General features: G+C 38.7%; 8 protein-coding genes and 1 pseudogene across 9 annotated transcripts; 5 read left to right on the top strand and 4 right to left on the bottom strand.

The window, feature by feature from the left end:
* Positions 1–40036: 40036 nt before the first annotated feature.
* Positions 40037–44303, bottom strand: LOC121983161 (protein trichome birefringence-like 23). Its single transcript, XM_042536124.1, has 4 exons — positions 43940–44303; positions 42920–42979; positions 42180–42457; positions 40037–41193 (listed from the first exon to the last, which is right to left on the bottom strand). Exons 1-4 carry the CDS (start codon positions 44163–44165, stop codon positions 40417–40419), a joined length of 1341 nt encoding a protein of 446 aa, XP_042392058.1. The 5' UTR covers positions 44166–44303; the 3' UTR covers positions 40037–40416.
* Positions 44304–75309: 31006 nt separating this feature from the next.
* Positions 75310–78311, top strand: LOC121983149 (receptor-like protein EIX2). The gene is made up of 2 exons (XM_042536114.1): positions 75310–75650; positions 75820–78311. The coding sequence occupies exon 2, from the start codon at positions 76010–76012 to the stop codon at positions 78146–78148; it is 2139 nt and encodes a 712-aa protein (XP_042392048.1). The 5' UTR covers positions 75310–75650; positions 75820–76009; the 3' UTR covers positions 78149–78311.
* Positions 78312–78788: 477 nt separating this feature from the next.
* On the top strand, positions 78789–80214 carry LOC121983138 (diacylglycerol O-acyltransferase 3-like). The gene is made up of 2 exons (XM_042536108.1): positions 78789–79249; positions 79386–80214. Exons 1-2 carry the CDS (start codon positions 78890–78892, stop codon positions 80076–80078), a joined length of 1053 nt encoding a protein of 350 aa, XP_042392042.1. The 5' UTR covers positions 78789–78889; the 3' UTR covers positions 80079–80214.
* Positions 80215–81787: 1573 nt separating this feature from the next.
* LOC121983126 lies at positions 81788–85312 on the bottom strand. The gene is made up of 4 exons (XM_042536097.1): positions 84786–85312; positions 83850–84038; positions 83216–83560; positions 81788–83125 (listed from the first exon to the last, which is right to left on the bottom strand). The coding sequence occupies exons 1-4, from the start codon at positions 85194–85196 to the stop codon at positions 82187–82189; spliced, it is 1884 nt and encodes a 627-aa protein (XP_042392031.1). The 5' UTR covers positions 85197–85312; the 3' UTR covers positions 81788–82186.
* Positions 85313–96247: 10935 nt separating this feature from the next.
* On the top strand, positions 96248–98140 carry LOC121983108 (protein indeterminate-domain 7-like). 2 transcript variants are annotated; one of them, XM_042536090.1, is made up of 5 exons: positions 96248–96405; positions 96609–96793; positions 96874–97267; positions 97353–97718; positions 97803–98140. In XM_042536090.1, the coding sequence occupies exons 2-5, from the start codon at positions 96637–96639 to the stop codon at positions 97957–97959; spliced, it is 1074 nt and encodes a 357-aa protein (XP_042392024.1). In that variant the 5' UTR covers positions 96248–96405; positions 96609–96636; the 3' UTR covers positions 97960–98140. The 2 variants fall into 2 exon arrangements, with proteins under 2 accessions (XP_042392024.1, XP_042392018.1); XM_042536084.1 differs by having other exon boundaries at positions 97353–98140.
* An 11931-nt stretch (positions 98141–110071) lies between these two features.
* On the top strand, positions 110072–113564 carry LOC122043088 (annotated as a pseudogene).
* Positions 113565–114368: 804 nt separating this feature from the next.
* LOC122006585 (NDR1/HIN1-like protein 3) lies at positions 114369–115261 on the bottom strand. Its single transcript, XM_042562177.1, has one exon. The coding sequence runs from the start codon at positions 115228–115230 to the stop codon at positions 114487–114489; it is 744 nt and encodes a 247-aa protein (XP_042418111.1). The 5' UTR covers positions 115231–115261; the 3' UTR covers positions 114369–114486.
* Positions 115262–115996: 735 nt separating this feature from the next.
* Positions 115997–126167, bottom strand: LOC122043079 (density-regulated protein-like). The gene is made up of 5 exons (XM_042603539.1): positions 126092–126167; positions 125889–125987; positions 125589–125668; positions 116403–116486; positions 115997–116050 (listed from the first exon to the last, which is right to left on the bottom strand). Exons 1-5 carry the CDS (start codon positions 126165–126167, stop codon positions 115997–115999), a joined length of 393 nt encoding a protein of 130 aa, XP_042459473.1.
* Positions 126085–130726, top strand: LOC121983096. The gene is made up of 7 exons (XM_042536074.1): positions 126085–126439; positions 126512–126637; positions 127422–127648; positions 128138–128281; positions 129705–129922; positions 130001–130259; positions 130424–130726. The coding sequence occupies exons 1-7, from the start codon at positions 126358–126360 to the stop codon at positions 130550–130552; spliced, it is 1185 nt and encodes a 394-aa protein (XP_042392008.1). The 5' UTR covers positions 126085–126357; the 3' UTR covers positions 130553–130726.
* The last annotated feature ends 13453 nt before the right edge of the window (positions 130727–144179 follow it).

Raw genomic sequence — 144179 nt, 5'->3', positions numbered from 1 at the left:
TAATTAGTTATTCATTTCAGTTTATTTTAATTGTGATATTGCTACTAATCTTGGTTGGAAAGAATGAAAAGGTTTTATTTTTGTTTTCAAACGTTGCACCCTCTCACCAGCCCCGTCGCTGCGCCAACAGAAAGCATTAGTGGTGGAGAAAAAATGGACGCAAACAAAAAATATACACCACCTTTAAGTAGACCTTGATGGAGAATAGCCCCCGTGCGAGGATCCTTCACCTGACAACTAGAGGAAGAGAAAATAACAATGACATCATTAGTTTTACAGAGTTGAGAGACAAACAAAAGGTTCTTATTAATTGATGGAACACAAAGGGCATTGGGAAACTTCAAAGAAGAAGGGTAGAGGGTGGTAAGAGATAACCTGTGTGAGTAATGGGAAGTCCAACACCATCACCGACAATAACACCATCAGAACCAACATATGGAGCATGCAGAGAGAGATTTGAGAGGTCAGAAGTCACATGATAGGTGGTGCCAGAGTCAATGATCTAATCAGATGAAGAGGGTGATGACATAATGTATGCAGCGACCGACGAAGTAGAAGGTGTTGGGATATGGTCGATGTGATGCGTGCTAAAACATGTTTCGTAAACATGCACAATGGAAAGTAAAACAATAATAATTTATAAATTATTACATCACACGTACCATACGCATACAAGGATACAACATGGCAAACATGATCGCATAATTAAATTTTTATGGAAAGTCAATTTACGCTAGGTGTACCTTACGGATGACCTGTAATGTGAAGGTCATTAACCATAGTGACGTTGTCGAACCTTGCCTCTATTCGTATCCATGCCGAGCTCCTCAAGACAACTCTTTGAGTACAAACCTCTCCTTCAAAAGTTACTAGCCACGAGCGAAGAAGAGAGATCAAGAGGAAGAGGAAGAGAAGTACACAAGGAAGAGTTTTCTCCCTGTGATGGTCACGACAACAAGGGGAAAGGCTTCCCTTTGTTGGCGATGGCAAAGAGAGAGGGGAGAGGGAGAGGAGAAGAGAAATTGGGTTAAAGTTTTTCAAAAATCTTACAAGCTAATTAATGGTCTCATGTCTATAATTTTCTCTCAACTATATCAATATGTAGCCCTCATTAATGAATTAGATTATAAAGCCTAAATCTAACCCATTATCCTTTAACCAACAATTAGTCCATTAAGCCCTTGGTTTGGTTCACAACTAAATCAAGTTTGTTTATGACTAATTTATTATTAAACCAAATATGTTTCAACTCTTCCATAAGAGATGTGGCTCATATGCGCTTCCATTGTGACAAATATTTCCATATTTATCTTATGTATGATCCAACCAAATATTTATCTCTTGATTTAAGAATCCTATTCTTTAACTTGTTTTACATCTTTTAGAGACTCGTTAGTGTGTATGACCCAATAGGTTCCGGGTTTATCTTGGCTGCCTATAATTAACTACTTAATTATAGAACGATCATGAGTGACACTTACTAGTACATCGTGATCCCCAATTAGCCGAAAAATCATAGTTGATCTTAGAATTAATTTTAAACCTTTAAGTAACTACAGTGAGTCGTGCCTCATTCCTTTCACTCATCTTATATCCACTTGGTTCAGGACATGGTCTATGTGTCTTGTCCCCACTAGGCTAACTATGTCACACCTAGCTCAAGTAATACTTCTTCGTTATATGGATTCAAATTACTCGTACATGTATACAAGAATCTCGCACTCTTAACATGTGATGCTTTAGCTAAAGACTTTGAGTAATAATCCTAACGAGTGACCATAGGGTATACGTCTCCTCGCAAGGAGCGGTGAATCCTCTTTGGGCTATCCAAATACCTTCGGGCATTTCAACTTATACCCAATCATCCCGGGTCCACACCTTAATGAGATGCTTTCTTAAGATGTCAAAGTATAAGTCTCCATGATCAAGATTACTTGTATACCTCAAGTCAAAGGAAACTTGTACTCATGCTACAGTAAGACTTCATAAACATATCTATATATATGTAAAGAACCATATGAAGTCTTTGTTAGAGTGTATACTGAAAGCCTAAGCTTTTGTAAATATTTATTTTAAATAAAGAATCACATTTGGTCAAATTGTTTACATCTATTTGTAGTTGTTTAATTAATTTATATTGTAGATAACATAGTATGTGGTGTCACATACAGAAGATGATGTTATCAGTACCTTATAAATTATAAACAGTAGCTCATGACCAAAATGGAAAGGAACAAACCATTGGAAGGTCGTAGTGTAATTAGGAATTAGTTTATCTTAACTATATAGTTACACTAGTACACTTAGAGTGTATTGAGTAGTTTATACTGACTTTATAAAGAAACAAAGACCTCAGTTATTATGGAAGTGTGTGCTCTTAATCCTAATATAATAACAAGCACATATATTTGATATTTATTTCTTTAATTTATCAATGGGTGAGATTTAGTTCGATAAATCAATAAGCCTGATAAGTTGGGAAATGATATCACTTATAGTGTGTGTTGTTGATTATAGAAGGAAACTGTGTCCTAGTAATCTAAGTTGATAATGTCCCCAAAATGAGCTCATAAAGATTGTCATGTTAAACCCTGCAGGTGGACTTAGTCCGACATGATGATAAGGTTGAGTGGTACTATTCTTGGATTAAGATATTAATTAAATGAGTTGTCAGTAACTCACTTAATTAGTGGACATTCGATATCTTAAACACAGAGAGACTAACACACTCATAATAAGAAGGAGCCCAAAAATGTAATTTGGGATTGGTGCAGTAGTTCAATAATAGTTCTCTAGTGGAATGAATTATTATTGATAAAATTAAGTTGTGTGTTCGGGGCGAACACAGGATGCTTAATTTTATCGGGAGACCAAAACCAATTCCTCCTCTCGGTCCCTATCGTAGCCTCTTATTTATAGAGTACTATACCCACCTATACTCACCTTCATACCCATGATAAGGGGGCCAGCCAAGCTAGCTTGTGGATCAAGCTAGGGCCGGCCAAGCCTTGATTCATGGGTGGCCGGCCCTAGCTTGAACCCAAGCTTAGGTGGCCGGTCCCCATTAAATTTAAAAGAATTTTAATTTTAAAATTTTCTTATGTGGAAGATATAATTTATTGGAGAGAATTAAAATTAAAATATCTCTTCTACAAAAGATTAAGAAAAGAGATTATATCTCTTTCCTTATTTGTAGATAGGAAAGATATTTTATTTTTTCTCTTTATAAATTATTCACATGTTGAAAAATTAAAATTATAGAAATTTCTTTTTATCAACCATGAAGGGATTTTAAAGGGAAATTTTATTTTTTAAAATTTCCGAAGACAAATAAGGAATTTTTAATTGTTGATTAAAAATTGTCTTGTTTGCTCTCCATGAGGTGGACGACCATTACATAATTGATTAGGAAATTTTATTTAATTTTTCTTAATTAATTGATGTCAAGGAAAATTAAGAAAATTTTATTGTAATTAAATTTCCTTATTTACCAAAGCTAAGGAATATAAAAGAGGGGGTTGGGGTGCCTTCATGAGACACAACCTCTATTATTCTCTCCCTCTTTTCCTTGGTGTTGTAGCCGGCCATCTTCTCTCCCTCTCTTCCTCTTTGTGGTGGCCGAAACTCTTCCTTGCTTGGAGCTTTTGTGGTGCCCGGATACTACTTGGAGAAGAAGAAGAAGAAGGAGAGAAAGCTTGCATCCCTTGGAGCTTAGTTGGTGGAAAAAGTTCTTCATCCTTGGATTTTGGTGCTTGGCCGAAACTTGAAGGAAGAAGAAGAAGGTGCTAGGTGGTCCTCATCTTGGAAGATCGTTGTCCACACAACGTCCGAGGTTAGAAGAGGAATACAGTAGAAGATCAAGAGGTCTTTCTAAAAGGTATAACTAGTATTTTTCCTTTCCGCATCATACTAGTTATTTTTGGAAATAATACCAAATACAAGAGGCTTGTGATTCTAGTATTTCGAAATAGTTTTCGAATTTGTGTTTTTTTTATTTTTCTTTTCCTTGTGATTTGATTGTTCTTTTCGGTTGACCTAAAGTTATTTAAGGAAATTAAATATTAGTTTTCCTTAAAAGGCTTTATCTAGTCGGTGGTGGTTGTTCCCATATCCAAGAAGGTCATATGCCTCGCCACATTAGTACTGGAAGCCAATTTTGGAAATTAATATTTAATAGAATTAATCACCTAGGTGATTTGGATCGAAAGTGTTAAGTTCCGCAGGAGATCCAAGTTTAATTTAAAAGAACACATGGTAGTTAGGAAAAGGTTCAGACCTTTGTACAAAATTTTTGTACAGTGGAACCATTAGGTTTTTCGAGTAGCAACCAACAATTGGTATCAGAGCTAGGGTTTTGCCTCTGTGTATTTGGTATTAGTTTAATTATGCACATGTCATACATAATTTAGGCAGGTTAATAGTAGGATGTGCTAACTTTGTGGATGCAGGATCCAACTATTATGGCTTATAGTTTTTTATGTGTGTGATTGGACCCTTGGACATGTCAAGGGCATTTATATGTGTATGCATGATTGTATTATAAAATACAGCAGGAGCTGTATTTAGTTTTTATTAGGATTTTATTTTTGATCTAGTTACATGTACATTCCTTTTATGGAATATAGGATCGATGGATGTAAATATTTATTTTATGTTCGATATAGTTTACATGTACATTCCTTCGAGGAATATAGGATTGAAAAATGTAAAATTCTATTTATGTCGCGGATCGAATCTTGCAAGGCGTGGGACCTTTTTTTTTTAGGACCAGAGGTGCAACGGAACAAGGAGCAAGATGGATGCGACAGCTAGACCCGGTGGCGGTGGCCAAATATGGAAGCAACTTGGGATGACAACACACAGAGGATAACCATAGATAAAAGCCATAATAGTTGAAAATTAGATTTTTTATTTATTGCTTTTATATTGTGCTGTGTGTGCATGTTAGTATACATGTTTAGTAGGCTAGCATAGTTAAAATTCCTCATTTATAAATAACTAAGTGGGAGAGAGATTTTAAATAAATTCCACGGTCTCCATTACTGGTTTGTAAGTGATGCAAACAAGCTTGCGCGTTGGCTCTGAGTGCCTTCCTCCATATCGGATGAGCTTGTTTGTAGATCACTAGAACAAACTTCCATTTTGGATGACTATATGAAGTTAATTAAGAGCGTGTGATCTTTCCCCATCGGAAGGGGCACAATCTTATTAATGGACTTAGTGTCAAGTAATGGTATACACTTAGGCACGTTTAATAGTATCCTCCCCATCGGAGTCACTGCTATTATTCGTGTGACCAAAGGATACCAACTATTAATTTTATTTGTCAAAAGGTTAGATTGACAAGATAATAAAATTAATGGGTTAAACCCTCCTTTTACAAATGTTGAATTTGTATACGTCCACACTATCGTGGCATACAAAATTCACGGTGTTTTGAGGTGTTGGTTAATTTAAAATAGTATTGTTTGAGGAATCAATATTATTCTAAATTTAGAGTTCTGACCAAAAGTTATTTGTGATTCTTAGGATGACTTTCAACCCACTGTCCATCATACTACAACAGAATAGACTTACTGGTCCTAACTACATAGATTGGAAAAGGAACCTGGACATTGTTCTTACTGCTGAAAACTATAAGTTTGTACTGACTGAGCCTTGCCCTGATGCACCCACTGGTGAATCTACCCAAGAGGAGATTGAATATCATAAGAAATGGGTAAAGGCAGATGAGATGGCACAGTGTTACATTTTGGCTTCAATGTCAAATGTATTGCAACATCAGCATCAAGATTTACCAACAACTTATGATATTATGAACAATCTCAAGGAACTCTTTGGTCATCAGGATCGGGCTTCTAGACAAGAAGCCATGAGAAAGATAATGACAGCCACCATGCAAGAGGGTACTCCTGTGAGAGATCATATCCTAAAGATGATGACTTATCTGAATGAAATACAGATCCTTGGAGGAGAAATTGATGGGGAAACCCAGATCGATATGATCCTCCAAACACTACCTAGAAGTTTTGAGCAATTCCGCCTGAATTACAATATGAAATATTCATTGGCGGAACTACTAACAGAACTTCAGGCAGCAGAAGGTTTGTTTCGTCAGAATTCTCATATTCACTATGCTGAAAATGGTTCTACTTCTAAACCGAAAGGAAAGAAGAAGAAGAAACAAGTTGGTCCAGCAAAGAAAGTGAATAAATCTCAGAGTACAGGACCTAAAGTTGGAGTGAAGAAGCCAAAGGGCAAGTGCTTCATCTGCAAGCAGTCAGGGCATTGGAAGGCGGACTGTCCTCGTAGGAATCAAAATAACAAAGGTATATCTCATGCTCTAGTTGTTGAAACATGTTTAGCGGTGTTATCTACCAGCACCTGGTGTGTAGATACGGGAGCCACTGATCATGTCTGTAATTCCTTGCAGGGGTTCCTGGAAATCCGACGACTAACTGAAGGAGAGATTACCGTCTACATGGGCAATGCTACTAAGGTGGCGGCTGTTGCAGTGGGAGACGTCTACTTATCTTTTAATAGAAATAGAAATTTGGTTTTAATAAATTGTCTTTATGTACCCAGTTTTAGAAAGAATTTAATTTCAGTTTCTAAACTATTTTTGGATGGATATTCAGTTTCCTTTAGTAACGATGTAGTTATTAAGAGAAATAAAGTGATTATCTGTTCTGGTGCATTAGTTGGCAATTTGTATACTTTAATCCAATTTCTCCCACAAAGCAAAACATGGAAATTTATAACTCATCTTCTAACTCTAATAAGAGAAAAGAACCTTCGGAAATGAACCAAGCATATCTTTGGCATCTAAGGCTTGGTCATATTAACTTAAGTAGGATTCAGAGGCTTATAGCCGATGGACTCTTGGGTTCATTAGAGTTGGAAAATTTTCCAACTTGTGAATCTTGCTTGGAAGGTAAAATGACCAAGAGGCCTTTCAAGGCCAAGGGGTATAGAGCCAAAGAAGTGTTAGAATTGGTTCATTCTGATTTGTGTGGTCCTATGTCTGTCCAGGCAAGAGGTGGTTTTGAATATTTTATCTCTTTTATAGACGATTATTCAAGATACGGATACATTTACCTAATGCGCCGCAAGTCCGAGTGCTTTGATAAGTTCAAAGAATACAAGGCTTGATGTGGAGAAACGACTAGGTAAAAGTATCAAGACACTACGGTCTGATCGTGGTGGCGAATACCTCTTAGGAGAGTTTAGGAATTACTTATCAGAGGCCGGGATTCAATCCCAACTGTCCGCACCTGGTACACCCCAACAGAATGGTGTGGCAGAACGAAGGAATAGGACTCTTATGGAGATGGTTAGATCGATGATGAGTTATTCAGAATTACCAAATTCATTTTGGGGATACGCTCTGGAAACAGCAGTGTACATTCTGAACTTAGTACCTTCTAAATCAGTTTCTTCTACTCCCACAGAATTATGGAATGAGCGAAAGCCCAGTCTAAGACATATTCGGATTTGGGGTAGTCCAGCACATGTACTGAAACCAGATGCTGATAAGTTAGAATCTCGTACAGAAGTTCACGTGTTTGTGGGGTATCCCAGAGGAACGAAAGGTGGTTTATTTTATAGTCCTAAAGACCAGAAGGTCATTGTTAGCACCAATGCCCAGTTTTTAGAAGAAGACTATATAATGGATCACAAGCCCAGTAGCAAAGTTATTTTAGAAGAACTTAGAGAGGACACGTCTACCTTAGTACCAACAGTACAAGATGAAGTACCACAAGAGACTGCAACACGTGTCACACATGATACACAACCACAGACTGTGCCTCGTCGTAGTGGGAGGGTTGTTAGGCAGCCTGATAGATTCATGTTTTTGGGAGAGTCTTCGGACTTGATCCCGGGTAAACATGAACCTGATCTCCGAACATATGACGAAGCACTCCAAGATATAGATGCAGCATCTTGGCAAAAGGCAATGAATTCTGAAATAGAGTCTATGTATTCTAATAAGGTCTGGGAGCTCGTAGAACCACCTGAAGGTGTAAAAGCCGTTGGATGCAAGTGGATCTACAAAAGGAAAAGAGGGACAGACGGGAAGGTAGAAACCTTCAAAGCTAGGCTTGTTGTGAAAGGGTACACTCAGAAAGAGGGAATCGATTATGAGAAGACCTTTTCACCGGTAGCCATGCTTAAGTCTATCTGGATACTCTTATCCATTGCTGCTCATATGGATTATGAGATTTGACAAATGGATGTCAAAACAGCTTTCCTTAATGGAAGTCTTGAAGAGAACATCCATATGAAGCAACCAGAAGGGTTTATTGAAAAAGGCAAAGAGCATCTAGTGTGCAAGCTCAATCGGTCCATTTATGGACTGAAGCAAGCTTCAAGGTCTTGGAACATCCGGTTTAATGAAGTAATCCAGTCATATGGATTTATTCAGTGTCTGGATGAGTCTTGTGTATACAAGAAGTGTAACGGAAACGTGGTGATATTTCTTGTACTATACGTAGATGATATTTTGTTAATTGGCAACAATGTCAAGGTATTATCGGACGTAAGGGTATGATTGTCCAAACAATTTGATATGAAGGACTTAGGAGATTATGCACATATTCTTGGGATCAAAGTTATAAGGGATCGCAAGAAAAGAATGTTGTGTCTGTCCCAAGCTTCATATATAGATACAATCCTTGCTCGTTTTAGCATGCAGGATTCCAAGAAAGGTTTCTTACCTTTTAGGCATGGAGTAGCTCTATCTAAAGAGATGTCTCCGAAGACATCAAAGGAGATAGAGGACATGAAAGTAGTTCCTTATGCTTCGGCTGTAAGAAGCCTAATGTATGCAATGCTATGTACGAGACCTGATATCTGTTTTTCCGTGGGCATGGTTAACAGATATCAGAGTAACCCTGAACAAGGACATTGGACTGCGGTAAAGTATATATTAAAGTACCTGAGAAGGACTAGAGATTATATGCTAGTTTAGCAAGCAGACAATTTGCTCCCTATGTGTTACACGGATTCAGATTTCCAATCAGATAGGGACAACAGTAAGTCTACATCAGGCATTGTGTTTACTTTAGGAGGAGGAGCCATTTCATGGAGGAGTGTTAAGCAGAAATGCGTTTCGGACTCAACCATGGAAGCTGAGTATGTAGCAGCCTCTGAGGCGGCTAAAGAAGCAGTATGGCTCAGGAACTTTCTAATGGACTTAGATGTGATTCCTGGTTTGCCCAAAATCATCACAATTTATTGTGATAATAGTGGTGCAGTTACAAACTCGAAGGAACCACGAGCCCATAAGGCAAGTAAACATATAGAGCGCAAGTACCACCTGATACGAGATATCGTGAAGCGAGGAGAAGTTGTCATCGCCAAGATTGCATCAATAGATAACCTGGCAGATCCTTTCACTAAGGCCCTTCCGGCAAAAGATTTCGATCGGCATGTGGAGGGAATGGGAATCAGATGTATGGTAGAAGATATAGCAGCTTAGTCATTAGTATAAGTGGGAGATTGTTAGAGTGTATATTGAAAGCCTAAGCTTTTGTAAATATTTATTTTAAATAAAGAATCACATTTGGTCAAATTGTCTACATCTATTTGTAGTTGTTTAATTAATTTATATTGTAGATAACATAGTATGTGGTGTCACATACAGAAGATGATGTTATCAGTACCTTATAAATTATAAACAGTAGCTCATGACCAAAATGGAAAGGAACAAACCATTGGAAGGTCGTAGTGTAATTAGGAATTAGTTTATCTTAACTATATAGTTACACTAGTATACTTAGAGTGTATTGAGTAGGACCATTAGAGGTCGTTTCTTTTATACTGACTTTATAAAGAAACAAAGACCTCAGTTATTATGGAAGTGTGTGCTCTTAATCCTAATATAATAACAAGCACATATATTTGATATTTATTTCTTTAATTTGTCAATGGGTGAGATTTAGTTAGATAAATCAATAAGCCCGATAAGTTGGGAAATGATATCATTTATAGTGTGTGTTGTTGATTATAGAAGGAAACTGTGTCCTAGTAATCTAGGTTGATAATGTCCCCAAGATGAGCTCATAAAGATTGTCATGTTAAACCCTGCAGGTGGACTTAGTCCGACATGACGATAATGTTGAGTGGTACTATTCTTGGATTAAGATATTAATTAAATGAGTTGTCAGTAACTCACTTAATTAGTGGACATTCGACATCTTAAACACAGAGAGACTAACACACTCATAATAAGAAGGAGCCCAAAAATGTAATTTGGGATTGGTGCGGTAGTTCAATAATAGTTCTCTAGTGGAATGAATTATTATTGATAAAATTAAGTTGTGTGTTCGGGGCGAACACGGGATGCTTAATTTTATCGGGAGACCAAAACCAATTCCTCCTCTCGGTCCCTATCGTAGCCTCTTATTTATAGAGTACTATACCCACCTATACCCACCTTCATACCCATGATAAGGGGGCCGGCCAAGCCTTGATTCATGGGTGGCCGACCCTAGCTTGAACCCAAGCTTAGGTGGTCGGCCCCCATTAAATTTAAAAGAATTTTAATTTTAAATTTTTCTTATGTGGAAGATATAATTTATTGGAGAGAATTAAAATTAAAATATCTCTTCTACAAAAGATTAAGAAAAGAGATTAGATCTCTTTCCTTATTTGTAGATAGGAAAGATATTTTATTTTTTCTCTTTATAAATTATTCACATGTTGAAAAATTAAAATTATAGGAATTTCTTTTTATCAACTATGAAGGGATTTTAAAGGGAAATTTTATTTTTTAAAATTTCCGAAGACAAATAAGGAATTTTTAATTGTTGATTAAAAATTATCTTGTTTGCTCTCCATGAGGTGGCCGACCATTACATAATTGATTAGGAAATTTTATTTAATTTTTCTTAATTAATTGATGTCAAGGAAAATTAAGGAAATTTTATTGTAATTAAATTTTCTTATTTACCAAAGTTAAGGAATATAAAAGAGGGGGTTGGGGTGCCTTCATGAGACACAACCTCTATTATTCTCTCCCTCTTTTCCTTGGTGTTGTGGCCGGCCATCTTCTCTCCCTCTCTTCCTCTTTGTGGTGGCCGAAACTCTTCCTTGCTTGGAGCTTTTGTGGTGCCCGGATACTACTTGGAGAAGAAAAAGAAGAAGGAGAGAAAGCTTGCATCCCTTGGAGCTTAGTTGGTGGAAAAAGTTCTTCATCCTTGGATTTTGGTGCTTGGCCGAAACTTGAAGGAAGAAGAAGAAGGTGCTAGGTGGTCCCATCTTGGAAGATCGTTGCTCACACAACGTCCGAGGTTAGAAGAGGAATACGGTAGAAGATCAAGAGGTCTTTCTAAAAGGTATAACTAGTATTTTTCCTTTCCGCATCATACTAGTTATTTTTGGAAATAATACCAAATACAAGAGACTTGTGATTCCAGTATTTCGAAATAGTTTTCGAATTTGTGTTTTGTTATTTTTCTTTTCCTTGTGATTTGATTGTTCTTTTCAGTTGACCTAAAGTTATTTAAGGAAATTAAATATTAGTTTTCCTTAAAAGGCTTTGTCTAGTCGGTGGTGGTTGTTCCCATATCCAAGAAGGCCATGTGCCTCGCCACGTCAGTACTGGAAGCCAATTTTGGAAATTAATATTTAATAGAATTAATAACCTAGGTGATTTCGATCGAAAGTGTTAAGTTCCGCAGGAGATCCAAATCTAAACCTAAAAGAACAAATAGATTAAATTTTGGATCAAACGTGTTAAGTTCCGCAGGCGATCCAAGTTTAATTTAAAAGAACACATGGTAGCTAGGAAAAGGTTCAGACATTTGTACAAAATTTTTGTACAGTGGAACCATTAGGTTTTCCGAGTAGCAACCAACAGTCTTACAGCGAGTCACTCTAATGAACTAGTTGCCATAACCAGCATCCATGTTTAATTCTCGACATCCCAATGTCTCCAGCCAGTGAGAAAATAACTACTTAGCCGAACCAAGGAGTATAACTCGTGCTAGTCTTACAGAATTAATGGTGTCCGAATACATCAATTCAATGACTAGGGAAATTTCAATATATTCATAATTGCACATGTAGAGATAATTACTAGTTGTGATCCAATCACAAATTCTCTGATGCTATGAATTATATTACGAACATTTAGTAAATGAGTTTAAGACAATCAAACATATAATATATGCTCAAATAGTGAATCTATATTTATCATATAAATAGAAAAAAATGTAAGGCGATTGCCTTAGGACATCCCTCAAATTCTAACAGGTGATCCATAGATAGCACGAGATGAGCCAGTGTGAGTCATAGGGGTAGGAGCGGGTTGATATGAAAAATCAGGGCAACCCGAGCAGAATGACCTTAACGACTGCACAACTAACAACGCCCAAGATAGGAATGTGAGACATGCTGACCAACGCCCTACGTTGGAGAGTACGGTGTTGGTGTGGGAAGCATCCGACGATCGAACCTAGGTTTTGATAATGACAAAGGGATTCAAAGTTAAGATTCCTTATTATCTAACGTGCTTAAATGAGGTTTCAGGAAAGTCCTAACTGTGGTTAGGCAGGTGGAAAACCCTAGGGGGTGGTAACCCTAGGTGAAGGGAAACCCTAAGGGGCGGTAACCTTATGTCCTAGGGGGTGGTAACCCTAGGTGGAGGAAAATCCTAAGGGGCGACAACCTTAGATCCTAGGGGGTGGTAACCCTAGGTGGAGGAAAATCCTAAGGGGGGGGGGGGGGGGGTAGCCTTTGGTCATAGAGGGTGGTAATCCTAGGTGAACAAAAACCTAGGGGGCGGTAACCCTAGGTCCTAGGGGGTGGTAACCCTAGGCAGAAAGTCTAGTCGGTCTGGAGGATCGGATTGACATCAAGTAATCTCTCCTGAGGGGAGTAGGTGAGAACACGTTCCCCGCAGAGGGAACAGTAGGCGTCGGATCGACCTAGAGTTTTCGGTCGAAAATCTGAAGTTATACCCGAACAGTCCGATGACTGTCAGACTTTATATTTATGATATTATGTGCTAACTTTGTGTTGCAAGATATCTTTTGGACTAGTGTATCTTGCAGGTACAAAAGAGCAACTTTAAGCCTCGGATGAATAGTGTCCAAGGCGCCTCCATGGAGCTTTGAGGCGCCTTGGGTGCAAAGATGAGCTGTCTGCGCAGAGGAGCTGGAGGTGCCTCAATGGAGCTTGGAGGCGCCTTGGACTGCTTCTTGGAGGCGCCTCTATGGGGCATTAGAGGCGCCCTTAGACGGATAAGTTGCAGCAGCAGAGGCTTATCGACAGCGACGAAGTTAGGATAAAAGTTTGGGTTTGAGGCGTCTCCATGGGGCATTAGAGGTGCCCTCAACAAGCTATTAAAGACGACTTCGACCAGCAGCTAGGAACATCACCTTCCAAGCAATCCTTACGCAACCAGCTGCTAACAAGAAGTTCTGACGAAGCTACAACTTGACGTCGACGACCCGGAGCTCTAAATCTACTATTTCTTGTTTGTCGTCAGTATATTTTACTATTGTTGATTGTACTTAATTTGTAATTATTTTCGAAATTATAGTTGTTGCCCAATGTTAATACTCAACGAGCATGGACCTTGGAGTAGGAGTCGCCACAGGCTCCGAACCAAGTAAATACCTGGTGTTTGCGTTGTGTTCTTTTATATTTCCGCTACTTATTACTCGTCGTTTTATGAATACGAAATACGTGAAAGCCATGAGCGTTATTCACCCCCCTCTAGCGCGATCTCGATCCAACATATGGTTGCTGTCGCAGTCGAGAGGACCACATACCAATGGGGCGAGCACCATTAGGTGGATGAGGCTCAACAGGTGGATAAGGCTATTTGCGTGAAGAGGCAGCAGATCGAGAAATAGGGTGAGCAGTTATCGAAAGAGTGATTTGCGTATCTCTACGAGCAGCAAGATGAGCTTCATGATTGAGGAGCTTCTCATGGAGTTCCTTAGATGTGATTGCAGTGTCTCAGGCTTGAATGACATGTGAGAGTTCCTTATAGTCATCATCAAGACCATAAAGATCTTTGATGGTGAGATCTTTAATGTCAAGAGGAGCATTCATGAGCACCAGTTTATCAGACTTGGATTTGATAAACTGCATAAATTTAGTGATAGATTGGGAGCATTTAACTGGATTGTGAAGTTGTGTAATACGACCACGAGAGGGTGTGTCATAAGTGAGAGCAAGAGTGTTCCAGTTATCACAAGATGTGTGAGCAACAATAATGAACGAAATTAAGGATGGAGAAAGAGATCCAATAATAACATTCAGTATAAGTTGATCTTGATGGATCCAAGCATGATATGCAAGATTAGGAGTCTGAGTACCGTCGACAGTATGTAGTTTTTGAGGACAGGGGTGAGAACCATCAACAAAGACAAGTAGATCATGACCGGTGAGGAGGGTCGTGAACTGTAGATGCCATGAAAGATAGTTGGATGAAGTCAATTTTAAGGGTGCATGAGCAGCAACATTGAAGGAGATCGGGGCGGTCGTAGGTGCAGCCATAGGAGCAATTGCTTGAGAGAGAGGGTAGGCGGCGACAATGGAGACGATGACGACGATGAGAACTGCTACTAGGCATCGATAGAGTTAGGGTTTGTGGTATAGGCCTGAGGCTCTGTTACCATGAAAAGAGATATTGAAAGAATATATTTTCACTAATTAAGAATAATGATATAAGGTGTATTTTTATACATCATAAAGAGATAAAGATAAGGAAATATATATAAAAGATATCCTAATATTTATGCACCATATATTCCAAGATATTCATATATTCTAAGTTATCCTAATAATTACAAAATATTCATATATTTCAAGATATTCATAATAGAAAGTTGTAATTGATGAAAAAGAAATTCCTTGTATTTTTTTTAATCAATTGTGTTAGGTAATTGGCTAATCATCTATTTTTTTTTAAAAAAGAAGATTTTGATTAGCTAGAACATTAATATTATCTTGTCTTAATTTTTTTTTAAAACATGAATATTTTCTTGATTCCATGATATCCATAAATTTTTTAAACACTCTAAGTAGAACATTAATATTTTCTTGTCTTAAAAAATTTATTTTGATGAAAAATTTAACCATAAGCTACTTTGTAAAATATTATATATATATTATAATTTTGTGCCATTTTTGAAAGTGTAAGATGATATACCATTTAGTTTTACACATTTCAAATAAAATATTTAACAATTATGAGGTTCTAAATTCTGATTGAGGTTAATATTTACAATTCAGCATTCTCGGTTGCATTAAGAAAGGAGTTCAAATCTCCTGTCCCTAATATCATCTGTCCCCGTATCTCACTCATCATACCAACCCACCATCAGCGGTCATCCCAATCAACACTATAACCCTTGGGGAAGATAAACCCAAGGGAGTCGCCATCGGCACGATCGGCACCAGAATTCGGCCGGATCTGAGCAGACTTTCCTCTACCGTCGATTTGAGACCCTGCTCAGATCCGATCGAATTTCGGCGTCGATCGTGTCGATGACAACCCCCTTGGGTTCACATTCCCCAAGAGTTATAGTGTTGATTGGGGCGGCGACCGGAGGCCACCGGTGGTGGGCTGGGACGATGAGTGGGACACGGGGACGGGTAATATTGGGGACAGAAGATTTGAACTCTTAAGAAAGAGGGCAAAACATCATACGCTAAGAAGACACGTGATTGGGATACAATTAAAATTTCATATTAGAAAGACAGAAAAATGATCATAGGTTTAAAAGAATATAAGATATCTCCATTGACATAAAATCTTTTAGGTAGAACCCAAAAATAAAATCATAAGGGCTTAAGCTCAAAGTAGATAATATCATGTCATTGTGAAGATATATGAATATCCTTTGGGCATAACAAATGGTATCAGAGTCATGGTCTAAACCAGATGTCATGTGAGGTGACCTTGAACGAAGTTGCAGGAGGCCAAAGCAGATCAAGATGATCAGATACTCACAGGAGGATCAGAATAGGTCAGGGTGATCGGATGCTTAAGGAGAGGTTGGGATAAGGTCAATGTGACTGGATGCTTGTGGGAGGTCTAGAGCAGATTAGGATGACGGATGCTCTCGGGGTGGCCCGGAGCAGGTTAGAGTAACCAGATACTCTCGGAGAGATCTGGAGCAGGTTAAAGCGATCGGATGCTTGCGGGAAGACCCAGACTATGAGAGTAATGGTGATCCTTCATTTAAGGGGAGGATTATTCGGATACAATCAAAATCCTACAATGGAAAGATATAAAAACGTTCATGGGTTTAAAAGGATATAAGATATCTCTATGAGTATAAGACTTTTTGGGTAGAACCCAAAAATAAAATCATGAGAGATTAGATCCAAAGTTGACACTATCATGCCATTGTAGAGATATGTGAATATCCTTTAGGCACAACAAATGGTATCAGAACCATGGTCCAGACCAGATGACAAGTGGGGTGACCTTGAATGAAGTTGCTAGAGGCCCGGAGTAGGTTAAGGTGATAGGATGCTCGTGGAAGGCCTGGAGTAGGTCAGGGTGACCTGATGCTTGCGGGAGGCCCGAAGTAGGTCAAAAGTGACCGGATACGGATGCTTAAGGGGAGGCTCAGAGCAGGTCAAGGTGACCAGATGCTTACGATAGGTTTAGAGCAGGTCAGATTGGATACTCGGAAGAAGGCTTGGAGTAGGTCAAGAGTGACCGGATGCTTACGGGGAGGCCCTGAGCAGGTCAGGAGTGACCAGATGGTTGCAGGGAGGTCGAGACTATGAGAATATTAGTGGTCCTTTGTTTGAGGGGAGGATTATTAGAATACAATCAAACTCCCATATTGGACAGATATGGAAAAGATCATGGGTTTAAAAGGATGTAAGTATCTGTTGGTGCAATTTGCACTAACAGTCTAACTCAGATTTTGATGAATGACAAATGAGTTAATTTAGGTGTTTTTGTAATCTAATACATTTACCAAGCGTGCAGAGATTGATGTGTCCAGAGGACCTGACACCAGGCTAAAATTCAACTAAGTCCGCTGGACCTGATAGTTGGTACGAAGACCAGATAGGCCAAAGGGTTGACCTGATATCTGGCAGGAAGTTCAGCTAGGTTCGCGGGGCCTGATAGTTGGCAGAAGTCCAATTGGGTCTGCGAACCTGACAACTGGCATGAAGACTTAGTGGGTCAAGAGGCTAGTCAATAGATTACAAATTGGTAAGTGAAGGTAAGTCACTAGAGGAGAGTGACTCACTGAGGACGCATCCCGGTTGAGGGATAGTAGGCGTCGGTCCAGTTTAGGTCCATTTTGGATCCCTAAACTGAGACCTTGACTAGTTCCTGATCTCAGAATGATAGGAACTCATTATTATGCTTATTATTATTACTGTGCTAATTTTATTTTACAGATTAGACGTTTTAGTTTTGGACTAACTTATTGTACAAGACAAAAGGAGCAAATAAGGTCTCGAGTGAACAGTGCCCGAGACGCCTTTCAGGTGACGGAAGGCGCCTTCACACTGTTCATGGAAGGCGCCTTCAATGCTATTTGAAGGAACCTTCTGCAGGATAAAATTCAAACTTCGTCGTAGATAAGGATCAAACTATTCAGGATCAGATTTTTTAGGTTGGAGGCGCCTTCAAGGCTATGAAAGGCGCCTTCTACACCCTTTATAAGGGTACTTCGACTAAGGCTTGAACACAACTCAGTTTACAAGCTTCTATGCATTTGACCAGCGTTCTGATTGCTCCGGCATCCTACTGCTGCTTCAAAGAAGTCATTCTTCAACCAAGTTGCTTTTCTGAGTCTTCTAATAATCTTTGGCAGACTGACAACAACACATGAGCATGTCCAAATTGTTGGTAACTTTAATTGTGTTATAATTTTTTTTAGTATTACTTTTAAAGGGAAGTATATGTTGTTACACTATCCTTATTTTGTATTCGATTACCTCTTTTGACGGTTTTGGAAGAGGTATTTAGTGGATTACCCATTAATAGGTTCGCAAGATCTGGATCTTAGAGTAGGAGTCGCCGAAGGCTCCGAACCAAGTAAAATCGACTGAGTTTTCCGTGTGTGTTGCTTTCTTTAATCTTTCTGTTGTAATTTTATTTTTTTTCACTCTGATTTAAATTTAAATAAGTAAATCGGGATTCACAGCCTCTCATGTTCCAGCAAGATCTCAATTGGCATGCGATCTTTTGGGTAGAATCCAAGAACAAACCCATGAGGGCTTAGGTTCAAAGTGGACAATATCATGCCATTATAGAGATATGTGAATATCCTTTGGGCACAACAAATGATATTAAAGTCATGGTCTAAACCAAATATCACGTGGGGTGACCTTGAACGAAATTGTGGGAGACCCGGAGCAAGTTAAGGTGATCAGATGCTTACGGGAGGCCTAGAGTTGGTCAAAGTGACCGGATACTTACGGGGAGACCTGAAGTAGGTCAAGAGTAGAGCTGTCAAACGGGTAAACCCATGGCGGGGCGGGGGTGGGGCGGGCTGACCTGTCAACTTGGCGGGTTGGAAAATCTCCAATCCAACTCAATTCAAGGCAGGTTGCGAGTTTTGCGGGCCAACCCGCGGGCCCATTAAAATTTTTAAAAAAAATTAAAAAAATTATATCTTCAACGTTTTACTTCGAAAAGGTTCATCAATCAAATGTATCCATAAACATGTATTTTAAATATAAATGGACATAAACTAGTACTTATGTTAGATGAAAAGTACTATTTTTATTTCAAAATTATAACAAAGAAAGATAATAAATTGACATAAAACTTAGCTTATGTGTTTCTTAATCCGCGGGCCAACCCAAGCCTGTTGCGGGCTGACCCGCACGGGTCGTGGGCCTAGGCGAGTCGGCCCGCGACGGGCTTAGGTTGATAAAATTCTAACTCAACTCGCTTAAATTGTTTGGCGGGGTGGGCCAATCCGACAGGTCTAACCTAAATTGACGGCTCTAGTCAAGAGTGACCGAATACGGATACTTGTGGGGAGGCCAGAAGTAGGTAAAGGTGACAGGATGCTTGCAGAAGTCTCATAGTAGGTCAGAGTAGCCGAATGCTTATAGGGAGGCCAAGAGCAGGTCCACAGTGACCGGATGCTCGCGGGGAGGCCGAGAGCAAATCAGGAGTGATTGAATACTAGCGAGGAGGCCTGGACTATGAGTGTAATGGTGGTCTTTCGTTTAAGGGGAGAATTGTTGAGATACAATCAAAATCTCATATTGAAAAGATATGTAAAAGATTATGTGTTTAAAAGGATGTAAGATATCTTCATTGACATGAGACCTTTTGGGTGACCTCAAGAATAAACCCATGAAAGCTTAGGCCTAAATTAAAGTGGATAATATTATGACATTGTGGAGACATGTGAATATTCTTTGAGGACAACAAATGATATCAGAGCTATGATCTAGACCATATGCGTGTGGGATGAACTTGAACGAAATTACGGGAGGCTCGGAGCAGGTCAGGTGAATGGATATTTATGGGGAGGCCCGGAGCATATAAAGAGTGAACGGATGTGGATGCTTGCGGGGAGGCTCGAAGTAGGTCATGATGATCGGATGCTAGTAAAAAGGTTCGAAGGAGCTCAAGGTGACCGGATGCTCGCAGGAGGCCCGGAGTAGGTCAGGGTGACCGGATGCTCGCGGGGTGAAGCAGGTCAAGAGTAACCAGATACTCGTGGAGAGGTCCGAAGCAGGTCAAGAGTAACCAGATACTCGCAGAGAGACCCGAATCATGTCAGGAGTGACCAGATGCTCGTGAGAAGAGCCGAACTACGAGAATAATGGTGGTCTTTTGTTTGAGGAAAAGATTGTTGGGATACAATTAAAATTTTATATTGAAAAGATATGGAAAAGATTATTGATTTAAAAAAATATAAGATATTTTGATTGACATGAAATTTTTTCGATAGAATTTAAGAATAAAATTATAATGGCTTAGATGTAACAGGGGCAATAACTTATTATTATAATAAAGAAATACAAATATTCTTTAGACGCAGCACCCATAGATTTTGCACCTTCTTGGTGACGGCTGCTTTGGGAGATGAGATCCTAACAAAACTCTTCCTACACACATAAGAATTTCGTGACATATTGATCAGGTCAAGGAACTAAAACATCATAACCTAATTTTTCCCTTCATTTATTTGTCGTCTTACACCAAATAATTACACCAAAAGAAGATGACAACTACTAAAACTTTGACTTTTGACAAAATCCAGTTAGTTGGGGAAGAAAAGAATCCAGTATATAAGTTGGTGCTTGGTTAATGAGGAACACGAAAAATAAGAGTGCTACGAACGTTGAACGTCGGGTACGACATGAGCCCACCCAACAAGTTTCGCACATCGGGTACGACACAAGCCCCTTAGGTTTTTGCCACCTAAGGGGCTCGTGTGCCTGAATAACACTCATGGCGAAAAAGCCCGAATTACTCTTCGCTCGCCTCCCTTTCCGTTTATTTGAAACCTCTACAAAATGCAAACCTACGGTGTGCTCCAGTGGCGATGCGACGGATGTTGTTTTTCTAGCAGATTGAAGTTGCCAAAAGCTGTTTTCCTCTTCTCACAATTTATGCCAGCCTTCTAGTCCTATATATTGTTACCATGTTGTTAGAGAGAAAATTGTTTTCATTTATCTCTGTGTTCCTTTTAATTCCTTTAGGACTATATATGTATTTTGTGATTTAGTTACTTTACTGGTTAAGTTTTTCTCCACTATTGTTAATTTCTTTGTTGAGCCTCTCATACGTGCACAAATTAGCTAACAAGAATGTGTCTCATAGCTAGTTTTAGTCCGTTATTCTTCAACGCCGATTTTTGTGTTTCTTGTAGTGAACTGCCATTAATTTCCTAGTTGTCCCAAAGCCATCTTTACGTGCAATTGTACGGGGCAAATCCTAGCTAGGCAAGGTCACCCGTTTCATGATGTTGGGCACTATACGTTTGCTTTGACCTTGTAGAATATAACTTTTTGGCAATACCTTTAATTATCATGATATAACTCGACCTGACAGATTCTCATATTGAGCGTCCTCCATTTTGGCATCGCTACGCTGACTGCATTTCCACATTCCAGGCAAGTACTATACTGATTTTTTTTTTTTTTTTACATATGTAAACCATGGCCTTGATATTTGCTAGTTCTTTTTTCACAAATCGATTCACACCAACCATGACCTTTAACAATCTCTCTAAGTCTTGCACACATTGCCCACCTTAATATGTGGGCATATATCTGTTGTCTGTTCATGGAGTGATGCTCAACGATTAGCATGCTTTCTTCAATTTTGAGCAGTTAATTGTCTAGGATTTTCTTGGCCTGAAATAATAGGTTTGGAGTTTTATAATTTGTTTGCACAGATATTTCTAGTCCCACAAACCTGTTTAGCTAGCCCTCAGCTTCTAGTGGCATCTGATAGGGCATGTTTGTAGAGACCCACACATGCTTATCTCTTAGCTCCTTGTGGTTTCTGATAAGTTACAGTCCTATTGCTCCACTGTTGTTTTCTGTAGTTGTAATTAGAAGGATTGGGTATCCAATGGAGCAGGATTTGCTTCCCACTGCCTCGGCATTCACTGTTCATCTGTTCATCTTTATCATTCTTTGTTTTTAGTTTTTCCATTTTATGAGACATTTACTCTTTTAATCTGATCAAATCACTTTCACTGGTGAGGAACTTCCGCAGAAGAATGCACTATAAACAAAACCTGAAGTTTACCTGTGAGATCCTCTCATCCATACCAATAGTGTCTCTGTTTCTGCAACACAGTGACAGTATGCTATATATGGACCTGCTTCTTCCTTCAAGTCAGTGGGAGTCTATCATTCACTATTCACTTCCATTCTCATCACTGAGGTCAATGTAATGCCAAGTGGGATGATAAATCAATAAATCTTTTCAGATAGATAGTACTGGGGCTTCACAATTCTTCTTCCAATGCTACTAAATGGATGACTTTTCAGATATCTTTTCATTGAGGTACCAAGTGGATAATGCAGCTATTGAACTTGACTCTGATTGGTTCATTTGAGAATTATGATACTCATGACTTAAATGCCTTGTTGCTTTTCCCGTTTGGTAATCTAACCGAACCATTTTTATACAAAGCATAATGACAAAGAAGATGAGTTAACTTCATGAATTAACTTGAAGCAGTTGAACTCACTACTGTAGAATCTCTTATTGAAGTAAAGGCAAATGAAATGAAATGAATTTCTATGATAGGTTGAAGAAATGGGTTCAGGACTCAACCTCTCTTGTCCAAGGACGATACAATTTAACTTTACTTATACATACAAAAACGAAGAAGTGCTCATGCTTGATTCTATTTATTATTATTATTATTTTACTTTGGTTGTTCTAGACCAAAGAAAAGTCTAAGTCAACGTATAGCTTACTATTTTGGAGCTTGAGGAGGGATTCATGTTTGCTCTTGTGGCCTCGTGTAACCTTGGGGAGGCATGTCTTGTTTAATATAAAATGGAGTAGCCATTTGGTGTTTGATTGGCTTATTGACTTTATATATATATATATATATATATATATATATATATATCGATCATTCATTTCATTTTCAAATGTCAGACTTTGATTGTAGTGTACCATGAACCAAGTGCACATGACACAAGTGCCTCAGTTCTTCCTCCATGCGGATTAATTGAAAAACTTAAGAGTGCCTACAAGTAGAAAGAGTAGCATGAGTAACACCAGACCACATGCTTATATTATAAGATATTGGTTTGTGTTTAGAGGTCAAATAATCTCGCATTCCCATTCTCCCTTTTCTCCGCAAAAGATGCTCTGATCTCATGCATATTTAATTAGCAACTTCTACAAGATGATCACTTCAATTCCTCTCCTCGACCTTTTGAACTTCCAAAGTCAAGTTATGAGTTGAAAACACTTACACTAATTAATATATATAATATTATAGCTAGCTAGATCGATCGACGACGCATGGGACATTTCTACTGCAATTAATATCAGCTAGTGTTCTTGCACCTTCCATTAATCTCTCTCTTCGAGTCAAGCAAGCTCTTGGTTCTCCTCCACCACTCTCACCTCCTTAGCAGATCTCAGAATGGCTGCCTGCAGGACCATTATATTGATGATTGATCAAAACAAATGCAAAAATTAACTTGCGTCAATAATAATTAGAACGTATAATCATGTACCTGCTGTTTAGTGATCTCCACCGAGAAGCCATCGACTATGGCCAAAGACGACTTCTTCCTGTAGGAGCGGGGAGGAAGAAGCTTTGCCAGTAACTGATCATGCTTGTTGCTCAAATAAGTGTCAAGCTTCTTCATTCCCTCCTTTGATCTGCATTAATGGCATAAAAGCAGCTGAGAAATATTGGACCAATACTTAATCAGCGAGAAGACTCTTGTTTACCGATCGTGACGAAGGCGCTCGTACTGCTCATCGAAGTTCATGAAGACAAAGTAAAGCTCGTTGTTGTTCTGATCTCCCATTGCCATGCGTGCGCTAGCTGCTTCTTCGCTGATCAGGCTGCTGCGGCTTGCTTTGATCGATATGGCATATATCACATTGCATTGCATGGTATATTTATATTGAAGTGGTCTTTTTGATTCTATTGGACTTGCAAAAGTGTTATGGCGTTTTCTAAGGGCAATCAATCAGAGGTTTGACCATGTGCAATCCTGAGAGAGAGCGTTGGAGCGGAAGGAAAGGGCCCCGGATAAGTTGGGGTTGGCAGAATGTGGATATTTGGCATGGCGACTTTGCATGGATTTTGTTCTGTTTGTGCGCGAATGCATGGATGGAACTGGGTCCCAATGAAATCGGATCAGATGGGTCACATGCATGCACAGGGATGATGGGAGAAAGGAAAGAAGGAAGAATAGAGGAGGATTGGGGGCCTCCTCCTGTATTCCTTTTAGATTGAGCACACAAATTTATGCATTCAAAGTTTAGGTGCCAGGATTGTGAGGTTTTGCAGGATTCGGATCCGCATGCGTCTGCCTGCGTCGGCCAGTGGATATATCTTGTGCGATCTTGGCTACTTCCATGCCATATAACATAAAGATGTGTCTTTTTTGATGACTGCAAGTGTAAACCAACAACAGGTCCCGTCCAAGTCCACAATGGCTGCATGAATATGAAGTACTTCGGATGAAAGGATGTGGATTCTTCGTTGGACCAAAAAATCTCTTTATCAATGGCATGGAATGCAGTGCAGTGGAGTGGAGTGGAGTCCTATATGTCACCCATCAAATCTCCATTCTTCCATTGTTGTTGTGAGATGATGATTATCCAGAGCTACTACCTTTACTAGTTTGACAGAATAAATGGATATTCTCTACCAATGATTTTTTTGTACTCTAGTGGAGTTGCAAAGATAAGCTCTATCTTTGTTGTCATTGGTGCTCTAAGCCCTTGAATGTTGCTTTCTGAGTAAATTTCATGCCATTGTAGACTTGGGCTCAGTTATCTTCTCGAAAAGTGTTGCAAATTTGTTTTCAAATGGATAGAGTGGCTGCGAGTGCCAACTGGCTTCAGTAGGGCATGAAATCCTACATTATCGATCCTTGACATATTTTTAGAGATTGCAGTAAATAAACTGCTAGACCTAAATAAAACCACTAAGAAGGTCTAAGATCCCACCGTGTTTCAGTAATTAAATAAATACTGGAAAACAGAGTAATCAAAAAGGGGTGGTTGGCGACTCTCGACTTGGTGCACATGGAATTTGGGGATGGAGTCAACATTCCACATCTCCATGCAGTCTCAACAAACACAAGCGTGAGTGATCTTCATGAGAGGATGGAGAAGAGGGAAAAGGTTGCTAATTGGTAAAAGTAAGCAATCATAAGCTCCATAATTGGTTCAACCGCAAGGCAAAGCCAAATGGAGGCTCCACCACCTAATAATACTGCCAAAGGATCATCATTTTCCTTGTGAATCGAACGAAGAAGATTGTGGAGGTGGAAACTGGAAGATGGAAAATGAATTAAAAAGTTTCAGACTATGGCTTGTGAATAGGAACATGGACCTCTTGTACCTCTGCCTCTGACATGAATTGACTTTTGGAAGGCTGGCCATGTTATTGCGGACTCTGATTAAAACTTTGAGAATTTTCCCCCCTCTCTGCCTTCTTTTATGTTTTTTTTTTTTCAAAAAAAAAATGCTAGCATGAGAGTCGCAACTGACAGAAACATGAATGGGCTCAAGCTGGGCGGCACAATTTGTGAAGGCCCAGTTTCTCCTGTACCATGGTCAAAATAATTCTTAAAATATTTATATGCACACTTCTGATGTTCTACCATGAACAGCTTCTCTAGCTCTCAATTCCTGACTTTTTTTTAGGTTCTTTTTGCCATTTATATATTAGATCGTAATCAAAATCTTGCGTTCTCTATTGAGTTCATCTTTCCATCTCGATTATAGTTTGGGTCGAGTTAGGAAGTCGGAGACCACCGACGATTAGGTGGACTATATGGCGTCCACAAGTGAGCTGCCCGTCCACTGCCGGTGGCCTCCGATCATTTGACTCGATTTAAATTATGATCTAGATGGGAATATGAACCTAAGAGATCATATTTAATTTTGGCCAGATTTTGATCATGATCTGACCCGACGCACAAATAATGAAAGGGACAAAAATATATATATATATATTAGAGATTACGGACCAAAGCAACTGAACTCCTTTTATCAGCAGACCAACCAAACCCTTAACATAATAATAGTCTCTTCAAAGACCTTTATACAATCAAGATATAATAGTTATAATTATGAATCGTATCGTTATGAGACTTTGTTTTTTTAATGGAGAGAATAACTCACTCGGCTCTTTATGTGCCAAGCTTAGCCTCAAAAGATAGTTTTTGGGATTATAGGACTCAGGCTATACTTGCCCCAAGCATGACACAGACACCTCTGTACTTGTAATTATCTATTAAATATTAAATTGAGTAAATACATGGCAAAAAATTAATTTAAATTTGCTCAAGATTTAGATGATTACTAGTCATTAATATAAGTGGTCAAAGTATAGAGGAGGATTTGCTCGAACGAACCAAGTTTTGATCTCAAGACTTCAAATGATAACACTGTATGTTTTAACTACCGTATTATTCCGAGGAGACATTAAATTGAGTAAACATGTGGTAAAAAGGTGATTCGTTCGTCCCAGCGTCTCCGCCAACCCGTCCCTAGGTCAACACGGAGGAGTAAACATGAACTTAGAATTGTAAATAAATCGAAACAAATTAAAATTTATGTTATTTAAACATGTTTGAAGGTAATTGAGCCTAATCCAAATTGAGTATAAAATAATCATACGGTTGAATTAGTTGTTCAAGTTAACATGATTTCGTTTTTTTATGATCTTAAACTTTTCATTATTATTTGAATTTTTTTATATTTGGAGTTTGATATTATAAATTTATCTATTTATAAGTTTAATAAGAATTTTATATATATATATATATATATATATATATATATATATATATATATATATATATATATATATAGATAGATATTGACCGTGTAGCGCACGTGAGAGGAGAGGAGAGAGGTTGAATCACGTGGTTTTAAAAACAGAATCCCTTTTTAAAATTTAATAAAAAAAGCTAAAACTAAACAAAAAAAAAACAGAACAAGCACACGAACTTGGTTGATTACTTGGTTCGGAGGCTTCAGTGACTCTTGTCCAAAGACCCACGATCCTTCAGACTGTGTTGGCAAGCAATCCACTAAAAACCTCTTTCGGAACCGTAGGAAAAAAAAATCGAGTACAATAATGAATCAAGGACAAATATAACAATCTGCACTTTTTTTTATGCAGTAATTAAGTATTTAAACAAAATCTCATTACCCAACACTTAAATATTATCTAATCGAGCTCGGTGTCAGACAGCTTCTCAGCAGTCATTGGGTGTATTAGCATCGCATCACAACAATAGGACGAAGTCGGAGTAGCTGGAATGTCAAATGATCATGTAGAAGTGCTGGTTTTTGAAGGCTGGTCGAACCTCTCTTTTATAGAGCATTGAAGGTGCCTCCAATGCCACTGGAGGCGCCTCCACCTTTAAAACTTATCCCTGAACAAAGCGCCTCTTATTATCGCCGAGTTCTTCTGTGTTATCCGATCGAAGGCACCTTTAAGGCTCTCTGATGCACCTTCAGCGCGCTTCAAGGCGCCTTCCTCCGCATGGAAGGCTCCTCCGTGCCTTTCTACACTAGGCCTTCGACCAACGCTTCCAAGACACCTCCAGCAGCATAGGAGGCACCTCGAGTATTGTTCACCCGAGGTTTTTTTTATTCTTTTTTGCTTTTGCAAAATATGCTAGTTCAACAAAAGAATATCTAACCTATAAAATAGAGTTAGTACAATTATAAAATAACAGTATTAATTAAACTTTATCTGTCCAAGACCAAGATCTAGTCAAGGTCTTGTTGGTACCTTAATGTAGTTTTGATGTGATCAACTAAGTCAGATTAGGTTCTATTAGTTTGTAACCCCTGTGTCTACATAAACAGGAACTTAGGAGCACAAGAAGTCGAGCGAAAGACGTAGCTAGCGAGAAGGACGGCACGGGAGAGAGCCAGCGGGCTCGGTGCGTCCAAGGAACGAGATGCTGCGAAAGAGTACGCGGGAGGACGAGAAGGAGGCATGCGGCGTTTCTAAGGGACGAGAAATCGAAGCGGAAGATTGCTCGAAGGTCGGAAAATAGGTTCGGGTGAGCCTTATTGCAGATGGTCGAAATCACCCAAATAAGAGGAGCTCAAGCCGGAGTGGAAGACCCAGACCTAAGCAAGCAGAGCCAGAGCAAGAGCCCGGACCAAATAGGTTAACATAAGGTTAACTTTGGTTCTGGCGCTCGAACCAAGAGTTTTATCCAGATCACGTCAAAAGCGATCCATTGGGACAGGGATAAAGTTGTATTCCCTAGAGGCACCTAGAATTCTTCTAGGTGCCCTGACCAGGGCTATAAATACAACCCCGGTTCAAATGATTTAGTAGAACACTTGTAAACGCTTCTAGTTTATTCTACTACTTGTTTGAGAGCCATTAATGCTGTAAGGAGCTTCTCCGCCTGAAGGAGACTTTGATAGTGAGTTTCAATTTCTTTGGATTAACAACCTCCCAGTTGTAACCAAGTAAATCTCGTTGTGCCTCTTCTTTCTACTTTCTTATTTATTTTTATGCAAGTGTTAATTTAATTAAACTATAGCATTTGAGAAAGGTTCGTGTTATTTTTTGCACGGCTATTTACCCCCCCCCCCCCTCTGGCCGACCGTCAAAGGGTCTTACAGGTCTCAGTTAATGGACATAAATTAGACCTGTGCCTAAAGTTCCTAATTAGGACTCCTCCTCACTGGAAGACTCTCCTCTAATGATTTACCTTACTTACTATGCAGAATCGCTTGACTTCCTTACGGTCCACCAGGTCTTCCCACCAGTTGTTAGGTCCACAAACCCAACTGGACTTCGACCAGCTGTTAGGTCCCACAAACCTAGCCAGACTTCTCATTAAATATTGGGTCACTCCTTGACCTATCTGGACTTCTATATTAGCTATTAGGTCCTCTAGACCTAGCTGGATTTCAGTCTGGTGTCAGACCAATCAAGTTCTACACACTTGGTAAAAAGGTTAGATCATAACACATCTAACTTTAATCCATTTGTTATTCATCAAAACTTAGGTTTGACCATTGATGTCAATTGCACCAACAACTCTGAGTGGCGATGAGTGACATCTAATGTGGACGATTTGACGTAGCTAAAATCCATTTTTTAAATCTCTTTTTTATTTGCATGCAACTCTTTGTCTCTCCTGCATGCAAGGTAGTGCAGGTTGGTGTTGGTCTTTAAAGACCAGCACCAATGTGTTGGTGCTGGTTTGCTTAACCGAGCACCACTATTGATGTTGGTCTTTAAAGACTAGCATTAACAAAAGACCAACACTAGCATGTTGGTGCTGGTTTGCAGAAACTAATGACTAATAGAACCAACAGTGGTGTTGATTTGTGCAAACCGGCACCAACTGGTTGGTGTTGGTTTGTACAAACCAATACTAACATGTAGGTGCTAGTTTGTCAAAATCAACACCACCTTATATGCATGAACGAGACTTGTATATAGGAGAGAGAAAAGAGTTGCATGTAAATAAAAGAGAGATTAAAAAAAATGGGTTTTAGTTGAGTCAAATTGTCCACATTAGATGTCGCCCATCGCCGTTCAGGGTAAGTTGTGCATGGTATTATTCTTGTGTGTGTGTAAAAGATTCATAGCCTGCACATCTTTAGATGAGCTCGTGTGGGTGATGTCCGACGTGAGTGATCTGACATGATCAAAATTTAATTTCTTAATCTCTCTCTCATATGCATACAACAACTCTCTTCTCTCTCTTTTTTTGTTTTGATAAAACTCTTCACTCTCCTTTGATTGCATGTAAGGTGGTGCTTGTTCTTTTGAGTGCATGCAAGGTGGTGCTTGTTTGCAAAAACTAGTACCAAGGTGATGCTGATTTCTATAAACCAGCACCAAGATGGTGCTGATTTCTATAAACCAGCACCAAGATGGTGCTGATTTCTATAAACTAGCACCAAGATGATGCTTGTGGTGTTGGCATCACCAAACCAGCACCAAGGTAGTGCTGGCACCACCAAACCAACACCATTCACCTTGGTGTTGATTTATAAAAATCAGAACCACCTTGGTACTGATTTCTATAAACCAACACCAAGGTGGTGTTGGTATTTAAAAAACATATCCAATATACTGGTGTTGGTCTTTAAAGATCAACTCCAACATTTGAGCTAGTTTTTAAAGACTAGCATGTTGGTGTTAGTCACTCGTACCAAGTGGTGTTGGTTTGTAGAAACTAACACTTGGTTCATAAATTAGCACAAAGTGGTGCTGGTTTGTAAAAATCAGCACCATTCTTGTGTTGGTTTCTACAAACCAGCACCAAGGTAGATAATGTTGGTTTGGTGATACCAACACCAAGGTGGTATTGGTTTGTAGAAACTAGCACAAAGGTGGATGGTGTTGGTTTGGTGGTGTCAGCACCACTTTGATGCTGATTTGTAGAAAGCAGCACCACCTTGCATGCTTATAAACCAATATCATCTTACATGCAATCAAAGAAGAGAGAAGAGAATTGTTGTATGTAGATGAGAAAGAGATTAAAAAAAATAGATTTGGTCGTATCAAGTTGTCCACGTCGAATGTCGCCCATAGACACTCACATAAAAGTGTACATATATATACCCTATAAATCTTGCGCCGAAAATGCAAGTTGTCGCAGATGAGTTCGCATCAACTCATATATGAGAAATGATACCCTAAAGACTTTATGTTGCACACCCTGTGCACCCCCAAAATTTTTTTTATTTGAAATTTTTTGTGTTTAATATTATAATCCAATTCTTAAACCTTAAAGATAAAATCATATATATATAATCCTATACACTACGGGCGAAACGTCATGTGTTTGTGTGCGCTACAGTGATCTAAGCTATTGACGAGTGGCTCATATTTGGATGAAGGCTAATGCGATGGATGCTATGGAAGAAAAATCTGTTAAGATTTTTTGTAATAAAATTCTGCGATGATTTTATATAACAAAATTTTGTTACGATTTTTCATAACAAAATTCTGTTACGATTTTTCATAATAAAATTCTGTTACAATTTTACCGGGTCTGGGGTTTATGTACTATTTATAGGGATCATTGTAAACATATTGTATAACAATAATCATAAGAATTATTGAATGTGATTCTCTTATGTAGAGAGAATTCTAATAAAACTTTGGCCGTTTTTGTGGAGTAGGCACGCCGCCGAATCACGGTAACTCTTCTTCTTCTTCTTCTTCTTCTTCTCCTTCCTCGTGTTTGCTCTCCTTTTGTACATCTTTGTTTTGTTGCGCCACGCGATCTCTTTCTCTCTTCCTCTTCTTCTGCATTAGAGGTTGAGAGGTGTTGCCCCCCTTCTTTGCGCAACAATTGGTATCAGAGCTACAAGTTTTGACGGATTTCTTCAACATGTCAGGGACGACTTCTGTGAAGTTTGATATGGTGAAGTTTGACGGAACTGGGAACTTCAGATTATGGCAGAGAAGGGTCAAGGACTTATTGGTGCAATAAGGCATGGTGAAGGCGCTAGGAGAAAGGAAATCGAAAAGCATGAAGAGATCAGTTTGGGAAGAACTTTAGGCAAAGGAAGTGATAACAATCAATCTTTGTCTTATGGATGATGTGATGTAGCATGTCATAGACGAGGAGTCACCGATGATAGTTTGGTAAAAGTTGGAAAGCTGGTACATGTCAAAATCATTAACAAACAAACTGTATCTTAAGTAGAAATTATTCAAGCTGAAGATGATAGAGGGAACCGATCTGAGCCAGTACATCAACATATTCAATCAGATTGTAAGTGAACTGAAGCAGGTTGATGTGAAGATCAAAGACGAAGACAAGACGTTGATGTTGTTGAATTCTTTACCTTCATATCATATATACGAGAATTTGGTTACTACTTTGATGTGAGATAAAGAAACTTTTAAATTGGAGGAGATCATAGGTGCGTTGCTAGGTTTTCACCAAAGGAAGAAAATAAGCGATGAAGTTTCTCAGGAAGAAGGACTTGTGGTAAATAGCAACTAAGAGTGTGGTAGGAGCAAATCTCGACATGGATCTGACGACAACAACAACAATAAGACTCGTTTTAAGTCGAGAAGGAAAAAGGTAATCATATGCTACAAGTGTGGATGCAAAGGTCATATCAAGAGAGATTGTCCAAAGATAAAGAAACATGTTGCAGAGAATAAAGGTAGTTCAGCAAAATCTGCAAACATAGTTGAAAAAGAAAATTCAGAGAGTGATGATGGAGATATGCTATCAGTTATGTCGATTTCAGAGCAATTGGTGGATGCATGGATCTTAGACTCTGTATGTTTATATCACATGACTTCAAACAAAGAGTGGTTTGACACCTATAAGGTAGTGGATTATGGTTCAGTGTTGATGGAAAATGATGCGTCATGCAGAGTTATCAGTATTGGAAACGTCAGAATTAAGATATTTGTGATCAGAACCTTATGTGATGCCAGATATATACCAGAGTTAAGGAAGAACTTGATCTCACTAGTCACACTTGATATTATTGGTTGTAATTACAAATCAATGAACGAGGTGATGAAGGTCAACAAGGGAACTCTGACGATAATGAAAGGACAAAAGGTAGCAGGAAACATCTACAAGTTGATAGAGATTACAGTTGTAGGTGGAGTCACCTTGGTGGAGTATGAATCAGACAGTACTGTCTTGTGGCATATGCAGCTAGGGCATATGGGTGAACGTGGTATGATAGAACTTCACAAGAGAGATTTGTTGAAGGGTGTCAAGACATGCAAGTTTGAATTTTACAAATTCTGTATTCTTGGGAAACAGAGTAAAGTGCAATTCAAGATGACAACAAATAAAATGGAGGGGATTCTGGACTATGTACATACGGATCTCTGGGGACTAGCTAGTGTAGCATCATGTGGAGGGCACTTGTATTTTATGAGTTTTACTGATGATTTTTCACGAAAGGTCTGGGTATACTTTATGCGTCACAAGTCAGAAACTTTTACAAAATTTAAACTGTGAAAAACTGAAGTGTAGAACCAGACCAAAAGGAAGATCAAATGGCTTAGGTTAAACAATGAGACTAAGTATACAGATTCAAAGTTTCAGGAATTTTATGAGCATCATGAGATAATGAGGCAATTCTCGGTTTGTAGGACACCTCAGCAGAATGGGGTGGCGGAAAGATTGAACAGGACAATCATTGAGAAGGCAAGATGTCTCAAGTTGAATACAGGGCTTACAAAGAATTTTTGGGTGGAAGCGGTAAACATGACATGTTATTTCATTAATAGATCACTAAGGACATCACTAGAAGGCAAAGTATCAGAGGAAGTATGGACAGAGAATCAAGTAAATTACTCTCATATTCGAGTTTTTGGATGTCCAGCTTATATGCACATATCTAGTGAGGAAAGATCAATACTGGATGCGAAGTCAAAGCAGTGCATTTTTCTTGGGTATTAGAAAAGAGTTAAAGACTTCAAGATTTTGGATCTTAAGGCAAATAAGGTGGTGATTAGTAGAGATGTGGTGTTTGACAAGAAAACTATGCTACACGTACTCAGGAAGAGCAAAAGAAACACCACAGAGCAACATGGAGAAAGATATTATGCAGATGGAGCTAGAGACTCAAAACTCCGATGATTCTATCTCAGAGTACACGAAGCATCGCACTATAGCTGGTGGCAGAACGAGATGAGTCATAAAACCACCCACCAGATACAGATTTGAAGACTTGATATTTTATACGCTTATCACTAGTACCGGAGATCCTACATCTTTTTAGGAGGCAATACACAGCTCTGAGAAAAATAAGTGGACGGGCGCTTTGACAGAGGAGATGGAGTCGTTACATAAGAACTAAACGTGGGATCTAGTAGAACTTTATGAAGAAGAGAAAGTTATAGGGTGCAAGTGGATATTCAAGAAGAAAGAAGCAATGTCAATGGGAGAAGAAGTGAAGTTCAAGGTTCGGTTGATAGCAAAGGAGTATTCACAGAGAAAGGAGATTGACTATGAAGAAATTTTCTCTCCAGTTGTAAGACATACATCAATTAGAGTGGTGTTATCTTTGGTGACACATCATGATTTACAACTGGAGCAAATGGATATGAAGACGACATTTCTTTATGGAAATTTGGAGGAGCAGATTTTTTATCACAACCTGAGGAATTTAGTCAGCCTGGACAAGAGCGATTGTTTTGCAAGTTGAAGAAATCACTCTATGGATTGAAACAATCTCCTATGCAATTGTACAAATGTTTCAATTTTTACATGATTCAAAACGGATATAAGAGATGTGAGTATGACTGCTGCATACTTGAAGATGAATCACTTATTTTTTTACTGCTATATATAGATGACATGCTCATTGTTACGAAGAAGATGAAAGAGATTGACAAAATGAAGAGACTACTGAGAAAAGAATTTGACATGAAAGATTTGAGAGAGGCCAGGAAGATTCTTGGGATGAAGATTCATAGGAATAGAGCGGCAGGGAGATTATAGTTGTCTCAACGTAGCTATATGGAGAAGGTGCTGGATAGGTTCAACATGAAGAATGAAAAGTCAGTGAGCATACCCTGGCGCATCACTTGAAGTTATCCAGTACACAGTATCCAAAGACAGATGGCAAGATCCAAGAGATGTCAAAGGTTCATTATGCTAGTGCAGTTGGTTGTTGTCTGATGTATGCGATGGTTTGCATGAGACCAGATTTGACGCAAGCAGTTAGTATGATAAGCAAGTTTCTCTCAAATCCTGGTCGGCCACATTGGGATGTAGTGAAATAGATTTTCAGATACTTGAGAAATACAACTAATTATGACATCATGTTTAGTAGACAACCGGAAGGTCCTTTAGTTGCTAGGTATGTAGATGCGGACTATACAGAAAATTTAGATAACAGGAGGTCTACTACAGGATACGTGTTCATTGTGGTAGGAGGACCTATTTGTTAAAAATCTATGATACAATCTATTGTTGCATTGTCTACTACGAAGTCAGAGTACATGGCAGCAGCTGAAGCAGCGAAGGAAGCTTTATGGCTTATAGGGTTGGTCAGAGAACTGGGCGTTCAGTAAGGTAGAGTCAAGTTGTTATGCGATAGTCAGATTGCTATCTATTTGATGAAGAATCAGGTGTATCATGCGAGAACTAAGCACATTGATGTGAGGTTTCACAAAATCAGAGAGTTGATTGCTTCCAGAGAAATTCAACTTGAGAAGGTTCACACTGCAGACAATGTTGCCGACATGCTGACAAAGACAGTGACCACAGAGAAGTTCAAGCATTGCTTGAACTTAATCCATATCTCTAGATATTAGAGGAAGGAAGCCCAGACCCAGAAATCTAGATGGAACTTTATTCAGATACTCTTGTTCTTCGAAAGGATGAATAATCGCTAAGGTGAAGATTGTTGACGGGTGGCTCATATTTGGATGAAGGATAATGCGATGGCTGCTATGGAAGAAAAATCTGTTATAGTTTTATATAACAGAATTCTTTTACGGTTTTTCATAACAGAATTTTGTAACGATTTTTCATAACAAAATTCTATTATGATTTTACCGGATCTGGGGTTTATGTACTATTTATAAGGATTATTGTAAATATATTGTACAATAATAATCATAAGAATCATTGAATGTGATTCTCTTGTGTAGAGAGAATTCTTATAAAGCTTTGGTCGTTTTTGTGGAGTAGGCACGTCGCCGAACCACGGTAACTCTTTTTCTTCTGCTTCCTCGTGTTTGCTCTCCTTTTGTGCATCTTTGTTTTGTTGCTCCACGCGATCTCTTTCTCTCTTCCTCTTCTTTCGCATTAGAAGTTGAGAGGTGTTGGCCCCTTCTTTGCGCAACAATCATATATTATAATCCACTTTATATATATATATATATATATATATAATCTACTGTGGATGAAACGTCGCACGTCTGTGTGCGCTACAGTGATCTAGGCGCCTGAATTGATATTTTTTTTAAAAAATCAACATCTCCTTAAAGAACACTATACCTCGTGAGTATTTAAAATTTTTTATCTTGAACACTATAACTCATGAGGGAAGCCTGAATCATAAAGGAAAAATCTTATTAACTTAAATCTATTATAACCTAACCCCTAAATCCTAAAATCTTAAACCTTAAATACATATAATATACCCCGTAGTATCTAAAATTTTAATCTTAAATACTCTAACTTAAGAGGGAAGCCTGAACCCTAGAGAAAAAAAATCTTACTGACTCAAATCCATTATAACCCAACTCCTATATTCTAAAATTTTGAACTCTAAATACATATAATATATAAAAAAAAACATTTTGATTGAATCCAGATGCCCTGGGTCTGTATAGTCGTGCAACAACGAGTCTGCAGCCTAGCAAACTCGTGTGTATATACATATATACTCTAACACTAAGGTGACATTTGGTTTAGGAGTTTGGGAATAAGCAAATGGATTCATATTTAAACTTTACGTTTGGTTGATGGGAATAAAATTAAAATTTTGAAATGAAACTCAAAAAGTTGGGTATTGATGAAACTCACTTCCTCCCTTCGATTTTGATGAGAATGAAATAAAAATTAAGTTTTGGACAAAAATACTCTTAATATATTTGTTCAAATTTTCTTTTATGTCACTTTCTCTATCCTTATTCTCTCTAATCATACTCTCTCTTTTCTTGTCCTCTCGGATGGGTCTAGTGGCTAGCGCATGAGGTATTACCACAATGAGGTCTGGGGTTCGAATCTCGGCAAAAGTCGAGATAAATACCTCCCTTATGTGCTAGTCACTATTCCAAAGGCTAGTAGCCGCCCGTGATTTACCTCCTTCGTGTTAGCCCTGGGACGGATTGGCGGGGGTTCTGGGGGCGTGCGTATTCGCCTTTTGCCACAATACTCTCTCTTTTCTCGTTATATCATTACACTTTCTCTCTCATCATACTTTCTCTCTCTTCATTCTCTCCTATCACAGTTTCTCTCTCATCACATTTTCTCTCCCCTCATCTCTCTCATCAAGTTTTCTCTGTTATCACTCTCTCTCTTTATTTTTCTCATCACACTTTCTCTTTCATCATGCATTCTCTCTTATCATACTTTCTCTCTTCTCAATCTCTCCCATCATATATTTTTTCTTCTCATTTTCTCTCATCACACTTTCTCTCTCTTTATTCTATCCCATCACACTTTCTGTCTCAACATATTTTCTTTCTCCTCGTTCTCTGTCACCATACTTGCTCCCATCACATTTTCTTTTCTTATTTTCTCTCATTGTATTTTCTCCCTCTTCATTCTTTTCCATCGTATTTTATCTTTCATCAAACTTTCTCTCTTATCATATTTTTCTCTCTCATCTAATTTTTCTCTTATTTTTCTTTAATCAAATTTTTCTCTTATTTTCTTCTAAAGATAAAAAAAAAAGAAATTTTAGTTTATTCCGATAGACAATATTCAACTAATCAAAATTATTTTTAAAAATGATATCCATACTCGTATCCATTCTTATTCTATAATACTATAATTCTTATTTTCATTTCAATTCTTAAGAAAGGACCCAACGTCAACTAAACTTTCGAACATTTAATTCAGTTATGGTTCAAAATTACCATCGTTAGCATCCGCAATTTTTTAATAAAGACCTGAGCTTCTATTCGTCAAATGATAATATGGAAAATGTAAGGGGCTTGTCGCATGAAGAACTATTATTTCTCCACTAAATTTTCAGACATTTGAAGACCCTCCAGAATGGAGAATAAATGCGTTTCTAAATATGAAAAGTGACTTTGAAAATGAAACGGAGAATAGTCGGCAATCTACCCAAGGCCGACTCAGATTTGTGAATTAATGAACAGGTGTATTATATTTTAATATTTACTAAAGAGACCATTCACTCTACTATTCTTCATCTTAACCTTCAATAATTATTAAATCAGTGTCTATCCTCTCACCTCTATATATTATATAATTTCTCTCCCCTTACTCTCTTATGTATATACATACCAACTCTTTTTTTTTTCTTTTATTTTGATACATACATATATACACATTAGATCTAATATTTTTCTAAATCAGGTTCAATATGGATCTAATATTTTTTCATATTACACACAACTTATGTCTGATATTTTTTCATATCAGGTACAATTTAAAATTTTTGGATGATTCTTTCTTATTATATTTTAATATCTCTGAAAATTCAAAATAAATAATGAAACATATTTGAATTCTTACAACCCTATAAATTTATAGAAATAGAAATAAATAGAATCTAAGATCTCTAGGTCCACTAATAGATTTTGATTGAATATACTATTTATTATTTATTTTAAATTTCTAGATATTAAAATGTAATAGGAAGAATTGTCAAAAAAAAAAAAAAAAAAAAAAATTAATATTGGGTCTCAAAATTATATCATGTTCACATACAAAAATATCAAATCTACATTAACTCATATAAAAAAAAAATTAGATATATATTATGCATGATATAAAAAAATATTAAATCCAACGTGCATACATGTATCCACATGTATCCTAAAAGAGAGAGGATGAATCATCTAACCAGTGTCTTCATTTTAATTATCACTTCCTGTGCAAACCAAACAGGCCCAACTTAGGACCCTTCTCTATTCTAGACACATTATTGTATGCGTGTTGAACATCCACTTAGGACCCTTCTGTATTCACCGTGAAAATGGACGTTGAAATCGCATGATAAATGATCTGATTCTAGCTAGACACATTGTTGTATGCATGTTGAACGTTGCAATGATTACAATGAAATTGCACGTTGAAATCACTTCCACACATAAACTACAATTCTAACGTTGAAATCATTTTCACATGTGTAAATTACAATTCTAACACTGCGAGTCCATCCCCGCGTGTATACAAAAATACTTGCATTTTTCTCCGTCTAAAAATTCATCATTGAATAAAAAAAAACAAAAAAAAAATACACGCAAGCAAAATCATGCACACAAGTCTTGCTCTGATACTAATGTTGTATTTTGATGCATGCGAACCAAATCCCTCTCTTATTTTGAATGCTCTTCTCATTCAAAAACAGAGTTTTTCTCTCATCCTCTTCTCTTTCAAACACTTGGACGATATAAACAAGATAAATGGTAAGTGAGCAGTTTTTTTTAACTGCAAGTGCAATTGCAATACTACACTACCAACAAAATATTCATGGCAGATCTATTGAAACACAAAAAATCTTCATTCTACATTTACCAATTAATCCAAAAAAAAAGATAAGGGAAGAGATTGTATTAACTTTTAAATATGAGCAAGATTAATTGTTGTGATAATTAAAATGAGGACACTGGTCAGATAATTTTATAGGTTGAGATGTTTGGTTTGCACAGGAAGTGTTAAATTGTTATTTCTGATTGCATAGGAAGTGATAATTAAAATGAAGGCATTGGTTAGATGATTCCTGTTTTATTAAGTTATTGGACTTGATATGATTCTATATCAGGTCCAACATAAATTTTTTTAATGATTATTGTTTATTATATTTTAATATCTTTAAGAAGTTTAAATAAATAATGAATAACATATTTGAACTCCTTGTAATCCTATAAATCCATAAGAATTCAAATGAGTGTAATCAGAACTCTCTAAATTCACCAGTAGCTTTGAGTCAAAATTCACTGATGAACTTAGAGATCTCTCTGATTGCACCCATTTCAGTTTCTATGGATTTATGGGGTTACAAGGAGTTCAAATATAATATTCATTATTTATTTTGACTTCTCATAAATGTTAAAATGTAATAAGGAAACATCACAAAAAATCTCCAAGTTGAACCTAATATGGAATCATAGCAAACCCAATGTAAGTCTGATATGAAAAAATATTAAACCTAACGTGTATGTATGCATGCATTCAAAAGAGAGAGGAAAAAGAAAAGAGATCATATGCATATGAGAGAAGAAAGAGATGAAAAGGTCCAAGTGAAAGGAAAGAGATGATTTAACAATGATTGAAGGTTAAAATAAAAATAATAATAAATTAAGTATACCTTTTAATAAATATCAAAATATAATACATATCTTTTGATCAATCCACAAACCTGAGTACATCCTTTGATAGATTACCGAAGAATAATAGGTAGCAAAGGATCAACAAGACTTCTTTCCTCTTATGCCAAAGATGATATATTTAACAAAGGAGTTTTTTACCTTCGTTTTTTCGCATAAAAAAGAAAAAAAAATGATACAAACAATAAATAGACGCATGAACTACAAACTATGCAAATGATGAAGGCATTCCTCTACACAATTGCTTCCAACATAAATCTTAACTTGACATGCATCAACAATGACAGAATGTTTGGAAGTAATATCCATTATAAAAAGAATTGCTGTAGGCAAGAATCAATACAGTGTCACACCCAACTGATGCGTCAAGGTTTAGAGCGTTAAAAAAACATTAATATTGTAAATACTCTTATGTATCATTCATTAAGATCCAAAATATCGCATATAAATATATATAGAATCTTTTGGAAGAAAAGATTCATAAGGGAAAACATGGAATAACTACTACTCATGATCCCTGGAAGAGCTCGTATAAGGTATACATAGATGATAGAACTTTTGGTTCAGGATCCAAACTTTACAAGGTATAAATACCATTACAATTACCACATTGGTCATAATACCAATCATCTACAGGCAACAGGATGTTGCAACGGTAATTTGAGAATCCTGCCATGTTTTGCAGCAATTCAATCTTAACAGTGTAAAATCCCAACAACGTAATGCTTCAACCAAGTAAAGCTGCAAGTGAGATTCACTCGTCCATTATGAGTTTCATCATCACATCATTCCAAGTATCAATAGCTCCAGGCAAGCACCAATGCAGGCAATCATACTGAACTTTCACATTCTTTCCATGCTCAAATGGATGGAAAGTCCTGTAAGGACCTGTGTGTGCATCAGGCCTAAGCACTGAGAGTTGATAAGTGTCCAAGAGTTTCAAGCGTATCCCATTGCGTGTTCCTTCAGCTGCCACTGCCCTGGTGAAAGCATTTAGCTCGATTGTTCTCATGAAGTTGTCAACATCTCTGCCACTGCCCTCTCCTGCTTTGTATGGTTCAGTCCTGTTACAAAGCCCACCACTAAACCACTCACCATATTCAAAGTGATCTGGTGTCCATGTCCTATACATAACAATTGGTTTGTGCTCGGAAGTTTTGATGAAACGATAGAGAGAATTAAGGACTTTGTTATAAGCATACTCAATACTAATTTCTGATAAATTGAGCTTAGGGCAATAGTGGCAGCCAACTAGTTTATTATTCTCCATATAAATTGCAGTTTTTAGAAACCACTGCCCACTAGATATGACAACATAGTCAAAGCTTTTATATTGACTTGTCCACTTCTGATCAAGAGTATCAAGATGGAGTCTATTTACAGACTTTGATTCGCCCTCGTCGTTTTCGAAAATAGCTGCTTTGATGAGGAATGGGCTCCAGATGAGCGAGAGATTGAAGCTGTAAGAGGGAAAGTGCCATTTTCTTGATTTGTATTGTTCATCATGGTAGACCTCAACTGGTTCTTCAACCTAAGGATAAAGGAAAGAAAACATTTCTCATTCTGGAACTGTTCAATTCCAAGACTATGGATAGTTTGTGTTTCCAAATAACACTCTAGCAAAACTAGGGATGAACTCATCAAACTTGCGTCCTAATTGTCTATTGTACTTACATTTCCTGCATAACAATACTATGGCGTAGTTCAATCCTAACACAGTGGTTCTGTAGCACAAGCCTAATTCATAACTCAGCAGGCTAAATCCAAAGTTAATACAATGAATGTGATATAAACATCATTAATCATATTGTAGTAGGTAATGCTTTGTCAGTTTCCAAGTATTTTTACAAGAGAAATCTTGAAAAGCAAATGAACGACAAGCTCATTGTACTTTACATTGGTCATTCTCTACTACAAGTGTTCTGATAACATTATCTCTTATGCTGTATTAATGCTGAGAAATCCATTCAATCAGCAAGACAGTACCACAATGAACACAAATAATTCTTGTGCTGGTCGCACGGAATGGTCATGACATGGTATACTAGAATGTGAGCAGGGAAAAAAGGCTTGATCCTATCAAGCAGAAAAAGTAAGACATGAGAAATTCAACAAAATTTAATACCTGTGAACCAAGGCAAAGCAAACCTGAACAAGAACGTGTAAATCCTTGAACATACCAGCTATAGGCTCATAATGTTAAAATGGGAAAGAAGCTAAGGTAGGAAATTACATGTTTACGTGGTAACACTGCCACAGCTTAGGATTCATAGACACCTGGCATTAGGATGTAGCAAATAGAAACCATTACAGTATATTAGAATTTAGAAGGTTGAATTTGGTTGTTGCCTTCTAAGCTATTGGATATCCAAAACACACTAACATATCTAATTCTGCTCCAACCAGATCATCTAAAATTTGTGCTACTTGTCACAGACTCCCCGTTAAACAGATTGAAAATTTTGTTTAAACTAAAATTTCAAGACATGCTAAACTAGAAGAATATGTAAAGTTCACCTTTGAGAGAAGACAAATCAACGACTGTGCTTGGTTGCGAACAATTGAATCACCAACTAGTGCCCAGCTTTTGTTCTGCATAGTGTCCAAAAACCTCTTCGCGTTGAATGGAGATACATCACAATCATGTGGTTTCCACCTCCAAAATAGATACCCGGTGTCATGGCGCCCATTCTTCATACAGTTTTGAGGAGGTTCTATAAAACGGCAGCTTTCATTTGTGTATGTAGGTCCTGAAGGATTTGGGATCCATTGCCCAGTAAAAAGATCACACCTATCTGCATTATATTGATAACCCAATTAAATCATCGCAAATGCTAAGTTATAAGAATTAAAATGAACATCACAGAAAAGAAAAGAAAAGTAAAGTTATCAGCTAATATTATGTTACTTAAGACTGAGATTAATTTTTTTGACACACAATTCAAGTTTCAAATTACATACTTAGCCCTAACCGCCATTGCTTAACATGGAGAAAGTAATAGGGTTATTAAGAATCATAAGTATTTAGTTCAGTTAACTCCAGTTAATTCAAAAAAAGTCCAAATTCTATGAAACTCAACACCAAAAGCAACAATTTCTAGAAAGCTGGGATATGCACAGATACCAATATATACTAATAAGATGAATTATTGATCAGGGCACAGTAACAACATTTGACATAATCAACAAGTGATTTTCTTCATTTTATTTGTTACTTTACATTCATATCTGAGATTAGATCTCCATAAATTTAATACCTGGTTTAGAAACAACTTGTTCTTCATCAACTGAGAAGCCTAAGTTCGTAGATAATGATCCTGTAAATGATGGTCATTGTTAGTTGATATCAGAGAAGGGCAACCAATTTATGTAAAACATATATGTATAATTAGATAAAGTAACTTCTAAGTTTGCAGGTGAAAGTTCTCAGAACAAACAGGTAAGTCCAGGGCATAGCAGCTACTTTCTCATTTAGTTCTGGGGTTCTCGTCAGCATGACAAATTGACAATGTAAACAATAGTGGTACTTACCAGTTTCCTTCAGTAAATCATGCTGATGAGAACCCCAGATCTAACCTACCATCACAATCAACCAGTATCAGATTCACGTGACCTAACCACTGACACAGTTAGCTCTGTGTAAGATCATACGGTTGGTAATTGGTAATGCCAAGGTCATTAATTTTCAATATATATATATATATACATTTGTTCACTAATTGGTGTTGGACGACAGACACTATGTAGAGATCCCTTTTCCTTCGGATCAATTCTTCAAGAACTGAGGTAACAGGAGGAGCTCAACTGTCACTATCAAAACCAAGTTTTCACATAGTAGTTTAATTTTTAAAAATCTGGAACTCATTCGCAAAATTCAAAGACAGGGAAGGGAATGAGAGAGTGGTTGAAGAGGAGAAGGGGGTTTGATTTAAAAAACAATAATCTTTTCCCTCCTTGAGAACAAAAATAGAGAAATATAAAGCCTTCATTAAACACAACAGCCAGAACACTGGTTAAAATCGAGGGAAAAAAAAAGGCTCTTCGCTACAAAACTATAGATCTTAACACTGCAGTGCTAATTTCAGTTTAGGGTTCAAGAAACCACGGAGATCGGTTCATTGGCCTTGATCAAAAAGAAAAAATGCCTAGAAACATCTCATTTTCCATATTGATTCGATCGGCGTTGCGATTTCGCCGGAATCAAAGCCCAAATATAGCAGATCTTTAGAATGAGGTTGGAGACAAAAAGGAAAAAAAAAAAAAAAAAGGTTTGTCACCTCCGTCGTCGTCTTCAAGACCGAGGACATCGGCCGCCATAGATTCCGCAGATGCTTCTCTCTCGGCCTCGTCGGCAGGCGACACCGGCACGGGATGCAACACGTCGGAGCGGGAGAAGAGGAGGCGGAAGGAGAGGCCGGCGAGGATGGCGAGGACGAGGAGTTTGACGACGACGTGGTTGCTCTTGCGCTGGAGGGCCGGCCACGGCTCCCAATCCGTCGTCATGCCCCCTTCCCGATGATCACGGAGGGGAAAGCGAGAGTTGTGGGGGTGAAGCAGAAAAGCGTCGTTACCAAGAGGCACAAAGTAGCGAGCAGTGAAAGAGAGGCGCGTAGTCACGGCAAAAGAGCCATTTTTATTATGGTTCTTCACCAACGCACAAAATTAACGCCATCAAAACAGTCCTTAAAGCATAGGTCAAAAAAGGAACATGCAACTAAATTTTATTTTTTATACAGAAAAAAAATATATTAAAAAAAAAGTGATTATAAAAAGACAAGAAACACTAACCTAATGCATTCCACATGAATAAAAGTGATTGTTTGATTGATAGATTACAAAGGAATCTTTTCAACATATGCTTAAAAAATGAGTCTAGATTATTATTAATAGAGTCATCTGTTTAATTAAATAAGTTAAACATTGCATATTAAATTAGATACAAGCTACTTAATGGCTAGTTTGAACTGTATTATATAATTTTATGTGTTAATTAATATGCAACTATGTTACATATTTGTAACTTATATATTAAATTACGTATTTATAAATAATTAAATAAATTCTTAGTCACAAATTTATTTATCTCAAATTTAAGCTTATAAAATTGCAAATTTAATTAATTGTATCATTATATCAAATATCTTGTGTATAGTCAAAGATGGGTTCATACACCAATTTATTACAATGAGATAGAGATTAATTTCTGACAAACATATATTTTTAGAAAAAAAATTCTCTCACTCCTTAATTATTTGAGTTGACTTCATAATTTATCTTCTCTCATATAATCTTAAAAATAAATGTAATCATCTTGTGTTAAAATTGTATAGCCAATACCTATACTATTTTGCCATGGTAAGTATTATTTGCCCCTTTGTTAAGTGCAAGATCACTTTATGAACTATCCCCATGGCCTTTCCGAGCTTTTTCAGGTCAGTTATTTTCAGATGAAGGATGTAAGGGTGAAAATGATAAAGATAAAGCAAGCGGATATTTTAGGTACATCAATTATAAGGGTTTCCCTTTGATAATTTTAAAAGTTTATGCACCGACCTGAATTCTACCCTCTGCATTTTTTTATTCATTTACTTTGGAAACTTCAGGAGTCAAGATTCAAGATCTAAAACATTGACACAGAGATCACGGTCTCGAGCCGTAAGATATTGTCGGTTGGTGGTCCGCTTATGAATTTTTAATGTTTATATAAAAATATTTTATTTTATTTTATTTTTCTGTTATTCTTTTCTCGGCCACTCCGAGAGCTAGCAAAAACAGTTTTTTTTTAAATATCTAAAATAGAAAAAAAATTAAATATTGAAATCATTTAAAAACACAAATGTAAAACAAAATTGCTAATTTGTTATCCGAAGTCTCGCCTTGAGTTTCGGCTGGATCTATCCCGCAAAATCGCAAATACGTCCAAATTTAATTTAATTGTATAAATTCCATGAAGTCAAAATATAGGACATGCCATGTGAGCACCATCATCAAGACATTCATTTTGGATCAATATATTTATTTGTATTAAAGGCTAAAATTTTAACTCTCAAGAAGAAGAAAAAAATAAAAAGAGAGATTAATTTTATAACGCCGAGAGTAGTCTAGTTAAATATAATTTTTAAAAATCTATGAAAGAGTTACGGCACAAATTATGAGGGTTACCTCCTCAAAAACATTGGAAATGAGACTGATTATTGTTATTTTTCATACGTCACATCATTTCTTTAGGTTTCTTTGATTCAAAGCGTTCGATTCGATTGAAAGTGCAACATAGCGCCTACAAGCAAGCAATTGAATCCAAGTCGCTCATGGACTTCACACTTTTGCCTAAGAATTTATTATTATTATTTTTTTTAAATAATCAAGATAAATTAATAAAATAAGAAGAGAAACCTAATGAATTTGAATCAATTGATACATTAAAATTGAATCGAGATGGATTTGGGCCATGGTTTGGGAAGCCCAATTAAGTTTAATGCAATGGCCCAACTTGTAGGTGCTCATTGCGGCCACAGACAACACCAACTCCAGCCATAACATCGTAAGTAGGATTGTAAACATGTCAAATCGGTATTCAAATTTATTTAATAAGATAGTCAAATCAAATTAAGCTAAGCCTAAAATGAATTAAATTATTGAAAAGATTATTCAAACTTGACTTAATTTTTTTTTATGAACTTGAATTTGATGATTCGTTTAAATGTTATTATTTATTTGATTAATTATTAAGTTTGATAATACAAATTCATCTGCTCATTTTAAAAGTTTCTTTAATTATTTAATATATTGATAAGAGTTTTATTGATGAATATGATACATGAATATTATTCATAAAATTGATGAATTAAATATATATATATATATGTTCAAGATTGAACATAAAATAAATTCTTATCAAGTTTAATGTAAATATTTGATTCATTTATAATCTTATCCGGATCTTGACGGTGACTCCATCCTTGTGATGGGCAAGAATATTCTTATTCGACGTTGCATCAAGATCTTAGAGAAAACCGACAACAAGGATTACCTGAACATCCTACCCCTCCTCGTCGTAGGATTTCTTGTCTTTCATTTCTTCGGTTTGTGCCCCGAGATATGATTTATTCCATAGCTTTATGTTTGAGGTTTATTATATTGAATTGAGTTTTTTTTTTCAATGTTATTGTATCTGTGATTGAAGATTCTTTCGTGCACAAAAAGTTTGATTCAGGGAAATGTTGGTCTGATATTTACAACAGGAGATCATAAGGAAGTCAGGAATTAAAGAGGTTGCCAAAAACAAGGTATAGCTCAACTATTTGAATATCTTTGTTGTGACATCTAGTAAAGTTTACATCAAATGTACTTAGGTAAAGAAATGATCTTTTGGGTTGCCATGGGTGATTTGATCATCATTAATATCTTATTATTTGCTGCAAATTGAGCCTTTCCTTCTTTGCATCCAAACAATGTTAATCTTATCTAAAATCCAGGAAGATGGACAATTAGCTAGGTAGCATTGAGGTTGACTGTGAGAAGACTTTGAACAGGAGAAACCGGGTGCCACTCTCAATCATGTGTGTCAAAGAAAAAAACTAGGAGAAAGAAGTGTCAATAACTAGGATAGGGAGTGGCCCTTAGTACAAATACTCAGACGCTCAAGTCAGACAGAGTGCTAAAGAAAAGGATGAAGAACGGTGGTGACGAATAGTGAACTTTGATGGCAAAACATACCTGTGTCTATGAGTGAAGACCCCTTATGTATTGTTGTTTTCCCTACACGAATATCAATGTATTTCTAAAATAAGATTGACTATTCTAATAGCTTTCTCCAAAATAGGCCCACTATTTCTGTGCTTTGCAGGATAGAAGCTTCCACTGTATGAATTACACAGGGAATATTCCCTTAATTCTTTGACAACAGTTATACAAAACGACAAAAAGGAATATAAGGTTGTTGCGGTGATAGGCCATTAATACGCTTTGAGGGTAAGATGGTCGAATCTCTTTTAACACCTCGTCGGGCATCGCTCTCGAACAGGGTTGGGTCAACTAAGGAATGTTGACCATCTTGAGGACTCGGCTCCTCTGAGGACTCGGCTTTCTTGAGGACTCGAATCAGGATTCCATTAAGCCATAAGGATTCGGGATCAAATCGGACAAGAGGTCCGATCAGTTGGACTATTTGGTCGAGCTATACAGTCATGCTACTCAGTTCTGAATTGAACTAGGATGACTCGAGATTCCATCAAGCTATGAGGACTCAGGATCTGATTGGACAAGAGGTCTGAATGGTTGGACTATTTGGCTGAGCTATACGACCATGCTACTTGGTTTTGAATTGAACTAGGACGGCTCGGGATTCCATCAAGCTGGGAGGACTCAGGATCCGAGTGGACAAGAGGTTTGATAGGCTAGACTATTCGACCGAGCTGTACGACCGCGCTAGTCCTGAGTGTTGACTCCTACTTGACTTTGGCCATCACCTCAACCAACTTTCTTGACTTTGACCCCGCCCCCAGGGCATAGCGCAGACGGTGGGCGCATAACATCTCTAGCGTAATGGTCAGGGGTCGATTCTCAGGAACTGATTGTTGGAACCCCAAGGTTGTTTTGGTGTGATCAACAAGTTAAGGTAGGTCCTGTTTGTTTTAACCTTGTGTCTAAGTGTGCAGGAGCTTAGGAACACAGGTAGTCGAGCGGAAGACGCGGCTAGCGAGAAGGACGGCAGTCCGAGGGACGAGATGCTGCGGAAGAGTACATCGGTGGATGAGAAGGAAGCGTGCAGTGGTTCCGAGGGACGAAAGCCGGAGCGGAAGATTGCTCGGGGAGCAAGAGACGCAGCTAGCGAGAAGGACGGCACGCGGTGCGTCCAAGGGACGAAGACTGCGGATGAGTACGCCGGCGGACGAGAAGGAAACACGTGGCGATTCCGAGGGACGAGAAGCCGGAGGGAAGCCCGCTCGAGAAGACCGGAAGTTGGGTCAAGCAAAGCGGAGCCGGAGCAGAAAGACCCGGACCAGAGGCGAGCTGAACCGGAGAAGAGAGCACGGACCAAAAGTCAACTGGGTTGACTTTTGGCTCCGGGGCGCCCGGAAGTGACTTTTTCACAGGATCGAGCTTTGACTCGATCCAACCGTTGGGGGATAAATTTTATCCCCCCAGGGCGCCCGGAACCCCTTCCAGGCGCCCCGACCAAGGCTATAAATATAGTCTTGGTCCAGAAGCTTTTCATCAATTCAGAAATTGTAACAACACTTGTGTGCTTCCATTGCTTTGATTAGCTTCTTTCTTTTTGTGCCTACACTGCTGTAAACAAGGCTTCTCCGCCTGAAGGAGTTCTTAGTGCAACCATCTTCCTTGGATTAACAACCTCCCTGATTGTAACCAAGTCAAATCCGGTGCCTCGTTTTTATGCCTTATTTTCTGCTTAATCTATTTTTCAAGTGTTAGCTTAATTGCCGAGAAAAGGTTGTGTTTTATTCAGGGCTATTCAACCCCCCCTTCTAGCTGGCCCAACGGTCCTACAAGTGGTATCAGAGCCGAGGCGCTTCAGGAGGACTAACCGCCGAACGAAGCAACGCGATGGCCGGACCAAGCATCCACCCACCGAAATATGAAGGGGACTTCGCTACCTGGAAAAAACTGATGCAGGTATTTCTTACAACAGATATTGAATTATTTTTAACAATGAAATTTGGATTTGAAGCTCCAGAGGACAAGGAGATAGATAAATGGACAAAAAAGGAGCAGGCCGACTTCGTGGCGAACAGCAAAGCAGAGTACCATCTGCTAAGCGTTCTTCCGCCTCAAGAAGTCAACAGGATCGGTAAATACAACTCCGCAAAGGAACTTTGGGAGAAGTTCCTTGAGCTGCACGAAGGGGCGTCCGAAGCCAAGCTCGCTAGAATAGATCTGCTTCGCAATCAGCTCACCAGCCTGCGACTTGGGGAAGACGAGACAGTTGCACATCTGCACTCAAGAATAAAAGAAATCATCACCGGACTCACGAATCTCGGAGAAAAGGTAAGTAACCGAGATTCGCTCAGGTACGCGTTAAATTCATTTCCGAGAAATTCAAAATGGGCATCACTAGTAGATGCTTTTTACATTTCTAAGCACTTAGAAAAAATTTCATTAGAAGAATTTTTTTCAACATTTGAAGTCCATGAGTCAAGATGTGCAGGAATGAAGGAGCCCAAGAACAACGTCGCCCTCAAAGCTTCGAGAGACGAACCTGAGTTGGAATCTTCTCTCGACGACGAGGAAATGATAATGATGGTAAGAAGATTCAAGAAACTTTGTAAATCTAGATCTACTAACCATCCGAAGGGGAAGAAGAAAAGGACGATCCGCTGCTACCACTGCGACGAAGAAGGGCACGTCAAGGACAACTGCCCCAAGCTGAAGAACAAAGACAAGGAGAAGGGTAAGAAGCCTATCCAGAAAAGAAAGGCCCTGAAGGCGACGTGGGACGATACGTCGTCCGAATCGGAAGTCGAAGCATTCTCCGGACTCGCATTGATGGCGAGTCATCAAGACGACGACTGTGATTCAAGCTCTTCTGAAATGAGCATCGATGAAGGGGGAGACACGTCGGAAGAAAGCAGCAGTTCAGGGGGAGAAACGGACAACAAGATCGAAAAGGTAAGTCAGGTACGATCTCTTCCTCCCGATAAAATGTTTAAGTTTGTTAAACTTTTGACAAAAGACTGCTGCAAATTAGAAAGTGAAAATAAAAATTTAAAAGTAATTCTAGCTAAGTCTTGTCCCTTAGAAGAATTAGATAAATTAAAATTAAAAAATAAAAAATTGGAATTAGAAAATCAAAATTTGAAAATTCAAATAGATAACTTAAAAAATTATGCATGTTCATCTAAAACCAATGTTAGAAGATTTAATAATTTAAATTGGTACTTTAAATATCACCCGGGACAAATTAGGAACATTTCAAGAAAAAATGTCTACAAAATTTTTTTGGTTAATCCAGTAGGTTGGAACCTATATTGGGTTCCTAAATCATGCTTAAACTAAATTTTAAAATTAAAATTAAAATTAGCGCTTTAAGTGAGAAAATTAAACAAAGAATTTCTTTATGAGACTTTGTCAAGGAAGTGGTTGTTGCTCCAATAACCAAGAAGGCCTAGTGCCTCGCCACGACCTGGAAGCCAAAATATTGAAATAAATGTTTAATTAACTTACTAATGAAGCATTAATTAGTGCTTTAAAAAGGTTATTCAAAACATTTTATTTCAATTTTGAAATTTACTTACTTAGATTTTTTTTAATTGCCTAAGTCATTTGCTTTAAAAAAATGTGCTTAAAAATTCTCAAAAATTCAAGTTAGAATTTTTTTTAATTTTTTTTTTACTTAGGATTTTTTATTAGAAAAATTGTCAAAACATTTTCTCCTAAGTTTTTTTTCTGAAACTTAGAATTTTTTTTTAAAATTTCTTAAAAACTTAAAACTTTTCAAGAAATATTTTTTCTAAGTCTTTAACCCTTAGGTTATTTTTCTTGGAACCCCATTTTTTTGTGATCAAAGGGGGAGAAGGGAAAGTATAAGTCTAGGGGGAGGTAGATAGATTTAATTTTTTCTATCTTTTTGCACTTAAAATTGCAATTTAAGTTAATTCTATTTTATGTCTATTTTAACCCTAGCTTAACTTGGGTTGATCACACCAAAAAGGGGGAGATTGTTGGAACCCCAAGGTTGTTTTGGTGTGATCAACAAGTTAAGGTAGGTCCTGTTTGTTTTAACCTTGTGTCTAAGTGTGCAGGAGCTTAAGAACACAGGTAGTCGAGCGGAAGACGCAGCTAGCGAGAAGGACGGCAGTCCGAGGGACGAGATGCTGCGGAAGAGTACATCGGTGAACGAGAAGGAAGCGTGCAGTGGTTCCGAGGGACGAAAGCCGGAGCGGAAGATTGCTCGGGGAGCAAGAGACGCATCTAGCGAGAAGGACGACACGCGGTGCGTCCAAGGGACGAAGACTGCGGATGAGTATGCCGGCGGACGAGAAGGAAACATGTGGCGATTCCGAGGGACGAGAAGCCGGAGGGAAGCCCGCTCGAGAAGACTGGAAGTTGGGTTCGGGTGAGCCCTATTCCGGATGTCAGAGATCACCCAAGCAAAGCGGAGCCGGAGCAGAAAGACCCGGACCAGAGGCGAGCTGAACCGGAGAAGAGAGCACGGACCAAAAGTCAACTGGGTTGACTTTTGGCTCCGGGGCGCCCGGAGCTGTCCGGGGCGCCCGGAACCCTTCCGGGCGCCCGGAAGTGACTTTTTCACAGGATCGAGCTTTGACTCGATCCAACCGTTGGGGGATAAATTTTATCCCCCCAGGGCGCCCGGAACCCCTTCCAGGCGCCCCGACCAAGGCTATAAATATAGCCTTGGTCCAGAAGCTTTTCATCAATTCAGAAATTGTAACAACACTTGTGTGCTTCCATTGCTTTGATTAGCTTCTTTCTTTTTGTGCCTACACTGCTGTAAACAAGGCTTCTCCGCCTGAAGGAGTTCTTAGTGCAACCATCTTCCTTGGATTAACAACCTCCCTGATTGTAACCAAGTCAAATCCGGTGCCTCATTTTTATGCCTTATTTTCTGCTTAATCTATTTTTCAAGTGTTAGCTTAATTGCCGAGAAAGGGTTGTGTTTTATTCAGGGCTATTCAACCCCCCTTCTAGCCGGCCCAACGATCCTACACTGACGACCTAGGGTTTACCCCACCATGCGTCTATGACCTGTGTACTTACATGTATCTCCCTCTATATCCGTGGGGCTAGCACTAGGGGACCGCTAAGGTAGCGGATTTATCTTTCTTGACTTCGACTCCAACCTTGGGGGCCCTACTTTATTTGTCGTATTACAAACCTCCGCTTTAAGTATAGTAGAAGGAGGCTACAAGCTCAACTGACTAGACACTTGTGTCTCTTTGTGTTTCACATTTCTTGTTCGGATGTTCGATCTATGACTAGTCATTCTACTACCGCCATAGTTGTACCTCAAAAACATGGTATGTCACTCATAATTAATGCATAGTGCGACAAACACGTCTTTGAACCATAATAATGATTACTATTTTCCATCCTTAATAAATGTGGGTTGTATCTCTCCATCATGTGATGGGCGCCTATGGCCAGAATGCCTGAAGTGACAAGTTGTTGTTAGGGTTTAATGCGACAGGAGGTCATTCAAATTCAACGGCCCCAATCCTTCCTCTCTCTCTTGCTCCCCAAGATCGAATGGCTTTGGTGGCGCATTACTAGAGGTTTTTAAGGTTTTGAATGTTCCCTTCGACTCAAGTTTCGACGAGAGGTCGCCACGTCAGCATGGTCCAGGCAACCGGAATTGGCCTATATAAGGGCCTTCAACTAATTGCTTTAGTACAACACTTTCTACGACTTTCTTTCTTGCGTGCTGCTCCGAAAATGCTTCGACAACACCGAAAGGCTGCTCCGAAGTTTGAAGAACAAAGACTTCTTCAATTTCCTTTCTGTTTATCGGTAACAGTTTTATTTTAAGTTCTTGTACTCAATCTTTGTAATCCATTTATAAACTAATAGTGATTAGCCAAACGAAGATGGTAGTGGAAGAGAGAAGAATCGAGAAAATGACTTGAGATTAAACCTAAGCTTAGGTTTTTATACCTAGGTCAATTAATTGATTAATTTATCATAACCTTAGCTTAATTAAATCAATCAACTTTCAGCTTAATTGATATTTTAAATAGGCTTCCTCTAAGTCTAATAGATTTATCCGCTTAAACGTGTCATACAAACTCCGTTTAAATTCTGAAAAATTTTTGAAATTTTTTTAGAAAATTCTATAAAATTATTTCTTCAATAACACTTTTTATTTAATTGCCATATTTTACATTAACCCTAAGTCAACCCGACCATACTTGAGTACATTATCAAACCTTGAAATCCTAGAGGTCGATTGCAACAATAATCCTGACTAGACTTCTCTCTTCCAAACATCATGTTCTATTTGGATTAACCTTTAGTCACCCTGACCCGACATTGGTCTATTGTCAAACATCGAAACTCTAGGGGTCAGTTGTACTAACAATCTTCTCCTTTTTGATATTTGACAATTTTCTTAGGTTAGAGTTAGATCTTAAGAGTTGTATATCAGACTGAGAGCTACTAGATTTTTCTAACTTAAGGTTCACTCTCCCCATTTGACACACATAAAAAAGATTTACCTAAATTTGTTTAAGGTAAATTTAGGTAAATCTTTGACCATCTCCGAACGCCTGGATTGCTGACGTGGCTATACCTCGGCGAAACTCTATCTAGTAACCTCTATCCACTCTCGGGTGTCTGGACCACCCATGGGCCTAAATGCTCACATGTGTCGACCAATCAGAGTGTACCAACTCATCTGCATGAGTGGCTGGGTTCGGGCAAATCCATGTGCTTGGATCCACTCGGGGCGCCCTGACCTTCGAGCGCCTGGACCCTTCCTAGGCGCCTCAAAGTCCTTTTTTAAGCTTTCAATTTTCTACACCATAGAGTTAGCACAACGAGCATAATACGAAAAAATAAATATTTTGACAGTCTCGGGACTGTCCGGTCCTGACTTCGGGTTTCGCTAAAATCCTAGGTCAGACCGACACATACTGTTCCCTCAACCGGGAGCGCGTCCTCATTGGATCTCTCCTCCAATGCTTACCTCCACTTACCTGCCAAATATCTGGTCCTCCAGACCTATTTGGACTTTCTCTGGTTCTGCTTAGTGTCTAATTAATTTGATCTACTAAGACTTGTCTGTAACACTGAGTTAACACAATAGATATAAAACAGTAAAGTAAAACAGTGTTAGCAATATTAAGAATTTGCTAGTCTAGTCTACCACCTACGGTGGATCGGAAACCAGCCGGTCACACAAGCTTAGAATTTACCTCTTTAAAACTTATCATTACCTAGGGTTACTTCTCCCTAAAGTTGCATATCTTCACTCACTAGGACTTTCATTGTTTGGTTTCACTCACTAAGATTTTCACCACCTAGATTCACTCACTAGGACCTGACTTCACTCAGTAGGACTTCACCACCTAGCTTCATTCACTAGGGTCTGGCTTAACTCGCAGAACTTCCACCACCTAGCTTCACTCACTAGGACCTGACTTCACTCACTAGAACTTCTATTTGCCTAACCTCCAGTTATGACTAGTTACTAAGTAGACTTCTCACCTACCTAACTTTTAGTTAGGATTTACCTTTGTCTAACCTCCAGTTAGGACTAGTCACTTAGTAGACTTTTCACTTGCCTAACTTTCAGTTAAGACTTACCCTTGCTAGTTATCTAGTCCTGACTAGACTTATCTCTTCCAAACATCAAGTCTTGTTTGGATTAAACCTTAGTCAACCTGACCCAACATTGGTATATTGTCATATATCGAAACCCTAGAAGTTGATTGCACCAACAACTATGACATCTTTAGTCTTATACCAATAAAATTAATGAAACAAATATTATACAGAGGTATATGGTACTTATACAGTTTAATATCAACTAAAGTTATACTCGTATATCATATGCACATCACATGTAGCCCAAATGAGAGATTGCTGGATTTAATCTCTTTCAAGTCGACTAATATAATTTGTATATGCAAATACGAACCGAACTTGTTTAAGTGATCTAACTTGAGGTTATTGAGTTTTTGGTTATTGGATGCGGGTTGGATATATAGAACCCTTTAGTCCGATCGGTTATTATCTATGGGATGATAATAGATCGGATCATCTATATAAAGGATTGACCCCTGAGGGTTTAGGGCATGTTCTTTACATCTCTTCATTTCCTATTGACGAAAAGTTTTCGATGTCGTCACCCTAATCTCCTTGGAAGACCTTCCTCTTACTTCCGCTTCATCTTCTTCCATAGAGATCATTTAGATGACGCTATAGGTTAAGGACAATGACTCTTTAATTAAGTTCCATGTCATTTTTTATACACTTTATTATGTTATGCCATGTTAAACATTCATTTTTTATACACTTTATTATGTTATGCCATGTTAAACATTGAAACTAGATCCATGTATTTGTATTTCCTATTACTAGAATTTTTATTCGATGTGTAGAATTCATGCGACTTTGGATATACAAATCTATCATTATTTTCTATTGATACGGTGATTGAGGTGGGGCCTCCTGAGTCAGGTCAAAGTCTAGGAGGTCGGTTGATATGGCGGTCAAAATTAAGGAATGGTCAACCCTTGAAGTTAGTGCAGTAAATCATCGCGACCAAAAGGTTAGTCGACTGGAAGATTGGGCCAATCAGATGTCGAGTCCCTCAATATTGATGAATAACTCAAGACTAAGTCAGCACTCTTCGGAGCCAAGACTTTTTTTGCTACTTGAAGATAACACGATTAACTAGCTTGGTCAAGTAGTCTAGCCGATCGGAACTATAGTCCGATCGGACAGAATGGATGCCTGGTCCGATTGAACTCTTTAGTTAAACAGATAGGTCAAGTGAGGGACGAGTCCCCAACAATGCTCTATAAATTTGATCGACTTGCTCTTACAAGTGATTGTCAATTGGTTCATAGGAGAAATCGGTCGGCTTGCTATGTAATCATATTGTGGGCTCCTCAATCCAACGGTCTCATATTCCTTTTTGGGGTCTTGTGACACGGAAGACAGATAATATTCTACATGCAAATTGTATATTAGAAGTTTTATCTCTGCCAAATTCAGAGATTGCTGGTCCATTTGAGAAATGTGTCAAAACATCTTTATGGTCTGTCCTTTTTTCAGAAATGCCTTGAGATTCATACATAAATAAATAGTAACATTATAAAAGGGGGGTCTCCATCTATAGGCGCAGGTATGCGATGCTACGCAATTTTACACACTAATAGTCACTATTTATTCTATTGTTCATCTACTTGACTCGATCACTTACTTGAGTGTCAGAGTATCTGTGCCGGAGACCCCTTCCTTGACCCAATCACTAATGCTCCTTTTAACACGTAGGACCACTCGGAGTCACTTTTTGTTGAATCATAGTCTTTACGTAGTCAACATCAAAGACATCTCCCCAGCTAGCTATCTTTTCCACTTTCAGACGAAATCATCTACATTGGTTGATGAACTCGTTTTACGTTACCAGTACTCACCTCTATGAACTTAAGACTAACCTGCATCATCCTTAAAATTAGGTCAAAATACACAATGCAAGTTCACATTTACCTATTCATACATAAGAATGAAGTTTTAGTTAACATCATATATGCATAATAAAGGACAAATGTTAAATAAAATTAAAATTGAGTTATTTTTTAAGGATTAAACTTTTAGACAAAATAGATTGTTATGGTTTGTCTAGTTTAATGCTAACTCGAAGAAAGAATTGTTTTCCTAGCTCCCCTAAGAAAGCGATATCTTTTGTCTATCTGAACACACAGAAGTAGGGACTAAGGAAGGAATCTTAAATAGAGCATTCCATAGCTTGACAAGCTGTTCGTTTCTAAGAAGATGGGTAATAGCTTCTTGAGTTCCTTATTGTCTACCTTTCCTCCTATTTTCTAGGATAGGGATTCCCTAGCCCATTCAACCAGGTTAATTTATGGTCGTTGCTGTCTTGATTCTTTCAAGTTCATTCACCTCCAATCCATGATCACTATTTCCCTGAAGAAGTAAACTTAGACATTGAGAAACAAATTGAAAGAAATTAGAATCTATTAATAGAATAATGGAGGATATTGAGAAGGAAGCGTGCGGTGGTTACGAGTGGTGAATGCTGAAGCGGAAGACTGCTCGAGGAGCAAGAGACTGTGACGACCACCCTTCTTACTACTACTCTCTAACCGTTACCTAACTACTACTCTACTCACTAGTGTCACTTATGCTATTATTAGCGACCCTTAGATTTATCACGACCCTAGAGGACTTCCTACCGAAAAATTTTGGCAGAATCTCCCCTGTATCGCTGACCAAATCAGCAATACAAACAAATAATAAAACATCAGCCACATGCGGCTGGTATATATACTTCACAATAACTAAAAGGAAACTATTCTAGCAATAGTAAACAAATAGAACTCCAACGATAAGACATAACAAGCTACAAGTGCGGAATAGACTCAATTACAATCTCAACTTCATCATAGCATTAAGGAGAAAAGAAAAGGAAACTCTAAACAGGTAAGTTTTGACAACTCCTTAGCAAACTCTTGATCTCTCCATAGTCCAGCCATCACACACCTCCATCACCACCACCTTGTCGCCTTCCTTTCATACTTTAGCTTTTCCTTTATCTGCAGTAGGAGGGAAAAGAAATCTATAAGCGAAACGCTTAGTAAGTAATAATCAATCTCACAAAAACTCGAAGTGCATAGAAATAATGCAACAATACTAAAACTGAAATGCTAAAAGAAAAGCTGCATGTACTCATCTAATAGCAAAGTACTCATGGTGTACAGAAATAAAACTGAACACTGGAAATAATACTAAAGGAACTGCTCATGTGTATCTAGTAGTAAAGGACTAAAAATAGGAATCAATACTGCTCATGTTAAACTGATAGCAAAGAAAAACTAAGGAATCTACTCATGTAATTCTAATAGCTAATCATGCTGCTCATCTAATAGGTAAACATGAAAAACTACTCATCTACTAGATAAACATGGTAGAATAAAGAACTAAACTTACTGATTTTTAGAACTATATGAAACTTATTTCATTTGTTCTAAACTTAATCTTTAATACTTTATGTTTATGTAAAACTCGTTTTACTTGTTCAAAAACTTATACTTATAATACTTCAAAATAATAATCAACTTCTTCTTGGGCCCAGGCTTAGTATCATCTTATGCGCGTTCCCTAATAGGTTGGGGTAGCGAGCCAACAATCCTAAAAGAGCAGACCTTGGTCTACCAGGGCCAAGACCTTGGAATTGGACATCTGGATTTGTTTAACGACAACCTTGTGAAGTCGGGTACTAGCCTCTTCTTAAAAGTAAAATACTTATAATCTTAATTACTTCTTCTTTAAATGCCTTGCCATTTTAATAGACACCTTGTGTGTCAAAATCCCTAAAGTCTTGACTTTGGAATTTACTTAAGGTCTTGGCCTTTCTCTTTCTTTTCTTTTTCTTTCTTTTACTTGTTAATACTTCTAAAAGTATTTAATAGGATTCTTATTTTTCCACTAGAATATGATGGATCGAAAGCGCTAGAGGGGGGGGGGGGGGGGGGGGGAATAGCGCTCGTGGCTATTTTAGAGATTTAAAACACAGAATAGAAACGCAGCGGAAAGTAAAATCAAACACAGAGATGCAGGTGTTTTACTTCGTTCGGAGCCTATGGTGACTCCTACTCGAAGGCCCGCGGTCCTTGACCGCTTTCGGTGGGCAACAACTATATATCGGAAAGATTACAATTAGAATTACAATTAATGCAATAAGTAAACTAATACCGACAACAAAAGATTGAAGAGTCTGAGCTTCGGGTTGTCGACGTCGAGTAGTAGCACTTCAAGGTCGTCTTGTTGGCAGCACTTCACAAAAGAAAGCTTGGAATTCGTTGTTCTTTGAAGCTGCACCTCAACCCTCCTTTTATATGCAGTTCCGGGCGCCTGGATCCCTTCCGGGCGCCTGGAGTGTGACGTGGCCAACCAACCAGGATGCTCCATGTGGCGAAGTCGCGGCAGGGATAAAGTTTGGTCCCGGGCACCCGGACCTGTTCCGGGCGCCCGGACCTCCGGGCGCTCGGATCCATCCCGGGCGCCCGGACCACCTTTTTCCAGCAGGTTCCTCACCTGCAAAACAAGGTTAGTCCGAGCAAAATCCCCTGCAAGACAGTGTTAGACTCTGATAAAACATAGTAAGGAATAACTGACAGTCTTCGGACTGTCCGAGTCTGACTTCGGATTCCCAACCGAAAACCCTAGGTCGACCCGACGCCTACTGTTCCCTCTACGGGGAACGCGTCTTTACCTACTCCCCTCAGGAGAGATTACCTGATGCCAGTCCGGTCCTCCAGACCGACTGGACTTTTCACCTAGGGTTACCACCCCCTAGGACCTAGGGTTACCGCCCCCTAGGACCTAGGGTTACCGCCCCCTAGGGTTTTTCTCCACCTAGGGTTGTCGCCCCCTAGGACCTAAGGTTACCGCCCCTTAGGGTTTTCCTCCACCTAGGGTTACCGCCCCCTAGGACCTAAGGTTACTGCCCCTTAGGGTTTTCCTCCACCTAGGGTTACCGCCCCCTAGGACCTAAGGTTACCACCCCTTAGGGTTTTTCACCTGCCTAACCGCAGCTAGGACTTTCCTGAAACACTCATTCAAACATGTTAGATCACACACTAACTTAACTTTGAATCCTTTGCCATTATCAAAACTAATGTTCGATCGTCGGATGCTTCCTACACCAACAATCTCCCCCTTTTTGATAATGGCAGCCGAAATTCAATGTTAAGTAAAAAATATGCAGTTATATATAAACACAAGAAACAAGATAGGCGTGATAGCAAGATAAGCATAAACATAGCTCCCCCTTAATACAAGCTCCCTTTAAAATAATTTCTCTACTCTTTCTTTGAATTTGAATTTCTATTTTTATTTCTTTCTTTGAATTTCTCTACTCTCCCCCTTTGTCATATATCAAAAATAAGCTAGTTTTGAAAAAACTTAATTTTTCAAGACAGAAATTAGCAGAAAACGTTTTAACTTAGGCAAGGAGCAAGTGAAAGTCAACACTTTAGAATAACAATATTTTTCAAAATTTTGTCAATTGATTTTGTTTGAAGTGATTTGCCAAGAGGAACTCTTTTTAACTTAGGGAGTTTCCAAAATTTTCACAGAATTTTTTTTTTTTTAAAGTTGCTTTGAAATGAATTTCAAGAATACTTAAGGCAAAGGAGAAGCGATAGCCTTATTTTTTTTAATAGCTTGCCATTTTGTTTTAGTAAGGTATCAGAGCCCTAAAGTCCAAGCATGAGTAAAGATTTGTTTTGATCAGGTATCAAATCTCTTAAGTACAGACATGCTTAAACCTATTATTTCCTTCACCAACTGTCTAACCGTTTAGCTACTTGCTGATTGCCTAGAGGGCAACAGTGTTCACTTGGTTAGTCAAGTCAAGTCAATTGATCCAGATAGATTTGACTAAGGCTGGAAGACTTGATTTAATTACTGTTAATCACGTATTTAACGCCCAGACTCATATTGATGCACAAAGATAAGCATTCTCGAGTCCAGGCTGTACCCTATGCATCTCACACCGTTCTATGTTTTACAAACACAATCAAGGTAAACCTAGGTGTTTGTGAGATGCTCTGGCTGAGTCCTGGGGGAGCATGATTTCTAGGGGGACATCCTAGGCTAAATCCAACTTTTGAAAGTCTAGTAAAGTAGGGATTTTGAAAAATTAGTTTTGCCTAGAAGTTATAAAACTGAAACAAAAGGACTGAATTGAAAGTATCTATTCTACCCAGCACATTCCTATTTGTCTTCTAAGTGTACTGAACTCAAGTTCAGGTAAGGGTTTTGTAAAGATGTCAGCTAAGTTTGATTTTGACTCAACATAGTTGAGTACAATGTCACCCTTAGCTACATGATCCCTTACAAAGTGGTGTTTTACTTCTATATGTTTCATCCTTGAGTGATGAATTGGGTTTTTTGTTAGATTTATAGAACTTATGTTATCGATTGAGATTTTTGTTTTTTGATATTCAAGTTGATAGTCTTTAAGGGTATGCATCATCCATAGTAATTGAGATGTGCATTCACCTAGTGCTATATATTCAGCTTCAATGGTAGATAAGGTAACACAGTGTTGCTTTCTACTTGACCAACTCACTAGGCAGTGCCCTAAAAATTGACAACTGCCACTTGTACTTTTTCTATCTAGCTTGCACCCGGCATAGTCAGAGTCAGAGTAGCCGGTTAGATCAAGGGTGCAAGATCTAGGGTACCAAAGTCCTACGTTTAGGGTTCCCTTAACATACCTAAGGATTCTTTTTACTAATGTTAAGTGAGACTCTCTTGCACAAGATTGGTATCTTGCACACATACCTACTGCAAAGATGATGTCTGGTCGACTTGCAGTTAGGTACAGTAGACTTCCTATCGCACTTCGATAGTATTTCAAGTCTACTGGTTTTCCTTCTAAGTCTGAGTCAATTTTAACATTAGTAGTCATTGGTGTATTAATGATTTTTGAATTTTCCATTCCAAATTTACTAATTAATTCCGTAGCATATTTAGTTTGATAAATATAAATTCCATCCTTGGTTTGCTTAATTTGTAAACCTAAAAAGAAATTGAGTTCACCTACTAGACTCATTTCAAATTCATTTTCCATTAGTTTGGTAAACTCTTTTAAAAATTTTGAGTTGGTTGATCCAAAAATGATATCATCGACGTAAATTTGTGCTATAAAGATGTCGTTTTCAAAGGTTTTTACAAAAAGGGTTGGGTCTATTTGACCTTGGTTGAACTCTTTTGATATTAGATAGTTGGACAGTCGTTCATACCAAGCCCTAGGTGCTTGTTTTAGTCCGTACAGGGCCTTTTTTAATTTGAAGACATAATTTGGATGTTCTATGTCCTCAAATCCTGCGGGTTGACCTACGTATACTTCTTCTTTAATAAATCCGTTTAAGAATGCGGATTTTACATCCATTTGAAATAGCTTGAATCCTTTGTGTGCTGCATAGGCCAACAACATCCTAATGGATTCAAGTCTTGCTACAGGAGCATAGGTCTCATCATAGTCTAGCCCTTCTATTTGATTGAACCCTTTGGCTACTAACCTGGCTTTATTTCTTACTATTTCACCTTGATCATTTAATTTGTTTCTAAAAACCCATTTAGTGTCAATTATGGTTTTGTCAATGGGTTTAGGCACTAATTCTCATACCTGATTTCTTTCAAATTGGGCCAGTTCTTCTTGCATTGCTATAGTCCAATCTGGGTCTGGTAAGGCTTCTTCTATGGTTTTGGGTTCAATTTTTGAAATTAGGGCTATTTGACTCTGGTTTCTATAGGATGACCTAGTTCTTACTCCTACAGTTGGATCACCCAATATTTGGTCAGATGGGTGATTTGTGCTTGTTCTGGTTGGTCGTATGTCATTTGAATTAGTGATTCGTTCTTCAGATTCAATAGGCTCAGGTTGAGTTTCGTCATCTTCTCTGTTTATTGGATTAACATTTTCTGTATCTTCAGTTTCATTTATAGTGTCTTCATCAAATTTTATATTTGTTGTTTCTTCTACTTTTAGGGTATTCTTGTTATATACTCTATATGCTCTACTAGTGGTTGAGTACCCTAAAAATATTCCTGGGGTTGTTTTTGATATAAATTTTCCTAAATAATCTTTAGTGTTTAAAATAAAGACTTTACACCCAAATACTTTTAAATAGTTTAAGTTAGGAATTTTATTATAATAAATTTCATAGGGGGTTTTATTTTGAAATTTGTTAATTAAGATCCTGTTTTGAATGTAGCATGCTGTACTAATTGCTTCAGCCCAGAATTGATTAGATAGATTATATTCGTTTAACATGGTTCTAGCAGCTTCTTGTAAGGTTCTGTTTTTACGTTCTACTAAACCATTTTGTTGGGGGGTTCTAGGGCAGGAGAATTCATGTTTGTACCCATTTATCTCACACAATTCAGTGAAGTTGTGATTCTCAAATTCTCCTCCATGATCACTTCTTATCCTTTTAATTTTAGTATCTTTTTCATTTTCTGTTAATTTGCAGAAATTACTAAATATTTCCAAGGTTTCATCTTTTGTTTTTAGAAATCTTACCCAGGTGAACCTGGAGTAGTCATCAATTATGACTAAGCAATATTGGTTCTTGCTTAGTGACTTGGCTCCATGTGAATCAAATAGATCTAGGTGAAGGAGCTCAAGTAGATGGGTAGTTCTAACCGTATTGGTTGACTTGTGGGTGGACTTGGTTTGTTTTCCTTGTTGACATGCATTACAGATTGAGTTTTCAATAACTTTTAATTTGGGCAACCCTCTAACTAGTCCATTTTGACTCATTTTTTAAATGAGTCTTGTGTGAGTGTGACCGAGTCGTCTGTGCCATAACTCAGTTTCCTCTTGTTGTGTTAGAAAACATTTTATTGAGGACGACGGTAGATGAATGGTGTAAACATTATCTTTCCTAGTGCCCTTAAGTGTGATTTTTGGATTATCGACATGTTTAACTATACATTCAGACTTGGTAAAATTGACTGAATAACCAGTATCGCATAGTTGACTTATACTTAATAAATTAAAATTAAAATTTTCAACTAACAGTACTTTTCGAATAATAAAATCAGAATTAAGCTCGATATTACCTTTTCCGATTACTTTCAGTTTTCCATCGTTGCCGAATGCAACTGATCCTAGGTTCTTTAGTTTTAGCTTAGTGAACTTCAACCTATCTCCAGTCATATGTCTGGAGCATCCACTGTCCAACATCCATTGATCCAATTCCTACACATAAAGTAGTTGATGGATCAAAAGACAGTTTGATTGAAGTAGGTCCCTAATTTAGCATCTTACCTAATCTGAGTTTATTTGGTGATTTGATGTTTAATTGAGAATTATTTTAAATTAATTCAATTTTAAGTTAATTTTGAATTTGAGAATTATTTTAAATTAATTCAATTTTGAAATTGTTTAAGTTAATTTTGAAAATGTTTAACTTAACTTAAGTAAGATTTAAAATTTAGTTTGCTTAGTCATCTCACCCGATGTATGTTTTCAATCAGGGGATCCTATTATTTTGTGAGATGAATTAGTTCAATTTATAGGGTTATGTTTAACTTTATGTTAGATTCGGGTTTAGCTTTGGGTTCAACAAGTAAGCGTTCTTTGGATAAACTTCTGGGCTATGGTGAGTCACAAGGAGCTCATTAAAGTAACCATGCCTTCGAGGTTTCCCAAATAGTCCTACCCATTGAGCTTAATACTAAACCTTGGTCTAACTAGTTAGGATCCATTTAAGGGTAGCTTCGGTTAGTTCCACTTGGCCAAATGCACCAGGTTGAAGCCATATCTTCCTAGACATGCGATGCCCAAGTTTTCCCAACGTACTATCATCCAAAAAAACTTCACCAGTACTGTGCTTCAAGTTAAAATTTAACCCTTTTTAATCTATCCTTATTTACCCATCCGGGTAATCTACTCTTATTTACCCATTTCGGGTAGTTTAAGTTCGGTTATCCTGTCGGGTAAATAGTTTTCGGAGTTGCCAGCTATTATGGACCCTCCTTCTATTTGAATTTTAAATTTTAATTCCGAATTTTGAATTTTAAGTTTTTAGTTTTTAGATTAATTTTGAATTTTTATTGTTGAGTTTAAGATTAATTTTGAATTTTGAATTTTGAATTTTGAATTTTGAATTTTAAATTTAATTTCAAATTTTTATTGTTGAGTTTTTAGATTAATTTTGAATTGAATTTTGAATTTTGAATTTTGAATTTTGAATTTTGAATTTTAGAATTTTGAATTTTGAATTTTAGAATTTTGAATTTTGAATTTTGAATTTAATTTGTTGAATTTTGAATTTAATTTCGAATTTTGAATTTTGAATTTAGAATTTTGAATTTAATTTCGAATTTTTATTGTTGAGTTTTTAGATTAATTTTGAATTTTTAGTTTTGAGTTTTTAGATTAATTTTGAATTTTTATTGTTTTAGCTCCCCCTGGATCATAGCCTCGATAAGGTTTATTGAGGTAATGTATTTGATCCTTAGGAACCCAATAATGTCCAAGTCCAACTTGATTGATCAGGTTAGACTTGGCAACCCATGCTTGGACCACTTTTCTATTTGGTTTGTTTATTAAGGATAGGTAAGATTTATATTTCTTTTTATATCCTAGTCCAGTTCGATTGTAGATTGTCCTTTGTGTTCCAAGAATCAAGTCAAGATTCTTAGATCCTAAGGAAAATCGTTCTAGGGTAGTTTTTAAATCCTTTACCTGACTTTTCAGATTGGAATTCTCTTCCTCAAGTTTTTGAACTTGAGTTGAGGTTCCAGTCTGAACTTGATCAGTTAAGGATTCGTTGTTTGGCGTTTCTTTAAGGAGTGTTACCTCCTTTAGAAGCGCTTTGATTCGAATCTTGGACTTAGCTACTTTATGCATTAAATAATTAATTAAACTATATAAACGACTTTTACTTACAGAGGGGTTCGGCCCTTCGGAAACGGATGCGGATCCGTGGCTTCTCTTGGACTCGGCTTCCGATTCGTCCTCACTTCCGGATCCGTTGGTGAAGTCCCGGGCAGTCAAGGCAAGAAAGTTCGTCTGTTCTTGTTCTTCGTCGTCGGATTCCTCGGAAGAAGACTCGTCCCATGTTGCCTTCAATGCCTTCTTTCTTTTGGGTTTCTTTGGATCATTCTGGTTCGGGCAATTTGCCTTGATGTGACCCTTCTGATTGCACCCGTAGCAAGTCACTTGGAATTTACCCTTCGAGTTTGGTTGGGCTTCTTTAGACTGGATGTCCTTTCTGAGATCCTTTTTGTTGAAGCCCTTCTTTTTGCAGAGCTTCTTAACTAAGTTGACTATCTCGGTTGTAAGTTCATCGTCGTCTTCTGAATCTGGTTCTTCTTCTGACTCAGGTTCGGTTCTCCGCTTGATTCTTGATTCGCGCGATCTCCCTGTTCCTGCAACCAAAGCCAACCCTTTCTCGGTCGGGCGTTCATTAGTCTGTTCGTGAAGTTCGAATTCTGCAAACAGTTCATCTAATTTAATGGTGGATAAGTCCTTGAAGACCTTGTAGGCATCTACCATGGATGCCCACAAGGTGTTCCTTGGAAAGGCGTTTAGAGAATACCTTATGATGTCCCGGTTGTCTACCTTCTGTCCAATTGCATGAAGACCATTGAGCAGATCTTGAATTCGAGCATGGAGTTGTGCAGCTGTTTCACCTTCCTGCAATTTGATGTTAAATAATTTATTAAAAATTAAGTCTCTTTTACTTACTTTGGTGTCGGATGTCCCTTCGTGAAGTTCAATTAGCTTCTCCCACAATTCTTTGGCGCTGTTGAAGGGGCCGACGCGGTTGAGTTCTTCTTTTGATAGGCCACACTGGAGGGTGCAGGTTGCCTTGGCATTAGCTTCCACTTTCTTGATTAAGGATGCATCCCAGTCCTCGTACGGTAGTGGTTTGCCGGCGGTGTCAGATGGTAGTTCGAATCCGGTTTTGACAATCATCCAAACTTCAAAGTGAGTCTGGAGATATGCCTCCATCCGACCTTTCCAGTACCCGAAGTTGTCTCCGGTGAATAGCGGAGGGCGGGCAGTACTGTAGCTTTCTTGAAGGGTCATTTCAGTTTTACCTAAAGCGAAAAACAACCAAAAAGGAATGTCCCAGGACTTGGTCCTGGCTTAGTAGTGCGGTAGGAAAGAAAAGGATCACGAACTCGGATGGTGTTGCACCAATTCCGAGAAAAACCGATTCGAGGGAAAAAGAATTAGAATATAGCTATGAGGCTAAATTCTAATCGACTCCGAAAATAAAAGAAAAAAAATACCACGAAAAATTATTTTGAATGGTGGTTGCACCGATTCAAAATGACCCCGCTCTGATACCAATTGATGGATCGAAAGCGCTAGAGGGGGGGTGAATAGCGCTCGTGGCTATTTTAGCGATTTAAAACACAGAATAGAAACGCAGCAGAAAGTAAAATCAAACACAGAGACGTAGGTGTTTTACTTCGTTCGGAGCCTATGGCGACTCCTACTCGAAGGCCCGCGGTCCTTGACCGCTTTCAGTGGGCAACAACTATATATCGGAAAGATTACAATTAGAATTACAATTAATGCAATAAGTAAACTAATACCGACAACAAAAGATTGAAGAGTCTGAGCTTCGGGTTGTCGACGTCGAGTAGTAGCACTTCAAGGTCGTCTCGTTGGCAGCACTTCACAAAAGAAAGCTTGGAATTCGTTGTTCTTTGAAGCTGCACCTCAACCCTCCTTTTATATGCAGTTCCGGGCGCCTGGATCCCTTCCGGGCGCCTGGAGTGTGACGTGGCCAACCAACCAGGATGCTCCACGTGGCGAAGTCACGGCAGGGATAAAGTTTGGTCCCGGGCGCCCGGACCTCCGGGCGCTCGGATCCATCCCGGGCGCCCGGACCACCTTTTTCCAGCAGGTTCCTCACCTGCAAAACAAGGTTAGTCCGAGCAAAATCCCCTGCAAGACGGTGTTAGACTCTGATAAAACATAGTAAGGAATAACTGACAGTCTTTGGACTGTCCGAGTCTGACTTCGGATTCCCAACCGAAAACCCTAGGTCGACCCGACGCCTACTGTTCCCTCTACGGGGAACGCGTCCTTACCTACTCCCTTCAGGAGAGATTACCTGATGTCAGTCCGGTCCTCCAGACCGACTGGACTTTTCGCCTAGGGTTACCACCCCCTAGGACCTAGGGTTACCGCCCCCTAGGATTTTTCTCCACCTAGGGTTGCCGCCCCCTAGGACCTAAGGTTACCTCCCCTTAGGGTTTTCCTCCACCTAGGGTTACCGCCCCCTAGGACCTAAGGTTACTGCCCCTTAGGGTTTTCCTCCACCTAGGGTTACCGCCCCCTAGGACCTAAGGTTACCACCCCTTAGGGTTTTTCACCTGCCTAACCACAGCTAGGACTTTCCTGAAACACTCATTCAAACATGTTAGATCACACACTAACTTAACTTTGAATCCTTTGCCATTATCAAAACTAAGGTTCGATCGTCGGATGCTTCCTGCACCAACAGAATACATGGTTGTTCATGCTTGTTAAAATAGCAAATGAAAACTAAAGAAAACTGCACGTCTAATAGCAATAGAAAAGAAGTTTGCTCATGCTTACTAATAGCTAAGGAAAAGCTAGAAAAGAAAACTGCACTTCTATTAGCAGGAAAAGAAATCTGCTCATGCTTACTAATAAACCGAAATACTTAAATCGCATGTTGTTCATGTCCAGTTAATGACATACTACTAAAATCTGCACATTCTGATTAATTCTAACAAGTGGGACACAAGGAAAGGTTGCAGTAAATGCTTAATGAACTAAAATTCTGCACTTATCAAATCTGCAACTAAAATCCGGAAACCAAAGAAACCACATCTGAAACACTAACTATAAGGCTGTTCTTGCTTGTGGAATTAATCTTCATGCTTCTACAAACACTTACAACATACGAGCAATGCACAGATGCCATAACACTAAACTGAAATGCAAGGAAAAGAAAACAGCCAATCGTGCTTGCTGGATAGCAAGAGTTTCACAAAAAAAATTGAAAAACAAGGAGGGGAAAACTGTTCGGGCATGGTAAAAATAGCACACCAATACTATGACCTGTACTCTACATGTCAATTCACTACTTGCAAATGTCCCCAAAACCCAGCTTAGTCACAAAGAGCACGACACTACACCAAACATACTAAACATAGAGCTGTTCTTTTCAAGTTTAACAGAAAAACTATGGCATGAAATGCTCTAATCTGCATGGTATAAGGAACTATTAGCATAGGCAGAAAATGCTACAATTTACACGGCATAAGGAAACCCCATTGAAACTTAGCATGCACCACCACAAACCCAATTCTGTAGAAATCTCAACCAAGGTTCAAAGTGGCAGATTCGGATGAAATCATCTAAACCAGGAAGTATAAATATTATCTACACCTATCCAAGATTTATCGCAGAAAACATCTAAGCATGGAAACTCACGGCAGATTCAAGCACAAGGAGACATACAATCCGAAAGCAAGGAAAACAAATCGAAGCTCGGAGCAACTCCTACCACAGGTGAGTAGTACTTACCTAGCGTTCATGGACTTACAACCGAGAAGAGAAGAGGCTTCTAGGGTTTTCGGCAGTGACTACTCCGCGATCCCTTCGAATCTTCGTGCTCTCCCAAACGAGACGATCACGAATCCGTGAAAAGCCCTCTGAGAAACCCCTTGGCCGGCGCCGGAGACGGAACCCTAATTCCTCTTGGTATTCGTCCGGGCAGCGCCGTCGCGTGAAGGAGGAGAAGAAAGGATCGGGAGAAAAATAATCCCTATTCCTCATTCAACTTATTCTTTTATAACTAGGTCAAATTTTGGCTTCATACGTGGTTAACAAATCACGCGTAGCCCAGTTGGTTGTCTGTGTCCGGTTAGGTCGGGTTCGGCCGGAGGTCTTGGGTTCGAGTCTCACCTTCAACATTTTTTGTCAAAACTTCTTTCTTTTTGTAAACATACTAAACGACCTCCAAAAATTACGTAAAAATACTCTAAAAATTCCTAAAAATCTCTAGAATATTTTAAAAGTATTTCTAAATATTTTTGAAGACATTTAGAACTCAAAAATAGAGAAAATTGGGTCGTTACAGAGACGCAGCTAGCGAGAAGGACGGTGCGTCCGAGAGACGAAGACTGCGGATGAGTACGCCGATGGACGAGAAGGAAACACGCGGCGATTCCGAGGGATGAGAAGTCGGAGCGGAAGCCCACTCGAGAAAACCGGAAGTTGGGTTCGGGTGAGCCCTTTTCTGGATGGCCGAGATCACCCAAGTGAGCGGATCCGGAGTTGAAAACACGGATCGAGGCGACTAGAGCCAGAGCAGAGGACCCAAATCGAAAGAGTCAACTAGAGTTGACTTTTGGGTCTGGGCGCTCGGAGCTGACCGGGGCGCCTGGACCCCTCCGAGGCACCCGGAACGTACCAGAGCGCCTGAAGCCCTCCGGGGCGCCCGGAACATACCGGGGCGCCTAGAGTTGACTTTTTCACTAGATCGAGCTTTGACTCGATCTGAACGTTAGGGGATAAAGTTTTATCCCCCCCCCCCCCCCCAGGGCGCCCGGAACCCTCAGGGCGCCCCCTACCAAGGCTATAAATATAGCCTTGGTCCAGAAGCTTTTAAACAACTCAGAGCAATTCATTTCCAACGCTTGTACACTTCAGTTTTAGATTAGCTTCTTTGTTTTGCGCTTTCACTGCTGTAAGAGGCTTCTCCGCCCGAAGGAGATACCAGTGCGACATTTCTTGGATTAACAACCTCCTTGGTTGTAACTAAATAAATCCTTTTGCCTCTTTCTCTCTTTAGTTTCCGTTCAATTTATTTTATGCAAGTGTTTTGTTGAAAGTTCTAGAAGGGCGTTTTTGTTTTTATTTTACTGGGCTATTCAACCCTCCCTTCTAGTCGGCCGCAACAGTCCTACATTTGTCACCTCAGCGACCCCACACGGCCAGTTTCATGGCCATTTGTGAGAAGATTAATTGGGAAGTTGCAGTTGACCATTACAGGGAGAGTATTTTTCTTGGCTTTTACTGAGATTCGACCCCTTATCCATTGTAGCAATAGTAAATTCCTATTATATATCTAACGAAGATTTTCTAATAAATACAACAAATGATATATATTCAATCAGCTTATATAATTTTTTAAGTTGGCATAGGTATCTAGTTTACGTCAACTAATTCTAGAGGTGATTAGTCCGACCCTACGGAAGTTTTTCTCGACCACTAAGGTAATCCATAAGCGCTTACAGCGGGTGTCTCATCAGCCCAGTATTTTTAAATTAAATGTCCATTAAGAAAAATTCATACATTAATTCATACAGCGGGTGCCTACTGACAATCCACCATCATTAATTTACTCAGGGTTCAATCAGCTTAATTTTTTTAAAAAAAAAATCAATGAGCTTATAATCTTATCTTTTATTTTTTATTTTATCTCAGTTAGACTTATTGATTTCTCACATGCTACTAGGATAAATCGGGAAGTGCACACGGCGACCATCTCAGAAGCCCAACATCCTTAGATAAATCTTATCTTATTTTTTTTTTCTCAATTCGCTTACAATGAACTAGGTTCTATTTGATTCAAACTTAATTAATTATATTAATCATTCATTACTATATAGTCTATGTCGTTGATTATAGAAATTATTGGTATACTATTTTACAGCAATGCTTCTATTTCCATTAGTACCACTTAAAGCATACTAGTGATTACAACGATAATTAATAATTATTTATTGATTTATCATTTCTTTTCAGAATTGAACAACCCACCAAAGTTTATAGATATTAAGCCAATAGATGATTTGAGGGAAAACATTATATTAGAGGGTTAAAGTTAGGTTAGTTTAACGCTTAAATTTCCACAATAGAGTAAGAATACTAATACCGTTCTTCATGTGCAACCAATACTAATATTCGATTATTTCAAAGGCATTCATTCCATCAGCACGTATCACAGTCTATTCCAAAAGTCCTCAACCTTAAAACCTTTCTTCTTGGTTGTTTGCTCCTGTCCATTGTGTCTGTATGGAATCTAAATTGAAAAAATTTGCATACAATTCCTATTGACAAATATAACTTTACATTCATTCCCTAGTCTAATATATTTATCTAATTGCCCATGATATTTTAAGTATAAAAAATCTAAAAATAAGTATAAATCCTTTTAAATTTAGTACATTAAATTAGAATCTAATATATTTTCTATCAAATTGAGTACGATTCTTTTTCCGCTTCAATTGGATGGAAAATATACTAGATTTTCTTTAAATGATACTCAATTGAATGGAAAATATACTAGATTTTTTTTAAATGATACTGAGTTTAGGAGGAATTATATTAAATAGGAAAAACATCATACTCAATTTAATAGAAAAATATACTCGATTCTAGTTTAAAATGCTGAATTTAATAGGAATTATACTTATTTTTAGACTATTTATATCTAAAAAATATGAAGGACAATTTTAATAGAATATTCGAATATACTAGATTTTCTTTAAATGATACTTAATTAGATAGAAAATATACTAGATTGTCTTTAAATGATACTTAATTGGATAGAAAATATACTAGATATTCTTTTTACATGGTGTTGAATTTAAGAGGAATTATATTAAAACAAGAAAAAAAAATATGCTCAATTTAATAGAAAATATACTCGATTCTAATGTAAAATACTGAATTTAAAAAGAAATATACTTATTTTTAGACAGGATTACATACACAATTCAAATTATGATTGAAAATTTTTCTCTATTTTATCGATTTAAATTTCATAAGATCTAATAAGATGAAGTGTCGGGTTGGATTCCAGTGGGACTTTTGGAGCCATCTATTTATTGCAATGGACAATAGTTCTTGATAGAGACTTACGTCTCCATCACTACTCGTTGCTGATGACTTTTACCTCTGGCCTCGACGCGACAAGTCAAATAAATTTTTTCTCGCGTCGCGAAAAATTAACAATTCGGTGGCAATATTCCATTTTTATGTTTTTATTTATGCCTTAGTCTAAAGATAGAAGGGAAAGGTATAATTAAGGAAATATTTGGGAGAGTTTTTAATTATTGAATAGTGATTCTTATAAAATTTATTTTAAAGTGAGTGAAAAGTTAATGTATGATGTTTAGAAATAAAAACTAAAAATTAATATAAGGTAAAGTCGGAGTGTTTAATGAATAATTAATTTTAAATTTAATTTTTAATTTAATGATAATAATATTCTTAAATTATATAAATTAATCTTTTTAAATTATTTAAATATAATTTTAATAAACTATTTATTTATATAATTATTATTATATTTTAAATATTGTATTAAAATTATTTTTTTAATAAAAATATATAATTAATAAAAATAAAAATAAAAAAATGACAAAATCTATATAAATATACAAGAATATGTATAAAAAAATTCTAGAAATACAAATGATATAAAAATATAAAATATTATTTATAAAATAAAGATGGTAGAAGTGTGGTTGTAATTATGTAAAATGATAAATTTATTAAAGTTAAAAATATTATAGTAATTATGTAAAATGATAAATTTATTAAAGATATAAATGTCAATTTTTAATTTTAAATCTTAAAAAAAGTAAAAGTATTAAATTCTTGCTTCCAGCTTTTGAGTAAAAATTACAGAAGCTGAAGTAGAAGTTGACATTCACAAACACTCAAAAGTGTTTCCACGTAGCTAGAATCTAAGAAGAACTTAGTAAATGAGTGCCCAGCGGAAATAATATACGAACGAAAGAAAAAGAGAAAAGAAGAACACAAGCAGTTTTTATTTGGCTCGGAACTTTCGACGACTTCTACTCCAAGATCTAGGTCTTTTGGACCTTTTCGATGGGTAATCTACTAAACAATCACAATTTAGTACAAAGAGAAAGAAAGAAGAAATGTAACAAACCGACACTTATGCAAAAGAAATTAGCTTTAAATTAAAAGTTACCCAACTAAAGATGGAGAAATGAGTAACTCGGATGTTGGAGTTTGTCCGTCTATCGTAGTCGGGTGTAGCAACGTTGTAGCACAATAGTAGTACGAGGTCGGAGCAACCGAACAATCGAGGAAGCACATAAATGACTTGTAGAAAATTGATTCCTGAAGCTACTACATGCTCGGATCTCCATTTATAGGTATTTTTGGACGCCTGGACCACCCCCAGACGTCTGGGCTGTGGTCTATCCAATCCTATTTCATCACTGGATTATCCACCTTTGAATGCCTGGATTGCTAACGTAGTTGCACCCCGGTGAAACTCTATCTAGTAGCCTCTATGCACTCTCGGGTGCCTGGACCACCCCTAGACGCTTGGATGATGACGTGTGTCGGCTAATCGAAGTGTGCCAACTTATCTGTATGAGTGGCTGGGTTTGGGCTAATCCAGGCGCTTAGATCCACTCAGGGCATCCGAACCTCTGAGCACCTGGACCCTTCTCGAGCACCTGCAAGTCCTTTTTTCTGACTTTCAATTTTCTGCGCCACATGCTCATAATAGTTCTGAGGATTGATCCTCCTTATCTTTTGCCTTCACATTATCTGTTCTTCGTGACTTCAACCCCAACATCAGGGTCCTCTTGTATTCACCGTATCAAATACTAATACCGTTCTCTTGTGCAACCAATACTAATATTCGATTATTTCACAGGCATTCAGTCCATGAGCACGTATCACAGTCCATTCCAAAAGTCCTCCACCTTAAAACCTTTCTTCTTGGTTGTTTGCTCCTGTCCATTGTGTCTGTATGGAATCTAAATTGAAATGATGTGTCGTGTTCGATTCCAGTGGTACTTTTGGAGTCATCTATTTATTGCAATGGACTTACGTCTTTGTAGAGACTTACGTCTCCATCACTACTCGTTGCTGATGACTTTTAGCTCTGGCCTCGACGCCACAAATCAAATAAAATTTCCCACACGTCGAGAAAAATTAACAATTCAGTAGCAATATTCCATTTTTTTTTTTTTTGGGTCATGACTTAGTCTAAACATAGAAGGAAAAGGTAGAGTCAAGTGGGGGCATTTAATTTGAACATGAGATAATGCGTTTGAAGTTAAACTCAACGTACCATTCACGTCTTGAACGATTGACAAAATATGTTGACCCAATAACTTAAGCAGATAGGTTAGGAAATATATATTGATTGTTTTTAATAAACTTAAGAATCAGTTGAATGATGGATCGGTCTTTTTAAAATATAGATAAAAACGTACAATAAATTTAAAAAACAATGAAATTTGTAGAAAATATGATATGTGATATTTTGTAATAATAAAGAAAAAAAACTATTTTGTTAAGGATTCTATAAAAAAAACACTTTTAATTTTTTTTTGTACTTTATTTATCACTCAACGTGCCAAAACAATCTATAAATGCTGTTGGGAGTATTATCAAAGAGAGTACAGAACATAGATTGCTTTACCTTCTCTTTTCAATCTTCATATCTGATAAGTCCGTTGGTGTTCCTGAGCATGAGTGTCAACATGAAACCTTCCCACTTGCTTCTCATATTTTTGTTCTTTCTAGGCTTCCTAACTACCACAACAGCAAGATCGTGCCTTGCTGTCGAGAGAGATGCGCTATTTGCATTCGGAGCTGGGATGAACGGTGCGCTTAAAAGAATGTCTTCTTGGGAAGAAGAAGAAGACTGCTGCAAGTGGGAGGGAGTTGTCTGCCACCCCACAACCCGTCATGTGGTGAAGCTCAAGCTCAGTGAACGCATTCAACAACATCACCGGGGCCAGGTTCATGAGATCAACTCATCATTGCTTGCGTTAACTGAGCTGAATCACTTGGATCTCAGCTACAATTATTTCTATAACGTGCCTTTCCCAAAATTTATACTTCATTTCAAGAAACTAAAATATCTCAACCTCTCTAGTTCTTCACTGGAGGTATTCCTCTTGAATTCAGGAACCTCACCAAGCTACGCTACCTTGATTTAGATGCAGCTCTAGATTATGGACAACAACATATTGACAATCTTGATTGGCTCACCAATCTTTCTTCTCTTAAACATTTGGACATCAGTAGGTTGCCACTCACCAATTTAACTGACTGGCTCTTGCCATCCAGCTTGCAGGGGTCTCTCAATGCATTGATAATGCGCGACTGCGACCTTAAAGTCATCCCGGTGTCTTCATCCAATGTTAACTTCACCTCTCTTGAGATCCTTGACATCTACGGTAATAATTTCAATTCCACGTTTCCCCAATGGGTGTGGAATGTTAGTAGCCTTACACATCTGGATCTTGGTTCTTCTGGATTCTATGGCACAATTCCTGAAGCCATCGGAGGTTTAACCTCTCTTACTTACCTTGATTTATCCAATAATTCCAATGTCAAGGGAGCTATACCCAGATCAATAGCACATCTGCAGAGATTGGAATTACTGAGTTTGCAGGGCAATCGACTGAGTGGAAGTTTGGCCAATTGGATCGTGCATTTGACTAGTCTTACACTTGCAGATTTGTGTGATAATACTCTTAATGGCTCAATACCTACAGGGATCGGGAAGCTTTCTAATCTCACCTCTTTGTATCTCTGTGGTAATCAACTCCAAGGCAGTGTATCAGAGGTCCACTTTGAAAACCTAACGAGATTAGAAGATCTGGACTTGTCTTATAACAACCTGAAGATATCTTTTGATCCCAACTGGGTTCCTCCTTATCAACTTGCTAGTGTTCAACTGATGAGATGTGAAATAGGGCCTGAGATTCCTAGATGGTTACAATTACAAACAAGAATAGAAATCTTGGATTTGTCTGACAATCAAATTGCAGGAACATTGCCTAGTTGGTTATGGAATCTGTCATCTTCAACTCTTCAATTTTTGTACCCGTCTAGCAACCAAATTAAAGGTAAACTGCCGACATTTTTGGAGGTTAGCAGACTGCAGGAGTTAAGGCTCGACACTAACCAACTGGAAGGCCAACTGGATGATTTTTTTTCCTACAATGATTCCTCCACACAATTAGAGTCCTCGACACAGTCTGATGTGGTTTTATTGTCTCTTGCAAACAATTTCCTGGAAGGTGGCATACCATTGTCCATTTGCAATTGGACACGTCTCCTTTTTCTTCACTTATCAAACAACAGTTTGACTAGAGAAATTCCTTATTGCTTAGGGGAATCACTGAAAGAGCTTGAGACATTGAATTTGGCCTGCAATCATTTGTTTGGAGAAATTCCAAGAACAATTGGGTTCATGAAGAAACTTGGTCGACTAGCGCTGAATAATAATGGTTTTTCTGGTCAATTACCTTCCTCATTGCAAAATTGCACAAATTTATTTTATCTTGATCTGGCTTATAATGCATTTGCTGGCAGCTTACCAGCGTGGATGGGAGAAAGTTTACAGAGGTTACAAGTACTTCATCTTGGTTTTAATAATTTTTCTGGAAACATCCCACAGCAACTTACACAACTTGAAGAACTTGAAATATTGAATCTTTCAAACAACTCCTTCTCGGGATCCTTACCCTTTTGCATGGGTAATTTTACTGCTATGGCATTGACATCACAATATTGGTATACAAATCGTAATGGTCTATTTTTAACTACAAAGGGGCACTATATTCATGGTACTCCGTATTCACATTATGTTGATCTTGTTATATCAACGAAGGGGCAAAACCTTCATTATCCCTATGATTCAGAACTAACCAAAAGTTTAGATTTTTCTGGAAATAGCTTAATAGGAGAGATCCCTCGAGGAATTGGACGTCTTAAAGGGTTGCATAATTTAAACTTGGCTAGAAATCATCTTAGTGGCAGAATTCCTGAAGAAATAGGTGAGATGGAGTCATTGGAATCTCTTGACCTGTCAGTGAACGAACTCTCTGGTAATATTCCGAATAGCTTGGCGAACTTGAACTTCCTGAGCTATATAAATCTGTCATATAACAATCTAGTGGGAAGGATACCATCCGGTCATCAACTTCAAACTCTCAATGATACTTCTAGCTATATGGGCAATCCTGGGCTCTGTGGGCCACCACTTTCCATTGACTGTTCAGTGGATGCAACTGTTCATGAAGTTCATAAAATGAAAGATTTTGAATGGATCTGGCTTTTTATTCCCATGATGGTTGGATTTGTGATGGGATTCTGGACCTTCTGTGGCTTCCTCTTCTTCAAGACAGAATGGAGATACGCATACTTCCGTGGAATCGATAGCTACTATGATCGAATTTTGTTGCAACTGCATCTCTGTCTTGCTCGGTTAAACAGACAAGACTAATCTGATTACTGCAAAACAGCGAAATAAAATATAGTAATGAATAACGATGATTTCTTGCGTTGTATCTCAGTTGGAGTGAGAAGATTAGATATCTAGATTCATGTAATGTTTTCCTTTATGGAAGTTATGTAAATATGGCATGTTAATGCGTGAACTGTGAGTAATGCTGCTTCTCATTCTGACAATTCTCTATCTCTAGGACTTCTTGCATGATTTAATTTTTCACTGACTGCTTATAATTTACTGTTTAATGAAGATAGAATTCTCGCAGGATCTCTTCTGCAATTTCCACTGAATGATTTCTTCTCATTAACTTGAGAACTATCAATCGTCCCATTCAAATCTCAGCTCTGGATCATAATAATCGTCGATACTTGTATTAATCCAGAGCTGCAAAAGAAAAGTTTAGTTTTCAGTGTAAAAATTTATTTATACTTGTACAATAGTTTAATTAAATGAACAACTTTAATTTAAATAATTCAATAATCTGAGATCTAGAAAAATAGAACAAACGGAATCAACGAGTACGTCGTGCTGGGCTGCGGCCGCCCACGTGCCAGGAAAAGGAAAGTATTCTTCAGTCAACGTATATGACACGTCACCCTGAACCATTAAAAATCTAACAGCGTGGACAGGGTCTTCTTCCACCAACCAATAAGCCCAAACGAAGCTTGTCCGAACCCACAAGCGTCCATCGACTTCTTCTCCTCCGACGACACGCATCGAATCGAAGGCCGAGAGATGGAGTTCTCCGGCGTCGTGCTCCGTCGAACCACGGCCGTATCCTGCGTTCAGACGATTCGCGATTGTGTTACAGGATTCGTCCCCACCGCTGCCCCATCCAAGGCGCGCTTCGCGAGGAGGGTTAGTGCTTCGGTTCGGAGGATGGGGCTATCGGCGTCGTTCTCAGACGTGGGGCACCTCAAGTACTACGCCTCGCCGGTCCGGTGCGGGGGAGGGAAGTTTAAGAAGGAGGAGAAGAAGAAGGCAAAGCTGATGAAGGGGCTTTCTAAGGATCTTGCGGCGTTGTGTTCGATGGGCATCGCCAGCGTCGACGCGAGCCAAGGACTCGCTCCGGAAGCCGAGGGGAAGATGATCACGGTGAGACTTAGATTAATATTGGAAAAGTATTAAGTAGGAATTTGTTGAAATTTCTTAAAATTTCAGTTAAATCTTCCTTCTAGATTCTGAAAAATTGAATTCTTTTGTCTGGTGTGCTATTGTTGATTGAAATCAGGAAGCAGCAGAACTTTTGATTGCGGAACTGAGGCAGCTAAGAGCGCAAGAAAAAGAGATGAAGAGAAAAAGAAAGGAAGAGAAGTCGGCAACTAAGGCTGCGATGAAGAAAGGCTGCAATGAATCATCCACAAGCTCTTCTTCCTCAGAATCCAGCGACAGCGAGTGCGACGGCGAGGTTGTCACTATGAACAACCACCAAGCTTCTATTATTGTTCAAGAACCCGAGTCCAAAAGCCTACCGATCTCCCCTGCAGCGCCGCCCAAGCCAGTGGAAGAAACAGAGCATCACAACGCACAAAAGCCACCGCAAGATAGCAGCAACTACAGCGTAGCAACAATTGGCTCTTGCAGTAGCTCGAAGCGCGCCGTGTCCGCGCCCGCGACCGAGATGCTTGTTAACAAGGTCGAAGTGTGCATGGGAGGCAAATGCAAGAGGTCCGGGGCACTGGAGTTAATGGAGGAATTCAACAAGAAGATTGGAAGCGAGGGTGCAGTTGTCGGCTGCAAGTGCATGGGCAAGTGCAAGCAAGGGCCGAATGTACGAGTCCTGAATCACTCCGATGAAGCCATTGCTCCGAGGAGCCCTCTGTGCATTGGTGTTGGATTAGAAGATGTTGGAACAATCGTAGCCAATTTTTACGGGGAGAATAAGGGCGCAAGTCCGGTGGCGTCGTTACAAATAATAGAATAACTCTTTAATTAGTTTGAGGCAAACCATTTCTCTTGTTTTATCTTCTTTTCTCATTGTTGTGGTTGTTATGCTCTCATAATAGTACTTGGTAAACAAGTTTAAGATTAATTTTAGAAAAACTGAGATTGAGAATTAATCCTATCTAAAATTGGGAGAGATGGAGGGTTGGACATGTGATTATATTATTTACTGTTGACTAAAAGAAGACTTTGAACTGACAAGAAAAAGACTTCTCACACCTCCTTCCTCTCTGTGTACATCAACGAGAGAGCAAAGGGAACGTTAGAGCGAGAACTAAGGAGGAGGTTCCTAGTACAAACACTTCAACGCTCAAGTCAGTACGGTGGCAAAGCGAAAAGTGAGAAGATGAATGTAAAATGTATTATGTAAGTAAAAATGTAAGCGTACCTCGCCAATGCAGAAGACCCTCCCTTTATAACACCTTTCATAACCTCTGTAATAATGAAGTGACAAGGAATATTTGCTCTCAAAAGATGTCGAGTAATGAAAGATGTACAATCTGAAAGTTGTACAATCATCCTAGAGAAATCTTCCATCACACACACACACACACACACACACACACACACACACACACACACACACACACACACACACACATATATATATATATATATATATATATATATATATAAACAATCTTTTGTAACTTCCGCTATCAATAAGACAGTTAAGAGAATATGCTGTCAGAGTATGTCGAGTGATGGAAGGTATATAGCCACCCTTCGAGAAGGTTGCATCGTGCACATATGTCAGAGTAATGAATAAGGAATATGCCCTAGTGAATAGTTGTTATTCTCTAACAAGGTAGTTATGATTCTCTAATGTTGTTGTCTTCTGGAGGCAATTTGACTGGCACTTTATCCGACAAGCTGTATGAAGGGAGACTGATATATGAGAGTGGGGAGCTGAGCCCTAAAGATTCAGTCGGTTATTGGGCCAACTGGCTATATGTTGAGAGATATTGTATGTCGAGTGCCTTGGTTCTGTAAGTCTGACTAGATCTTAGTATGTCCGACTATCGTTAGGGTCATTCGGGTTCATTCTGTATATCTTGACACTGAGTAGAGCGATAAGTCCTCTAACTCCGACCGACCCTTTGGACTGACTAATAGTTTGCTGAGAGATTTGTGTTCAAAGAATGGGAAGCTAGGTCCCTTAAGTTCGACCTGCTATAGGGTTGACCGACTATATGCTAGGTATATTGATACTGAGAAGTGGAGCACTAAGTCCCCTTAGCACGATCGGGATCCTGTGTCGACCGGTTTCATACTACTGAAGGTTATAGTGCCAAGTGAAGAGCTGAGCCCTGGTGAAAATAACTCGTTCTACTACCTATACTCTGACTGACATCTTACCATACTTTGATTATCATCTTACCTTAACTTTAATGGTCACATCACTTGCCACACACTTCTGGGTCTGCGCACAATATACCGTATCATGAATCATTTTGTATTGAGATTAAGAAAAACCTCCTTGCCGTATCAAGAATCATTTTGTTTTGACCCCTTACCCGGGCCAGCATTCACCACTGATTTACCTCCTCCTAAGATCCCTGTGGGGCCAGGTCTAGGGGCCGCTGGGCGGCGGGACCCGCCTTTTGCACAAGAATCATTTTGTTTTGAGATTAAGAAACCCCTCTCCAGTTAAGATATAATGGAGTTAACGCATGAGGACTCAGCGAGGAAATTGAAAATAATTACTTCTTAGTACGCAACAACTTTGACAACATTGATTCAACTCCATTGAATAATTGAACAAAACTCAATTCCAATCCAACCATTTGCATCATCTAGATGTGAATAGACGCATTCATCAAATTGGAAGAAAAAAATATATTAACCGCCTAGAACTGCACACTTTTAGTTTCACTGGTATCTCGAATTAACTTACCGTTGCCAACCACCACAGAGAGTCTGCCTTGAAGATTGGCACAACCTTCTCGGAAGAAGAGATTTATTTACATACGCAGCCACTACTTCGATGTGGTGGCTAACTTCTCTTCTACAATCGTGTCCAAACAGTTTATATTTGGTGTTTTCGCATTGTCTGTCAGTTCCAATCTATAACTTTGTCAACCCAATCTATATCCCTAGTAATATTGTTTCTCCTTGTGTGGTCCATGGATTCATTACTGCGCTAGTCCAACAGTCATTCCAATTCAAATGACCGTCACTTCTTCCATCAGTTGAAGCTTGAGTCAAATGGAACTCGATCTGCAACCTCTGGTGGAGGGCTGTGTTGGTCTCGATCCCTTTCTTTTCCAGTTCCAACTCCTCCTGCAATGGTATAGCAGCTAAGAATCTATTTATGTACTCTCTGCAACAGTCTTTCCCTCTACAAATTAGCTCTTCATTGTCTTCAGCTCCCTTGTTTTCTTCACAGCAATGATACATCTCTGTGGTATCGTCGAATCTTAAGACATAAGCTTTCTGGCATCCTTCGTATAGTCGCTCTCCCAGAGTATCCATAATATAGTATGCGTCTGATTCCAACTTGAGAATGAAGAAGTGATCATTCCAACTAATAATGTAGACCTTATTGTGTCTTGCATTGTCGCTTACTATCTCAGCCCAAACGTCATCGAATGACATTAAGCCATGCAATGATTTGAAGCTCTCCGGTTGAAAGAACCCAATGAAAGATTTGTCATGTAAAATGGATATTGGCCTGGTTTTCGCTTCCAATATCGTCTCGAGATCAAAGTGCTTGTCTGGAAACCGCTCGATGTATGACTTGTTATTGCACAACTTTTGCCACTCCAATGAGCCTTGTCTGATAAATGCATCAAATTCTGATCTAGTTGGAGTATTCAGATCGTTTCTGTGGAGGGCATCAGCAATCACTGCGACGATTGCTGTGCATGCACTCTCTCCTCCAGCAGTTGGATCTCGCTGATCGATGGAAGCAAAGAATGTTTGAACTTTGAGTTTTGCTTGTTTGTCCCTGCTCACAAATTCTTCACTTGTCCATCTACCAACGGAATCAATATCATCTTGACTAGATCCCCCTGATGATCCTTTCTGGTAACACAATGAAAGGCAATTATAATTGTCAATCCAGACCTACGAAAGGAAGATTTGAGAAATAAGTTATAGAGAAAGTTTGCTTACATTGATGTTATCAGAAAAAAAGAGTTCCTGAGACAAGGAAGTCCTTTTGCTTTCTCCCTCAAGATCCCCATATGAAAAACTACTTTTGCTCTTCTTACGCCAGCTGAACCATCTCTTTGAAGTCGATTCTGGCTCTGGGCTTGATATTCCACTGCTGCTAGCAGTGTGACTTCGATTAGTATTATCTGCCAATATGCCATCATCTTCTGTATTTCCTCTGTCAGAGCTTCCTGAATTGGATCTCTCAATTTGTCGGTCCATTTGCTCTATTTTTGTGTTTTCTGCATTGGCTGATGAACTCGGTTTTACGTTGCCAGTACTCACCTCCGTGAAACTGACAGTTACCTGCAGCATCCTTAAAATTAGCTCACAAATTCACAATGCAAGAAGGAAGTTCTAGTTAACGTCATAGATGCAGAATAAAGGACAAATGTTAGAATCCTAGATAAGATCATTAAAATTAAATTAAAATTGAGTTATTTTTTAAGGATTAAACTTTCAGACAAAATAGATCGTTATGGTTTGTCTAGTTTAATGCTAACTTGAAGAAAGAATCGTTTTCCTAGCTCCTAAGAAAGCGATATCTATTGTCTATCTGAACACACAGGAGTAGGGACTAGGGAAGGAATCTTACATAGAGCATTCCATAACTTGACAAGCTGTCCGTCACTAAGGAGATGGGTAATTGCTTCATGAGTTCCTTCTCTTCTGGCCTTCCTCCTGTTTTCTGGGACAGGCATTCCCTAGCCCATTCAACTAGGTTTACCGTTGCTGTCCCGATTCTTTCAAGTTCCTTCACCTCCACTCCATTATCAATATTTCCCTGAAGAAGTAAACTTAGACATTGAGAAACTAGAATCTATTGACAGAATAATGGAAGAAATACTTCAGTCAAAGGAGTTCGTCAGTTCAAAGAAATCTTTAGAATTCAACACATTTCTTTAAAAATGTATTATTACAGAGCTATTATGAAAATTAAAACGATCAAAACTGTGTCAAGCAAAGTGGAGAATAAACAAGTTGACTTAGCAGAATAACAGCAAATAGTATCAGAAACCGGAAAAAAATAGATTCAAAGTGAATTTAATCATGGTAAAAGTTTAGGACAAGTTCTCATTCCAGTCAACAGAAATGCTTAAGAAACTTTTTACTGTTCAGAGATTGGCTAATTTTCTAGTTCCTTTTTTCCCCTATAATTTAAACCAATGATGTTGTTGGCAATTTCCAAACTGCTCATCGATTGATTTAAGAATCACATACTAAATGCACATATTGAATTTCTTACTAATTCATAAGTTTCAAATTGAAACCAAATAGGAAATTGACTCTGTCGACAAGATTGGTCTATTAATGTTCATGTACGAAGCGATTGACTCAACGGTCAATGGTCAACGGTCAACGGTCAAAGATAGGAATTGGCAGACTTTTTCATGACAAACACATCTAAAATCACCTAATTTAGCGGCAAACAATTATCAAAAAAAATGTTAAATGTTTTCTTGATGAAGTATCGAACAGAATGTTCAATTGCACAGAAGTTCGAATTAATGAAAAAATCATAATGACTCACGTATAGGACAGTAAAGGAGACGTCCCACGCTCTGCAAGAATCGAGTCCGTCGAGCGAACCGGCGGCGACCAGATCGGAGTCGCGAAATCGGAACACCTTCTCGAACCGGTTCTCCTGGTCGCCGTCGCCCCAACGAGCGGCGGCGACGTTCAAGCCCTCGTCCGCGATCCTCTTCGACGTGACCCCTCGCTCCGTCTTCTTTCTTCCCGCGAGGAAGGACAGCGCACCGACAACCTTGGGCGACGGCCGCCGGCGCCACTCGATCTCGACAGCCGCCGCCGCGCCTGCCCCCGGCAGAGCTGAGGGAAGGCCATCGACGGCATCCACCCTCACGGAGACCTTGAACTTCTTCCGCATACGCAAATTCTCCGGCGACGGCGAGGATAATCTCATCATCGTCGTCACCACCATATCGATCGCGTGATCAACCAAATCGCCTCGATCAATTCCACTAATAATTCGTCCTCGATTTCGCAGCCCCGATTCGATGCGGAGAATATATAGGAAGTTGCTGCCGTTCTATCTATAGAATCGACAGCCTGGAGGAGGCGGAGTCTTCCTCCCTCCTTTTCCTTTTGCGGCAGGAGATGCCGCGTTACGCGACGTGGGCGGTTTCCTCCCACGTGAGCAGACCGTGAGCGACGCGTTTGCTTGCGTCTCCTCCGTCGTCGTCCGCTTCTTGCTGGCTGATTGGACGGCTAACTTCCAGCTCATGCGAATTTAATCCAAATATCTTTTATTCAATGCGATACTAAAACATTGAATATCCACGAGCACAGATCGACGTCCAAATTTGAAGAGTGCCTTGTGGACTGTGATGGGTCGAGTCAATTCGTGGATCACGATATGGGCAGTGTCGTCTCGTGCACGACGAAGACTCGACAGCGAGTAGGGACGCGGTCCGTCCGCTGACTCAACGCAGAAAAAAATGATTGAGTAGAAAGGCTATGCACGCGTCCTCATAATATGTTTCCACAGGATATGATTGGTCTGGATAATTATTCGACCAATTTGACTCGAGTCCGATCGATTTAAGTGCAGTATATTTTTGAGCCGGTGAAACTTGGTCAAAACAGGGAGACAGAAATTAATGCCCTATTTTTTTAATTAAGTTTTGTTTTATACTGCTTTATTGCATTCCCTTTACACTAATGGAGAAGAAAAACGAATTAACTGCGGAAAAAATTATCAATCCGCGGATTCTTTAGTTTTGCATTAAAAATAATATTTTCATTCTCCTCTAATTCATCCGTACTTTGGAAAAAAAAAGGTTTAAAGACTGATTCTTCATGTCGGGAAATTTTATACTATTCTATCAAATAAAATAAAATAAAATAAAAATATAACGACTGATACATGAATGCGAATAAATAGATTCTCCTGGAGTTGTTAACAAATAATAAATAAGAGGAATTTAATTCAACATTTTTCTTGTTTTCCTTTGTGTGGGATTTTTAGGATAAGGGAGATGGGCATCCTGTCGGTGGATGTAGCCAAGTGAAATTTATAGTGACGTAACGGGAAGAAAATTTATCCCACGTTTTTCTGGTTTTATTTTGTGTGGGATTTAATTTAACTCATGGAAAAAAAACATGGCCCAACTGCCGTTGACCATTCAATGATTCTTCAAAATATGTAATTACTTTTAAATCTTAGTGTGGTTTTGACACTTATCCTATGTTCAATTTTCATTGAAAAAAGTATTTTTTGATATGTTTTTTAAAATATTTTTTTATGAAATTAAACCCTTCTCAAGTGTTATTTTATTATTCTTGAAAGGATTAAGCAGCTAATAATCTCAATTTTGATATAGGACGGTGTTAGGATGTAATATATAGTTGGCTGATCGATTTGATAGTATATTTTAATTCATTTTTCTATAATCACTAGTATAATATTTTTTAGATAAATATGGTTTAAATTAATTTCTTTTAACAAATACATATCATTTAAAAGTAGAGATAAAATAGCTGATAAAAGACATAGTTAATAGATACAGACTTATTGAAGCTAATGAAGAGAAGTGACAATGGAGGTAGTGAAGATGACTTAATAGTACATGAGTTTGGATGCCCCTAGAGATGTGACAATAAAGATATGATAATAAAATTTTTTTTAAAAAATAATAAATATAATTAGTTTCATTAACTAGTCTTGGAATAATCGGTCCGATTTTATAGAAATTTTTTACTAGTCATCAAAATAAATCGGGAAGCGTTTGTGTCAGATAGTCTAGAAGCTCAGCATTCTTTGGTTGTACACCCTATTTGGAAGAAAAATTCCTACAAATAAGTCATAACTTGGATCGAACTATGAGTACCCTTGAGATGTGACAATGGAGGTAGAGATGATGATTTAATTGTACAAGACTTGAGTTTGGATGCCTCAAGCATAGTGCGGTGGAAAAGACGATACATGGTGGATTCACAAAGCACCATAATTCAATAACCAATTAGAGCATACAATAAAAAAAAAAAATTAATCGGGCTGGGGTAATCGGCCCGACCCCATGAAAGTTTCCCACCAACCACCAAGGTAAATCGGGAAGCGCTCGCAGCAGGCAGCCCAGGATCCCAGCATCCTTTAGTTGTGTGCCCCATTTGGAGGAAAAATTCTTGTAAATTCGTCATAACTGGGGCTCGAACCGCGGATGCTTGAGTGACAACCTGGATGCCACGCCTCTGCACTATAGCCCCGAGGACAGTTAGAGCATACAATAAAACTATTAATTGGCGGAGCAGCCGTGCAAGGTTATGCACTCTTGTAAAATCAATTGACAAGCCAATTAGACAGAGTTGTTGTACAAGACGACTTATAAAATCAATTAACTAGTTTATGCGACTCAATAGTGGGGGGCAAACTGTCAAGGTCGACTACTAGATGCATTACTATGAGCACTTTCAGATTTATCTAGTGGACAAATCAGAGAGAAGGTTACCCACCTCCAAGAATAGTCAGGTGACCTGAATATATCTGGAGTATTGAGTTTGGTTTTAGATTTGTTAATCTAATGCACCTCTAACATTTGATTGATTGATTTCAAGTATCAAATGAATGCTCATCTTGGACAAGAGGTTATCTCACAAAGAAATCTTTGATGTTGTGAATGTAGGTCACGTAGGCAGACTAGAGGGGAGGAGTGAATTTGAATCTCTTGCTATCAAACTTAACAAGGAACAAACATTAATTTTAAATAAATAAAACATAAACAAAATAGAGAACAGACAAAAGATTTTACTTGGTTTGTAACCAGAGATGTTGTTAATCTAAGGCAATGTAAAACTCACTAAAAAAACTCATTCATGAAGGCGGAGTAGCATCTTACAATGGTTAAGCATAAACAATAAAAACAAGACTTGTAAACGAAAGTACAAAGTGTATTTTTTTTTTACAAATTTTGAGTATTAGGGTTCTATTTATAGCTCACTGGTCGCGACTAGCCGTTTGTTGACGTGGCACTTCTCGGACGCCTAAACTTGGTCCAAGTGCCTAGAGTCGGCCAACTCGATCCACTTCGTAATGACTTCTTTCCAACGTGATCAAGGTTTTCCAAGTGCTTGGACCTGGTCCAGGCACCTGGAGTCGACTGACATGGACTTCGCGTTGATCCTCTTCGACCAACAACTCACTAATGTGGCGGAATAGTCCAAGTTCCTGGACCCCCATCCAGGCACCTGGACCTGGTCCGAGCACATGGACACAATCAACTCAGAAGTTGATTCGTCTGATCGCTTGGGTGATTCTCCAGTCGTCCAAAATTGAACTCACCCGAACCCAACTCTGGACTTCTCCTCAAACATTCTTCCTCCCTAGTTTCTCATCGCTCGGAAGCACTGCGAGTTCTTCTCGTCCACCAATTTACTCTTTCACAGCTCCTCGTCCCTCAAATGCATCGAGGCTGTCGACTCACTTTCTATGTCATCTTTCTTACTTGTTGCGTTTTCTACTCGACTTCTTGTGTTCAGTCCCTATACACTTAGACACAAGAGATCAAAATCGCAGAGCCTAACTTAACTCGGTTGATCACATCAAAACTAACCTAGCTACTTACAATCTCTTCCTTTTTGATTTACATTAACCTAAGTTAACTTAGGGATAAAATAAATAATAAAATAATGTAAACAAATAAATTAACAATTATTACAAGTAATAAATGTACAATAAGTACAAGAAAATAATTAAAATTCTATACCTCCCACTTAACTTAATCTCTAATTTTCCTTCTTTGATCACATAAAAATAATATTAGAGAAAATACGAAAAAAGTTAAAAAAATATTGAAAATTTTTCTAGGGGTTTTAAACAACATATTCAAGAGCATGTCTTTTTATCGAAATTGTTTTCAAAGACAATAAGTTTTACCAATTAATTATCTTTTGTTTCAAAACTAATTTTAAAATTATTTTTAAATTTAAAAAAATCTTAAATTTTTTTGTTAATATTAAACATAAGTATTTGATTGAAGAGAAAAAAATTCATAAACAAAATATTTTTCTTTAATCCATAATAACATAAGTATAGTTATTTTTAAATTTAAATGTTTAAAAATAGCTTTTCACTTCTAAAAATCTTTATGTTCAAACATCCAAGATATAATGACTTTTTGGCCAAAACATCAGCTTTTTCAAAATTACTCTCCAAAAAATTTTAAATTTTTATTACTTTTTTTAATAAAAAATTCATAAAAATTTATATAAGTGATAGATCGGAGATAGAGGGGAGGGATGAATATCGCTTTTTAAAACTTTTCTTTATCCTTTTTAAAAACAAAGTTAAGCAGCGGGAATTAAACGAAGAGACACGTTCTTTTACTTCGTTCGGAGCCTAGCTCAACTCCCACTCGAAGGCCTGCGGTCCTTGATCGCACCGATGGGCAAATCACTATAACTCTTCTCTCCGAAATCCTTGGAGAGAAGCAGATCGTACAAGTACAATAGAATAAGATAGTAACAATCCTACTATCTTATTGAAACTAAGTGCAATATGAAAATATACCGACAATTATGTGTGTAAGTTGAAGCTCGGTCGGTACTTCCGGACGGAGTAGATTTGCAGAGTCGATGACTTGTAGCACAATTCGTACGTAGAGAGAAGACTTGGAGATGATCAGAAGTTCTTTTTGGCCTCTGTCTTCGAGTATGTTTTTATAGGTGTACTGGAGGTTCGGTCGACCGATCTCGCTGTTCAGTCGACCGAACCCGCTCCCTTCCTTCCTGGCTGAAGTTCGAAGCTGGCTCGATCTTTTGCATTTACTGGGCTTTAATGGTTCGGTCGACCGAACCATCTTTTCGGTCGACCGAACAAGCCTTTTCCTTGTTCGTCGAAATCTGCCAGAGATCTTCTTTTAATGTTGTTTGATGCTGATTGGATCGGTCGATCGGTCCTCTGGTTCGGTCGACCGATCAGCCTTTTCTCCTTTCCAGATCGCTGATGATGATCTGTCCTTTACTGAGTCACCCTGGTTCGGTCGACCGATCTTACTGTTCGATCTACCGATCAAGCTTTGATCGGGCTCGGACTATGTTTTGGTTCGATCTGAATACTGAACTGATCTTGGCTGGTTCGGTCGACTGATCCTCTGGTTCGGTCGACCAATCATGCAGTACTTGCAGAACAGTGTTAGGTAAAACATCCTGCAAAACAAAGATTAGCACAGTAACAGTATAATGCAAGAGTAATATTAAAAGACAGTAGAACTGTCTTGATCTCAACTTGGAAACCTTCCCGGTTTCTTCAGTTGGATCAGCGACCTAAGGTTGTTCCCTTCGGGAACCCGACCTCACTGTCGCTCCTCCAGTTTATTTACCTCAACCTACCTGCCAAACTTTGATCCTCCAGATCTAGTTTGGACTTTTCACTCAGTCTTGATCGGCTCGCCAGGACTTTGCCCTTGATCTTAGGTCCTCCAGACCTCTCAATCACACTGCCAAGCTTCAGGTTCCCTCGACCTTCTTGGACTTGCACCTGGGTTCCACGATCTGTTAAGATTTTTCCTGCCTAGCCTCCAACTAGGTCTTTCTCAGTTGAGTAAATATCCTGCACACTCAGTCAACTTGTTAGATCATAACAAGACTTAACTTGAACCTTTGACAACATCAAAACTTAGATTTGATTCTGGTGCAACTTGCACCAACAATAAGTGTCAAAAAATCTAAAAAAATTTGAATCTAACACAAAATATAATTCAGTACCACAAAAAAAAATAAGTTTCATATAAATTAATTTTTGAAAAAAAATAATCATTAAAATTATTGTTTTGAAAGAAAATAATTTAAAACATAACGGTAACATTCTTTACAAAAGAAAATTAATAGTAAATAAGAATAGAAGATTTATGAGACGATTAATTTTTCTAACAATTAAATCAAATTAAATTTAAGCAATCATATAAAATTAATTTAACAGACTAAGCATAATTTAGGAATTCAAAAATAAATTTCTATCTATTTGATTGATCAATAATTTTCTTAGAATATTATTTCTAGGCACTTTTTCTAATTTAACCGCTATGATTCCTTTTATACCAATTATGTCCTCTAGTATTCGGTGAAACATTAATTTTGAGCATGTATAATTATTTTCCAATAACTATATTTATTCTTTAGTGTTGCATCTTCCATTTGAACTTTAACAAAGTGTTCTAATGGACATACAGTAGCTAAGTTAATTTTTAATTCAATGTTATTGTAGGATCGAGAAGCGCTAGAGGGGGGGTGAATAATGCTCATGATTCTTTTTTCACATTTTACGAAAAATACAGAGTAACACAGCGGAAATAAGAAATAAAGAGAAAGTAAAACAAGCGCTAACACTTTTCTTTTACTTTGTTCAGAGCCTGTGGCGACTTCTACTCCAAGGTCTACACTCGTTGAGTGTTTACTTTGGACAATTCATTATCAATCCGGAAATTACAAGTACAGCAATTAAGGTACAATAATTGACAGAATACTAACAATTAAGAAATCTGAAAGTAGATCTTTTGGTTGTTGGAGCAACGTTACGACTTCACTGGATTGTTTTTTAAGTAGCACGCAGGAGACCTCCTGCTTGAGACCTCCTTTTATAGCTTGCTGAAGGCGCCTTCAATCTCCATGGAAGGCGCCACTAGCAGGGATTCTTATCCCCTACCGATTATTGTTGATAACTTCTGCTGCCTGCGAAAGTTATCCCTTGGAAGGCACCTTCAAGCGCATGGAAGACGCATTCCATCTCTGGTCCAAGGCACCTTCAAGTGCCTTCAAGGTGCCTTCGTCTTGCTTCTTGCACAGCTACAACCAAGACATCCGAGGCGCCTCCAACAACCCCGAAGGCACCTCAGACACAGTTCATCCAAGTTTTTCCTTGTGCAACTCCCTTCCTACAAGGCATATTAGTTTACAAACAAAGTATACCTTGAAAATAAAGTTAGCACAATAAAATATGAATAATATAAGTATTTGACAGTCACCGGACTATCCGGTTTTGACTTTCAGATTTCCTCCAAAAACTCTAGGTCGAACCGACGCCTACTGTTCCCTCAACGGGGAATGTGTCATCACCTACTCCTCTCAGGAGAAATTATCTATTGTCAGACCGGTCCTCCAGACCGACTGGACTTTTGCTCAACACCTGAGACTTCAGATCTTCATGTTGGGCGTCCGCTCCATGACTCATCCAGACTTCCATCTGATCCGCAACCACTAGGGTTTTCACCTAGAGTCCCCGACTCTAGGATTTTGCCCGAAGCGCTCGACCCGCCAAGACTTTTCACCTAGGGTTATCACCCCTAGGACCTAGGGTTACCACAGCAAGGACTTTCCATCACCTAGGGTTACTGCCCCCTAGGACCTAGGGTTACTTCCCCATAGGGTTTTCCACCTGCCTAGAATTCACTAGGACTTTTGCCTAAGTCAACTTAGGACTTTCCTGCAAATTCAATCAACCTTGTTAGATCACAAGACAACTTAACTTTAGACCCTTTGACATAATCAAAACCTAGGTTTGATCGTCTGATGTTTCTTGCACCAATAGTTATCCTTTTTTTTTAATTTAACATATTTGGACCTTAATTTGAATAATGATCTAGACATTAGTTTAATACCGTTATATAATTGTTTGGAAGGTTGAAACCTTACCTCACTTACCGTGTCAGATTCATAGTTTGATTCTCCCCCTTCATCGTTACTTTCATCTAAAGTAGCTCTTCCTTCATCGATGCTCTATTCTTAATGACTTTTCATCAATGCTATTCTGGCATACTTCTCATCCTCGAACTCTTCTAAGAATGACTCGTCTCATGTTGTTTTAAGGTTCCTTTGTTTGGATTTTCTTGCTCCTTTGTCCTTTAATTTAGGGCAGTTATCTTTATATGCCCCTCTTTATTACAGTTGTAGTATTGTATTTTTATTTTTCCTAAAATAAATTTCTTGGCCTACGTCTTATCAAATTCATTAGTTTTAAAAAATTTATTTTATTTTTTATCACATATGCTCTTCCATCTTCGCCACTTGATGAATCTGAATTTGGTCCGTTCTTTTTGGCTTGCAGTGCTAAATTGTGATTCAGCTCCTTTTCCTTTCTTGGTCCTTTACATCGAAACTCGTGTATTTCTAATGTTGAAAACAAATATTCTAAAGTAATTACCTCCAAATCTTTTGAGATGTAGTAGGCATCTACTATTGATGTCAACTCTTGGGTTCTCAAAAAGGAATTGAGTGTGTATCAGACTGTGTCCTGATTCGTTCTCGATTCTTCGAGGTTGATGAGTCCAGTGATTAACTTTTTGATCTTTGCGTGTAGTTGAGCCATCGTTTTTATTTTTTCCATTCAGAGGTTTGTTAGCTAATTTCAGAGGATATCCCGTCTTGCTAGCTTGACCTCCGATATTCCTTCATGAAACTCTAGAAACTTCTCCAAAGTTCTTTGGCTGAGTTGTAGCTGTCGATGCGGTTGAATTCTTGAGGTGGTAACACGGTTAGTAGACAGAATTCTATATTTTCGTTGGCCACGAAGTTGACCTGCTCTTTTTTGCTCCAGAGATGTTCTTCTTTTTCCTCTCCATGTTGATCTCTAAGTGCTACAAAGCCATATTTAATAGTTAACAAAATTTTGAAATTAGTTTAACGAAAACTTCCATTCTCTTTTTTCATATCACAAAATCTCCCTTGAACTTCGTTGGATGAATGCTCGATTCGGCCATCTTTTTTTTTACTTTAGCTAGCGATTAGTCTTTCTAAAATGAACTTGGTTCTGATACCACTTGTAGGTCTTGGTAGGCTGGCTAGAGGGGGTGAAAAGCCAACAAGTTAGAAATTTGAATCTCTTGCTACCAAACTTAGCAAGAACATACATTAAAAAAACAAATAAAAACCTAAACAAAGTAGAAAAGATTCAAAAGATTTTACTTGGTTTGCAACCGGGAAGTTGCTAATCCAAGGTGATGTAAAGCTCATTAAAAGAACTCCTTCGTGAATGCAAAATAGTCTCTTATAGCAGTTAAGCACAAATAGTAAAACATGATTTGTAAACGGAAGTACAAAGTGCATTTTTTTTTTTACAAACTTCAAGCACTAAAGTTCTATTTATAGTTCATTAGTTGCAACTAGCCGTTTGCTGATGTGGTGCTTCCGAACACCTGGTCTGATCCGGGTGCTTGGACTCAGTTGACTCGATCCACTCCACAACAACTTCTTTCTAATGGATCAAAACTTCCCGGGCGTCTGGACCTGGTCTGGGCACCTAGAGTCGGCTGACATGGACTTTGTGTTGATCCTCTTCAACTAATGGCTCGCTGACATGACAGAATAGTCCAAGTGCTTGGATCCGACCTGAGCGCCTGGAGTCCGAGAGCTTGAACCTGGTCTGGGCATCTGGATCTAGTCAACTCAGAAGTTGACTCGTCTGGCTACTTGGGCGATTCTCCAGTCGTCCATAGTTGAGCTCACTCAAACCCAACTTCGACCCTTTCCTCAAGCAGTCTTCCTCCTCGGTTTCTTGTCCCTCGGAAGCACCGTGCACATTCTTCTCGTTCGTCGGTGTACTCTTCCGCAACTCTTCGTCCCTAGGATGCACCGAGCCCGCCGACTCGCTTCTCGTGTCATCCTTCTCGTTCGCTGCGTCTTCCGGTTGACTTTTTGTGTTCCTAAGTCCTTGCACTTTTAGACACAAGGGATCAAAATTACAGAGTCTAACTTAACTCGGTTGATCATATAAAACTAACCCGGGATACTTATAATAACCTCGTTGAATATCACAAAAGGTAAATTCTCATCACAAAGACTCTCATGTAAAAACTCATGGAGGTTAAGGTGAGAGTTAAATTCTCGTGGTTGAACCATCAAATCATTTAGACCTTAAAACTTATCAAAGGAGATAAGAAGAGAGCACCACGGGCTCACATAGTGGGTACTTGCATGTAATGTTACTATAATAGATCATGAGATCGATTCTCAATGTGTGTGAGGGGTTAATTCTCAATGTGTGTGAAATGAATCGTCTGACCTTATGCAAAAGACTATTGTGCTAAGCTACGTCCTACATGATTTACCTCTTTTTCAGATCGTATAAGATAATTTTGGAGGATCCTAGAATGAGATTATCATTGTTATTGCAAAAGGAGATAAGAAGAGAGAAGTGTGAATTAAAAAAATGATTGACAATTTACAGACTCAAATAACAACTTAATATTTCATTAAATTGAATTGAACCACACTGAAAAGAACTTATTTATGAACTAGATTATTGATGTGACTCTTGTTAGTTTGAAAAACCAAGATCTAACAGAAAAATTTGATCAATAACGGATAATGAAAATGCTGCTATTAGCTTTGAATATCAATATTTGTTGATAATTTGGCCAACGATCGAAGAGCCAATCAATGAGATGCATTCACATAAAGAAATAATGATCTGTAAAGAACTGATAAGACACGAGCATGCCAATATTGAGCTCAATCAATCCCCAATCATTGTAACTTAATCTAAGAAAAAGTAAGCAAAAGCGGTGCCTTGCTTTTCTTCTTCCCACTGCTCTCATTGTCAACTAAATCAACTCCACATCAATACATCATTTCGCCTTTTCACACACCCAAAATTAACACACAACAAAAGGAAAATTTTAATTTAATAACATTGTTAAGATCCAAAAGCCAAAACTGAAAGCAGAGCAGAATTGGAGTCAGCTAAGTGAACTATTCTTATTTTCTGCTGCAAGTGCTCTCTCATTATGAAATACTGTTTAAAAAAAAAAAAAGATGAACAGTGCTTGAACCAAGTCTTGACACTGTTAATCCGTAAATGTTCCGCCCACGGTACTGAATATTCTCCTCATGATATAATAAATAAATACCGAGTGATGCGTGTAAGACAAGGCCATTTTTTTCTTCTTACTGCATGCAATTAAGTGATGAGGTAGAGAAATTCTAGGCAGGGAAAAAGACAGCAAATGCAACGTCAAGTCTGGTGGCTGTATTTATAATGCAGTGGTGGAGGCTTGCACATCTACTTCTTCGTTTCCCTCATCCTCATCTCTCTACTCTTCCAAATTCTCTCCATCTCTGTGATTCTTTCCCTTAATTTGCACTTTGGTGGTGGTTCTTTTGTCCCCCTGGTTTCTTATTACTTAGCTTTTGTTTTGATTCAGGTATTGTTCATTCTGATAGTGTCATCCTCAAATCTTATTCCGTGTTTTAGTTTTCTCTGTGTAAATTTTGGAATATCCCTTGAGATCCATGAGCATACTACCTTTTCCCTCTTTGCTTTTGGAATAATTTAATAGTACTTTCCCTCTTTTTTTTTTTTTTTTTGTTTGATCTGATATATGTGACTCGTTAATGGCATCGATAGGTTTGGAGAACGATCTTAAGCCAAACAGATGATGAAAGGGATGAGAATAACCCAGCAGCAGCACGATTTGGCGATGGTGGAAGAGAACATGTCTAATCTCACCTCTGCTGCCTCAGGAGAAACTAGCTTCTCCTCTGAAAATCCAGTTCAAAACAAGAAAAAGAGGAATCTGCCAGGAAATCCAGGTCAATTTAATTTAATTTATTTTTCATTCCTTAATTCTCCTTTCGAATCACTAATTTTAGTAGATTGGTAATTAATTCAGACCCAGAGGCTGAGGTAGTGGCATTGTCCCCCCAGACCCTGATGGCCAGAAACAGGTTTGTGTGCGAGATCTGCAGCAAAGGATTCCAAAGGGAGCAGAACCTGCAGCTGCACCGGCGAGGCCACAACCTGCCGTGGAAGCTGAAGCAAAGGAAGGAGATGGTGAGGAAGAAGGTGTATGTGTGCCCGGAGGCGAGCTGCGTCCACCATGACCCTTCCAGGGCTCTTGGGGACCTCACCGGGATTAAGAAGCACTTCAGCAGGAAGCACGGCGAGAAGAAGTGGAAGTGCGACAAGTGCTCCAAGAAGTATGCCGTTCAGTCCGACTGGAAGGCTCACTCCAAGATCTGCGGCACCAGGGAATACAAATGCGAGTGCGGCACCCTTTTCTCAAGGTAATTAGCATGCATCTACTAATTCAAAGATAATCCAACCGATCATATATCCAATTATGAAGTGCTTAAGGGTTGTTCGTTGCAGGAAGGATAGCTTCATCACTCACAGGGCCTTCTGTGATGCACTGGCGAAGGAGACCGCAAGTGTCAATCATCACCAGTCTCCACTGCAATTTCCTCAAGATTCGCCCTCCTCCCTCCTGCAGCAACCAACCCTCCTCCAAAGCCAGCAGCTCCCTCCATGGCAGGGATCCTGCAGCTCCGGTTTGACCCAATTCGATCCTGCTGCAATGATCTACCATCCTCCAGCCAACTACAATCCATCCCCTTACATGTCAGCCACTGCACTGCTCCAGAAGGCGTCAGAGATGGGTGCAACCATGAGCAGACATTCAAACTTGACCCAAATGGCACTTCCTCGCTCTACAAATGTAATCGGTTCATCCGCAGAGTATGTTGGACATGTCGAAAACATGGTTATGAGCTCTCCGACATCAACCACTACTCCAGAATTAACGGATGGCTCTTGTTTTAGGGATGCATTTGAGGGGATGGAGGGAATTGCTGCAAGTCATGGAGTAACAAGAGACTTCTTAGGGTTACAGGGACTCCCACAAAGGAGCATCTTTAAACTTCATGGGCTTGAGCAGCAGCAGCAGCACCAACAAAGTAAGAAGCCATGGCATGGTTAATTAGCTACCCATATCGAGTTAGTTTAGTATATAGTTTACAGTTAAAGAGATCTAGGTGGCCTTGCCTATTTTATTTACTACATAAGACATCAAGCACATAAGCATATATTTTATCAGGGTCATGTTATCAAAAGGAAAAAAAAAATGTAGACTGACACAATTGGAGGTGTTTTTCAGTTAATTTTCACCACAAGTTCTCTCATTTATTTTTTTTAAAAAATGTTGAATTAGATAATATGGAGCCGGTCCCACGGAAACTTCCCATGACTCCTTTCAATTTAATATGTAAATCGACTAATTCACCCGCTGGTCTTACAATGAGCTGATGATTAAGAAAATCAGGTGAGCTTTTTGAAAACGTTTAATTTAAAAAATAATAGATGAGGAGGAGGTGAGTCCACAGTTTAAAATGGGCTGAAACACAGCGACACCATGCAAACTGAAGAATGGGAATCTTGTGGGAACGGGCCTAATGAGAAGAATGCGGCGGCCTCGTGTCGACAGTCTCGCTCAGAAAATTTCCTACGTTGACAAATCTATGAACTGCACGTCGTGCTCCACATTGAATACCCCTCTGAACCAATCGCCAGAATGTCGACAAGGTTGTGTCAGGCAGTCCAATGGCTCCGGTGCTGCCACGCCCTCTCTTCGCTGTAATCCAAGGGCATGCGGGGCATCTGAAGAACATCTATAATCATTGGAATGGGAGCGCTCTTTTATTATCGTATTCATACCATGTCAAAAATAAAAAATCATATCTACATTATAAAAAAAACATCTTAGCAACTCTGTTATAAATCTCAGTATTTTTTAATCCTCACATCACATCTCTTCTAATTAAAAAATACCTCCAATATCACATTTAAATTTAAAAAATTATTTTAATAAAAATACAAAAAACATGAAAGAGTGACTCCATACAAATGGAGCCGCTCCTTGCCGAATGAGAATGAATTCCCTCCCATTATGGATAGAGTTGCCAGACGGATTAATCCGTGACGGAGTGAGTCGACCCATGACGGGCTAATCATTTGGATGGGCAGGCGGGCCGACCCATCAACTTGGTGGGTTAGGAAATTTCCAATCCAACCAAATCCAAAGCGGATTACGAGTTGGCGGGTCAACCCATGGGTCCATCAATTTTTTTAAAAAAATTAAAAAATATTTCATATTTTCAACGTTTTACTTTGAAAAGATTTCATCAATCAAATGTATCCATTAATATGTATTTTAAATATAAATGAATACAAACTAGTACTTATGTGGGATGAAAAATATTATTTTTATTTCAAAATTATAACAAACAAAGATAATAAATTGACATAAAACTTAACTTACATGTGTTTCTCAACCCGCGGGTCAACCCAAGCCCGTCACAGGTCGACCCGCGCGAGTCGCAGGTCTAGGCGGGTCGACCCGCGGCGGGATTGGGTTGATAAAATTTTAATCCAACCCGCTTAAATTGTTTGGCGGGGTGGGCCAACTTGACCAGCCCAGTCCAAATTAACGATTCTAACTATAGGAGGAAGCTCCCTCCGTATCACCATATCTTCCCATTGTGGATGCCCTAATGCCCTAATAACTCTCTTATGCGTCAGTCACTATTCCAAAGGCTAGTAGTCACCCATGATTTACCTCCTCCGTGTTGACCTTGGGATGGATTGACAAGGGTGCTAGGGGCGAGAGTAGTCGCCTAATGCCCTCAATCACTCGACTGTATAACAGAGTATGGAGATTGGATCTCTTCAACTTTTTTTTATTTTTTTATATTAAAATATTTTTTTAATATTTGTTAAAAAAATGAGAACCGACAATGACTAATTTTTAGCCGTTGAGCAACAACTAATTTTTAGTCGTTGAACAACGACTAATTTTTAGCCGTTGTTCAATGGTTAAAATTTATTTTTTTAATTTAAAAAAATCTATAAATATAGGATCTATTTTTTTTTTCATTCATCTCATCGTTATCTTCACTCTCTGTTTCTTATTTCTTCCTTTCATTCCCTATTTGTATTCGAGATGGATGAAAATCTCAATACTTTACTTACAAATCTTTTGAATTTTCAAATACGAAAATAAAATATCTTCTCAAAATACTCACATTCCTCCAAATATCTAATATCCTCATATTTTCTCTTACACACAATACCCTCTAAATTTTTAAAATATTTTATATGTTCCACAATATCCTCCAAATTTTCCAAATTCCTAAATTTCTCAAAAAAATTTGATGAATCCAAATAATGTCGCCCTAGCTCCATTTGATATGTATCCATCCCAAGATTGATCAACTATAGGTAACCGACTTGAGATACATTATCCTTATGTATTTTCTCCTACTCAACCACCCATCATATGTTCGAATGAATTAAGAAAGGTTACTATTGATCCATCTATCAGCGATAAAGAATCTCTAACACCATCATCTGTTCCGGCAACTTAATGGCTACCACACTCATCACAAGAAGAGCGTGAAGTTGAATAAGAAAAAAATGAATTGAAATGAAGATTTTGGTTTTTCAATGAAGACGTAGTCCTTGCGAAGTCATGGACAACTATCAGCACTGATGTAATTATTGGTAATGACCAGAAGGATTAAGCATTTTGGAAATGTATAGTTGATTACTATAACAAGCATCGCCCCACTGGATCTATGACGAGAAGCTATCAACAACTGAAATCATATTATTATAGGTTTGCACCAATAGTAAATGAATTTTCTACACCTATATAAATTTTTATACTCATTATCAAAGTGGTTAGAGTGACGGAAATGTGTTGGAGAATGCACTGAATATGTGGAAAGCCAACAACAATAACAAGGATTTTAAGTATATGCATGTGTGGAGGGTTCTCAAAGAGTATGAGAAATATACTACATAATCAGTTGCTCATTGCTCTAACAAGAAGGCAAGGACATCTGAATCAGGGGGAAACACTTCAACATCAAATTTAGATACGAGTGTTGATTTGGATGACTCTGAAGTCTACATTTATCAGATAGGGTAAAAGACAACGAAGAGGAAGGGAAAATCCAAAGCTAGAGAGGGTGATACAATAGAACATAGTATCAACAAAGAATATTAAATAAAAAAATGGCTTTGCGGGAAGCTGAGATCTTTTATAAGGATTATGAAATTCTTATGAAGGATACTAGTGAGATGACACCTGGACAACTTCATTTACATGAAAAAATTATTGAAAAAAAATAAACAGAGGCATGTCCTGATGTAGATGTGTTTGAGTTTATTTTTATATATTATTATAATTTATATTTTTTTATTTGACATAATGTAATATTTATGTATTTTTTTAATTATCAATGTTATTTCATGTTAGCAATTTATGAATTTAAATTTTATAAAAATTTAATGGTATATAATGTAAATATGAAGAAGGGATGAGAATTATATATAATGAAAAGTGTGGAACTCATGAAGGAGTTGTTGTGTACTTTTTTGATAGTGGAGAGATGTGTAAGTTTTTTTATTTTTGACGTGGCGTGGATGTGGTAATGAAGAAGCTCTCAATAAACTCTAACCACTGTGGATGCCCTTATGAACCTTCATGATTCTATTGGATGACAAATATTTTTTATTCCCAAACGATGATAACATGTTCCTCGCCTCCTCCTCCTCCCGTTCTCTGATTCTTCATATATCCATTAATTTCTCCTTGTCAAGACTCAACATTTCTTTGATAAAGTATTTGGAATGAGACCATTGGGTGTTGATTCTGTCCAAAAGTTGAGAAGACAGTTGGCTGGGAATGTGGCTCTGATGCTGACCGGATAAAGACTCCTCGTTATCCTGCATGTCACAAAGAGCGTTAGTTGTTAGGTCAGGGAAGGAGTCCCCAGCGTTGGCCCTCCAACACTCAAGTCAGTGATCGATTTCTAGAGAGGAATAGTGAAAGAAACTAAAGTAACAAATGTGTAAAATTACACAGTGTCACATACCTGTGCATGTGGATAAAGACCACTTTTTATACTGTCATTGTTGTGTCTATGCACGATTCCAAAGCATTTCTAAAAAGGACAGGCCATAAAATAACTCTGAAAGCTTTCCTAAAATAAGGCAACAAATCTATGTGATTTGACAGGCTGGAAGCTTCAGAGCGTGATTTGCCTATAGAATATTCTTTGTCCTTCATAGCACTAAATGCCAAAAAGGGATGCAAGGTCGTTGGCCTATGAGACCCACCATAGGCTCTCCTAGCCCGACAATCAAGTGCCTGATATAGTCTGACCGGCAATCCCTCGTGGGAATCACCAACTCGGCCTTGTTGAGTATAGTTTGCGATTCGATCTTCAATCGGCCTTTTCATTTGGTTCAAGCACACAATGTGTCCGATCTGTCCATAAGTTTGATCAGTTGGAGCAATCGGTCGAGCTAGTTAATACCTGACTTCAAGCCTTGTCTGGTTTTGAGCAATGATTGTGCTTAGCATCTCTATAGTCGGGCGAGGCTTGATTCGACAAACAAACAACCATTCACTAGATTTTTTTTCTCTTTATAGAGTATTCAAGATAAAAAACTTGACCCGCTTGTACCCCGAAAATGAAAGGTTTAAACTTTTAAATCTTTTGTTTGTATATATTAACCTAAACTAAATTATAATTTGGATGTATTCTGGTACCTATTCTTGGGGTCGGATCATACCATGAATATTTAAACAATATACACCTCTTTATAGATAATGCATGATATTCAATCTCTATGATTTCGTCAAGTCTATCATAATAGTCAAACTCAGTGTTATTATTGTCCATAGATCCTTTGACACAAACATCAGAATTATAGGTTAATCTCTGTGAATCTTGTTGTGTCATGTGGAATTTAAGGTCATTAACATAGTAATCAGAGTACACCTTTATTTTATGGAGGGGTTCTGATACAATATTTGTAAAATACGGTATCCAAATAATAATTAAATAATAAAGTTATTTGACAAATAATTTTATTGGAATTTTTAGGAAATTTTAGAAATTTTCTGGGATTTAATTGTAGCTCGTATGATATAATTACAGGGGATAGAGATATTGAGCTCTGAGGAGATCTGTTTGGAATTCCAATTAAATTGGGAGTTGATTAATTAAATTAACCTAAAGTTAGTTTATTAAACCCTAGGTTTAATTATATAAACCTAACTTCTCCTTTCTCCTCCCTAATTAAAAATCGCCGAACTCCCCTTCCTAAGCCCCGAGCCCGACACCGCCGACTCCCCCTTCTTCTCTCGGTTCCGGCAGATTCACCTCGCCCCTCTCCAACCGGCAATCTTCTCCTTTCCCTCACTCGGGTACCAGCCGACGATCTCTCCTGTGGATGAGCTTCCTCGGACGCCGCCCCGCCTCCATCGCCGGCTCTCCTCACGCGCAAGCACCAAGACGCCGCCCCTTCCTGATCTTGGCGACGCTGAGTTCTCCACCGGATCCACTGCCGCTGGCCGACCATTGGCGCTGCCCTCTCCTCTTTGTGTCGCTGTTGACACCACCGCCCCATGGCCCGTCGCCGTTGTCAGATGCCGAGCGAGCCACAGCCATAGGCCTCTCCACCTTCACTGAACCTTTTCTCCCCAAGCCTGCGCCAGTGCTCTTCTCCGTCGAGCCATAGCGCGCAGTCCCTTCTCCTCACATGAGCACCAGAGACTTCTTGTTGTGCCCTAATTGATCCGGTAAGTAACTTCTCTCGTAGGTATGGATGGGTAGGCTAACAACAAGATTAGGGGTGCTGGCATGGTGTCTGCACAAGGTTTTCACTTGATTTACAAATAGGTTTCGGGGGATTTCACTTGAGTTCAGTGGACTTCTTTGCTCCTTTGTTTGGGTTTTGGTTCTTCAAAATGGATTTAGTGTTGGTAGACTTGGGTGCGATTCCTATTGCGACAGATCATGTGTCTTCATGATGGATTAGATTGGATCTTCGGCAGATTTGGAAGTTGAGGATGTGGATTCGATGTTGGGCTCAGTTTTCTCTTGCTAACAGAATATCTAGAATAAAATTTGGGGAGATTTTGATTCTAATTTGGGAGTCGTGTATGCTTTCCTCATGTAGGATGAGTTTTTAAGCAGATTGGGAGGTTTTCTTATGTATGTTTGCATGTTTTGATGGTTAGGTTTAGCCGGTGAACCATAAGTTTTGTTTGTCTTTCTTTTCCAATAGTTTGTGTTTCAGTCGCTAGACTCTTTTGGATTTAATGAAAGACTTCGCTTGGTCTTATAGATGTCGGGTTGCGATGTTCTTGTTTTCTTTTGACACTAGATTTTTCTAGGACAGATTCGGTAGGCAAAAGGTCGTTGATATTGATTTTGTTTCTGAACGAGGGTTTGATCCTATTTTATTTTGCTAGATCTGGAGGTTGTGGTTAGGAATGTGATGTTGTGGGTGAATCGAGATTCATAGTTGGATTAGGGTTTTTCCCTAATTAAGTTGGGTTTCGGTTTAGCTAGTGTCGTTTATGAAATTAGCTAAATTATACATCACGTGATTTGCAGGACGTTGATTGAAGACGATTGACACGATCTACATATAAAGGCGGGTACTTCTTGCTTTGTTTTCTTGTAGTACTTTGACCTTAGTGCATGAATTATTTTGGATAATGACTGTTTACCTTGACTCCACTCTTATTTTTCTTGTGCTTGATACTTCCACGCAATCTTTGAGAAATTCGTTCCATATCTATACAGTCTCTTGTTGTTGTCCATGATCAGTAGCAGATACTAGATACCATATTTGTATGCTTTGGACTGTTGCTTATTTATGTATGATATTGAGCATGCCTGTTTCTGCTTATATATATGATGACTATTGCATTGTTCGCATCATGTCATTGCATGCATGCCGCATCCTCGGTCACTCGAGAGAGTGGTAGCTGGAGTTGATGCCGCTTGTCCTGTCGTGCCGCACTCGGGCACTTGCAGTTGGTGGTAGCTGGAGTTGCGAGCAGCAGGGACCCCCTTCCCTGTGTAGCTAGTTAGCTACTCAGCACCTGTCCATCCGGTCACTCGCGGGAGTGGCGGCCTTTGGGTGGTACAGTTGTCATTGATCCGGTCTCTCGACCATACAGGGGTCATGGTGCAGAGAGGTGGGCGGGGTGACCATCCGTGCATACGCTGTTATTATGCCTGCTTTGGCTGCTGCTGTTTACTTATGTTGTTATTGTTTATTTATGCTGCTGTGGTATATTTATGTTGTCGTTGCTTCTTGCTGTTGTTCACTTATGCTGACATGCTGTCTTATGTTAAGACATGCTCACGTTGTAGGTGGTTAAACCTTGGTTTAGAAATTGGAAATGTTTATATACCTTACCCATTACCTCTGTAGTTATGAGCAGTACCGTAGCAGATTAGTACCATTTCTGACTTTCTATATCTAGCCTAGGATATGGGTTCCAGGTATGAACCTTTATCACGGTTTTATTTTTGTATCTGCTATTCTCTTATGAGACTGTATTCCTTTTGGGTATTCTTTATTGGTTGATTATGTTCATGCACTATCTTTTCTATACCCGCTGAGTTCCAATACTCACCACCGCACAAAATGATTTTCTTTCGCCAGGTAACAGATAGATGAGTCATGGATGCTTGGAGAGATGCCGACCGCTAGGCCTGGGTCCTACGTCACACTCGAGGATAGTTTCGTTTTGGTTTTGCTATCGTTTGGATTGTATGTTAATTTTGTGTACTTTGCTTTTAAACAAGTCGATGTGAATTTTGGGTCAAGTCTGTGATGACAGGTATTTTTATTGGTGTCGTTGTTGGTTTTTCGTTCATATCATTTTATGTCTTCCGCTGCTGTTTATTTTGTTCCAGCCGAGTGGGCTGATGTTATAAACTGTGTGATTGTGTTTATTTCATTTTGTATATATATATATATATATATATATATATATATATATATATATATATATATATATATATATATATATTCCAGCCGAGTGTGGCTGAGGTATATTTTGTATGTAGTAATGTTCCATATTGTCCGTCGTACAGGGGAAGTGCTGTCGAAATTTCTTCGGACAGGGACCCCTCCGGGGCGTGACAATATTCATTATTCTATCCTCTTGTACATTTGATATTCTACGGTCTTTCACTTATAAAAATTGTTATGATATAAATTAGGACACTTCTTAATATACATGAACTAAAAAATTTCACAAATTCTCTAACTTACATATATTTGAAACCATAATGCAAATTCGGTCTCTAACTTTGTAGCTACCTCACTTGCATCAATTAATGAATTTTATAGATATAGGGTTTGTTCGTACAAGTTGGAAAGGAAAGTAATTATATAAAATTTAAGATATTAAACAAAATAATTAAACGGAAGATAAATGTTTGATTAGAGAAGTTAACTTACTTTATGTATGGTTTGACCTCTTCATAGTTTAAGAGTATGTATGTTCTTGCAGCATAGTATTCTTCTTCGGTTAACCATTTAGAAAGCGATACACCCATTGACTTACTAGGAAACTTAAAAATAGAAAGCATCGATAGGTCTATCGGCTGAGAATCATCATCAGAATTTCTAGGACACTTGTGATATCTTATTTGCACACTATCAGCAAAATAATATGAGCAGAAAGAAGATGCTTCTTCAACCAGATAAGTATTATATATTGACTCATCAACTTTTGCTTTGTTACGAACATTATTTTTTAATTTTCTCAAAAATCTTTCGAATGGATACATCCATCTGTACTGCACATGACTTGCTATTTATGCCTCGTATGGTAAATGTACTGATAGATGTTCCATTGAATCAAAATGACTAGGTGGAAATATGCGCTCCAACTTACATAATATGATAGGAATGCTTGTTTTTAGCTGAAGAATATCATCCGTCATAATACACTTCGCAGTCAAATCTCTAAAAAATGAACTCAATTCAGTGAGTGGTTGCTAAACATTTTGAGCAAGTAAGTCATGGAAAGTTATTGGAATAAGTCTTTGCATGAATACATGACAGTCATGACTTTCATTCCAAATATCTTTAATCTATTCATATCCACGCATCGAGCCATATTTGAGGCATACCCATCTGGAAATTTTATTTCTTTCAACCAATTGCATAAAGCTTGCTTACTATCTTTGTCCAATGAATAACAAGCCTTTGGAAAGCTATTAGTTGTTTCATCCTAATGCAACTCTGGTCTGTTGACTAGTTCTTTAATTTCTTACATGATTTTACAATATTTTTAGTTCTTCTAGGCATATTCATCATAGTGTTTGACTACAATATTTTTTTTAAAAATTTTCTTATTTCATCTGAAAGGGTGATCACGTGGTAAAAATTTATAGTGATTATCAAACCAAGATACCTTGTCATTGTAAGGTAATGAAAATGCATCAGACTCTATCATGAAGTGTGGACATGCTAATTTACCAGCCGTGCTCCATCCTGACAACATTGAGTATGCTGGAAAATCAATGATCATTCATAATAATGCAGCATGCAATCTAAAATTAGTTTTACTTGCAACATCATACGTCATCAACCCTATATTTTGTAATTCATTCAACTCGACAATCAAAGATTGTAAGAAAATATCTATCTTCTTTTTGGGATTGGTTGGACCAAGAATAAGAACTGTAAGGAACATAAATTCATGTACATCCATGACGGTAAATTGTATGGTGTTAATATAACTGACCAAGATGAATATTGTTGCCCCGACTGACCAATTGACTGAAATCCATGTGTAGAAAGTCTCAATCTCACATTACATAATTCTATTATAAAAGAGGAAAATATAACATTAAGATGTTTTCATGTAGGGGAATCACAAGGATGACACATTATACCTCCATCGTGCTCAGGCTCATGATGTCACATCATGTGGCAAGTTGTAGCAGCAGATGCATATAAACGTTCAAGTCTAGCAGTTAAAATAAAATAATACATCACTTTTCAAGTAATTTTTTTCTGCCTTGGTATGCGAGTATCATGCTTATAACGAGGGTGTATATATATTTTGCATTCACTAAGATTGTTGTCTTCATTCCAAAATATCATGCAGTTGTTTAGACAATAATCAATTTTCTCTACCGGTAAACCTAAACCTCTAACTAATTTTTTTGTACTGTAAAAAATATCAGTCATTATGTTATCAGTAGGAAGCAATTCTGACATCAATTGACATAGGTCATTATAACATCTTTATGAAAAATAATGTTCTGCTTTCATATTCAATAATATTGCAGTAGCTGATAGTTGGGAATGACCAGTGAGAATGTCTTCCCACACTTCTCTTTCATTAGCCTTTAATATTTCATATAATTATTGATATTTGTGTGTTGGTGTTTCATTTATATTGGAATAATCAATTGTAGCATTCATCGTATCGTAAACCATTGATTACATTGCAATATCATTAGTTGATGATTCAAATACAGTAAAAGTTGTGGCAGATGATGAACCACCAGAAGGCCTAATTGATTCATATAAATAAGGATCTCTGTGACAATACCAATTGTAGTAATTTATCACAAAATTATTTCTACAAATATGTGTAGGAGGATCAGTGGCCGTCTTGAAGGGGGGTTGGATAGCTAGGTCACCCCCAATTCTATTTCTTCTCTACAAGAAGGTTAGTACGCAACGAAATACACTAAACAAAACAATCAAAGCAATCAAGGAAGAATACAAACGCTAACAAGCTCGATGTAACGTAGTTCGGAGATTGTTTGCTCCTACTCCATGACATGTCCTTGAAGTGGACGAGCCCTTGATCCTTCGATGGATCAGTCCCCGACAATCTCCGGCTAGAACTTCTCATTCTCGGTGGAGTAAACCTCTCACAAAGAACCTCTTCCTCTTACAAGATAGAATTTAGATTTGGAAGGAAGAGAATAATCTTGGAAGCTTTGAGCAAATACTAGGAGTTATCAAATGAACATCAATTACCTCCTTCATGCCCAAAATCTCTCCTTAAATAAGAGGAGAGAGTTGATCATCATATCAACTCAACCCCGACACCAGTCGATTGGTCCAAGCACCAGTTGACTGGTGTGCCGTTAGACCAGCCAACGACTCTCTGCAGAAATCCAATTTCTGCCAACGACTATGTACCAGTCGACTGGTCTCAGGACCAGTCGACTTGTCCCCGTACCCGATGAGCACAAAAGCATTCTATGCATTCTGTGACATTAGATCAGTCAATTGGTCCCATGACTAGTTGACTGGTCTTAGTACATTCTCACACACTCATCCTTTCCGGAGTCGCCTTTGAAACCCTCTTCCTCGGCCTTCGTCCCTCAGATGCACCCGAGCCCGCGACTCCTCTCTGTGCCATCCTTCACGTTGCCTTGAAGTCCGCTTCCCTCGGCTCCACTCCATTGCTCCTCGTCCGACGGTCCCTCGGATGTCTTCCACACCATCCTTCACCGACTCAAGGATCCGAGCCCTAGGATGAGCTTTCCAATCTTGGTCGCACCAAGTTCCTGATGTGTTTCACGAAGTCCTGCAAGACTCAAACACATATGAAAGTCTAACTTAAACGCTTTGACACACACATCAAAATCATGATCAAACCGATCAAACTTGGGTCGATTGTACCAACAATATGTACTTTCACGATATCCTCATCATAGTAGGCTCTATTTCTATATTTCGAATGATTACACAGACACCGTAACAACATCATTTATATATTCTGGATGACTCTTAGGAAAGTTCATAAACTCTTCAACTTCATAAATAAAATTATCTCTAATAAATCTATTTTCTAATCGATTGTACATCCAAGTTTTGTTCATAGATATTTTTAACTAAAACTAATAAACTGAGAATTAAAAATTAGCTTAAATTAACATACTAACACAAAACAAATAAAAAGACTATATTATGTTATACATTAACATACTAGCATAACATGTTAAATAGCATAACATATATCTTAATTGAAATATGTTAAATAACATAAAGTATAATTTACTAAATTATACCTGAAGATATGTAGGTCACCTGGAGAAGAACAACAAATGTTATCTGTTAACGAAATAAAAATAATTTAGCTCAAATTTTTACAAAAAAAATGATAAATTCAAAGCAGGAACTGCTGCTGCCGGCTGGCACAGGCCGGCAGGTAGCCACAGGTGTAGGTAGCTGGCATGGGCTGGCATAGCGCCAGGAATGCAGCTGTCGGCCGCCACACTGACCGCCTGCATCGGAAAGATGGAGAGAAAAGGTGGGGGGGAGGGGTTATTGCGATTAGGGAAAATGGAGTGAAGCCGGCACGCATGGAGAAAACACGAAGGGTTAGGGTTTGTCTTTTAAGTGGCAATACCGACAGAATACATTTCCATCAGAAATGATAAAGTTTATTGACAGAATATTAATTCCGTCGGTAAAAATATGCTAACCTTAATCCCAATCGAGGGTTTTATGACAGAATTATATTTCCGTCGGAAACCTCAAAATATTGTCGACGAAATAAATTTTTCGTTGGTATACCTGTCGATATTCCTGTTTTTTTTATAGTGGTGAGTGAAGTTAGGCATATTGAAAAATCTTAGTGAGAGAAGCTAGGTGATGAAAAGCCCTAGTGAGTGAAGCCAGATAGATTACAAAATCCTAGTGAGTAAAGCTTGGTGATGAAAAACCCTAGTGAGTGAAATTAAACAGATATGAAAAGTCTTGGTGAGTAAAGCCAAGTGAAAAGTCCTAGTGAGTGAAGTTAGGCAATGAGAAAGTCCTGATGAGTGAAGCCAGGGAGATTGAAAAATCCTAGTGAGTGAAACTAAGTGATGAAAAACCCTAGTGAGTGAAGCTAGGCAGATATGAAAAGTCCGTGTGAATGAAGCCAGGTGAAAAGCTCTAGTGAGTGAAGCTAGGCATTGAAAAAGTCCTGGTGAGTGAAGCTAGACAGATTGGAAAGTCCTGATGAGTAAAGCTAGACAGTTAAAAAATCCTAGTGAATGAAGCTAAACAATGAGAAAGTCCTGGTACGTGAAGCTAAGCAGTTGAAGTCCTAGTGAGTGAAGTCAGACAGTTAAAGTCCAAGTGGGTTAAAGTTGACTGGACACTTGGCACGAGGAGGGAAGTCTAGATGAGTCAATAGTTGATCAGACATATGGTGATTGAAAAGTTCAGGTGAGTCAAAAGATTGATCGGACACTTGACATGAGGAGAAAAGTCTAAGTGGGTCAAAGGATTGACCGAACACTTGGTGGACAAGTCCAAGCAGGTCATGGTTGACCGGATCTTGGGCAAGGGAAGTCTAGACTTGGATGAAGCATATTAGAGTTGGGCAATTGATTGAGGTAATCGATTGCCCCTAAGCTAATCGATTATGTAATCGATGCAAGAACACGAAGTGGCCCGAATTGATTAGGCCAAGCCTAACCGATTGATCCATTTGATTAGGGTAGGTTGTTTGCAAGAACAGAAGGTGACAGAAATGATTGAGTAATTGATTTCGACCATGCTAATCGATTGTATCAATTAATTAGGAAGTGTTTTGTCATGAGAAGAGGGAATCAATTGAGACAATCGACTTAATTGATCGGGCTAATCGATCAAGGCCTTTTTGCGAGTGAACAGAGAGTTGCGGAATCGATTGGATAATCAATTAAGGTTCTTTGAATCGATTGGGATGACTCACCAATCGATTAGGGTTCAAAAATAGTCGTTCTACAGGTGCGCGAATGGTCGGATGATGTGGCAGTCGATTAAAAGCTGAATCGATTAGAGGTATCAAGTGAATCCTAGAAAAGAGTTTTCGCCAAGACTTGAAGCCAACGTTTACACAATTCTTCTCTACTACTGTTCGACGGACTTTGAGCTTGGAAGACAAGTATTGCTTCACTTTCTAACTGGTCCAAAGACATCTTCATCAACAAGATATCAAGCAAGAAAAAGGTTTTCATTTTGTATTTGTGTATTTATTTCTTGTTTCGAGTTATATCTTTGTTGTTGAGTTGTACGAGGTTTTTCCACCTCCGGATTGTTTTTGAAAAAGAGTGTTTTGATAATGGAGGTATGAGAGAGGATCAGATCTTGGATTAGTCACCTTCTCTTAAAGTGGATACCAATTAAATCCTTGTGTTAACATTAGAGAGTCTTACTTTGAATTTATCTGCTGCATCAACATTTACGAAGGGAATGAGCTAGGGAGCAAGACGAACTATTCATCTCTCCTCTAACTCCGAAGTGACCCAACACTCCTCCTTCACTCTCCGATTCTTTGTATATCCCTCAATTTCTCCTCGTCAGACTCAAAGTTTCTTTGATAAAGTATTTGGTTTAGGGCCATTGGGTGTCTTTATAGATAGCCGATGTTTTTCTTCGAGGTATGGATATCGACTGAAATGGTTATCCGTTTGTTGGGGAAATTGATTAGATAAGGAGGGAGGTTTCCTTTCTTTACAAGATTTCGATTTTTTATTCCACTTTACGCGATTCCACTAGCGGTCGAGTTTTTTTTGGGGTAAATAAAATAATGTTCATTCATTTTAAAATTTGTTTCATGAAATTGCGGTCTTGATCATCACTGACGACACCGATTGATATTGTGGTGAAGATGGGATGTCTGCATCGACGGCGACGACCACCTACCGACGAGGAGGCAGATGATTGCTGGGACGATATGATGTGGCGCAATGGCTGAAGGTGGGTGGCTGCTTTTGCGGCGATTCTGGTGGTCGGTGCACTGGGCGTGGCCATCCCCCTTGTCAGTTGTTGGTTGCGGACCAACAGAGGCGTCTTCGTCTTCGTGAAGGCATTCGCTGCCGGCGCCATCCTCACGACAGGGTTTGTACACATGCTCCACGCCGCAGAGTCTTCGTTCCCGGACCCCTACCTCCGGCACTCCCCCTAACAGGCCTTCCCCTTTTCCAGCTTCGTCGTCACTATGCTGGCGGCACTGAGCACCCTCGTCGTTGACTTCGTGAGTACCCAATATTACTAGTGGAAGCACCAGGCGGAGGCGCCATCGTCCCCTTCGGGGATAGCCGTCGACCCAGCGTCAGTCGACGAAGGGTACACGTCGACAGGGAGTGAGAATGACCCAATGCACATCGTCAGGGTGCAAGCCCACTCGACAAAGCACCGCCATAGCCACGCGAATAAGCACTTCGACGCGTTAACCACCCGCCACCATGGCCACGACCACGAGGAGGAGGATAAACAGGGCAGTTCCTCTCACGTACAACAAGTGGCGGTATCCCAAGTATGCACACAGTCATCCAAAACTCCATGAACGAGGCTTGCAATGATGAACTTGGTAATCATCGGGCTCTCCTTGGGCGTTTCACAGATCCTCTGTGCCATTCAGCCGCTGGTGGCGGCGCTCTCCTTGCACCAATTCTTCGAGGGCTTCGCATTGGGCGGATGTATTTCCCAGGTGCATTTCAAGAAAGCGGCGACGACAATGATGGTGGGGTTCTTCGTAGCGACGACGCCATTGGGGTCCTGGGGATCGTGGTGGGGGCGGGCATGGCGTCGTCGTACAACGTGAGCAGTCCGACGGCGCTGGTAGTGGAGGGTCTGTTGGACTCGATGTCGGCGGGGATACTGATCTACACGGCCGTGGTGGATCTGATCACCACCAATTTCAAGATCCAGACGGCGAGGTGCAACGCACGATATCAACTAGCGTCGTAGGGATGTAAATGAACCAAATGGTTCGTGAGTTATTTGGAGCTCGGTTCGATAAAAAATTTGTTCGAGTTCGTTCGTTTATCTTATCGAGTCGAGCTCGAGCTCGACAATTTTTTAAAGTCGAGCTCGAGCTTAAGGATATTCGGCTCATGAGCTCGCGAATATATTCGTTTGTAGGTTTATGAGCCAAAAAACGAGTCTTAAATAGAGAAAAAAAAATGAGCGCTAAAACGAGCAAAAAAACGAGTTCTAAAATGAATATTAAAACGAGCCAAAAAAACGAGCTCTAAAATGAGTCCGAAAATCGGCCCGAGCTCGCTTAACGAATGAGGCTCGTTAACTATGATAATCGAACTAATAACGAGCCGAACTCGAATTGTTCGCGAGCTTGATAATTCTAAAACGAGTCGAGCTTGAACCTTATAATAAAAGTTCGATTCGAACTCGAGCTCAAATATAATTTAAACGAGCCAAGTTTAAATCTAATACTGTTCGATTCGATTCGATTCGATTCGTTTACATCCCTATAGTGTCGTACCTCGAGCTCTTCGTCGGTGCCACGGCCATGTCGGCCCTCGAAATCTGGGCTTGACAAGGGTCGAGAAAAGCGGTATTTCCACGTGCACGCGTGTCCATTCGGCTTTAGTAGTTTTTCGATATTCAGATTCAACCTTGTAGACATTACCTCGATCTCTACGAGAAAAGCTTGCTGCTCGCTCACAATTTTTTTATATGATTTACTCTCTTATCAAACACTAAAAAATTTAAAAGCTTTTTTTATATATAAAAGAACAAACTCAGGCAAGATATAACAAAATTTAAGCGAATGAAATTTGCACAATCATCGAGAAAACAGGAAAACGAATTTCCCAAAGATCAACAAATCCTTCTATCCTGTTGAAGTTGTACAAGTCTTCGTCTTCGCCTAGATGTTCCATTTCCCAATCTTGATGCGGAGCTTTACTTTGCAGTCTCCGCCCGTAGACACCGCCGCCGCAGTCGCCTTCCCCCTTGAAACGGCGGCGTTGATCCCCTCGCACAGCACTTTGATCCCAATCTTCTTGGTTTTTAGATTCCCGATCTTGACCCCGGATTTGGTGCGCATCTCCACGTCCACCATTAAACTAGTGCTCTTCCTCAGATCGGCGGCCTCCGCCGCCTCCAGCTGCTGCCTGCCGCTCGCGGCAGTTGCGGAGAGTATCTTCGTGCTCCGCGCCTCCTGGACGAACCCTTCGAACGAGCCGTCGCCTACGTCGACGCCGCTGCCGGAGGCGGCGACGACGGAGAAGGAGATGGGGTCGTAGAGGAAGACGAGCTTCTTGTTGGGGTTGCGGACGGTGACATTGACGTCGATCCGGGAGGCGATCAGCTGTCCCGCGGCGGAGATGTTGAGGGCGGCGACGCGAAGGGAGGCGATGGAGAAGGCGGGGCGGTGGGGGCGATAGACCGCGTAGAAGATGCCGACTACGGTGGCGGCGAGGAGGATGAGGAGAGCGAGCAGAGTGACGGAGCAGAGGCAGCAGGAGCGGCAGACGCCTCGGCGGGAGGCGGAGGAGGTGGATTTGCCGGCGGCTTCGATTTGGGATTTCGTGGGCGGGAGGGAGGTAGATCGCGGCGGCGGTGGGCGCGGGTTGGGCTTGGACCATGGGTTGACAGCTGGATCCGCCATTGCTCCTCCAACTTCCTGGAGATAATTCGGAGAGGTTCTGCCTATTTATTTGTGCGCGCGCGCGAAAAAGAGCGGGTGAGGAAGAAGGTGATGACAACAACTCGTCAACTGATTGATGGAAAGATCGCGCCCACTCGACAAACCACTGGCGCAAGTTTAAATTACGCTAAGAAATTGAGGAAAATATTGAATGAAGTATTTTAATATTCTAAATAATTATAAAATTTTCTAGATGATTGATTATTTATTCATCTTAAATGGAGTACAAGTAAGATGGAAAGAAAAAACTGCCGAAAACGATTGGCTACGTTATCCAACAACCAGTCCCAATCATAATCCATTTGATTTCTTAAACTCGAAGTGAATACCTCAAGTTTCATGTTACTTGAGTGGGATGTTGCAACTGATCAATTAGACCACCCATTTTTTTTTATTGCATCTATAATTTGTTTTTAGAAAAAAAATCCAGTTTATCCATTCACCAACCAATTTGTTCAAATTGTTTAAAGGCTTTGCATTACAATACAACTCCGTTGAACAATACAACAAGATGCCTAAGATGTACGAATACGAACAAATCTACGTGCACTACGTATTCTTGTTCCCTCTTCTAAGAATATTATTACTCACGAAACAAGAACATCCTTTGAAAATTGGGCAAAGCCGAAAGAAAACCCATGTTAAATTGTTGTTTAGCTAGGTAAAGCTAACCACTAAACTGTTACAATTCCTAACAACTTTATTTCCTGATGCTATGCCAATGCCATTAAGCAGCAGCCACCTTCGTTCCTTCTACGAAGAAAATTGCAGTTTCAGGCACCTGCAGATGGCGAGAAAAGGTATTAATGTTTGAAGTTTGGAAGAGAAAAAAGTAGTAGAGACACATGTGATGATATGGAATTGAATGCAGTTTGATTTTGCTAGGGAACAGATAGACTTCACATGAATTGATACATATGCCTGAGTTAGAAGCCAAGATAGGACTGGAGCTTAAGCAACAGCCAGAGCAAAAAGTGTGTTTAAGAACTGGATTATATGAATATATGAACTTGGAACATTAAGAAAATTCATAAAGAAAAAAATATATCCAAAGACATTGATATTCGCATGTGGTAAAAATTAAAACTCTCCGTGGAGCCAACAATGAAAAAGTACTTAACAAGAAATATTACATTTTGCCAAGTTTCTGTAATGAACTCGACCATATCATATGCAATGTCCCCTTGCACATCAATCTGTTCTTTCTCAGTTGGACCCTGAATCAGTAAATAGGCATAAGTATTAGAAAAAGAAAAATTAATTCTCATATCTGTTAGGACCAAAAGTAGCTAGAGGGGGGGGGTGAATAGCTTGTCGCGTTCGCTCGGTGCGCTTCGTTGCTTGGCGTTGCTTGTTTCTTCTTGGATGTGCAGCGGAAAGTACAGAAACAAACACAAAACGCTAACACTAGGATTTTACTTGGTATCCACCTCACAAGAGGTGACTAATCCAAGGATCCACACAAACGCACACACCCTCCACTATGAATAACACTCCTTTATGGTAACTACCAAAGGCGGAGAAGCCCTACAACACTCTCAATACAAGAAGAAGAAAGGGAAATACAAGTTAAGCAAAAGCTTACAAGATGTGCAGTAAAAACCCTAACCCTAACTTCTTCCTCTTGCAATAGATCCGCCTCTTGACTTGGAAAGCCTCCAAGAACCTTCAAGAACTGGCGATCACGTGCTTGTAGAGAGCTGTGGAGGAGCTGGAATGAATCTGAGAAGAGCTCGTGAAGAGATGCCGAAGACCACGCTCGCCTGCGGCTTTAAACACGACGCAACGGTCGGATCCCGATCGATTCGAATGTTCCGAATCGATCGGGGAGGCTTTGGATCGATCGGTGGATCGACTCTGTGCTCAGGAAACGCGCCTGGATCGATCCACGGATCGATCCAGCGCTTATCGCGCGAAGCAGCATCGTCCCGATCGATTGGCTAATCGATCGGGACCTCTGGATCGATCCACGGATCGATCCAGAAGCTTTCTGTTCGCTGGGAAGAATCTGGATCGATCCACTGATCGATCCACATCCTGGATCGATCCACGGATCGATCCAGAACTTGGTTTTTGCCCAAAACCAAGTCCCAAACCTCCCTAACCAACATCCGGTCAACCTTGACCTGTTGGTACATCATGCCTCGCATCTGGTCACTCCCTTGACCTGCCAGGACTCCCCACCAAGTGTCCGGTCAATCCCTTTGACCCACTTGGACTTTTACTCGTCGTGCCAAGTATCCGGTCACTCCATTGACCTACTTGGATTTCCTTCCTTGCCAAGTATCCGGTCACTCCCTTTGACCTACTTGGACTTCCCAACACCAGATGTCCGATCATCCTTGATCCATCTGGATTTCCTTCCTTGCCTGGCTTCACTCACCAGGACTTTCACCTAGCTTCACTTACTAGGGTTTTCCATCTGCCTAGCTTCACTCACTAGGACTTTCACCTGGCTTCACTCACCAGGATTTCCTTCTGCCTAGCTTCACTCACTAGGACTTTCACCTGGCTTCACTCACCAGGATTTCCATCTGCCTAGCTTCACTCACTAGGACTTTCACCTGGCTTCACTCACCAGGATTTCCTTCTGCCTAGCTTCACTCACTAGGACTTTCACCTGGCTTCACTCACCAGGATTTCCTTCTGCCTAGCTTCACTCACTAGGACTTCCTTCTGCCTAACTTGCCAGTTAGGACTTCCCAGTCAAGTATCCAGTCAACCTTGACCTACTTGACTCTTCTTCAATCAATATCTTATTGTCAAACATCTAAACCCTAACCAAGACTCAGCTTGGTTAACCAGGTCACCCTTGACCTGAGGGATATTGCACCAACAATCTCCCCCTTTTTGATGTTTGACAATACCACAATAACACTTACAATCCCACATGTAAGTTAGGCTAATCCTATAGCCTCCTTCTTCATGCCTAACACTTACAATCCCACATGTAAGTTAGGCTAATCCTATAGCCTCCTTCTTCATGCCACTAGGTAATGAACCCATAAATTAAGCTTTTCATTATCCCCCTAAGAGGGCAAACTCCCTCTAGGTAATGAAAACCTAACTTACTTCCTTTCATTCTCCCCCTATTGGCACACATCAACCCACTACAAAAAAACATCAACCCGTCTTTGGACACACATCAACCTATGCTCCAATTTTGGGCACACTTCAACAACTCCATTTGTTGAAGACTCTCCCCCTGATCACAATTTCACTCATCGTGATCACAATTTCACTCATGTGATCAACTCAATATTGAAGGTCCCATAACCTTCATTATCCTTAACTTCTCACTCAATGTTGACAAATACCCAACCTTGAGCATTTTCAACCACTTGAGTTGCCACTTGAAATGATGAGGATATCCACTCCCCATTTACCCCCATTTCAAGTTTAAATGCTCAACCTTGAGCAAGTTCACAACAGAAGGTTAACCACCTTCCAAGGTTCATGAAAAATAATTTTCATGTCTTTAAAGAGTCCCTCCCCCTAAAGACATGGTGGTAACTTCTGTCATTGCACCAACAATGACTTGGAATCCCTAAACCTTTAGGAAACCCAGATTTAGAAGTTTTGAGGTTCAAATGTTCAAAATTTGAAACAAACCTCAACCTAAACTTCAATGAAGTCTTCCTTTACCATTCCATCCTTGTTTTCAACACGAAAACACCCTTTTATGTATACAAATGTATTTTAAGGGTTTGGAATGGTTACCTAGACTAAAATAGGTTCAAAGTGCTGAAATCAGGTTTCCCAACCAAAATCAACAACTTGGATCGATTGGAGTTGGGTTCCAATCGATTGAACCTTTCCGAATCGATCCACCGATCGATTCAGACTACTGGATCGATCGGCTGATCGATCCGAGATCTTCGCGGTATGCCTTCAATCGATCCATGGATCGATTCAGCACTCCAATCGATCCATGGATCGATCGAGACTCGATAGTTGCTGAAATTCCATTTCAGTCAACTTGAAACCCCTAGAAAATTCTACAAAATCCAAAATTATGAAATTTCGTGTAGACATTGTTTAGGCATATATTATCAAGGAAAAATAGTTTTCTATGAAAATACATCATATTTTCAAAGATTGACACAAACTTGAAAACTTGCAAAAACTTTAGTGTTTTCTTCAAGTTTGTGTCTAACTATTCAATGGTGATTACTATCAAAAGATAGCTTTCACCAAGGTTTTCCAAAAACATTTTAAAAACATTTTCAAAACCAATATCCCATCATGTTCCTTGGGCATAATGCACATGACTTGTACATTAGCTTTCCCAATGATGGGAAAACACATAACTATGTGTTTTGATGAACCTAAAACTCAAAAGAATGCACTAAATCAACATTTTGAGTTTTGTTCATCTTCCTAACATCTCACTTGTATCTAATGTGCACTAAAACACATACAAGTCATCTTATAGTCCTTGTGAGATGTAAGATTTTGGTTTTGCCCTATTCTAGGGATCATGCATATCTATCTAGGCATTTTAGATATATACTAGACATCCACCAAGGATGTCACTTGTTAATAATTGTTGTTAAATGCCTTTTGTCCTTAATTACAAGGAATTGAACTAATGCATGATAATGTTATGGCATACATCAAAAGGAAATAACTTTCAAAAGAAACTATCCTATAACTACATGATGTATGAATGTCATGACATGGTATTTTTGTATTTTTCATAATAAGTCATGAATGCAAAAATAGACATGATGTCATGGCATATGATGGGCAAACAATCATGGCAAGATTTAGCATAAATAAAGTATACCTAGATTAACTATCTAAGTATCCTTAAAACCTTAGCTAAACTTACAACTTAAACCTAGATTGCCCTAAAGTGCTTCAAGAAACTGTCAAAGCCTAAATTGGCATTTCTAATTCCCTTGATTAATTTATGCCAGTCGAAATTAAGCATATTCCTCAAATGTTGGCATATTTCATTTTTCCACAAGAGTAGCACTTTAAAGTTAAGGCCCGGATTGCCTTAAATTTCCTAAGAACATACCAAAATCCCAACTTGGTAGCTCTTATGAATTTCCCAATATGTGCCTTTTAAGATTAAAATCAAATTTTCACCACTAGGCACATTTTACTCTTTCAAGGAGTAAATAATAGTTCCATTTCATTTTCAAAGGTTAACAAAAACCTTGAAAATGCTCCTTGAGTGTCAATTTCCTCAAAGTTGGGTTAACTACCCTTCTAATTGGAGTTGACACTCTCTAACCCATTTATGGGGTAGAGAAGATACTCCTAGGAACCCAACACCTATTGGTGCTCCTTGGATGCTCTAGGTACTCACTAGGGATAACTTCCCTAGATACCTTCCTAGTGACCTTGTTGGGCTTCTTAGAAGCCTTGGTCACATTTTCTAGGTCAACCCTAGGGATAGCCTCCCTTGTGACCTTGTTAGTGACTTTCTTAGACTTCTTAGAAGTCTTAGTCACTTGGTTGCAAAAATACTCTTAGGGATGACTTCCTAGTATTCTTGACTTGACCACTAAACCTAGGGTTTGTTCCATAACTATATGGAACCCTATGATAACTAGGCACATCCTTCTTAGCCTTTGGTTTGTATCCCAAACCTCTATGGCTATTTGATGGCTTTGACTTTCCTAGCCCTAGGTTTTGCTCATTTTGCCCTTTTAGGATATTTTCCATCCTTTTTAGGGTCTTTTCCATTTTATCAAGTCTTGATCTCAAGACTTGATTTTCTATCATTAAATCCTTAGAATTTGGTTTTTCATTAAGTCCATGAGCATTTTGGTTTCTAGGCTTGTATCTAAAATCCTTAGAGTTATTGCCTAGACTTTTACCTACATTCCTAACCCTAGGAGTGATAGTCTTAGCATGTAGGGCCACATGCTTTTCCTTAAAGCCCTCATGCTTTCTATTCTTATGGTAAATTGCATTAAAATGATAAAAATTAGAACTATCATGCTTTTTACCATTTTGCAAAGGAATAGGCTCAATGAAAGTTACCTTCCTTTTTACCTTGGAGGCTCCCCCTTGACTAGTGCCTCCTTGAGCCTTGACCTTCTTCTTCCCCTTGGGGCATTGACTACGATAATGCCCCTTTTTATTGCAAGAGAAGCATATAATATGCTCCTTGCTCTTCTTTGTGTTGGGGATGGTCTCCTTGGGCTTCACCTTGCCCTTTTGTGCCACTTGGCCCTTCTTCTTGGCTAATTTAGGGCACTTGCTCTTGTAGTGCCCATGTTCCCTACATTCAAAGCATATAATATGACTTTTATTATTAATTGAAATATTTATACCTTTGCTTGTAGGGGTGGCATCTTTTCCTTTGGATCCGGAGGTAGAGACTTCCTCTTGATCGGACCTTGATTCTCCTCCATTTGATTTTTCTTGACTTGTGGAGGTAGAATCTTCTTCCTCCTCTTCATCTCTTGACCCGGATGTAGAAGCTTCTCCTTCTTCTTGATCCGGCGTCACCAAGGATTGCTCCCCCTCAATCCTAGAGGTGGAGGCTTCATCATCTTGAATATGAAACAAGGAATATGCTCCCTCCTTGTTCCCTTCGTTGCATTCCCTTGAGGATGAAGCTTCTTGGATTTCCTCTTCTTCGGAGGTTGAGCATCTCTCAACCTCGGAATCCTCCTCTTGGTCTTGCTCCAAAGAGTCTCCCTCTCTGGATTCTTCTTGATCTCGTACAGTGGAGGGGATCTCTTCATGAAGCTTGGCCAATTTGCTCCAAAGCTCCTTGGCATCTTCGAATTCTCCAACTTGAGCCAAGATGTGGCTAGGCAATAAGTTGACCAAAAGCTTGGTCACTTTGTCATTTGCCTCGCCCCTTTGAATTTGCTCCGAGCTCCATCTGCTTTTCTTTAGAAGCTTGCCCTTGGAGTTCGTTGGAGCTTTGAAGCCTTCCATTAGAGCAAACCATTGCTCTATCTCCATCATAAGAAAGTTTTCAATTCTTGATCTCCAAGAATCAAAACTTGTGGAAGTGTATGGTGGAGCCACCCTTGTGTCAAATCCAAGTCCATCTTGGAATTGCATCTTGAAGTTGAGCTTGATGAAGTCTTGAACTTGAAGAATTTGCTCCAACTTCTTCACCCTCTAGCTTTACTTGATATGCTTGACCCTTCCGGCGATGATTCCGGTGAAGAGCGGCCTTGCTCTGATACCACTTGTTAGGACCAAAAGTAGCTAGAGGGGGCGTTCGCTCGGTGCGCTTCGTTGCTTGGCGTTGCTTGTTTCTTCTTGGATGTGCAGCGGAAAGTACAGAAACAAACACAAAACGCTAACACTAGGATTTTACTTGGTATCCACCTCACAAGAGGTGACTAATCCAAGGATCCACACAAACGCACACACCCTCCACTATGAATAACACTCCTTTATGGTAACTACCAAAGGCGGAGAAGCCCTACAACACTCTCAATACAAGAAGAAGAAAGGGAAATACAAGTTAAGCAAAAGCTTACAAGATGTGCAGTAAAAACCCTAACCCTAACTTCTTCCTCTTGCAATAGATCCGCCTCTTGACTTGGAAAGCCTCCAAGAACCTTCAAGAACCGCGATCACGTGCTTGTAGAGAGCTGGAGAAGCTGAATGAATCGAGAAGAGCTCGTGAAGAGATGCCGAAGACCACGCTCGCGCCTTTAACGACGCCATCGGTCGGATCCCGATCGATTCGAATGTTCGAATCGATCGGGAGGCTGGATCGATCGGTGGATCGATTCGGGAGCGCCCGTGCTCAGAAGCGCGCTGGATCGATCCACGGATCGATCCGGCCATTCTCTGCAAGATCGATCGGCTAATCGATCGGGACCTCTGGATCGATCCACGGATCGATCCGAGCTTCTGATTGGAAGAATCGGATCGATCCACCGATCGATCCATCCTGGATCGATCCACGGATCGATCCAGACTGGATTTTGCCCAAACCAAGTCCCAAACCTCCTAACCAACATCCGGTCAACCTCGACTGTTGGTACATCATGCCTCGACCGGTCACTCCCTTGACCGCCAGACTCCCCACCAAGTGTCCGGTCAATCCCTTTGACCCACTTGGACTTTTACTCGTCGTGCCAAGTATCCGGTCACTCCATTGACCTACTTGGACTTCCTTCCTTGCCAAGTATCCGGTCACTCCCTTTGACCTACTTGGACTTCCCAACACCAGATGTCCGATCATCCTTGATCCATCTGGATTTCCTTCCTTGCCTGGCTTCACTCACCAGGACTTTCACCTAGCTTCACTTACTAGGGTTTTCCATCTGCCTAGCTTCACTCACTAGGACTTTCACCTGGCTTCACTCACCAGGATTTCCTTCTGCCTAGCTTCACTCACTAGGACTTTCACCTGGCTTCACTCACCAGGATTTCCATCTGCCTAGCTTCACTCACTAGGACTTTCACCTGGCTTCACTCACCAGGATTTCCTTCTGCCTAGCTTCACTCACTAGGACTTTCACCTGGCTTCACTCACCAGGATTTCCTTCTGCCTAGCTTCACTCACTAGGACTTCCTTCTGCCTAACTTGCCAGTTAGGACTTCCCAGTCAAGTATCCAGTCAACCTTGACCTACTTGACTCTTCTTCAATCAATATCTTATTGTCAAACATCTAAACCCTAACCAAGACTCAGCTTGGTTAACCAGGTCACCCTTGACCTGAGGGATATTGCACCAACAATATCCACCAAATAGGTCTAGACCCTTCACAACAGAAACACATTTTCGCTTATTGCGAACAATCTTTTCAATGACAATTTCTTGCTTCTCCTAAATGGAAGAAGCTAACTATGATTAACATATTCTTGCATAAGATGTCAATAGTAGAGTTTAAAGAAAATAAAGACAGAAAGAAAACATCTACTTCCATCAAAATCTCTAAAATGCTTTAAAGATATCTAGAATAACCTTTATCATGTCCACTAATGACCACGATATTTATGAAGGTCTAATCATGCTTACTTGATAAGAGGATCAACATTAATATTTATGAAAACTATTTTCATCAATTTTCCTTTTGATTTGCAGCTTCATGTCACTAAAACTCAGAAAATTAGACAATTAGTTAAATATTTAGATTGATCCACGATAACAGTAAACCCTTAGGATGCGTTTGGTTCAAGTTATCATGTATAACCTTGGTTATGTGATTATCAGGTAATCACATAATCAAAGTTATGGGGAATAAAATATAACCAAATGTTGTTTGGTTCAACTTAGGTAAGCAACAAAAACTTGTTTGTTTGAAGGTTTTAATGAATATCCTAGTTTAATAGTTTACTCTATTACACTCAGTTACAAAACTAACTATGCATAACATTATTATTATTATTATTTATTTTTTTATGTTTTTTTACTTTTCTTTTTCATGTATATTTTTTTACTTTTTTATGTGTTTTTTTATTTTTTAATGTTTTTATATTTTTATATTATTTATATTCATATTTTTTTTACATTTTTTTAATTTTAATATTTATTTATTTATTTTATTTTTAAAATTTTTATTTTTTATTTTTTAAAAAAATTAAAAATTTTAAATATTTTTATAATTTTTAAATTTTTTATTTTTTAATTTTAAAATTTATATTTTTTAAAAATTTTTTAAATTATTTATTTTAAAAAAAATTAAAATTTTAAATTTTAAATTTTTTTAAACATTTTTTAATTATTTTTTTTTACATTTTTAAATATAATTTTTTTACATTTTTTCTCTTTTTTTCATGTTTTTTCTTATCGGAGGGTATTTTTGGTAAAAAAATTCGTTAATCCCGGAATCAAGAAAAACCTTAGTTTTGTGAGGTTTTCCGATTCCGGGCTGCATGACCCTTTTGCTGACGTGTCGGGCATGGAACATTACTCGGGAATCATCGAATACCTAAACCAAACAAGATTTTTGTTGATAACCTTGGATGAATAACCAAGGTTATCAAGAATAACCCCGAACCAAACGTACCCTTAAGGTCATCCACTAACTTCATTTGCTATTACAGTGATATTGGACAAAAAAATCTGATATTAAAGTGAAGCACAATCCATCCCAAAATGTTAATCACTTAGGAGGACATCTCGATAGATGCACATCATGGACCTAATACTGCAGGCTATGGGCATGGAGTACTCTAGTTCAAGATTCACAATTATGATTATGACAAACTGTGCATCAATAATATGGTGAAAACACAAAGTGGGATTGCTTTAAACTAGTCTCAAATACATTAAACATGTTCATGGTAGATATAGCTTATCATTGGGCAAGAGTCACCCCTCGAGCCAACATAGTTCACTAGACGACATTATGCATGCAATCTTAAAAGAGGTTAACTTTACAACAATTTGATGGATCACAACTTAAATTTGCTAGACCAATCCGATAAGCATTTTGGTTGTAGCCAATCAAAGATTCTGAAAGATAAACACAACCAATTCTAACCCTAGTAGATCTTGCATACAGAAACAAAGTGATTTCATATCAGACCTTTTGATTTTTTTGTAATGTTGATTGATAAATCAACGGTCAGTGTTACGTAATAAGCCATCGTCAATTTTCAGAATAACTAGTGTCCATTTTCAACGAAACGGATCGAAACGAAGAACGGAACAAGAAGAATCATCTTTGAAGTACCTGAAGGAACCACACTCGCATCGCTCCCTCCAGCGTCAGAAGAAGACGACACAGCCACCGACTGCAGCTTCTGAGCGGCCTTGTCAGTATCCGACTCCTCTAAGAACCACATTTTAGGATTAGTGAAGGATTGGAAGGTAGATCGGGGTATAGTTTTGGGGCGTGAACGCGGGGCCAGGGATTGCACTTCACAAAGTCAGGACCGTACTCGCAGTACTCAGAGGGAAGGCAGCAGACGCCGCAATAGAGGACGCGCACCGGCTGCCGCTGGTCCGCCATCGTCGTCGACGGCAAGGTGAATTTTTGCGGAAGAGAGAGAAAATATTATATTAGGGCTGGTAATGGACCCAGTAGAGTCCGATTAAATTAAATTAATCTCTGAATCCGGTCCGGCCCAAATACTTCCTTTTCCTCTTCCTCTTCCTCCGTCTCCTGAATTTTATCGAACAGATTTTCCGCATCTTGTGAAATGGGGATTTGCAGAGGGCGGAAGCGGCCTCCTCTATTGTTACTCCTCGTCCTCTTCCTCTCCCTCCCTCTATTTCTTTCAGGTACCAATTTTAACTCACCCTCCTTCAATCTCTCGTTTTCTGAGACTTGTTATTATGGTGTTTGGTTTGTAGTGTCAAGGCTTTATCAGAATCCCCCAATCCAAGTAGAGTTAGAGAGAAGTCGCCCTAAGAAATCAGATCACCTTATACTCGGACCGGCAGCCGGACAAGGGTTGCCTAACCGTCTTCAATGTCAAGGTATACTGCTTTTCCTCTCTTCGGGCAAATTTTTTAAGGTTTCCATCGGCGACGGTGGCTGTGCTAGATGTAGTTTAATATCGTCCTGTTGTGGTTTTTTATTTTTTTGAATTTTCTCCATTTGTGTATGATTGCCTCAAAGACAATGCCGGACAGCTATTTTTATTGATAATATACATGGGAATGTAAGCTTTGAACTTAGGGTTAACTCTAAAGCAGTTCTCGTAATTGTTGATAATCCGTGATTATTGGTTTCAGTGACCAGTGTTCTTTCCCTTAGTAATACAAACTTGAGTTTGCCCACTGTTTGTGTACGGATTTGATTTTTTCCCCCCTTTTTCTTTCTTTGTTTTTCCCTTAGAGAAATATTCTAAACTTATTAAGAAGCGAGATCCATGTTGCTATGCTTCTTAACCAGTTAGTGTATATAATTGTTTCATCAGCTGCTTCTATATGACTATCATTTTTAGATTATAGCATTGTACAGATTGTAAATAGTTGGTTCTTTGTTTTGATTGTTTGTTCTGATGTTTTTGACATGAATTCTGAATCTTGAGCTTCAAAATTTTAATTTTCTTGCATTGTTGTCCTATTTTCATACACTTGTACACATTTTTTCTCTTTTCACAATAAATGAAATTGCCATGTATGTGCCACTAGCTGACATATGGATACTTGTGATTGAGTTTCTGATTGCTTGTGCTTTGTGTGATGTTGCAACTAGAAAGGATACAACCAATTATGTCACATTTGAATCTTTGTTCATCATGTGTCTCTTGCGCAGGTCTTAAAGCTATCAATAAGCTTCATTCTTTAAAATCAGATCAAGACATTCAGATTGGGGATAAGGTTTCTTTTGTAATCGTTTACACAATTTACAACAATTCTTATGGATCACACTCTGCAAGGATGGATGACAAATTATCCGATATTGCAACTGTTGGGAGCAATTTCTACAATAAATTTGAAAGATCTATGGCCATTCTTAATGTGTTCATTGACTTCATACAGGTAATTTACATCTGTAGAACACAAGTTTACCACCCTTATCCAACTATTTTGTAGTTAGGTATGGCACCACATCATGTATTTTCGTAACATCATCTTTTGTTACTTTAAGTCACGTTGTCTACACCCAAGGACAAGTTTGTAAAGGAAGCTTTTATTAATGAAATTCTTTAAGGTGAAGCATGTAATACCACTGTTGAAGTATCTTACTATCTGGTTTTGTTTGTCATATGGGGCATAAATGAGTTATATTTTGATACTATATGGTTTCCTAACGTTCATGAATTCAATCATTAAAGTTCTTTTCTGTCCATAGTTGAAGGGCTCTACTATTTTTTAGAAGTACTACATTCTTGAAACAAAAAGTTGGAACTTATCCAAGCTGATATCTTTATTGTTTCTTCAATTTTACATTCATTTAGTTGCTCTAAAAGGCAGTTTGTATGTTTGGTGTTTTGTTAACTTGTTTTTCTTATACATAGAAATCTGCAGGTGTCAATGCCAAATAGCAATGTGATTCTACTGACTGATCCTTCTTCCAAATTCACGATGAGAAGAAGTCAAGCAACAACACTAGCAATTCCTGGAGATTATTCACGAGGGAATTTGATGCTGCAGAGAATCAAATCATACATTGTAAGATCCACCATCAATCAATATTTGCATTTCTTGATTTCATCTTTTTTGGTTCAGTATTTTCAAGGACGAATGTATTCATCTATTGTTCTTTCTTGAGCTTAAGTGCTTTTTCATTTAGTTTAGCAGATCAAAAAGATTGTGATGTTTGGTTACTCTGAAACATTTTTTTTTGTTAGGATAGCTGTATCAAAATCTTTTTTTTATTACCAACCATTCTTCTTGTCTAAGAATTACTCTGTAGCCTATAATGGTTATTTATCTTTCACATTACCTATTATTCTTTGGTGGCTATTATCCCCTTAGGCTTTTTGATATTGATAAACTCACAATTTTTTATTATTTTTCATAAGTACTACTAAAATTTTGTCATTTAGGTAGATGGATGTGTGGAGCCTGGAGAGGCTTTTGTAGGCAATTGGGAGCTGACCAGTTTTTGTTCTAGTGCTTGTTTTCTCCTTTTGAAGATCGAGGTGCTAAAGTGGATCCCACTAGTATAAAGTTTTATTCGAAATAGTGAGTGTGTGTATTACCAATAGTGATGTACTAATGTAAGGAGAGTATATGCGCATGTTTTTAGGTCACAGCTCTAGTATATGTCAGTAAAAAAATTGAAGGTGGAAACTTCAGATTTTAGAATGGATAATTTTACCTATTTACATCAATATACTATTTACGCGATTAACAAATTCCAACCATACATTGACAACAAAGATTCCATTACAAGGCAGTGAATCAAAAAGTTTTTATTAAAATCTTTTGATTTTATTCTGCATGTATACCAGAAAAATTAAGGGCACACAGTACACGTGAAATGGAGTGTTTATTGATGGCTGTGAGTGAAGAATCTCATGGTGGTTGTGCAGAAACTAATTATTTTGTGCATATGAGAGAGAAAATATCTAAATTGTGTCAGTGCTGGATTAGCCCCTAAATTATTCTTTGTTGTTTATCTAAGCATTCTGATGAAAGCTAATGTGAGAACTGTAAACAGAAAGAGGATCTGAGGATTAGTATTGGGATATATCAGATGCATGAAGATAGCAACACTATAGTGGTAGAATAATGTTAACTTTCTTATTAACAACCAAAAGGAATCATCCCCGAATAAAGAGAAAGAAATTAATTAGTTCAAAGGGGCTGTGTTTCCATCTATCTATCTATCTATATATATATATATATATGTTGAACAGGACTGCTAAATAATGAATCATTTTCCGAACTATTCTGGGAGGCCTTTATCACATAGTGTTGAGATATATCAGGACTTGAAATATGTTTTAATCACTTCTCAATTCTTTGATACTAGTGTTGTGAAGTTCTTGACACCAAATTTATAGCTATGTAATTTCTATATTAGTTTAATGTCATGTAGTCAAATATCTTATGCAGAACATGACTCTGGATTGTTGAATTAATGTAGGCATTTCTTGAAACACAAATTCAAGAACACCCCAAGAGTTCAAAGTCTTCTAGTCACTACATTTTCACTGACTCTGATATTGCTGTGGTAGATGATCTGAGGCATATATTTCATAAATATCCTGACTTTCATGTCGGTCTCACTTTCCGGAACAACAAAAATCAGCCATTAAACTCAGGATTCATTGCAGTTAGGGGCACCCCAGATGGATTACACAAGTTAGTTAAAGTTATTATTTTAGGACTATGATGACCTTCTTGTCATTACAACTAAGTTTGGCAATGTTTCCGCTGCAGAGCAAAATTCTTTTTGGAAGAAGTCGCGAACACATACAGCTCAAAATTTATGCAGGCATCACGCATGCTTGGTGATCAGTTAGCTCTCGCATGGGTTGTTAAATCTCATCTTCTATCTTCTGTAAAGAAGTTCAACAGACATGAAGCCTTTTCTGGCGAGCTTAATGGTGTCTCAGTCCTCTTTTTGCCTTGTGCTGTTTATAACTGGACCCCTCCTGAAGGCGCTGGCCAGTTTCATGGCATGCCTTTGGATGTACAGGTAATGTCTCATCATTATCGAGTTGTAGTTGTTGACAATTTGTTTTTACAACAGCTAAAGTTTCTGCACGAGATGTTCTTGTTATCAAGTTATTTTCTTTGAGCTTCAACTTACATGCTCGATTACTAGCCATACCAATTCATCAGCATGAGTTTGGCTTTCAGGTTGTCCATTTCAAGGGTTCCAGGAAACGATTGATGTTGGAGGCTTGGAACTTTTATAATTCAACCTCCAATCTTCCCAGCATGCTCTGCCTTATCTTGAAGAGTGGGAGGACAAAATACGACTTCTGAAATCGCATCGGCTTCAGTAACCACTGTTGTATGCTAAAGTCTAGTGTTGTTAAAATCTCATTCTTTTTCATACTTGTCTAATTCATTATGATTGGGAGAGCTCGTTTCATCTCTTGTATGTGCATTTTTCTGCCATGGTAGTTGTTTCAAGTGAAATTGAGCTAGTTTTACTTATTGTTAGATAACACCAATTCAGTGCCTTTGCAACAATTACCGATAGATAATTCTTGGTTCGATAATTAGGCTCCTTTCTAACAAACATGTTAACTGTTCATGCTTTGGCAATGAAGTGAAAACTCTGATTCCAATTTATGAATGACAGCGTCATAAAAACATACTGATACTGACGCACTGTCAGGGAGGAGGTGAGGGAAGGGGAAGAGAAATTTGAAATTTTATTTGGGAGCTTTGGAATGGAAGGGTAAGTAAGGGTTTTTTTTATTAAGAATTTCTTATACCTTAATTTGGAGTGGAAGGAAGGGTAAGAGGAATTTAAAAAATTTATGTTTTAATTTTATTCTTATTTTATTATATTAATTTAAAATTTATTGTTTTAGATATTCTTTACGTCGTGATGAAAAATATTTGCACTGCTCGACTCACATCGTCTGACGTTTGCACTTCGTTGACGCTGATGTCGACTTTGACGTTGATTTTGATGTTGACGTCGATTTTGATGCTGACACCGACTTCGACGATTTTAACAAATAAGTTATAAATACTTGAATGCGTAAGTTTTAACCAATAAATATATGTAAGATGCACTAGGTTCTTGAATGCATAAATTTTAGTGAGGATAATTTAGTAACTTGATATATTTAACCTTTATTACACTCACTTTCTTCCCAAACACGGTAATACATATTGTATTAATAAACCTTTCCTTTGGGATATCAATTTCATCTGAATAATCCAATGGAGAAGGATATGGAGAGAATTTTTATACCCGATTATAGTAAATGGGTATTCGGATATGGGTATAGAGGCAAATGCGATGAAATCCTACTCATACCCTATATATATATGTCTCATTTTTTATTAGGAAAGAAAAAAATATTAACTTTCCGTCTTTAAAAAAAAGACTTAGTTTGTCTCTATATCCAGTCATCAACACGTATCTGATTTTCTTTTCCACGAGAAATGTTCAACGCTAGACGAGGAAGAGCTGACAAATACATTGAAATAATTTTTTTTTTTAAAAAATGAGAATGGTATGGAATAATAGGATGATGGGTAGGATATTGATATCCGAAACTCCGATAGTATGAGCATGAGTATGAAAATTAAATACCGGATGAGTATAAGAATTAGTATAAATATAGATATAATAAATAAAAATAAATACGAAGGATATAAAATTCTATCTAAACCTTACTCATTACCATCCCTACCTTTTCTCCCTTTTAAATAACAAAAATATAAATATTTTACTTTTTCTCCCTTCCCTTTCCACTAATGAATCTTTCCTTACCCATCCAAACACACACAGGACGGTTCGGGTCTCCATTAGACACGCGATTAATACTAACTAAATTGCACGGTTTTTATTTAATTACCTGTCGCACGTCCTCTGCCAAGTAAGGATCTTAATTAGTTCTCGCCCGCACCGCCGCACGTCCTTCCATGGATATAACAACCAACCATCGCTCTTCGACGCCGTCGAAATCGCGATTGAAATGAGAACGGAGGATGCGGCGGCGTCGGTGGCCCACGCGGTAGCGGTCGTGATAGCGCTCCTGATGGTGACCGTCGCGTTGGATTGCCTCGTGACGTCGGCGTATCTCAGCGCCGATGGCAGGTCGTCGCTGCACGTCGTCCCACTCACTCACGACGCCGTCGAGAATCATCCGGTAGTCGTGCTGGGGCTGCCCTGCTTCGTGCTCGCCGTCGCTTGCTTCCTCAAGGACCGTCGAAAATAGTCGACGACGCGTGGAGTTAAAACTAATCATCAATAGACGAAGGGAAAAAAAAACATCGAAGGAAAGGAGACGATTGAATGCATGTAATCTTGGAGACATCAATTATTATAGTTCTTCGTTTTATAGGATTCTGCAATGGTTTTTCGAAGAGGAGGGGGGTTTTGTGGAGTTGCAGATCCAGATGATAGAATTGATCGCTGTGTACATCGTGAACTATAAACATTATATATTTTTGGCCATCTTTCCTATAGTTCAAGTTATGGCTTGTTTATGCATCATTTTGATGTTGTCAACATATCATCCAAAAGTTGTCAATATTGATCAGAGATGATTTTCCGAACAAAAAATTAATCCTATGAATCTAGATTTATTCTGAATTATATGAAATAAATTACTTTTGTTTTTTCTTCTTTCTGTTTTTTTTTTGTATTATCTTACTAAAGAAAATAAACATTTCACAGTATAATCCTATGGTGAGTGTTATATTTAGATTTTGGTAAATAGTGTTAGAGATTTAGTAAATAGCGTTTGAATACATTTCATTTTTTTTTATTCGTGATCCTAACAATATCTAGGTGCACGTTGAAATTACTTTCAGTCGTTTTCAGTCATTTAATTTTAAAAATTATACCTGTAAAGAGATACACTTGAGAATTCAGAGATGTCCACGTTTGAAGAGCTTAAGTATTTGTTAATAAACTGTTTAGGGAGTATGCTCATTAATAACATTGAGTCTACTGGAAAGCCTCAAGAATAGTGAGAAGTTAACCATTAAGGTGATTTAGCCGTCAAAAGTTATGAGAAAATGACAATTATGCTTTATTTACTTAGAGTCGCAGGTGAAGAAGAGAGAAGAATTCATAGTGGAAACATATCCCTAGAAAAGGGGAACAAAAAGAAGTAGGATAACAAGTAAACAAAGAGAAGGAACGATAAGCAGCGACGACTAACCACGGTGAGGTCGTGATTCATAGGCACCTTAGTGGTGACCTCGCGACCAGGCCGCAAGGCTATAACTCATGACAAGGTTGCAAGGTCGAACATCACCCCCAACCTTACAAGGCCTGACCTTGACTGCGACCTCGCTAAGGGGATCGCATCTACCATGCTCACTCAATACAACATTGAGGAAGTCCAAGACCACTGCAACTATGTCTGTACTGTCTTTAATCTTCGTTCTTGCCCAGCAACGGTACTTGTTCTTTCTTGATTTGTTCTTGGTTTCAGTTTCGTAACAAGAGATCGTCACCCTCTACAGTCATTGCTACTAGCTAGATTACACTGCCAGGGGCTTCATCTCCTCCGACGAGTTCCTCTCCATTCCCAATTCTCCCTCAATCCCCTCTCCCAAGTTCGTCACTTTCATCGTTTTCTTACTCTTTGGATTTCTCCACCGTTTATTCTTGCAATTTAATCTTTTTTTTTTCTCCATTTTTCTTGCGTAGAGGCTCCTTAAGATGATTGATGGGTTGAATTTCAAGGACTTCGCCACCTTCTTGTCGGCGTTTAGACCGCAAGCCGAGGTCACGAGGCCGGACCTCCATTCCTATTGTGATTGCTAGCGGCGAGGGAGGGGAGAAGGAGAGGAGCGGGAGGGAAGTAGAAGAGGACGTGGTGACGACCAGGTAGACTTCGGGATGAGGAAGATTGTTCGGTGTTGCAGGCGGAGTGCTCCAATGAGGAGTCCAAGGAGGAGAAGGCAAGTGAGATTATGAGATTGCACGCTTCTCGCTTGCTTCCGTCCGCTCGCTTCCTTCCGATTTTGAGGGGATGAAAAATAGAGGCAAAAGTAATTAACTGATGAATTGGAGATCTATCGGCCCATTATTTTTTTACAGGTGAACAGAAGGAAAGATCTCAAATCTAGCACAATCAGTCCTTTTCTTCATCCACACTTCCAAGTAAACTAGCCATTAAGGTCAGGAAGTACATGTTGAACAAACCATTTTTTCTTGGATTTGGCTCCCCAGCCTCATGGCCACTGCTTAGATCATAGTCGATAAGTCGACCGACCCTAGAGTCGGTCGGATCTTCAAGAACTCAGCTCCTCATTTTTCATGGCACGACTCCCAGTCTACTCCTAGTTGGCCTCGACATCGGTCAAATCCCCAAGGCGCAACCCCTTACTTCTTATGAGCACAACTCCCAGTCTACTGCAGGTCGGCATTGGCGCTGCTCAGACCCCCAAAACACAACCCTTCACTTCTCATGGGCACGACTTTCAGTCTACTCTCAATCAGCTCTAGCACTGATTGAACCACCAGGACTCATTTCTTCACTTCTCATGGACACAGCTCCAAGTCTACTCCAGGTCGGCCCCGGCATAGGTCGGTCCCGGCGCCGGTCGGACCCCCAGGACTTAGCTCATCACTTCTCATGGGCATGACTTCCAGCCTACTTCCGGTCGACCCTAGCGTCGGCCGGAACCTCAGGGCTTAGACCATCACTTCTCATGGGCATGATTCCTAGTTTACTCCTGGTCGACCCCAACACCGGTCGGATTCCCAAGATTCAGCTCTTCACTTCTCATGGGCAAGACTCCCAGTCTAATCTCGGTTGGCCCTGGTGCCTTTCGAGCCTTAAATTTTCAACATCATGTAATTATCCATCCGGCTAAACTTTCAAGCCTTAAATAATGAGGCTAAATACGAGGCCTTGCTAGCTGGGCTACAGGTAGCCAGACATGTATGGGCCACCCGGGTAATCGCCCACTCTAACTCTCAGCTCGTGGTTCAACAGGTGGCGGACAACTTTGAAATCAATAGTGAGAGGTTGTAAATGTACAAAGAGGTTTATGAGAAATTAAAAGAAGACTTTGTGGAGGTCACACTAGTCAAGATACCTCGGTCTGATAATCACAAGGCGGATGAATTGACCAAATGGCTAGCTCATTGTCCACTTAGGTCCTGAACCGCCTAATAGCACAAAGCCTACTAATAGCTAAGATCGACCTGCAGGCCAATATGGAGGAGACAATGGATTGGAGAGCCCCAATCACTTTATATCTACAACAAGGAGTTTTGCCAATCGACTTCGAGTCAGCTCGGCTAGTTAGGAGAAGAGCCAACCGCTTCACTTTAGTTAGAGACCAGCTATATAAGAGAGCATTTTCACAGTCCCTACTCAAGTGCGTCGGGCCGAACAAAGTTGATTATATTTTATAAGGAATCCATCAAGGTTGTTGCGGTAACCATGTCGGGAGGAGAACGCTAACTCACAAGGTGTTAGTAGCCGGTTATTTTTGGCTCATTCTGCACGTAGATGCCAGCAGGCTAGTAGCTACCTATGTTTCTTACTAGAGACACCAAAATATATTTCACCGAGCGATCGAACCATTGAAAACATCGATAGTCTCACAAGTCATGGATATAAGATATCAAATTGACATATGAGTATATATTAGAGAATATGTACTGAATTGACCCACCATGAGAATGTTTCATGGATTATTATATGAGCGTTATAAATATTCTCATAGTGACTATTAGTATGAATAATCATTAAACCTGAAGTAACTACGGTTCCCTATATAAGGAGTTGTGTACTTTGGTATCGGTAAACATCACCTATAATAAGGTAGACTATAAAATCGATCACTTAGTATGTAATAAGTTATGCAGAGGGGTATGAGTGATATAGATAAAATCTATCCTTTCCATATAACGGAAGTGATATATGTAAGTCTTTTGATTAAGTAAGCTACAAGAATGCATGACCATGCTCAAATTAGTCAATATGAGATATTGAGCTTATTTGATTGAGTATGTCTACTTAGGGATCAAGAAACATAAAGATTGATAAAAGAATGACATAGTCTATGCCTCATTGATCAATCTAGATATCGAGAATAGAAGGATCAAGTCATACAAGATAATAGATACAGAAAGGTTAGGTCAGATTTTGACATTCTCTTCACTTGGGTAGTAATGATATATTACTAGATGTCACTCATTGCTTATGTATCTAAAGTGATTTTAAATACATTGCCAACATTACGAGAGCATATTGGGTCATACATAAAGAATATGTTGATTTGAAGATGAATTCATTTTTAGTTTGACAAAATATGATAAACCATTGGACATTGGATTGAGTCTAATCCGAATTAGACTCATTGGGTTAGACTCAAATGAATCCAGCCATTGGATTGAGTTTAAATCAAATTAGACACATCAAGTTAGATTCAATTGAATCCACTCATTGAAGAAGAATAATGATGATTCATTAGGATTAATGTTCATTAAAGAGTTTATTGGAGCATTAATAAGATGAAGACCAAAGGGAAAAAATCCTTGGTATTTATTGGATGAATATAAAAGGTTTTTAGCATTGCATTTTGGATGAGATTTTTTTAGTCATCTTCTTCTTCCTCCTTTTCTTCTTCTTGGCTGAACCTCCTAAAGTGGCTAGCACTATGAAGGTAGTTCTTCTCTGAATCTGAGTTCATGTAATGAACGAGAAATGTATTCGTGTGGATATCATAGAGGCACAGACATTTTGATCGGGCTAAGATATGCATCCAAATCAAAGTTACTGTTGGGAGTACTAGTCATGTAACAAAGGTAAGTATTCTGTTTGATAGAATAGCAGAACATGTATACCATCTTTACAAGGATCTCTGGAGGGATCTTTTTTTCGCTGCATGCGTTATTGTTTTAAGTATAAGATCCCTACATAGATATTGTGGGTATGTTCCCCATTGGCCTAACTCAGAAGAGGTTTCTACTCGTGGCGGTGAATTATTTTTCCAAATGGGTGGAAGCGGAGGCCTTGATCAAAATCACTGAGCGAGCCATAATCAAATTCTTATGGATTAATATCTTGTGCCGATTTAGAATTCCTCACAAGCTTGTCTCATATAACGGTCGACAATTCTAGGGACTCAAAATTCAAGAATGGTGTCACGGGTTTAGCATCACCCAAGTCTTCTGTTGGTGTAGTTGACACTAATGGTCAAACCTAAGTTTTAATGAATTACAAGTGGATTAAAGTTAGATGTGTTATATAATCTAACCTTTCTACCAAGTGTGCTGGACCTGATTGGTCTAACACTGGCTAAAATCTAGCTAGGTCTGGAGGACCTGATAGTTAGTGTAGAAGTCTAGATAGGTCAAGGAATGACCCGATATTTAGCGAGAAGTTCGTATTGGAGTGTATACTGAAAGCCTAAGCTTTTGTAAACATTTGTTTTGAATAAAGAATCACATTTGGTCAAATTATCTACATTTGTTTGTAGTTGTTCAATTAATTTATATTGTAGATAACATAGCATGTGGTGTCACATGCAGAAGATAATGTTATCAGTACCTTATAAATTATAAACAGTAGCTCACGACCAAAATGGAAAGGAACAAATCATTAGAAGGTCGTAGTGTAATTAGGTATCAGTTTATCTTGACTGTATAATTACACTAGTACACTTAGAGTGTATTGAGTAGGACCATTTGAGGTTGTTTCTTTTATACTGACTTTATAAAGGAACAAAAACCTCAGTTATTATGGAAGTGTGTGCTCTTAATCCTAATATAATAACAAACATATATATTTGATATTTATTTCTTTAATTTATCAATGGGTGAGATTTAGTTCGATGAATCAATAAGCCCGATAAGTTGGGAAATGATATCACTTATAGTGTGTGTTGTTGATTATAGAAGGAAACTGTGTCCTAGAGATACTAGGTTGATAATGTCCCCAAGAGGAGCTCATAAGGATTGTCATGTTAAACCCTGCAGGTGGACTTAGTCCGACATGACGATAAGGTTGAGTGGTACTACTCTTGGACTTAGATATTAATTAAATGAGTTGTCAGTAACTCACTTAATTAGTGGACATTCGATATCTTAAACACAGGGAGACTAACACGCTCATAATAAGAAGGAGCCCAAAAATGTAATTTGGGATTGGTGCGGTAGTTCAATAATAGTTCTCTAGTGGAATGAATTATTATTGATAAAATTAAGTTGTGTGTTCGGGGCGAACACGGGATGCTTAATTTTATCGGGAGACCAAAATCAATTCCTCCTCTCGGTCCCTATCGTAGCCTCTTATTTATATAGTACTATACCCACCTATACCCACCTTCTATACCCACCAATAGGGGGCCGGCCAAGCTAGCTTGGGAACCAAGCTAGGGTCGGCCTAGGTATAAAATTGGGTGGCCGACCCTAGCTTGAACCCAAGCTAGTGGGGGCCGGCCAAATTAAATTAAAAAGGAATTTTAATTTTAATTTTTATTATGTGGAAGAAATAATTTATTAAAGAGAATTTAAATTAAAATATCTCTCTTATAAAAGATCTACAAAAGATTAAAGAAAGAGATTAGATCTCTTTCCTTATTTGTAGATTGGTGAGATATTTTATTTTCTCTTTAAAATTATTCACATGTTGATAAAATTAAAATTATAGAAATTTCCTTTTATCAACCATGAAGAGATTTTTGAAGAGAAATTTTATTTTTTAAAATTTCCGGAAACAAATTAGGAAGTTTTAATTGTTGATTGAAACTTGTCCAATTTGTTCTTCATGATGTGGTCGGCCACTTGAATTCAATTGGGGAAATATTATTTTATTTTTCTCAATTAAATCATGTCAAGGAAATTAAGGAAATTTTATTGTAATTAAATTTCCTAATTTGCCTAGGCCAAGGAATATAAAAGAAGGGGTAAGGGTGCCTTCATGAGACACAACCTCTATTATTTTCTCTCCCTCTTTTGTTCCTTGGTGTGGCCGGCCATCCTTTCCCTCTCTTCCTCTTGTGGTGGCCGAACCTCTCTCTTCCCTTGGAGCTCTTGTGGTGGCCGGATACTACTTGGAGAAGAAGAAGAAGAAGGAGAGGAAGCTAGCATCTCTTGGAGCTTGGTTGGTGTTTTGATTTTCTTCCTTGGTGAAGCTTCTTTCTTTGTGGCCGAACCTAGCTAGGAGGAGAAGAAGGTGGTTGGTGGTTTCTCATCTCGGAAGATCGTTGCCCACACAACGTCCGAGGTTAGAAGAGGAATACGGTAGAAGATCAAGAGGTTTTTCTACAAGGTATAACTAGTAATTTTTCTTTCCGTATCATGCTAGTTATTTATGGAAATAATACCAAATACAAGAGACTTACGTTCTAGAATTTCGAATATATTTTTTGATGTTGTGTTCTTTTGCTTTTTCTTTTCCTTGTGATTTGATTGTTCTTTTTGGTTAACCTAAAGTTATTTTAGGAAATTAAATATTAGATTTCTATAAAAGGTTTTGTCTAGTCGGTGGTGGTTGCTCCCATATCCAAGAAGGTCGTGTGCCTCGCCACGTCAGTACTGGGAACCAATTATAGAAATTAATATTTAATGGAATTAATAACTTAAGGTGATTTGGGTCGAACGTGTTAAGTTCCGCAGGAGATCCAAGTCAAAACCTAAAAGAACAAATAGATTAAGTTTTGGATCAAACGTGTTAAGTTCCGCAGGCGATCCAAAATTTAATTTAAAAGAACACATGGTTGCTAGGAAAAGGTTCAGACCTTTGTACAAAATTTTTGTACAGTGGAACCTATATGTTTTCCGAGTAGCAACCAACAGTTCGGTTGGGTTCGCAAGACCTGACAGTTGAAGTCTAGTTGGACCCATGATAACTAAATGCTACTGGATTTGGACCACGTGAAAGCACCCTAAGATCTAAGTCATCGATTCGTTCATTTACTCGATCAACCTGTAAGGTACACATATAATTTTTACAGTAAAAAAAAATAACTAGTCTATTTATTAAAAATTTATAATATAAAATAAATCACATATATTACTTACTCGTCTTGCAAACCATTCTAGAAATTACATTCTAACCATGTCATTCAATTGAGAATTACTTGGGCGTTGGCCATATCTATGTCTTCTCTTCAGTTCATTTTTTATTTCAATGTTCAATATCAACATTAATATATAATTAGAAAAAATGATAAATCATAAAATAATAAAACATTATGCAAAAAATTAAAAAAATAGTAATACTTACTCACGATATGGTTGCAACACTGTACAATTAGAGAGAATATATCTATGAGCTTGAGTTAGAGTCTTGTCATCCAAGGTAACTATTTGAAGCCCTTTTGTTGGTCGCCCTACATGTGGAAACATCGGTAGTGTGGGAAACTCATCATTTGGTGTCTCTTTATGTCATGTTCTGGGATTGTTTAATGAGCTATTACCATCTACATAACGAGAACAAAACACAACATATTCATCTATTAAATATGCCTCTGCAATGTTGGCCTCTGGTCGTGCTTTATTTCTAACAAAATTTTTAAGTTTTCCCAGATATCTTTCTATTGGGTGCATCCACCAATAATGTACAGGCCCAGCAATTCTTGCTTCATACACTAAATGTACCACCAAATGAACCATTGTTGTGAAAAAAGATGGTGGAAATATTCTCTCTAATTGACATAAAATTAAAATAACTCCTTCTTCAGCCTTCTGTAATTCTTCTTCTTGTAGGGTCTTTACACACGCTGTTCTAAAATATTCACACAAAATAATAAGTGGAGCAGTTACCTTTTTTGACAACACGGGACGAAAAGCAATTGGAAGGAATTGTTCCATCATAATATGACAATCATGGTTTTTCAAGCCCATAATCCTACAACGTCCAACATCCACACACTTTGAGATATCAAATGACATATCATCAGGAACACAAATATCTTTCAATACAGAACAAAATATCTTTTTTTCACCTTTAGACATAGAGTAACATGCAGGTGGCAGATACTCTCTACCATCTGATTGTGCCCGGGACCATAATGGTTTCATAATACCCAAATTCTTTAAATCTCTACGTGTTACATAATTATCTTTACTCTTGTTGGAATCATCTAAAAGTGTTTCAACAATGTTGTCACAAACATTTTTTTCAATATGCATAGGGTCCAAATTATGTCGGATCAAATTAAATTCCCAATATGCAAGGCTAAAAAATATGCTATGTTTTCTCCACATTTGTTCAATTGATCCTGTTTTTATTCACATTTGGTTTTGATGCATTACTCTTACCAAAAATCACATTCTTATTTAAGGTCATTCGTAGAATGTCAGATCCCGACAATGGCGCCAAATCCAACTCACATTGCTCTGGTTTGTCATAACTTGATATTATTCGCAGTTTTGAATCTGGTGGTAGAAAACGACGATGCCCTCTGAATGACCACTTTTTGTCATGTTTTAGGTACACTGCATCTGTATTATCAGCACAAGTTGGGCATGCATTCTTAGCATATGTATTCCATCCAGACAAACAACCTAAACCAAGAAAATCACTAACTGTCCAAAGTAATGCAGCCCGCAATTGAAACATTTTTTTTGTCACAAGCATCAAATTTGGCAATCTCATTTTCTCATAAATCTTTCAATTCAATTAATAAGGGGCACAAATATATATCAATATCATTTCCAGGTGCTTTTGGACCTGGAATAAGGGTGGATAAAATAATAGAATAAGGCTTCATGCATTCTCAAGGTGGCAAATTGTAAGGCATCAGGACAATAGGCCAAGTACTATGTGAAGTGCTTTGATGTTTAAATGGATTAAAACCATCAACAGCGAGTCCCAAGCTTACGTTTCTAGGATCATATACAAATTCATAATGACGATCATCAAATTCCTTCCATGCTCGAGAATCAGCTGGATGCTTTAGATTTCCATCCGAAACACGTTTTTTGAAATGCCACTGCATATTTTCAAACGTCTTGGATGACATGAATAACCGTTGCAATCTTGGTTTTAACGGAAAATACCAAAAGACTTTGGCTGGAATTTTAAACTCGAGACGTTTTTTTTCCACCTTTATATGATCTCCTTGATGATTTTTGTAAAATTTTCCATCTTGGAAGATTATACACACTTTGCAAACCTGTTCATTCTCACTTTCCTCCCAATAAATCATGCAATCATTTGGACAAGCGTGTATTTTTTCATAATGAAGTCCTAAACTAAAAATTAATTTCTTTGCTTCATAAATGACTTAGGTACTTGAGCTTTAGATGGAAGTACTCGACAAAGGAAGTCCAACAATGCTGTAAATTGTTGATGCAGCGGGGACCGGCAAGAGGGAGGTGAATTGCCTGCAAGTAAAACTAAACCCTCCTCAACCAATTTAAACTCAAATAGATGCAATAGCTATAAGATTAAATAGAACTAAAGTATGAACAGAAAAGAAAGACTCAGCTATTTTAACCTAGTTACAACCAAGAGGGTTGTTAATCCAGGGCGATGAAAAGCTCAGTAAGAAACTCCTTCTCTGAAGGCGGAGAAGCCTTTTACACTTTGAAGAGCACAGAACTATTGCTTAACTAGAGAGTACAAGAGTTGAAATTCGTTCGTATTCGTTGTTGTTTTAAGCTGCCCGAGACCCTCCTTTATATAGGGGTTCTAGAGCTTATCGGCTGACCTGATCTTTGGGATCAGCTTTTGACTCGAGAGGGATCGATGGACCGATCCCCAAGTTCGGTCGACCGAACCTACTGTACCTGCCCAGTCTTCCGTCCAGGTGCAGTCTCTGAAGATCGAGCTTTGGTTCGATCGACTGATCCTTATGTTCGGTCGACCGATCGACCAACGGTCTTCCAGCTGAGTTGGCCCGATCAAACTGCTCGACTTGGTCTCTGGATAAACTTGGGTTCGGTCGACCGATCAGCATGTGCGGTCGACCGATAAGCTCCACCAACGTTCAGCCTCTGACGTGGCATCTGACGTGTCTGCTGAGGTTGATTTCTGATAAAGAGGGGTTCGGTCGACCGATCAAGGGGTTCGGTCGACCGAACCATTGACAAGTTGACTTGCTCCAGTTCGTCTCCTTGGGTGATTACGGCCATCCAGAATAGGGCTCACCCGAACCCAGTTCCCGGTCTTCTCCTCGAGCAGGCTTTCGTCCGGCTTCTCGTCCCTCGAACGCCGCGCGCATTCTTCTCGCTCCACCAGAGTACTCTTCCGCAGCTCTCTCGTCCTTCGGACGCACCGAGCCCGTCGGCTCCTTTCCCGTGTCGTCCTTCTCGCTAGCTGCGTCTTCCACTCGACTTCCTACGCTCCTAAGTTCCTGCACACTTAGACACAGGGTTCAGACACAACGCAGGACCTAACTAACTTGGTTGATCACATCAAAACTACCACGAGGTTCAACAATCTCCCTCTTTTTGATGTGCATCAACCCAAGTTCAAGTTAGGGTTAAAAAAATAGACAAACGTAATTTTAAGAAAATTACTAAACTAACAAATATAGCATAAATTTGCAATAAATAAAATTGCAACATAGTTTAGAGAGACAACAGATTTAATTTTCCTAACTCCCCCTAAACTTGTACTTTTCTCTCCCCCTTTGATCACAGCAAAAAATGGGGAAGAAAGTTCTTAAGATAGAAAAAATTTCTAAGCAAAATAATTTTTTAGAATTTTCAAAAGGAATTTCTAAGTACCAATGAAGAAACATTATTTGAATAATTTTTCACACATTATTCAAGTGTTATGAGAATCTTGCTAAGTTAAAATCTATTTTCTAAGTTAAAAATTTCAAAAATCCAAAACTTAGTAAAGCTAATAAAAAAAATGTTTGTACACTTTCAAAGCATTTTAATCCTACTTTTAATACTTTTTCAGAAAGTTAATTAAATATTTTTGTTTCAATATTTCAGCTTCCAGGTCGTGGCGAGGCACAGACTTTCTTGGTTATTGGAGCAACAACCACT

This window comes from Zingiber officinale, chromosome 1B (genome assembly GCF_018446385.1).
Source record: "Zingiber officinale cultivar Zhangliang chromosome 1B, Zo_v1.1, whole genome shotgun sequence".
Classification (NCBI taxonomy): domain Eukaryota; kingdom Viridiplantae; phylum Streptophyta; class Magnoliopsida; order Zingiberales; family Zingiberaceae; genus Zingiber; species Zingiber officinale.
Note: the sequence above shows the minus strand (reverse complement) of the source record. Positions and strands in the feature narration are given on the sequence as shown.

What these genes read in the sequence shown, in the direction of transcription:
- LOC121983096 (XM_042536074.1), top strand. Translation starts at nt 126,358, where the DNA reads ATGGGGATTTGCAGAGGGCGGAAGCGGCCTCCTCTATTGTTACTCCTC. An exon ending in CCTCCCTCTATTTCTTTCAG is followed by an intron (nt 126,440 to 126,511) that starts GTACCAATTTTA and finishes TTTGGTTTGTAG; the next exon opens with TGTCAAGGCTTTATCAGAAT. An exon ending in AGAGAATCAAATCATACATT is followed by an intron (nt 128,282 to 129,704) that starts GTAAGATCCACC and finishes GAATTAATGTAG; the next exon opens with GCATTTCTTGAAACACAAAT.
- LOC122006585 (XM_042562177.1), bottom strand. Translation starts at nt 115,230, where the DNA reads ATGGCGGATCCAGCTGTCAACCCATGGTCCAAGCCCAACCCGCGCCCA.
- LOC121983126 (XM_042536097.1), bottom strand. Translation starts at nt 85,196, where the DNA reads ATGGTGGTGACGACGATGATGAGATTATCCTCGCCGTCGCCGGAGAAT. An exon ending in TCTCCTTTACTGTCCTATAC is followed by an intron (nt 84,039 to 84,785) that starts GTGAGTCATTAT and finishes TTACTTCTTCAG; the next exon opens with GGAAATATTGATAATGGAGT. An exon ending in TTTTTTCTGATAACATCAAT is followed by an intron (nt 83,126 to 83,215) that starts GTAAGCAAACTT and finishes TTGTGTTACCAG; the next exon opens with AAAGGATCATCAGGGGGATC.
- LOC122043079 (XM_042603539.1), bottom strand. Translation starts at nt 126,167, where the DNA reads ATGGCGGACCAGCGGCAGCCGGTGCGCGTCCTCTATTGCGGCGTCTGC. An exon ending in CTCTGAGTACTGCGAGTACG is followed by an intron (nt 125,988 to 126,091) that starts GTCCTGACTTTG and finishes TGTGGTTCTTAG; the next exon opens with AGGAGTCGGATACTGACAAG. An exon ending in TTACAGAAACTTGGCAAAAT is followed by an intron (nt 116,051 to 116,402) that starts GTAATATTTCTT and finishes CGCCATCTGCAG; the next exon opens with GTGCCTGAAACTGCAATTTT.
- LOC121983108 (XM_042536084.1), top strand. Translation starts at nt 96,637, where the DNA reads ATGATGAAAGGGATGAGAATAACCCAGCAGCAGCACGATTTGGCGATG. An exon ending in GAATCTGCCAGGAAATCCAG is followed by an intron (nt 96,794 to 96,873) that starts GTCAATTTAATT and finishes TAATTAATTCAG; the next exon opens with ACCCAGAGGCTGAGGTAGTG. An exon ending in TGCGGCACCCTTTTCTCAAG is followed by an intron (nt 97,268 to 97,352) that starts GTAATTAGCATG and finishes TGTTCGTTGCAG; the next exon opens with GAAGGATAGCTTCATCACTC.
- LOC121983138 (XM_042536108.1), top strand. Translation starts at nt 78,890, where the DNA reads ATGGAGTTCTCCGGCGTCGTGCTCCGTCGAACCACGGCCGTATCCTGC. An exon ending in CCGAGGGGAAGATGATCACG is followed by an intron (nt 79,250 to 79,385) that starts GTGAGACTTAGA and finishes GATTGAAATCAG; the next exon opens with GAAGCAGCAGAACTTTTGAT.
- LOC121983149 (XM_042536114.1), top strand. Translation starts at nt 76,010, where the DNA reads ATGCGCGACTGCGACCTTAAAGTCATCCCGGTGTCTTCATCCAATGTT.
- LOC121983161 (XM_042536124.1), bottom strand. Translation starts at nt 44,165, where the DNA reads ATGACGACGGATTGGGAGCCGTGGCCGGCCCTCCAGCGCAAGAGCAAC. An exon ending in TCTTGAAGACGACGACGGAG is followed by an intron (nt 42,980 to 43,939) that starts GTGACAAACCTT and finishes CATCATTTACAG; the next exon opens with GATCATTATCTACGAACTTA. An exon ending in TGATTTGTCTTCTCTCAAAG is followed by an intron (nt 41,194 to 42,179) that starts GTGAACTTTACA and finishes CTTTATCCTTAG; the next exon opens with GTTGAAGAACCAGTTGAGGT.